Here is a 136,504-nt window from a genome sequence, read left to right on the forward strand (position 1 = left end):
ATCGCTTTTGCAGCAGCTCCTTCCATGTGCATGTTTTTGGGAGTTGAAAGGCTTGCAGAGTGTTAAAGTAGCTTTTTCTCTCCGCTGGAAAGCTGCACGCTCAGTGCCAGTGTTCTGCAGCTTCTTTCTTCACGTTTCAGCAGCTAGCACGCTCTCCGTGTGCTGGAGAAGCGGCAGAGGCTTCCTTGCCGGAGAAGCGGCACCTTCGCCGGCAGAGAGCATCCTGCCGGCCGCGGTGCGCTCCGGAGCGGGGGCTTGTGCCGAAAGAGGCCGGCAACAGGCGCTTACCTTCGGACAGCTCCGGATCGCCGTCTAATGCGTCTCTTGTCGCCTACACGGCAGGGAAAAGCTTTTCCACTCTGTCTAGGAAGGAGAAAGTGTGCCAGCACAGCAAATGCCTTCCGGGCTTTCCCTGCAATTCAGCAAGTGCTTTGCAGCTTGAAATTGGAAGGAAAGCCTCAGATTTAGCAGCCAGAGCTTCAGGAGGAGCAGCAGCGAGCACAGCATCGCTTTTGCAGCAGCTCCTTCCATGTGCATGTTTTTGGGAGTGGAAAGGCTTGCAGAGTGTTAAAGTAGCTTTTTCTCTCCGCTGGAAAGCTGCACGCTCAGTGCCAGTGTTCTGCAGCTTCTTTCTTCACGTTTCAGCAGCTAGCACGCTCTCCGTGTGCTGGAGAAGCGGCAGAGGCTTCCTTGCCGGAGAAGCGGCACCTTCGCCGGCAGAGAGCATCCTGCCGGCCGCGGTGCGCTCCGGAGCGGGGGCTTGTGCCGAAAGAGGCCGGCAACAGGCGCTTACCTTCGGACAGCTCCGGATCGCCGTCTAATGCGTCTCTTGTCGCCTACACGGCAGGGAAAAGCTTTTCCACTCTGTCTAGGAAGGAGAAAGTGTGTCAGCACAGCAAATGCCTTCCGGGCTTTCCCTGCAATTCAGCAAGTGCTTTGCAGCTTGAAATTGGAAGGAAAGCCTCAGATTTAGCAGCCAGAGCTTCAGGAGGAGCAGCAGCGAGCACAGCATCGGTTTTGCAGCAGCTCCTTCCATGTGCATGTTTTTGGGAGTTGAAAGGCTTGCAGAGTGTTAAAGTAGCTTTTTCTCTCCGCTGGAAAGCTGCACGCTCAGTGCCAGTGTTCTGCAGCTTCTTTCTTCACGTTTCAGCAGCTAGCACGCTCTCCGTGTGCTGGAGAAGCGGCAGAGGCTTCCTTGCCGGAGAAGCGGCACCTTCGCCGGCAGAGAGCATCCTGCCGGCCGCGGTGCGCTCCGGAGCGGGGGCTTGTGCCGAAAGAGGCCGGCAACAGGCGCTTACCTTCGGACAGCTCCGGATCGCTGTCTAATGCGTCTCTTGTCGCCTACACGGCAGGGAAAAGCTTTTCCACTCTGTCTAGGAAGGAGAAAGTGTGCCAGCACAGCAAATGCCTCCCGGGCTTTCCCTGCAATTCAGCAAGTGCTTTGCAGCTTGAAATTGGAAGGAAAGCCTCAGATTTAGCAGCCAGAGCTTCAGGAGGAGCAGCAGCGAGCACAGCATCGCTTTTGCAGCAGCTCCTTCCATGTGCATGTTTTTGGGAGTGGAAAGGCTTGCAGAGTGTTAAAGTAGCTTTTTCTCTCCGCTGGAAAGCTGCACGCTCAGTGCCAGTGTTCTGCAGCTTCTTTCTTCACGTTTCAGCAGCTAGCACGCTCTCCGTGTGCTGGAGAAGCGGCAGAGGCTTCCTTGCCGGAGAAGCGGCACCTTCGCCGGCAGAGAGCATCCTGCCGGCCGCGGTGCGCTCCGGAGCGGGGGCTTGTGCCGAAAGAGGCCGGCAACAGGCGCTTACCTTCGGACAGCTCCGGATCGCCGTCTAATGCGTCTCTTGTCGCCTACACGGCAGGGAAAAGCTTTTCCACTCTGTCTAGGAAGGAGAAAGTGTGCCAGCACAGCAAATGCCTCCCGGACTTTCCCTGCAATTCAGCAAGTGCTTTGCAGCTTGAAATTGGAAGGAAAGCCTCAGATTAGCAGCCAGAGCTTCAGGAGGAGCAGCAGCGAGCACAGCATCGGTTTTGCAGCAGCTCCTTCCATGTGCATGTTTTTGGGAGTGGAAAGGCTTGCAGAGTGTTAAAGTAGCTTTTTCTCTCCGCTGGAAAGCTGCACGCTCAGTGCCAGTGTTCTGCAGCTTCTTTCTTCACGTTTCAGCAGCTAGCACGCTCTCCGTGTGCTGGAGAAGCGGCAGAGGCTTCCTTGCCGGAGAAGCGGCACCTTCGCCGGCAGAGAGCATCCTGCCGGCCGCGGTGCGCTCCGGAGCGGGGGCTTGTGCCGAAAGAGGCCGGCAACAGGCGCTTACCTTCGGACAGCTCCGGATCGCCGTCTAATGCGTCTCTTGTCGCCTACACGGCAGGGAAAAGCTTTTCCACTCTGTCTAGGAAGGAGAAAGTGTGCCAGCACAGCAAATGCCTCCCGGGCTTTCCCTGCAATTCAGCAAGTGCTTTGCAGCTTGAAATTGGAAGGAAAGCCTCAGATTTAGCAGCCAGAGCTTCAGGAGGAGCAGCAGCGAGCACAGCATCGCTTTTGCAGCAGCTCCTTCCATGTGCATGTTTTTGGGAGTTGAAAGGCTTGCAGAGTGTTAAAGTAGCTTTTTCTCTCCGCTGGAAAGCTGCACGCTCAGTGCCAGTGTTCTGCAGCTTCTTTCTTCACGTTTCAGCAGCTAGCACGCTCTCCGTGTGCTGGAGAAGCGGCAGAGGCTTCCTTGCCGGAGAAGCGGCACCTTCGCCGGCAGAGAGCATCCTGCCGGCCGCGGTGCGCTCCGGAGCGGGGGCTTGTGCCGAAAGAGGCCGGCAACAGGCGCTTACCTTCGGACAGCTCCGGATCGCCGTCTAATGCGTCTCTTGTCGCCTACACGGCAGGGAAAAGCTTTTCCACTCTGTCTAGGAAGGAGAAAGTGTGCCAGCACAGCAAATGCCTCCCGGACTTTCCCTGCAATTCAGCAAGTGCTTTGCAGCTTGAAATTGGAAGGAAAGCCTCAGATTTAGCAGCCAGAGCTTCAGGAGGAGCAGCAGCGAGCACAGCATCGCTTTTGCAGCAGCTCCTTCCATGTGCATGTTTTTGAGAGTGGAAAGGCTTGCAGAGTGTTAAAGTAGCTTTTTCTCTCCGCTGGAAAGCTGCACGCTCAGTGCCAGTGTTCTGCAGCTTCTTTCTTCACGTTTCAGCAGCTAGCACGCTCTCCGTGTGCTGGAGAAGCGGCAGAGGCTTCCTTGCCGGAGAAGCGGCACCTTCGCCGGCAGAGAGCATCCTGCCGGCCGCGGTGCGCTCCGGAGCGGGGGCTTGTGCCGAAAGAGGCCGGCAACAGGCGCTTACCTTCGGACAGCTCCGGATCGCCGTCTAATGCGTCTCTTGTCGCCTACACGGCAGGGAAAAGCTTTTCCACTCTGTCTAGGAAGGAGAAAGTGTGCCAGCACAGCAAATGCCTCCCGGACTTTCCCTGCAATTCAGCAAGTGCTTTGCAGCTTGAAATTGGAAGGAAAGCCTCAGATTTAGCAGCCAGAGCTTCAGGAGGAGCAGCAGCGAGCACAGCATCGGTTTTGCAGCAGCTCCTTCCATGTGCATGTTTTTGGGAGTGGAAAGGCTTGCAGAGTGTTAAAGTAGCTTTTTCTCTCCGCTGGAAAGCTGCACGCTCAGTGCCAGTGTTCTGCAGCTTCTTTCTTCACGTTTCAGCAGCTAGCACGCTCTCCGTGTGCTGGAGAAGCGGCAGAGGCTTCCTTGCCGGAGAAGCGGCACCTTCGCCGGCAGAGAGCATCCTGCCGGCCGCGGTGCGCTCCGGAGCGGGGGCTTGTGCCGAAAGAGGCCGGCAACAGGCGCTTACCTTCGGACAGCTCCGGATCCCCGTCTAATGCGTCTCTTGTCGCCTACACGGCAGGGAAAAGCTTTTCCACTCTGTCTAGGAAGGAGAAAGTGTGTCAGCACAGCAAATGCCTTCCGGGCTTTCCCTGCAATTCAGCAAGTGCTTTGCAGCTTGAAATTGGAAGGAAAGCCTCAGATTTAGCAGCCAGAGCTTCAGGAGGAGCAGCAGCGAGCACAGCATCGGTTTTGCAGCAGCTCCTTCCATGTGCATGTTTTTGGGAGTGGAAAGGCTTGCAGAGTGTTAAAGTAGCTTTTTCTCTCCGCTGGAAAGCTGCACGCTCAGTGCCAGTGTTCTGCAGCTTCTTTCTTCACGTTTCAGCAGCTAGCACGCTCTCCGTGTGCTGGAGAAGCGGCAGAGGCTTCCTTGCCGGAGAAGCGGCACCTTCGCCGGCAGAGAGCATCCTGCCGGCCGCGGTGCGCTCCGGAGCGGGGGCTTGTGCCGAAAGAGGCCGGCAACAGGCGCTTACCTTCGGACAGCTCCGGATCGCCGTCTAATGCGTCTCTTGTCGCCTACACGGCAGGGAAAAGCTTTTCCACTCTGTCTAGGAAGGAGAAAGTGTGTCAGCACAGCAAATGCCTTCCGGGCTTTCCCTGCAATTCAGCAAGTGCTTTGCAGCTTGAAATTGGAAGGAAAGCCTCAGATTTAGCAGCCAGAGCTTCAGGAGGAGCAGCAGCGAGCACAGCATCGGTTTTGCAGCAGCTCCTTCCATGTGCATGTTTTTGGGAGTGGAAAGGCTTGCAGAGTGTTAAAGTAGCTTTTTCTCTCCGCTGGAAAGCTGCACGCTCAGTGCCAGTGTTCTGCAGCTTCTTTCTTCACGTTTCAGCAGCTAGCACGCTCTCCGTGTGCTGGAGAAGCGGCAGAGGCTTCCTTGCCGGAGAAGCGGCACCTTCGCCGGCAGAGAGCATCCTGCCGGCCGCGGTGCGCTCCGGAGCGGGGGCTTGTGCCGAAAGAGGCCGGCAACAGGCGCTTACCTTCGGACAGCTCCGGATCGCCGTCTAATGCGTCTCTTGTCGCCTACACGGCAGGGAAAAGCTTTTCCACTCTGTCTAGGAAGGAGAAAGTGTGCCAGCACAGCAAATGCCTTCCGGGCTTTCCCTGCAATTCAGCAAGTGCTTTGCAGCTTGAAATTGGAAGGAAAGCCTCAGATTTAGCAGCCAGAGCTTCAGGAGGAGCAGCAGCGAGCACAGCATCGCTTTTGCAGCAGCTCCTTCCATGTGCATGTTTTTGGGAGTGGAAAGGCTTGCAGAGTGTTAAAGTAGCTTTTTCTCTCCGCTGGAAAGCTGCACGCTCAGTGCCAGTGTTCTGCAGCTTCTTTCTTCACGTTTCAGCAGCTAGCACGCTCTCCGTGTGCTGGAGAAGCGGCAGAGGCTTCCTTGCCGGAGAAGCGGCACCTTCGCCGGCAGAGAGCATCCTGCCGGCCGCGGTGCGCTCCGGAGCGGGGGCTTGTGCCGAAAGAGGCCGGCAACAGGCGCTTACCTTCGGACAGCTCCGGATCGCCGTCTAATGCGTCTCTTGTCGCCTACACGGCAGGGAAAAGCTTTTCCACTCTGTCTAGGAAGGAGAAAGTGTGCCAGCACAGCAAATGCCTCCCGGACTTTCCCTGCAATTCAGCAAGTGCTTTGCAGCTTGAAATTGGAAGGAAAGCCTCAGATTTAGCAGCCAGAGCTTCAGGAGGAGCAGCAGCGAGCACAGCATCGCTTTTGCAGCAGCTCCTTCCATGTGCATGTTTTTGGGAGTTGAAAGGCTTGCAGAGTGTTAAAGTAGCTTTTTCTCTCCGCTGGAAAGCTGCACGCTCAGTGCCAGTGTTCTGCAGCTTCTTTCTTCACGTTTCAGCAGCTAGCACGCTCTCCGTGTGCTGGAGAAGCGGCAGAGGCTTCCTTGCCGGAGAAGCGGCACCTTCGCCGGCAGAGAGCATCCTGCCGGCCGCGGTGCGCTCCGGAGCGGGGGCTTGTGCCGAAAGAGGCCGGCAACAGGCGCTTACCTTCGGACAGCTCCGGATCGCCGTCTAATGCGTCTCTTGTCGCCTACACGGCAGGGAAAAGCTTTTCCACTCTGTCTAGGAAGGAGAAAGTGTGCCAGCACAGCAAATGCCTCCCGGGCTTTCCCTGCAATTCAGCAAGTGCTTTGCAGCTTGAAATTGGAAGGAAAGCCTCAGATTTAGCAGCCAGAGCTTCAGGAGGAGCAGCAGCGAGCACAGCATCGCTTTTGCAGCAGCTCCTTCCATGTGCATGTTTTTGGGAGTGGAAAGGCTTGCAGAGTGTTAAAGTAGCTTTTTCTCTCCGCTGGAAAGCTGCACGCTCAGTGCCAGTGTTCTGCAGCTTCTTTCTTCACGTTTCAGCAGCTAGCACGCTCTCCGTGTGCTGGAGAAGCGGCAGAGGCTTCCTTGCCGGAGAAGCGGCACCTTCGCCGGCAGAGAGCATCCTGCCGGCCGCGGTGCGCTCCGGAGCGGGGGCTTGTGCCGAAAGAGGCCGGCAACAGGCGCTTACCTTCGGACAGCTCCGGATCGCCGTCTAATGCGTCTCTTGTCGCCTACACGGCAGGGAAAAGCTTTTCCACTCTGTCTAGGAAGGAGAAAGTGTGCCAGCACAGCAAATGCCTTCCGGGCTTTCCCTGCAATTCAGCAAGTGCTTTGCAGCTTGAAATTGGAAGGAAAGCCTCAGATTTAGCAGCCAGAGCTTCAGGAGGAGCAGCAGCGAGCACAGCATCGGTTTTGCAGCAGCTCCTTCCATGTGCATGTTTTTGGGAGTGGAAAGGCTTGCAGAGTGTTAAAGTAGCTTTTTCTCTCCGCTGGAAAGCTGCACGCTCAGTGCCAGTGTTCTGCAGCTTCTTTCCTCACGTTTCAGCAGCTAGCACGCTCTCCGTGTGCTGGAGAAGCGGCAGAGGCTTCCTTGCCGGAGAAGCGGCACCTTCGCCGGCAGAGAGCATCCTGCCGGCCGCGGTGCGCTCCGGAGCGGGGGCTTGTGCCGAAAGAGGCCGGCAACAGGCGCTTACCTTCGGACAGCTCCGGATCGCCGTCTAATGCGTCTCTTGTCGCCTACACGGCAGGGAAAAGCTTTTCCACTCTGTCTAGGAAGGAGAAAGTGTGCCAGCACAGCAAATGCCTCCCGGGCTTTCCCTGCAATTCAGCAAGTGCTTTGCAGCTTGAAATTGGAAGGAAAGCCTCAGATTTAGCAGCCAGAGCTTCAGGAGGAGCAGCAGCGAGCACAGCATCGCTTTTGCAGCAGCTCCTTCCATGTGCATGTTTTTGGGAGTTGAAAGGCTTGCAGAGTGTTAAAGTAGCTTTTTCTCTCCGCTGGAAAGCTGCACGCTCAGTGCCAGTCTTCTGCAGCTTCTTTCTTCACGTTTCAGCAGCTAGCACGCTCTCCGTGTGCTGGAGAAGCGGCAGAGGCTTCCTTGCCGGAGAAGCGGCACCTTCGCCGGCAGAGAGCATCCTGCCGGCCGCGGTGCGCTCCGGAGCGGGGGCTTGTGCCGAAAGAGGCCGGCAACAGGCGCTTACCTTCGGACAGCTCCGGATCGCCGTCTAATGCGTCTCTTGTCGCCTACACGGCAGGGAAAAGCTTTTCCACTCTGTCTAGGAAGGAGAAAGTGTGCCAGCACAGCAAATGCCTCCCGGACTTTCCCTGCAATTCAGCAAGTGCTTTGCAGCTTGAAATTGGAAGGAAAGCCTCAGATTTAGCAGCCAGAGCTTCAGGAGGAGCAGCAGCGAGCACAGCATCGCTTTTGCAGCAGCTCCTTCCATGTGCATGTTTTTGAGAGTGGAAAGGCTTGCAGAGTGTTAAAGTAGCTTTTTCTCTCCGCTGGAAAGCTGCACGCTCAGTGCCAGTGTTCTGCAGCTTCTTTCTTCACGTTTCAGCAGCTAGCACGCTCTCCGTGTGCTGGAGAAGCGGCAGAGGCTTCCTTGCCGGAGAAGCGGCACCTTCGCCGGCAGAGAGCATCCTGCCGGCCGCGGTGCGCTCCGGAGCGGGGGCTTGTGCCGAAAGAGGCCGGCAACAGGCGCTTACCTTCGGACAGCTCCGGATCGCCGTCTAATGCGTCTCTTGTCGCCTACACGGCAGGGAAAAGCTTTTCCACTCTGTCTAGGAAGGAGAAAGTGTGCCAGCACAGCAAATGCCTCCCGGACTTTCCCTGCAATTCAGCAAGTGCTTTGCAGCTTGAAATTGGAAGGAAAGCCTCAGATTTAGCAGCCAGAGCTTCAGGAGGAGCAGCAGCGAGCACAGCATCTGTTTTGCAGCAGCTCCTTCCATGTGCATGTTTTTGGGAGTTGAAAGGCTTGCAGAGTGTTAAAGTAGCTTTTTCTCTCCGCTGGAAAGCTGCACGCTCAGTGCCAGTGTTCTGCAGCTTCTTTCCTCACGTTTCAGCAGCTAGCACGCTCTCCGTGTGCTGGAGAAGCGGCAGAGGCTTCCTTGCCGGAGAAGCGGCACCTTCGCCGGCAGAGAGCATCCTGCCGGCCGCGGTGCGCTCCGGAGCGGGGGCTTGTGCCGAAAGAGGCCGGCAACAGGCGCTTACCTTCGGACAGCTCCGGATCGCCGTCTAATGCGTCTCTTGTCGCCTACACGGCAGGGAAAAGCTTTTCCACTCTGTCTAGGAAGGAGAAAGTGTGCCAGCACAGCAAATGCCTCCCGGGCTTTCCCTGCAATTCAGCAAGTGCTTTGCAGCTTGAAATTGGAAGGAAAGCCTCAGATTTAGCAGCCAGAGCTTCAGGAGGAGCAGCAGCGAGCACAGCATCGCTTTTGCAGCAGCTCCTTCCATGTGCATGTTTTTGGGAGTGGAAAGGCTTGCAGAGTGTTAAAGTAGCTTTTTCTCTCCGCTGGAAAGCTGCACGCTCAGTGCCAGTGTTCTGCAGCTTCTTTCTTCACGTTTCAGCAGCTAGCACGCTCTCCGTGTGCTGGAGAAGCGGCAGAGGCTTCCTTGCCGGAGAAGCGGCACCTTCGCCGGCAGAGAGCATCCTGCCGGCCGCGGTGCGCTCCGGAGCGGGGGCTTGTGCCGAAAGAGGCCGGCAACAGGCGCTTACCTTCGGACAGCTCCGGATCGCCGTCTAATGCGTCTCTTGTCGCCTACACGGCAGGGAAAAGCTTTTCCACTCTGTCTAGGAAGGAGAAAGTGTGTCAGCACAGCAAATGCCTTCCGGGCTTTCCCTGCAATTCAGCAAGTGCTTTGCAGCTTGAAATTGGAAGGAAAGCCTCAGATTTAGCAGCCAGAGCTTCAGGAGGAGCAGCAGCGAGCACAGCATCGCTTTTGCAGCAGCTCCTTCCATGTGCATGTTTTTGGGAGTGGAAAGGCTTGCAGAGTGTTAAAGTAGCTTTTTCTCTCCGCTGGAAAGCTGCACGCTCAGTGCCAGTGTTCTGCAGCTTCTTTCCTCACGTTTCAGCAGCTAGCACGCTCTCCGTGTGCTGGAGAAGCGGCAGAGGCTTCCTTGCCGGAGAAGCGGCACCTTCGCCGGCAGAGAGCATCCTGCCGGCCGCGGTGCGCTCCGGAGCGGGGGCTTGTGCCGAAAGAGGCCGGCAACAGGCGCTTACCTTCGGACAGCTCCGGATCGCCGTCTAATGCGTCTCTTGTCGCCTACACGGCAGGGAAAAGCTTTTCCACTCTGTCTAGGAAGGAGAAAGTGTGCCAGCACAGCAAATGCCTCCCGGACTTTCCCTGCAATTCAGCAAGTGCTTTGCAGCTTGAAATTGGAAGGAAAGCCTCAGATTTAGCAGCCAGAGCTTCAGGAGGAGCAGCAGTGAGCACAGCATCGGTTTTGCAGCAGCTCCTTCCATGTGCATGTTTTTGGGAGTTGAAAGGCTTGCAGAGTGTTAAAGTAGCTTTTTCTCTCCGCTGGAAAGCTGCACGCTCAGTGCCAGTGTTCTGCAGCTTCTTTCTTCACGTTTCAGCAGCTAGCACGCTCTCGGTGTGCTGGAGAAGCGGCAGAGGCTTCCTTGCCGGAGAAGCGGCACCTTCGCCGGCAGAGAGCATCCTGCCGGCCGCGGTGCGCTCCGGAGCGGGGGCTTGTGCCGAAAGAGGCCGGCAACAGGCGCTTACCTTCGGACAGCTCCGGATCCCCGTCTAATGCGTCTCTTGTCGCCTACACGGCAGGGAAAAGCTTTTCCACTCTGTCTAGGAAGGAGAAAGTGTGTCAGCACAGCAAATGCCTTCCGGGCTTTCCCTGCAATTCAGCAAGTGCTTTGCAGCTTGAAATTGGAAGGAAAGCCTCAGATTTAGCAGCCAGAGCTTCAGGAGGAGCAGCAGCGAGCACAGCATCGGTTTTGCAGCAGCTCCTTCCATGTGCATGTTTTTGGGAGTTGAAAGGCTTGCAGAGTGTTAAAGTAGCTTTTTCTCTCCGCTGGAAAGCTGCACGCTCAGTGCCAGTGTTCTGCAGCTTCTTTCCTCACGTTTCAGCAGCTAGCACGCTCTCCGTGTGCTGGAGAAGCGGCAGAGGCTTCCTTGCCGGAGAAGCGGCACCTTCGCCGGCAGAGAGCATCCTGCCGGCCGCGGTGCGCTCCGGAGCGGGGGCTTGTGCCGAAAGAGGCCGGCAACAGGCGCTTACCTTCGGACAGCTCCGGATCCCCGTCTAATGCGTCTCTTGTCGCCTACACGGCAGGGAAAAGCTTTTCCACTCTGTCTAGGAAGGAGAAAGTGTGCCAGCACAGCAAATGCCTCCCGGGCTTTCCCTGCAATTCAGCAAGTGCTTTGCAGCTTGAAATTGGAAGGAAAGCCTCAGATTTAGCAGCCAGAGCTTCAGGAGGAGCAGCAGCGAGCACAGCATCGCTTTTGCAGCAGCTCCTTCCATGTGCATGTTTTTGGGAGTTGAAAGGCTTGCAGAGTGTTAAAGTAGCTTTTTCTCTCCGCTGGAAAGCTGCACGCTCAGTGCCAGTGTTCTGCAGCTTCTTTCCTCACGTTTCAGCAGCTAGCACGCTCTCCGTGTGCTGGAGAAGCGGCAGAGGCTTCCTTGCCGGAGAAGCGGCACCTTCGCCGGCAGAGAGCATCCTGCCGGCCGCGGTGCGCTCCGGAGCGGGGGCTTGTGCCGAAAGAGGCCGGCAACAGGCGCTTACCTTCGGACAGCTCCGGATCGCCGTCTAATGCGTCTCTTGTCGCCTACACGGCAGGGAAAAGCTTTTCCACTCTGTCTAGGAAGGAGAAAGTGTGCCAGCACAGCAAATGCCTTCCGGGCTTTCCCTGCAATTCAGCAAGTGCTTTGCAGCTTGAAATTGGAAGGAAAGCCTCAGATTTAGCAGCCAGAGCTTCAGGAGGAGCAGCAGCGAGCACAGCATCGGTTTTGCAGCAGCTCCTTCCATGTGCATGTTTTTGGGAGTGGAAAGGCTTGCAGAGTGTTAAAGTAGCTTTTTCTCTCCGCTGGAAAGCTGCACGCTCAGTGCCAGTGTTCTGCAGCTTCTTTCTTCACGTTTCAGCAGCTAGCACGCTCTCCGTGTGCTGGAGAAGCGGCAGAGGCTTCCTTGCCGGAGAAGCGGCACCTTCGCCGGCAGAGAGCATCCTGCCGGCCGCGGTGCGCTCCGGAGCGGGGGCTTGTGCCGAAAGAGGCCGGCAACAGGCGCTTACCTTCGGACAGCTCCGGATCGCCGTCTAATGCGTCTCTTGTCGCCTACACGGCAGGGAAAAGCTTTTCCACTCTGTCTAGGAAGGAGAAAGTGTGCCAGCACAGCAAATGCCTCCCGGGCTTTCCCTGCAATTCAGCAAGTGCTTTGCAGCTTGAAATTGGAAGGAAAGCCTCAGATTTAGCAGCCAGAGCTTCAGGAGGAGCAGCAGCGAGCACAGCATCGCTTTTGCAGCAGCTCCTTCCATGTGCATGTTTTTGGGAGTTGAAAGGCTTGCAGAGTGTTAAAGTAGCTTTTTCTCTCCGCTGGAAAGCTGCACGCTCAGTGCCAGTCTTCTGCAGCTTCTTTCTTCACGTTTCAGCAGCTAGCACGCTCTCCGTGTGCTGGAGAAGCGGCAGAGGCTTCCTTGCCGGAGAAGCGGCACCTTCGCCGGCAGAGAGCATCCTGCCGGCCGCGGTGCGCTCCGGAGCGGGGGCTTGTGCCGAAAGAGGCCGGCAACAGGCGCTTACCTTCGGACAGCTCCGGATCGCCGTCTAATGCGTCTCTTGTCGCCTACACGGCAGGGAAAAGCTTTTCCACTCTGTCTAGGAAGGAGAAAGTGTGCCAGCACAGCAAATGCCTCCCGGACTTTCCCTGCAATTCAGCAAGTGCTTTGCAGCTTGAAATTGGAAGGAAAGCCTCAGATTTAGCAGCCAGAGCTTCAGGAGGAGCAGCAGCGAGCACAGCATCGCTTTTGCAGCAGCTCCTTCCATGTGCATGTTTTTGGGAGTGGAAAGGCTTGCAGAGTGTTAAAGTAGCTTTTTCTCTCCGCTGGAAAGCTGCACGCTCAGTGCCAGTGTTCTGCAGCTTCTTTCTTCACGTTTCAGCAGCTAGCACGCTCTCCGTGTGCTGGAGAAGCGGCAGAGGCTTCCTTGCCGGAGAAGCGGCACCTTCGCCGGCAGAGAGCATCCTGCCGGCCGCGGTGCGCTCCGGAGCGGGGGCTTGTGCCGAAAGAGGCCGGCAACAGGCGCTTACCTTCGGACAGCTCCGGATCGCCGTCTAATGCGTCTCTTGTCGCCTACACGGCAGGGAAAAGCTTTTCCACTCTGTCTAGGAAGGAGAAAGTGTGCCAGCACAGCAAATGCCTCCCGGACTTTCCCTGCAATTCAGCAAGTGCTTTGCAGCTTGAAATTGGAAGGAAAGCCTCAGATTTAGCAGCCAGAGCTTCAGGAGGAGCAGCAGCGAGCACAGCATCTGTTTTGCAGCAGCTCCTTCCATGTGCATGTTTTTGGGAGTTGAAAGGCTTGCAGAGTGTTAAAGTAGCTTTTTCTCTCCGCTGGAAAGCTGCACGCTCAGTGCCAGTGTTCTGCAGCTTCTTTCCTCACGTTTCAGCAGCTAGCACGCTCTCCGTGTGCTGGAGAAGCGGCAGAGGCTTCCTTGCCGGAGAAGCGGCACCTTCGCCGGCAGAGAGCATCCTGCCGGCCGCGGTGCGCTCCGGAGCGGGGGCTTGTGCCGAAAGAGGCCGGCAACAGGCGCTTACCTTCGGACAGCTCCGGATCGCCGTCTAATGCGTCTCTTGTCGCCTACACGGCAGGGAAAAGCTTTTCCACTCTGTCTAGGAAGGAGAAAGTGTGCCAGCACAGCAAATGCCTCCCGGACTTTCCCTGCAATTCAGCAAGTGCTTTGCAGCTTGAAATTGGAAGGAAAGCCTCAGATTTAGCAGCCAGAGCTTCAGGAGGAGCAGCAGCGAGCACAACATCGGTTTTGCAGCAGCTCCTTCCATGTGCATGTTTTTGAGAGTGGAAAGGCTTGCAGAGTGTTAAAGTAGCTTTTTCTCTCCGCTGGAAAGCTGCACGCTCAGTGCCAGTGTTCTGCAGCTTCTTTCTTCACGTTTCAGCAGCTAGCACGCTCTCCGTGTGCTGGAGAAGCGGCAGAGGCTTCCTTGCCGGAGAAGCGGCACCTTCGCCGGCAGAGAGCATCCTGCCGGCCGCGGTGCGCTCCGGAGCGGGGGCTTGTGCCGAAAGAGGCCGGCAACAGGCGCTTACCTTCGGACAGCTCCGGATCGCCGTCTAATGCGTCTCTTGTCGCCTACACGGCAGGGAAAAGCTTTTCCACTCTGTCTAGGAAGGAGAAAGTGTGCCAGCACAGCAAATGCCTCCCGGACTTTCCCTGCAATTCAGCAAGTGCTTTGCAGCTTGAAATTGGAAGGAAAGCCTCAGATTTAGCAGCCAGAGCTTCAGGAGGAGCAGCAGCGAGCACAGCATCTGTTTTGCAGCAGCTCCTTCCATGTGCATGTTTTTGGGAGTTGAAAGGCTTGCAGAGTGTTAAAGTAGCTTTTTCTCTCCGCTGGAAAGCTGCACGCTCAGTGCCAGTGTTCTGCAGCTTCTTTCCTCACGTTTCAGCAGCTAGCACGCTCTCCGTGTGCTGGAGAAGCGGCAGAGGCTTCCTTGCCGGAGAAGCGGCACCTTCGCCGGCAGAGAGCATCCTGCCGGCCGCGGTGCGCTCCGGAGCGGGGGCTTGTGCCGAAAGAGGCCGGCAACAGGCGCTTACCTTCGGACAGCTCCGGATCGCCGTCTAATGCGTCTCTTGTCGCCTACACGGCAGGGAAAAGCTTTTCCACTCTGTCTAGGAAGGAGAAAGTGTGCCAGCACAGCAAATGCCTCCCGGGCTTTCCCTGCAATTCAGCAAGTGCTTTGCAGCTTGAAATTGGAAGGAAAGCCTCAGATTTAGCAGCCAGAGCTTCAGGAGGAGCAGCAGCGAGCACAGCATCGGTTTTGCAGCAGCTCCTTCCATGTGCATGTTTTTGGGAGTGGAAAGGCTTGCAGAGTGTTAAAGTAGCTTTTTCTCTCCGCTGGAAAGCTGCACGCTCAGTGCCAGTGTTCTGCAGCTTCTTTCTTCACGTTTCAGCAGCTAGCACGCTCTCCGTGTGCTGGAGAAGCGGCAGAGGCTTCCTTGCCGGAGAAGCGGCACCTTCGCCGGCAGAGAGCATCCTGCCGGCCGCGGTGCGCTCCGGAGCGGGGGCTTGTGCCGAAAGAGGCCGGCAACAGGCGCTTACCTTCGGACAGCTCCGGATCCCCGTCTAATGCGTCTCTTGTCGCCTACACGGCAGGGAAAAGCTTTTCCACTCTGTCTAGGAAGGAGAAAGTGTGTCAGCACAGCAAATGCCTTCCGGGCTTTCCCTGCAATTCAGCAAGTGCTTTGCAGCTTGAAATTGGAAGGAAAGCCTCAGATTTAGCAGCCAGAGCTTCAGGAGGAGCAGCAGCGAGCACAGCATCTGTTTTGCAGCAGCTCCTTCCATGTGCATGTTTTTGGGAGTGGAAAGGCTTGCAGAGTGTTAAAGTAGCTTTTTCTCTCCGCTGGAAAGCTGCACGCTCAGTGCCAGTGTTCTGCAGCTTCTTTCTTCACGTTTCAGCAGCTAGCACGCTCTCCGTGTGCTGGAGAAGCGGCAGAGGCTTCCTTGCCGGAGAAGCGGCACCTTCGCCGGCAGAGAGCATCCTGCCGGCCGCGGTGCGCTCCGGAGCGGGGGCTTGTGCCGAAAGAGGCCGGCAACAGGCGCTTACCTTCGGACAGCTCCGGATCGCCGTCTAATGCGTCTCTTGTCGCCTACACGGCAGGGAAAAGCTTTTCCACTCTGTCTAGGAAGGAGAAAGTGTGCCAGCACAGCAAATGCCTCCCGGACTTTCCCTGCAATTCAGCAAGTGCCTTGCAGCTTGAAATTGGAAGGAAAGCCTCAGATTTAGCAGCCAGAGCTTCAGGAGGAGCAGCAGCGAGCACAGCATCGGTTTTGCAGCAGCTCCTTCCATGTGCATGTTTTTGGGAGTGGAAAGGCTTGCAGAGTGTTAAAGTAGCTTTTTCTCTCCGCTGGAAAGCTGCACGCTCAGTGCCAGTGTTCTGCAGCTTCTTTCTTCACGTTTCAGCAGCTAGCACGCTCTCCGTGTGCTGGAGAAGCGGCAGAGGCTTCCTTGCCGGAGAAGCGGCACCTTCGCCGGCAGAGAGCATCCTGCCGGCCGCGGTGCGCTCCGGAGCGGGGGCTTGTGCCGAAAGAGGCCGGCAACAGGCGCTTACCTTCGGACAGCTCCGGATCGCCGTCTAATGCGTCTCTTGTCGCCTACACGGCAGGGAAAAGCTTTTCCACTCTGTCTAGGAAGGAGAAAGTGTGCCAGCACAGCAAATGCCTCCCGGGCTTTCCCTGCAATTCAGCAAGTGCTTTGCAGCTTGAAATTGGAAGGAAAGCCTCAGATTTAGCAGCCAGAGCTTCAGGAGGAGCAGCAGCAAGCACAGCATCGCTTTTGCAGCAGCTCCTTCCATGTGCATGTTTTTGGGAGTGGAAAGGCTTGCAGAGTGTTAAAGTAGCTTTTTCTCTCCGCTGGAAAGCTGCACGCTCAGTGCCAGTGTTCTGCAGCTTCTTTCTTCACGTTTCAGCAGCTAGCACGCTCTCCGTGTGCTGGAGAAGCGGCAGAGGCTTCCTTGCCGGAGAAGCGGCACCTTCGCCGGCAGAGAGCATCCTGCCGGCCGCGGTGCGCTCCGGAGCGGGGGCTTGTGCCGAAAGAGGCCGGCAACAGGCGCTTACCTTCGGACAGCTCCGGATCGCCGTCTAATGCGTCTCTTGTCGCCTACACGGCAGGGAAAAGCTTTTCCACTCTGTCTAGGAAGGAGAAAGTGTGCCAGCACAGCAAATGCCTCCCGGACTTTCCCTGCAATTCAGCAAGTGCTTTGCAGCTTGAAATTGGAAGGAAAGCCTCAGATTTAGCAGCCAGAGCTTCAGGAGGAGCAGCAGCGAGCACAGCATCGCTTTTGCAGCAGCTCCTTCCATGTGCATGTTTTTGAGAGTGGAAAGGCTTGCAGAGTGTTAAAGTAGCTTTTTCTCTCCGCTGGAAAGCTGCACGCTCAGTGCCAGTGTTCTGCAGCTTCTTTCTTCACGTTTCAGCAGCTAGCACGCTCTCCGTGTGCTGGAGAAGCGGCAGAGGCTTCCTTGCCGGAGAAGCGGCACCTTCGCCGGCAGAGAGCATCCTGCCGGCCGCGGTGCGCTCCGGAGCGGGGGCTTGTGCCGAAAGAGGCCGGCAACAGGCGCTTACCTTCGGACAGCTCCGGATCGCCGTCTAATGCGTCTCTTGTCGCCTACACGGCAGGGAAAAGCTTTTCCACTCTGTCTAGGAAGGAGAAAGTGTGCCAGCACAGCAAATGCCTCCCGGACTTTCCCTGCAATTCAGCAAGTGCTTTGCAGCTTGAAATTGGAAGGAAAGCCTCAGATTTAGCAGCCAGAGCTTCAGGAGGAGCAGCAGCGAGCACAGCATCTGTTTTGCAGCAGCTCCTTCCATGTGCATGTTTTTGGGAGTTGAAAGGCTTGCAGAGTGTTAAAGTAGCTTTTTCTCTCCGCTGGAAAGCTGCACGCTCAGTGCCAGTGTTCTGCAGCTTCTTTCCTCACGTTTCAGCAGCTAGCACGCTCTCCGTGTGCTGGAGAAGCGGCAGAGGCTTCCTTGCCGGAGAAGCGGCACCTTCGCCGGCAGAGAGCATCCTGCCGGCCGCGGTGCGCTCCGGAGCGGGGGCTTGTGCCGAAAGAGGCCGGCAACAGGCGCTTACCTTCGGACAGCTCCGGATCGCCGTCTAATGCGTCTCTTGTCGCCTACACGGCAGGGAAAAGCTTTTCCACTCTGTCTAGGAAGGAGAAAGTGTGCCAGCACAGCAAATGCCTCCCGGACTTTCCCTGCAATTCAGCAAGTGCTTTGCAGCTTGAAATTGGAAGGAAAGCCTCAGATTTAGCAGCCAGAGCTTCAGGAGGAGCAGCAGCGAGCACAACATCGGTTTTGCAGCAGCTCCTTCCATGTGCATGTTTTTGAGAGTGGAAAGGCTTGCAGAGTGTTAAAGTAGCTTTTTCTCTCCGCTGGAAAGCTGCACGCTCAGTGCCAGTGTTCTGCAGCTTCTTTCTTCACGTTTCAGCAGCTAGCACGCTCTCCGTGTGCTGGAGAAGCGGCAGAGGCTTCCTTGCCGGAGAAGCGGCACCTTCGCCGGCAGAGAGCATCCTGCCGGCCGCGGTGCGCTCCGGAGCGGGGGCTTGTGCCGAAAGAGGCCGGCAACAGGCGCTTACCTTCGGACAGCTCCGGATCGCCGTCTAATGCGTCTCTTGTCGCCTACACGGCAGGGAAAAGCTTTTCCACTCTGTCTAGGAAGGAGAAAGTGTGCCAGCACAGCAAATGCCTCCCGGGCTTTCCCTGCAATTCAGCAAGTGCTTTGCAGCTTGAAATTGGAAGGAAAGCCTCAGATTTAGCAGCCAGAGCTTCAGGAGGAGCAGCAGCGAGCACAGCATCGGTTTTGCAGCAGCTCCTTCCATGTGCATGTTTTTGGGAGTGGAAAGGCTTGCAGAGTGTTAAAGTAGCTTTTTCTCTCCGCTGGAAAGCTGCACGCTCAGTGCCAGTGTTCTGCAGCTTCTTTCTTCACGTTTCAGCAGCTAGCACGCTCTCCGTGTGCTGGAGAAGCGGCAGAGGCTTCCTTGCCGGAGAAGCGGCACCTTCGCCGGCAGAGAGCATCCTGCCGGCCGCGGTGCGCTCCGGAGCGGGGGCTTGTGCCGAAAGAGGCCGGCAACAGGCGCTTACCTTCGGACAGCTCCGGATCGCCGTCTAATGCGTCTCTTGTCGCCTACACGGCAGGGAAAAGCTTTTCCACTCTGTCTAGGAAGGAGAAAGTGTGCCAGCACAGCAAATGCCTCCCGGGCTTTCCCTGCAATTCAGCAAGTGCTTTGCAGCTTGAAATTGGAAGGAAAGCCTCAGATTTAGCAGCCAGAGCTTCAGGAGGAGCAGCAGCGAGCACAGCATCGCTTTTGCAGCAGCTCCTTCCATGTGCATGTTTTTGGGAGTTGAAAGGCTTGCAGAGTGTTAAAGTAGCTTTTTCTCTCCGCTGGAAAGCTGCACGCTCAGTGCCAGTCTTCTGCAGCTTCTTTCTTCACGTTTCAGCAGCTAGCACGCTCTCCGTGTGCTGGAGAAGCGGCAGAGGCTTCCTTGCCGGAGAAGCGGCACCTTCGCCGGCAGAGAGCATCCTGCCGGCCGCGGTGCGCTCCGGAGCGGGGGCTTGTGCCGAAAGAGGCCGGCAACAGGCGCTTACCTTCGGACAGCTCCGGATCGCCGTCTAATGCGTCTCTTGTCGCCTACACGGCAGGGAAAAGCTTTTCCACTCTGTCTAGGAAGGAGAAAGTGTGCCAGCACAGCAAATGCCTCCCGGACTTTCCCTGCAATTCAGCAAGTGCTTTGCAGCTTGAAATTGGAAGGAAAGCCTCAGATTTAGCAGCCAGAGCTTCAGGAGGAGCAGCAGCGAGCACAGCATCGCTTTTGCAGCAGCTCCTTCCATGTGCATGTTTTTGGGAGTGGAAAGGCTTGCAGAGTGTTAAAGTAGCTTTTTCTCTCCGCTGGAAAGCTGCACGCTCAGTGCCAGTGTTCTGCAGCTTCTTTCTTCATGTTTCAGCAGCTAGCACACTCTCCGTGTGCTGGAGAAGCGGCAGAGGCTTCCTTGCCGGAGAAGCGGCACCTTCGCCGGCAGAGAGCATCCTGCCGGCCGCGGTGCGCTCCGGAGCGGGGGCTTGTGCCGAAAGAGGCCGGCAACAGGCGCTTACCTTCGGACAGCTCCGGATCCCCGTCTAATGCGTCTCTTGTCGCCTACACGGCAGGGAAAAGCTTTTCCACTCTGTCTAGGAAGGAGAAAGTGTGTCAGCACAGCAAATGCCTTCCGGGCTTTCCCTGCAATTCAGCAAGTGCTTTGCAGCTTGAAATTGGAAGGAAAGCCTCAGATTTAGCAGCCAGAGCTTCAGGAGGAGCAGCAGCGAGCACAGCATCTGTTTTGCAGCAGCTCCTTCCATGTGCATGTTTTTGGGAGTTGAAAGGCTTGCAGAGTGTTAAAGTAGCTTTTTCTCTCCGCTGGAAAGCTGCACGCTCAGTGCCAGTGTTCTGCAGCTTCTTTCCTCACGTTTCAGCAGCTAGCACGCTCTCCGTGTGCTGGAGAAGCGGCAGAGGCTTCCTTGCCGGAGAAGCGGCACCTTCGCCGGCAGAGAGCATCCTGCCGGCCGCGGTGCGCTCCGGAGCGGGGGCTTGTGCCGAAAGAGGCCGGCAACAGGCGCTTACCTTCGGACAGCTCCGGATCCCCGTCTAATGCGTCTCTTGTCGCCTACACGGCAGGGAAAAGCTTTTCCACTCTGTCTAGGAAGGAGAAAGTGTGCCAGCACAGCAAATGCCTCCCGGGCTTTCCCTGCAATTCAGCAAGTGCTTTGCAGCTTGAAATTGGAAGGAAAGCCTCAGATTTAGCAGCCAGAGCTTCAGGAGGAGCAGCAGCGAGCACAGCATCGGTTTTGCAGCAGCTCCTTCCATGTGCATGTTTTTGGGAGTTGAAAGGCTTGCAGAGTGTTAAAGTAGCTTTTTCTCTCCGCTGGAAAGCTGCACGCTCAGTGCCAGTGTTCTGCAGCTTCTTTCCTCACGTTTCAGCAGCTAGCACGCTCTCCGTGTGCTGGAGAAGCGGCAGAGGCTTCCTTGCCGGAGAAGCGGCACCTTCGCCGGCAGAGAGCATCCTGCCGGCCGCGGTGCGCTCCGGAGCGGGGGCTTGTGCCGAAAGAGGCCGGCAACAGGCGCTTACCTTCGGACAGCTCCGGATCGCCGTCTAATGCGTCTCTTGTCGCCTACACGGCAGGGAAAAGCTTTTCCACTCTGTCTAGGAAGGAGAAAGTGTGCCAGCACAGCAAATGCCTTCCGGGCTTTCCCTGCAATTCAGCAAGTGCTTTGCAGCTTGAAATTGGAAGGAAAGCCTCAGATTTAGCAGCCAGAGCTTCAGGAGGAGCAGCAGCGAGCACAGCATCGGTTTTGCAGCAGCTCCTTCCATGTGCATGTTTTTGGGAGTGGAAAGGCTTGCAGAGTGTTAAAGTAGCTTTTTCTCTCCGCTGGAAAGCTGCACGCTCAGTGCCAGTGTTCTGCAGCTTCTTTCTTCACGTTTCAGCAGCTAGCACGCTCTCCGTGTGCTGGAGAAGCGGCAGAGGCTTCCTTGCCGGAGAAGCGGCACCTTCGCCGGCAGAGAGCATCCTGCCGGCCGCGGTGCGCTCCGGAGCGGGGGCTTGTGCCGAAAGAGGCCGGCAACAGGCGCTTACCTTCGGACAGCTCCGGATCGCCGTCTAATGCGTCTCTTGTCGCCTACACGGCAGGGAAAAGCTTTTCCACTCTGTCTAGGAAGGAGAAAGTGTGCCAGCACAGCAAATGCCTCCCGGACTTTCCCTGCAATTCAGCAAGTGCTTTGCAGCTTGAAATTGGAAGGAAAGCCTCAGATTTAGCAGCCAGAGCTTCAGGAGGAGCAGCAGCGAGCACAGCATCGCTTTTGCAGCAGCTCCTTCCATGTGCATGTTTTTGGGAGTTGAAAGGCTTGCAGAGTGTTAAAGTAGCTTTTTCTCTCCGCTGGAAAGCTGCACGCTCAGTGCCAGTCTTCTGCAGCTTCTTTCTTCACGTTTCAGCAGCTAGCACGCTCTCCGTGTGCTGGAGAAGCGGCAGAGGCTTCCTTGCCGGAGAAGCGGCACCTTCGCCGGCAGAGAGCATCCTGCCGGCCGCGGTGCGCTCCGGAGCGGGGGCTTGTGCCGAAAGAGGCCGGCAACAGGCGCTTACCTTCGGACAGCTCCGGATCGCCGTCTAATGCGTCTCTTGTCGCCTACACGGCAGGGAAAAGCTTTTCCACTCTGTCTAGGAAGGAGAAAGTGTGCCAGCACAGCAAATGCCTCCCGGACTTTCCCTGCAATTCAGCAAGTGCTTTGCAGCTTGAAATTGGAAGGAAAGCCTCAGATTTAGCAGCCAGAGCTTCAGGAGGAGCAGCAGCGAGCACAGCATCGCTTTTGCAGCAGCTCCTTCCATGTGCATGTTTTTGAGAGTGGAAAGGCTTGCAGAGTGTTAAAGTAGCTTTTTCTCTCCGCTGGAAAGCTGCACGCTCAGTGCCAGTGTTCTGCAGCTTCTTTCTTCACGTTTCAGCAGCTAGCACGCTCTCCGTGTGCTGGAGAAGCGGCAGAGGCTTCCTTGCCGGAGAAGCGGCACCTTCGCCGGCAGAGAGCATCCTGCCGGCCGCGGTGCGCTCCGGAGCGGGGGCTTGTGCCGAAAGAGGCCGGCAACAGGCGCTTACCTTCGGACAGCTCCGGATCGCCGTCTAATGCGTCTCTTGTCGCCTACACGGCAGGGAAAAGCTTTTCCACTCTGTCTAGGAAGGAGAAAGTGTGCCAGCACAGCAAATGCCTCCCGGACTTTCCCTGCAATTCAGCAAGTGCTTTGCAGCTTGAAATTGGAAGGAAAGCCTCAGATTTAGCAGCCAGAGCTTCAGGAGGAGCAGCAGCGAGCACAACATCGGTTTTGCAGCAGCTCCTTCCATGTGCATGTTTTTGAGAGTGGAAAGGCTTGCAGAGTGTTAAAGTAGCTTTTTCTCTCCGCTGGAAAGCTGCACGCTCAGTGCCAGTGTTCTGCAGCTTCTTTCTTCACGTTTCAGCAGCTAGCACGCTCTCCGTGTGCTGGAGAAGCGGCAGAGGCTTCCTTGCCGGAGAAGCGGCACCTTCGCCGGCAGAGAGCATCCTGCCGGCCGCGGTGCGCTCCGGAGCGGGGGCTTGTGCCGAAAGAGGCCGGCAACAGGCGCTTACCTTCGGACAGCTCCGGATCGCCGTCTAATGCGTCTCTTGTCGCCTACACGGCAGGGAAAAGCTTTTCCACTCTGTCTAGGAAGGAGAAAGTGTGCCAGCACAGCAAATGCCTCCCGGACTTTCCCTGCAATTCAGCAAGTGCTTTGCAGCTTGAAATTGGAAGGAAAGCCTCAGATTTAGCAGCCAGAGCTTCAGGAGGAGCAGCAGCGAGCACAGCATCTGTTTTGCAGCAGCTCCTTCCATGTGCATGTTTTTGGGAGTTGAAAGGCTTGCAGAGTGTTAAAGTAGCTTTTTCTCTCCGCTGGAAAGCTGCACGCTCAGTGCCAGTGTTCTGCAGCTTCTTTCCTCACGTTTCAGCAGCTAGCACGCTCTCCGTGTGCTGGAGAAGCGGCAGAGGCTTCCTTGCCGGAGAAGCGGCACCTTCGCCGGCAGAGAGCATCCTGCCGGCCGCGGTGCGCTCCGGAGCGGGGGCTTGTGCCGAAAGAGGCCGGCAACAGGCGCTTACCTTCGGACAGCTCCGGATCGCCGTCTAATGCGTCTCTTGTCGCCTACACGGCAGGGAAAAGCTTTTCCACTCTGTCTAGGAAGGAGAAAGTGTGCCAGCACAGCAAATGCCTCCCGGGCTTTCCCTGCAATTCAGCAAGTGCTTTGCAGCTTGAAATTGGAAGGAAAGCCTCAGATTTAGCAGCCAGAGCTTCAGGAGGAGCAGCAGCGAGCACAGCATCTGTTTTGCAGCAGCTCCTTCCATGTGCATGTTTTTGGGAGTGGAAAGGCTTGCAGAGTGTTAAAGTAGCTTTTTCTCTCCGCTGGAAAGCTGCACGCTCAGTGCCAGTGTTCTGCAGCTTCTTTCTTCACGTTTCAGCAGCTAGCACGCTCTCCGTGTGCTGGAGAAGCGGCAGAGGCTTCCTTGCCGGAGAAGCGGCACCTTCGCCGGCAGAGAGCATCCTGCCGGCCGCGGTGCGCTCCGGAGCGGGGGCTTGTGCCGAAAGAGGCCGGCAACAGGCGCTTACCTTCGGACAGCTCCGGATCGCCGTCTAATGCGTCTCTTGTCGCCTACACGGCAGGGAAAAGCTTTTCCACTCTGTCTAGGAAGGAGAAAGTGTGTCAGCACAGCAAATGCCTTCCGGGCTTTCCCTGCAATTCAGCAAGTGCTTTGCAGCTTGAAATTGGAAGGAAAGCCTCAGATTTAGCAGCCAGAGCTTCAGGAGGAGCAGCAGCGAGCACAGCATCTGTTTTGCAGCAGCTCCTTCCATGTGCATGTTTTTGGGAGTTGAAAGGCTTGCAGAGTGTTAAAGTAGCTTTTTCTCTCCGCTGGAAAGCTGCACGCTCAGTGCCAGTGTTCTGCAGCTTCTTTCCTCACGTTTCAGCAGCTAGCACGCTCTCCGTGTGCTGGAGAAGCGGCAGAGGCTTCCTTGCCGGAGAAGCGGCACCTTCGCCGGCAGAGAGCATCCTGCCGGCCGCGGTGCGCTCCGGAGCGGGGGCTTGTGCCGAAAGAGGCCGGCAACAGGCGCTTACCTTCGGACAGCTCCGGATCCCCGTCTAATGCGTCTCTTGTCGCCTACACGGCAGGGAAAAGCTTTTCCACTCTGTCTAGGAAGGAGAAAGTGTGCCAGCACAGCAAATGCCTCCCGGGCTTTCCCTGCAATTCAGCAAGTGCTTTGCAGCTTGAAATTGGAAGGAAAGCCTCAGATTTAGCAGCCAGAGCTTCAGGAGGAGCAGCAGCGAGCACAGCATCGGTTTTGCAGCAGCTCCTTCCATGTGCATGTTTTTGGGAGTTGAAAGGCTTGCAGAGTGTTAAAGTAGCTTTTTCTCTCCGCTGGAAAGCTGCACGCTCAGTGCCAGTGTTCTGCAGCTTTTTTCCTCACGTTTCAGCAGCTAGCACGCTCTCCGTGTGCTGGAGAAGCGGCAGAGGCTTCCTTGCCGGAGAAGCGGCACCTTCGCCGGCAGAGAGCATCCTGCCGGCCGCGGTGCGCTCCGGAGCGGGGGCTTGTGCCGAAAGAGGCCGGCAACAGGCGCTTACCTTCGGACAGCTCCGGATCGCCGTCTAATGCGTCTCTTGTCGCCTACACGGCAGGGAAAAGCTTTTCCACTCTGTCTAGGAAGGAGAAAGTGTGCCAGCACAGCAAATGCCTCCCGGACTTTCCCTGCAATTCAGCAAGTGCTTTGCAGCTTGAAATTGGAAGGAAAGCCTCAGATTTAGCAGCCAGAGCTTCAGGAGGAGCAGCAGCGAGCACAGCATCGGTTTTGCAGCAGCTCCTTCCATGTGCATGTTTTTGGGAGTGGAAAGGCTTGCAGAGTGTTAAAGTAGCTTTTTCTCTCCGCTGGAAAGCTGCACGCTCAGTGCCAGTGTTCTGCAGCTTCTTTCTTCACGTTTCAGCAGCTAGCACGCTCTCCGTGTGCTGGAGAAGCGGCAGAGGCTTCCTTGCCGGAGAAGCGGCACCTTCGCCGGCAGAGAGCATCCTGCCGGCCGCGGTGCGCTCCGGAGCGGGGGCTTGTGCCGAAAGAGGCCGGCAACAGGCGCTTACCTTCGGACAGCTCCGGATCGCCGTCTAATGCGTCTCTTGTCGCCTACACGGCAGGGAAAAGCTTTTCCACTCTGTCTAGGAAGGAGAAAGTGTGCCAGCACAGCAAATGCCTCCCGGGCTTTCCCTGCAATTCAGCAAGTGCTTTGCAGCTTGAAATTGGAAGGAAAGCCTCAGATTTAGCAGCCAGAGCTTCAGGAGGAGCAGCAGCGAGCACAGCATCGCTTTTGCAGCAGCTCCTTCCATGTGCATGTTTTTGGGAGTTGAAAGGCTTGCAGAGTGTTAAAGTAGCTTTTTCTCTCCGCTGGAAAGCTGCACGCTCAGTGCCAGTCTTCTGCAGCTTCTTTCTTCACGTTTCAGCAGCTAGCACGCTCTCCGTGTGCTGGAGAAGCGGCAGAGGCTTCCTTGCCGGAGAAGCGGCACCTTCGCCGGCAGAGAGCATCCTGCCGGCCGCGGTGCGCTCCGGAGCGGGGGCTTGTGCCGAAAGAGGCCGGCAACAGGCGCTTACCTTCGGACAGCTCCGGATCGCCGTCTAATGCGTCTCTTGTCGCCTACACGGCAGGGAAAAGCTTTTCCACTCTGTCTAGGAAGGAGAAAGTGTGCCAGCACAGCAAATGCCTCCCGGACTTTCCCTGCAATTCAGCAAGTGCTTTGCAGCTTGAAATTGGAAGGAAAGCCTCAGATTTAGCAGCCAGAGCTTCAGGAGGAGCAGCAGCGAGCACAGCATCGCTTTTGCAGCAGCTCCTTCCATGTGCATGTTTTTGGGAGTGGAAAGGCTTGCAGAGTGTTAAAGTAGCTTTTTCTCTCCGCTGGAAAGCTGCACGCTCAGTGCCAGTCTTCTGCAGCTTCTTTCTTCACGTTTCAGCAGCTAGCACGCTCTCCGTGTGCTGGAGAAGCGGCAGAGGCTTCCTTGCCGGAGAAGCGGCACCTTCGCCGGCAGAGAGCATCCTGCCGGCCGCGGTGCGCTCCGGAGCGGGGGCTTGTGCCGAAAGAGGCCGGCAACAGGCGCTTACCTTCGGACAGCTCCGGATCGCCGTCTAATGCGTCTCTTGTCGCCTACACGGCAGGGAAAAGCTTTTCCACTCTGTCTAGGAAGGAGAAAGTGTGCCAGCACAGCAAATGCCTCCCGGACTTTCCCTGCAATTCAGCAAGTGCTTTGCAGCTTGAAATTGGAAGGAAAGCCTCAGATTTAGCAGCCAGAACTTCAGGAGGAGCAGCAGCGAGCACAGCATCGGTTTTGCAGCAGCTCCTTCCATGTGCATGTTTTTGGGAGTTGAAAGGCTTGCAGAGTGTTAAAGTAGCTTTTTCTCTCCGCTGGAAAGCTGCACGCTCAGTGCCAGTGTTCTGCAGCTTCTTTCTTCACGTTTCAGCAGCTAGCACGCTCTCCGTGTGCTGGAGAAGCGGCAGAGGCTTCCTTGCCGGAGAAGCGGCACCTTCGCCGGCAGAGAGCATCCTGCCGGCCGCGGTGCGCTCCGGAGCGGGGACTTGTGCCGAAAGAGGCCGGCAACAGGCGCTTACCTTCGGACAGCTCCGGATCGCCGTCTAATGCGTCTCTTGTCGCCTACACGGCAGGGAAAAGCTTTTCCACTCTGTCTAGGAAGGAGAAAGTGTGCCAGCACAGCAAATGCCTCCCGGGCTTTCCCTGCAATTCAGCAAGTGCTTTGCAGCTTGAAATTGGAAGGAAAGCCTCAGATTTAGCAGCCAGAGCTTCAGGAGGAGCAGCAGCGAGCACAGCATCGCTTTTGCAGCAGCTCCTTCCATGTGCATGTTTTTGGGAGTTGAAAGGCTTGCAGAGTGTTAAAGTAGCTTTTTCTCTCCGCTGGAAAGCTGCACGCTCAGTGCCAGTGTTCTGCAGCTTCTTTCTTCACGTTTCAGCAGCTAGCACGCTCTCCGTGTGCTGGAGAAGCGGCAGAGGCTTCCTTGCCGGAGAAGCGGCACCTTCGCCGGCAGAGAGCATCCTGCCGGCCGCGGTGCGCTCCGGAGCGGGGGCTTGTGCCGAAAGAGGCCGGCAACAGGCGCTTACCTTCGGACAGCTCCGGATCGCCGTCTAATGCGTCTCTTGTCGCCTACACGGCAGGGAAAAGCTTTTCCACTCTGTCTAGGAAGGAGAAAGTGTGCCAGCACAGCAAATGCCTCCCGGACTTTCCCTGCAATTCAGCAAGTGCTTTGCAGCTTGAAATTGGAAGGAAAGCCTCAGATTTAGCAGCCAGAGCTTCAGGAGGAGCAGCAGCGAGCACAGCATCGCTTTTGCAGCAGCTCCTTCCATGTGCATGTTTTTGAGAGTGGAAAGGCTTGCAGAGTGTTAAAGTAGCTTTTTCTCTCCGCTGGAAAGCTGCACGCTCAGTGCCAGTGTTCTGCAGCTTCTTTCTTCACGTTTCAGCAGCTAGCACGCTCTCCGTGTGCTGGAGAAGCGGCAGAGGCTTCCTTGCCGGAGAAGCGGCACCTTCGCCGGCAGAGAGCATCCTGCCGGCCGCGGTGCGCTCCGGAGCGGGGGCTTGTGCCGAAAGAGGCCGGCAACAGGCGCTTACCTTCGGACAGCTCCGGATCGCCGTCTAATGCGTCTCTTGTCGCCTACACGGCAGGGAAAAGCTTTTCCACTCTGTCTAGGAAGGAGAAAGTGTGCCAGCACAGCAAATGCCTCCCGGACTTTCCCTGCAATTCAGCAAGTGCTTTGCAGCTTGAAATTGGAAGGAAAGCCTCAGATTTAGCAGCCAGAGCTTCAGGAGGAGCAGCAGCGAGCACAACATCGGTTTTGCAGCAGCTCCTTCCATGTGCATGTTTTTGAGAGTGGAAAGGCTTGCAGAGTGTTAAAGTAGCTTTTTCTCTCCGCTGGAAAGCTGCACGCTCAGTGCCAGTGTTCTGCAGCTTCTTTCTTCACGTTTCAGCAGCTAGCACGCTCTCCGTGTGCTGGAGAAGCGGCAGAGGCTTCCTTGCCGGAGAAGCGGCACCTTCGCCGGCAGAGAGCATCCTGCCGGCCGCGGTGCGCTCCGGAGCGGGGGCTTGTGCCGAAAGAGGCCGGCAACAGGCGCTTACCTTCGGACAGCTCCGGATCGCCGTCTAATGCGTCTCTTGTCGCCTACACGGCAGGGAAAAGCTTTTCCACTCTGTCTAGGAAGGAGAAAGTGTGCCAGCACAGCAAATGCCTCCCGGACTTTCCCTGCAATTCAGCAAGTGCTTTGCAGCTTGAAATTGGAAGGAAAGCCTCAGATTTAGCAGCCAGAGCTTCAGGAGGAGCAGCAGCGAGCACAGCATCTGTTTTGCAGCAGCTCCTTCCATGTGCATGTTTTTGGGAGTTGAAAGGCTTGCAGAGTGTTAAAGTAGCTTTTTCTCTCCGCTGGAAAGCTGCACGCTCAGTGCCAGTGTTCTGCAGCTTCTTTCCTCACGTTTCAGCAGCTAGCACGCTCTCCGTGTGCTGGAGAAGCGGCAGAGGCTTCCTTGCCGGAGAAGCGGCACCTTCGCCGGCAGAGAGCATCCTGCCGGCCGCGGTGCGCTCCGGAGCGGGGGCTTGTGCCGAAAGAGGCCGGCAACAGGCGCTTACCTTCGGACAGCTCCGGATCGCCGTCTAATGCGTCTCTTGTCGCCTACACGGCAGGGAAAAGCTTTTCCACTCTGTCTAGGAAGGAGAAAGTGTGCCAGCACAGCAAATGCCTCCCGGGCTTTCCCTGCAATTCAGCAAGTGCTTTGCAGCTTGAAATTGGAAGGAAAGCCTCAGATTTAGCAGCCAGAGCTTCAGGAGGAGCAGCAGCGAGCACAGCATCTGTTTTGCAGCAGCTCCTTCCATGTGCATGTTTTTGGGAGTGGAAAGGCTTGCAGAGTGTTAAAGTAGCTTTTTCTCTCCGCTGGAAAGCTGCACGCTCAGTGCCAGTGTTCTGCAGCTTCTTTCTTCACGTTTCAGCAGCTAGCACGCTCTCCGTGTGCTGGAGAAGCGGCAGAGGCTTCCTTGCCGGAGAAGCGGCACCTTCGCCGGCAGAGAGCATCCTGCCGGCCGCGGTGCGCTCCGGAGCGGGGGCTTGTGCCGAAAGAGGCCGGCAACAGGCGCTTACCTTCGGACAGCTCCGGATCGCCGTCTAATGCGTCTCTTGTCGCCTACACGGCAGGGAAAAGCTTTTCCACTCTGTCTAGGAAGGAGAAAGTGTGTCAGCACAGCAAATGCCTTCCGGGCTTTCCCTGCAATTCAGCAAGTGCTTTGCAGCTTGAAATTGGAAGGAAAGCCTCAGATTTAGCAGCCAGAGCTTCAGGAGGAGCAGCAGCGAGCACAGCATCTGTTTTGCAGCAGCTCCTTCCATGTGCATGTTTTTGGGAGTTGAAAGGCTTGCAGAGTGTTAAAGTAGCTTTTTCTCTCCGCTGGAAAGCTGCACGCTCAGTGCCAGTGTTCTGCAGCTTCTTTCCTCACGTTTCAGCAGCTAGCACGCTCTCCGTGTGCTGGAGAAGCGGCAGAGGCTTCCTTGCCGGAGAAGCGGCACCTTCGCCGGCAGAGAGCATCCTGCCGGCCGCGGTGCGCTCCGGAGCGGGGGCTTGTGCCGAAAGAGGCCGGCAACAGGCGCTTACCTTCGGACAGCTCCGGATCGCCGTCTAATGCGTCTCTTGTCGCCTACACGGCAGGGAAAAGCTTTTCCACTCTGTCTAGGAAGGAGAAAGTGTGCCAGCACAGCAAATGCCTCCCGGGCTTTCCCTGCAATTCAGCAAGTGCTTTGCAGCTTGAAATTGGAAGGAAAGCCTCAGATTTAGCAGCCAGAGCTTCAGGAGGAGCAGCAGCGAGCACAGCATCGGTTTTGCAGCAGCTCCTTCCATGTGCATGTTTTTGGGAGTTGAAAGGCTTGCAGAGTGTTAAAGTAGCTTTTTCTCTCCGCTGGAAAGCTGCACGCTCAGTGCCAGTGTTCTGCAGCTTCTTTCCTCACGTTTCAGCAGCTAGCACGCTCTCCGTGTGCTGGAGAAGCGGCAGAGGCTTCCTTGCCGGAGAAGCGGCACCTTCGCCGGCAGAGAGCATCCTGCCGGCCGCGGTGCGCTCCGGAGCGGGGGCTTGTGCCGAAAGAGGCCGGCAACAGGCGCTTACCTTCGGACAGCTCCGGATCGCCGTCTAATGCGTCTCTTGTCGCCTACACGGCAGGGAAAAGCTTTTCCACTCTGTCTAGGAAGGAGAAAGTGTGCCAGCACAGCAAATGCCTCCCGGGCTTTCCCTGCAATTCAGCAAGTGCTTTGCAGCTTGAAATTGGAAGGAAAGCCTCAGATTTAGCAGCCAGAGCTTCAGGAGGAGCAGCAGCGAGCACAGCATCTGTTTTGCAGCAGCTCCTTCCATGTGCATGTTTTTGGGAGTGGAAAGGCTTGCAGAGTGTTAAAGTAGCTTTTTCTCTCCGCTGGAAAGCTGCACGCTCAGTGCCAGTGTTCTGCAGCTTCTTTCTTCACGTTTCAGCAGCTAGCACGCTCTCCGTGTGCTGGAGAAGCGGCAGAGGCTTCCTTGCCGGAGAAGCGGCACCTTCGCCGGCAGAGAGCATCCTGCCGGCCGCGGTGCGCTCCGGAGCGGGGGCTTGTGCCGAAAGAGGCCGGCAACAGGCGCTTACCTTCGGACAGCTCCGGATCGCCGTCTAATGCGTCTCTTGTCGCCTACACGGCAGGGAAAAGCTTTTCCACTCTGTCTAGGAAGGAGAAAGTGTGTCAGCACAGCAAATGCCTTCCGGGCTTTCCCTGCAATTCAGCAAGTGCTTTGCAGCTTGAAATTGGAAGGAAAGCCTCAGATTTAGCAGCCAGAGCTTCAGGAGGAGCAGCAGCGAGCACAGCATCTGTTTTGCAGCAGCTCCTTCCATGTGCATGTTTTTGGGAGTTGAAAGGCTTGCAGAGTGTTAAAGTAGCTTTTTCTCTCCGCTGGAAAGCTGCACGCTCAGTGCCAGTGTTCTGCAGCTTCTTTCCTCACGTTTCAGCAGCTAGCACGCTCTCCGTGTGCTGGAGAAGCGGCAGAGGCTTCCTTGCCGGAGAAGCGGCACCTTCGCCGGCAGAGAGCATCCTGCCGGCCGCGGTGCGCTCCGGAGCGGGGGCTTGTGCCGAAAGAGGCCGGCAACAGGCGCTTACCTTCGGACAGCTCCGGATCCCCGTCTAATGCGTCTCTTGTCGCCTACACGGCAGGGAAAAGCTTTTCCACTCTGTCTAGGAAGGAGAAAGTGTGCCAGCACAGCAAATGCCTCCCGGGCTTTCCCTGCAATTCAGCAAGTGCTTTGCAGCTTGAAATTGGAAGGAAAGCCTCAGATTTAGCAGCCAGAGCTTCAGGAGGAGCAGCAGCGAGCACAGCATCGGTTTTGCAGCAGCTCCTTCCATGTGCATGTTTTTGGGAGTTGAAAGGCTTGCAGAGTGTTAAAGTAGCTTTTTCTCTCCGCTGGAAAGCTGCACGCTCAGTGCCAGTGTTCTGCAGCTTTTTTCCTCACGTTTCAGCAGCTAGCACGCTCTCCGTGTGCTGGAGAAGCGGCAGAGGCTTCCTTGCCGGAGAAGCGGCACCTTCGCCGGCAGAGAGCATCCTGCCGGCCGCGGTGCGCTCCGGAGCGGGGGCTTGTGCCGAAAGAGGCCGGCAACAGGCGCTTACCTTCGGACAGCTCCGGATCGCCGTCTAATGCGTCTCTTGTCGCCTACACGGCAGGGAAAAGCTTTTCCACTCTGTCTAGGAAGGAGAAAGTGTGCCAGCACAGCAAATGCCTCCCGGACTTTCCCTGCAATTCAGCAAGTGCTTTGCAGCTTGAAATTGGAAGGAAAGCCTCAGATTTAGCAGCCAGAGCTTCAGGAGGAGCAGCAGCGAGCACAGCATCGGTTTTGCAGCAGCTCCTTCCATGTGCATGTTTTTGGGAGTGGAAAGGCTTGCAGAGTGTTAAAGTAGCTTTTTCTCTCCGCTGGAAAGCTGCACGCTCAGTGCCAGTGTTCTGCAGCTTCTTTCTTCACGTTTCAGCAGCTAGCACGCTCTCCGTGTGCTGGAGAAGCGGCAGAGGCTTCCTTGCCGGAGAAGCGGCACCTTCGCCGGCAGAGAGCATCCTGCCGGCCGCGGTGCGCTCCGGAGCGGGGGCTTGTGCCGAAAGAGGCCGGCAACAGGCGCTTACCTTCGGACAGCTCCGGATCGCCGTCTAATGCGTCTCTTGTCGCCTACACGGCAGGGAAAAGCTTTTCCACTCTGTCTAGGAAGGAGAAAGTGTGCCAGCACAGCAAATGCCTCCCGGGCTTTCCCTGCAATTCAGCAAGTGCTTTGCAGCTTGAAATTGGAAGGAAAGCCTCAGATTTAGCAGCCAGAGCTTCAGGAGGAGCAGCAGCGAGCACAGCATCGCTTTTGCAGCAGCTCCTTCCATGTGCATGTTTTTGGGAGTTGAAAGGCTTGCAGAGTGTTAAAGTAGCTTTTTCTCTCCGCTGGAAAGCTGCACGCTCAGTGCCAGTCTTCTGCAGCTTCTTTCTTCACGTTTCAGCAGCTAGCACGCTCTCCGTGTGCTGGAGAAGCGGCAGAGGCTTCCTTGCCGGAGAAGCGGCACCTTCGCCGGCAGAGAGCATCCTGCCGGCCGCGGTGCGCTCCGGAGCGGGGGCTTGTGCCGAAAGAGGCCGGCAACAGGCGCTTACCTTCGGACAGCTCCGGATCGCCGTCTAATGCGTCTCTTGTCGCCTACACGGCAGGGAAAAGCTTTTCCACTCTGTCTAGGAAGGAGAAAGTGTGCCAGCACAGCAAATGCCTCCCGGACTTTCCCTGCAATTCAGCAAGTGCTTTGCAGCTTGAAATTGGAAGGAAAGCCTCAGATTTAGCAGCCAGAGCTTCAGGAGGAGCAGCAGCGAGCACAGCATCGCTTTTGCAGCAGCTCCTTCCATGTGCATGTTTTTGAGAGTGGAAAGGCTTGCAGAGTGTTAAAGTAGCTTTTTCTCTCCGCTGGAAAGCTGCACGCTCAGTGCCAGTGTTCTGCAGCTTCTTTCTTCACGTTTCAGCAGCTAGCACGCTCTCCGTGTGCTGGAGAAGCGGCAGAGGCTTCCTTGCCGGAGAAGCGGCACCTTCGCCGGCAGAGAGCATCCTGCCGGCCGCGGTGCGCTCCGGAGCGGGGGCTTGTGCCGAAAGAGGCCGGCAACAGGCGCTTACCTTCGGACAGCTCCGGATCCCCGTCTAATGCGTCTCTTGTCGCCTACACGGCAGGGAAAAGCTTTTCCACTCTGTCTAGGAAGGAGAAAGTGTGCCAGCACAGCAAATGCCTCCCGGACTTTCCCTGCAATTCAGCAAGTGCTTTGCAGCTTGAAATTGGAAGGAAAGCCTCAGATTTAGCAGCCAGAGCTTCAGGAGGAGCAGCAGCGAGCACAGCATCTGTTTTGCAGCAGCTCCTTCCATGTGCATGTTTTTGGGAGTTGAAAGGCTTGCAGAGTGTTAAAGTAGCTTTTTCTCTCCGCTGGAAAGCTGCACGCTCAGTGCCAGTGTTCTGCAGCTTCTTTCTTCACGTTTCAGCAGCTAGCACGCTCTCCGTGTGCTGGAGAAGCGGCAGAGGCTTCCTTGCCGGAGAAGCGGCACCTTCGCCGGCAGAGAGCATCCTGCCGGCCGCGGTGCGCTCCGGAGCGGGGGCTTGTGCCGAAAGAGGCCGGCAACAGGCGCTTACCTTCGGACAGCTCCGGATCCCCGTCTAATGCGTCTCTTGTCGCCTACACGGCAGGGAAAAGCTTTTCCACTCTGTCTAGGAAGGAGAAAGTGTGTCAGCACAGCAAATGCCTTCCGGGCTTTCCCTGAAATTCAGCAAGTGCTTTGCAGCTTGAAATTGGAAGGAAAGCCTCAGATTTAGCAGCCAGAGCTTCAGGAGGAGCAGCAGCGAGCACAGCATCTGTTTTGCAGCAGCTCCTTCCATGTGCATGTTTTTGGGAGTTGAAAGGCTTGCAGAGTGTTAAAGTAGCTTTTTCTCTCCGCTGGAAAGCTGCACGCTCAGTGCCAGTGTTCTGCAGCTTCTTTCCTCACGTTTCAGCAGCTAGCACGCTCTCCGTGTGCTGGAGAAGCGGCAGAGGCTTCCTTGCCGGAGAAGCGGCACCTTCGCCGGCAGAGAGCATCCTGCCGGCCGCGGTGCGCTCCGGAGCGGGGGCTTGTGCCGAAAGAGGCCGGCAACAGGCGCTTACCTTCGGACAGCTCCGGATCCCCGTCTAATGCGTCTCTTGTCGCCTACACGGCAGGGAAAAGCTTTTCCACTCTGTCTAGGAAGGAGAAAGTGTGCCAGCACAGCAAATGCCTCCCGGGCTTTCCCTGCAATTCAGCAAGTGCTTTGCAGCTTGAAATTGGAAGGAAAGCCTCAGATTTAGCAGCCAGAGCTTCAGGAGGAGCAGCAGCGAGCACAGCATCGGTTTTGCAGCAGCTCCTTCCATGTGCATGTTTTTGGGAGTTGAAAGGCTTGCAGAGTGTTAAAGTAGCTTTTTCTCTCCGCTGGAAAGCTGCACGCTCAGTGCCAGTGTTCTGCAGCTTCTTTCCTCACGTTTCAGCAGCTAGCACGCTCTCCGTGTGCTGGAGAAGCGGCAGAGGCTTCCTTGCCGGAGAAGCGGCACCTTCGCCGGCAGAGAGCATCCTGCCGGCCGCGGTGCGCTCCGGAGCGGGGGCTTGTGCCGAAAGAGGCCGGCAACAGGCGCTTACCTTCGGACAGCTCCGGATCGCCGTCTAATGCGTCTCTTGTCGCCTACACGGCAGGGAAAAGCTTTTCCACTCTGTCTAGGAAGGAGAAAGTGTGCCAGCACAGCAAATGCCTTCCGGGCTTTCCCTGCAATTCAGCAAGTGCTTTGCAGCTTGAAATTGGAAGGAAAGCCTCAGATTTAGCAGCCAGAGCTTCAGGAGGAGCAGCAGCGAGCACAGCATCGCTTTTGCAGCAGCTCCTTCCATGTGCATGTTTTTGGGAGTGGAAAGGCTTGCAGAGTGTTAAAGTAGCTTTTTCTCTCCGCTGGAAAGCTGCACGCTCAGTGCCAGTCTTCTGCAGCTTCTTTCTTCACGTTTCAGCAGCTAGCACGCTCTCCGTGTGCTGGAGAAGCGGCAGAGGCTTCCTTGCCGGAGAAGCGGCACCTTCGCCGGCAGAGAGCATCCTGCCGGCCGCGGTGCGCTCCGGAGCGGGGGCTTGTGCCGAAAGAGGCCGGCAACAGGCGCTTACCTTCGGACAGCTCCGGATCGCCGTCTAATGCGTCTCTTGTCGCCTACACGGCAGGGAAAAGCTTTTCCACTCTGTCTAGGAAGGAGAAAGTGTGCCAGCACAGCAAATGCCTCCCGGACTTTCCCTGCAATTCAGCAAGTGCTTTGCAGCTTGAAATTGGAAGGAAAGCCTCAGATTTAGCAGCCAGAGCTTCAGGAGGAGCAGCAGCGAGCACAGCATCGCTTTTGCAGCAGCTCCTTCCATGTGCATGTTTTTGAGAGTGGAAAGGCTTGCAGAGTGTTAAAGTAGCTTTTTCTCTCCGCTGGAAAGCTGCACGCTCAGTGCCAGTGTTCTGCAGCTTCTTTCTTCACGTTTCAGCAGCTAGCACGCTCTCCGTGTGCTGGAGAAGCGGCAGAGGCTTCCTTGCCGGAGAAGCGGCACCTTCGCCGGCAGAGAGCATCCTGCCGGCCGCGGTGCGCTCCGGAGCGGGGGCTTGTGCCGAAAGAGGCCGGCAACAGGCGCTTACCTTCGGACAGCTCCGGATCGCCGTCTAATGCGTCTCTTGTCGCCTACACGGCAGGGAAAAGCTTTTCCACTCTGTCTAGGAAGGAGAAAGTGTGCCAGCACAGCAAATGCCTCCCGGACTTTCCCTGCAATTCAGCAAGTGCTTTGCAGCTTGAAATTGGAAGGAAAGCCTCAGATTTAGCAGCCAGAGCTTCAGGAGGAGCAGCAGCGAGCACAGCATCTGTTTTGCAGCAGCTCCTTCCATGTGCATGTTTTTGGGAGTTGAAAGGCTTGCAGAGTGTTAAAGTAGCTTTTTCTCTCCGCTGGAAAGCTGCACGCTCAGTGCCAGTGTTCTGCAGCTTCTTTCCTCACGTTTCAGCAGCTAGCACGCTCTCCGTGTGCTGGAGAAGCGGCAGAGGCTTCCTTGCCGGAGAAGCGGCACCTTCGCCGGCAGAGAGCATCCTGCCGGCCGCGGTGCGCTCCGGAGCGGGGGCTTGTGCCGAAAGAGGCCGGCAACAGGCGCTTACCTTCGGACAGCTCCGGATCCCCGTCTAATGCGTCTCTTGTCGCCTACACGGCAGGGAAAAGCTTTTCCACTCTGTCTAGGAAGGAGAAAGTGTGCCAGCACAGCAAATGCCTCCCGGGCTTTCCCTGCAATTCAGCAAGTGCTTTGCAGCTTGAAATTGGAAGGAAAGCCTCAGATTTAGCAGCCAGAGCTTCAGGAGGAGCAGCAGCGAGCACAGCATCGCTTTTGCAGCAGCTCCTTCCATGTGCATGTTTTTGGGAGTGGAAAGGCTTGCAGAGTGTTAAAGTAGCTTTTTCTCTCCGCTGGAAAGCTGCACGCTCAGTGCCAGTGTTCTGCAGCTTCTTTCTTCACGTTTCAGCAGCTAGCACGCTCTCCGTGTGCTGGAGAAGCGGCAGAGGCTTCCTTGCCGGAGAAGCGGCACCTTCGCCGGCAGAGAGCATCCTGCCGGCCGCGGTGCGCTCCGGAGCGGGGGCTTGTGCCGAAAGAGGCCGGCAACAGGCGCTTACCTTCGGACAGCTCCGGATCGCCGTCTAATGCGTCTCTTGTCGCCTACACGGCAGGGAAAAGCTTTTCCACTCTGTCTAGGAAGGAGAAAGTGTGCCAGCACAGCAAATGCCTCCCGGGCTTTCCCTGCAATTCAGCAAGTGCTTTGCAGCTTGAAATTGGAAGGAAAGCCTCAGATTTAGCAGCCAGAGCTTCAGGAGGAGCAGCAGCGAGCACAGCATCGCTTTTGCAGCAGCTCCTTCCATGTGCATGTTTTTGAGAGTGGAAAGGCTTGCAGAGTGTTAAAGTAGCTTTTTCTCTCCGCTGGAAAGCTGCACGCTCAGTGCCAGTGTTCTGCAGCTTCTTTCTTCACGTTTCAGCAGCTAGCACGCTCTCCGTGTGCTGGAGAAGCGGCAGAGGCTTCCTTGCCGGAGAAGCGGCACCTTCGCCGGCAGAGAGCATCCTGCCGGCCGCGGTGCGCTCCGGAGCGGGGGCTTGTGCCGAAAGAGGCCGGCAACAGGCGCTTACCTTCGGACAGCTCCGGATCGCCGTCTAATGCGTCTCTTGTCGCCTACACGGCAGGGAAAAGCTTTTCCACTCTGTCTAGGAAGGAGAAAGTGTGCCAGCACAGCAAATGCCTCCCGGACTTTCCCTGCAATTCAGCAAGTGCTTTGCAGCTTGAAATTGGAAGGAAAGCCTCAGATTTAGCAGCCAGAGCTTCAGGAGGAGCAGCAGCGAGCACAGCATCTGTTTTGCAGCAGCTCCTTCCATGTGCATGTTTTTGGGAGTTGAAAGGCTTGCAGAGTGTTAAAGTAGCTTTTTCTCTCCGCTGGAAAGCTGCACGCTCAGTGCCAGTGTTCTGCAGCTTCTTTCTTCACGTTTCAGCAGCTAGCACGCTCTCCGTGTGCTGGAGAAGCGGCAGAGGCTTCCTTGCCGGAGAAGCGGCACCTTCGCCGGCAGAGAGCATCCTGCCGGCCGCGGTGCGCTCCGGAGCGGGGGCTTGTGCCGAAAGAGGCCGGCAACAGGCGCTTACCTTCGGACAGCTCCGGATCCCCGTCTAATGCGTCTCTTGTCGCCTACACGGCAGGGAAAAGCTTTTCCACTCTGTCTAGGAAGGAGAAAGTGTGTCAGCACAGCAAATGCCTTCCGGGCTTTCCCTGCAATTCAGCAAGTGCTTTGCAGCTTGAAATTGGAAGGAAAGCCTCAGATTTAGCAGCCAGAGCTTCAGGAGGAGCAGCAGCGAGCACAGCATCTGTTTTGCAGCAGCTCCTTCCATGTGCATGTTTTTGGGAGTTGAAAGGCTTGCAGAGTGTTAAAGTAGCTTTTTCTCTCCGCTGGAAAGCTGCACGCTCAGTGCCAGTGTTCTGCAGCTTCTTTCTTCACGTTTCAGCAGCTAGCACGCTCTCCGTGTGCTGGAGAAGCGGCAGAGGCTTCCTTGCCGGAGAAGCGGCACCTTCGCCGGCAGAGAGCATCCTGCCGGCCGCGGTGCGCTCCGGAGCGGGGGCTTGTGCCGAAAGAGGCCGGCAACAGGCGCTTACCTTCGGACAGCTCCGGATCCCCGTCTAATGCGTCTCTTGTCGCCTACACGGCAGGGAAAAGCTTTTCCACTCTGTCTAGGAAGGAGAAAGTGTGCCAGCACAGCAAATGCCTCCCGGGCTTTCCCTGCAATTCAGCAAGTGCTTTGCAGCTTGAAATTGGAAGGAAAGCCTCAGATTTAGCAGCCAGAGCTTCAGGAGGAGCAGCAGCGAGCACAGCATCGGTTTTGCAGCAGCTCCTTCCATGTGCATGTTTTTGGGAGTTGAAAGGCTTGCAGAGTGTTAAAGTAGCTTTTTCTCTCCGCTGGAAAGCTGCACGCTCAGTGCCAGTGTTCTGCAGCTTCTTTCCTCACGTTTCAGCAGCTAGCACGCTCTCCGTGTGCTGGAGAAGCGGCAGAGGCTTCCTTGCCGGAGAAGCGGCACCTTCGCCGGCAGAGAGCATCCTGCCGGCCGCGGTGCGCTCCGGAGCGGGGGCTTGTGCCGAAAGAGGCCGGCAACAGGCGCTTACCTTCGGACAGCTCCGGATCGCCGTCTAATGCGTCTCTTGTCGCCTACACGGCAGGGAAAAGCTTTTCCACTCTGTCTAGGAAGGAGAAAGTGTGCCAGCACAGCAAATGCCTTCCGGGCTTTCCCTGCAATTCAGCAAGTGCTTTGCAGCTTGAAATTGGAAGGAAAGCCTCAGATTTAGCAGCCAGAGCTTCAGGAGGAGCAGCAGCGAGCACAGCATCGCTTTTGCAGCAGCTCCTTCCATGTGCATGTTTTTGGGAGTGGAAAGGCTTGCAGAGTGTTAAAGTAGCTTTTTCTCTCCGCTGGAAAGCTGCACGCTCAGTGCCAGTCTTCTGCAGCTTCTTTCTTCACGTTTCAGCAGCTAGCACGCTCTCCGTGTGCTGGAGAAGCGGCAGAGGCTTCCTTGCCGGAGAAGCGGCACCTTCGCCGGCAGAGAGCATCCTGCCGGCCGCGGTGCGCTCCGGAGCGGGGGCTTGTGCCGAAAGAGGCCGGCAACAGGCGCTTACCTTCGGACAGCTCCGGATCGCCGTCTAATGCGTCTCTTGTCGCCTACACGGCAGGGAAAAGCTTTTCCACTCTGTCTAGGAAGGAGAAAGTGTGCCAGCACAGCAAATGCCTCCCGGACTTTCCCTGCAATTCAGCAAGTGCTTTGCAGCTTGAAATTGGAAGGAAAGCCTCAGATTTAGCAGCCAGAGCTTCAGGAGGAGCAGCAGCGAGCACAGCATCGCTTTTGCAGCAGCTCCTTCCATGTGCATGTTTTTGAGAGTGGAAAGGCTTGCAGAGTGTTAAAGTAGCTTTTTCTCTCCGCTGGAAAGCTGCACGCTCAGTGCCAGTGTTCTGCAGCTTCTTTCTTCACGTTTCAGCAGCTAGCACGCTCTCCGTGTGCTGGAGAAGCGGCAGAGGCTTCCTTGCCGGAGAAGCGGCACCTTCGCCGGCAGAGAGCATCCTGCCGGCCGCGGTGCGCTCCGGAGCGGGGGCTTGTGCCGAAAGAGGCCGGCAACAGGCGCTTACCTTCGGACAGCTCCGGATCGCCGTCTAATGCGTCTCTTGTCGCCTACACGGCAGGGAAAAGCTTTTCCACTCTGTCTAGGAAGGAGAAAGTGTGCCAGCACAGCAAATGCCTCCCGGACTTTCCCTGCAATTCAGCAAGTGCTTTGCAGCTTGAAATTGGAAGGAAAGCCTCAGATTTAGCAGCCAGAGCTTCAGGAGGAGCAGCAGCGAGCACAGCATCTGTTTTGCAGCAGCTCCTTCCATGTGCATGTTTTTGGGAGTTGAAAGGCTTGCAGAGTGTTAAAGTAGCTTTTTCTCTCCGCTGGAAAGCTGCACGCTCAGTGCCAGTGTTCTGCAGCTTCTTTCCTCACGTTTCAGCAGCTAGCACGCTCTCCGTGTGCTGGAGAAGCGGCAGAGGCTTCCTTGCCGGAGAAGCGGCACCTTCGCCGGCAGAGAGCATCCTGCCGGCCGCGGTGCGCTCCGGAGCGGGGGCTTGTGCCGAAAGAGGCCGGCAACAGGCGCTTACCTTCGGACAGCTCCGGATCGCCGTCTAATGCGTCTCTTGTCGCCTACACGGCAGGGAAAAGCTTTTCCACTCTGTCTAGGAAGGAGAAAGTGTGCCAGCACAGCAAATGCCTCCCGGACTTTCCCTGCAATTCAGCAAGTGCTTTGCAGCTTGAAATTGGAAGGAAAGCCTCAGATTTAGCAGCCAGAGCTTCAGGAGGAGCAGCAGCGAGCACAACATCGGTTTTGCAGCAGCTCCTTCCATGTGCATGTTTTTGAGAGTGGAAAGGCTTGCAGAGTGTTAAAGTAGCTTTTTCTCTCCGCTGGAAAGCTGCACGCTCAGTGCCAGTGTTCTGCAGCTTCTTTCTTCACGTTTCAGCAGCTAGCACGCTCTCCGTGTGCTGGAGAAGCGGCAGAGGCTTCCTTGCCGGAGAAGCGGCACCTTCGCCGGCAGAGAGCATCCTGCCGGCCGCGGTGCGCTCCGGAGCGGGGGCTTGTGCCGAAAGAGGCCGGCAACAGGCGCTTACCTTCGGACAGCTCCGGATCGCCGTCTAATGCGTCTCTTGTCGCCTACACGGCAGGGAAAAGCTTTTCCACTCTGTCTAGGAAGGAGAAAGTGTGCCAGCACAGCAAATGCCTCCCGGACTTTCCCTGCAATTCAGCAAGTGCTTTGCAGCTTGAAATTGGAAGGAAAGCCTCAGATTTAGCAGCCAGAGCTTCAGGAGGAGCAGCAGCGAGCACAGCATCTGTTTTGCAGCAGCTCCTTCCATGTGCATGTTTTTGGGAGTTGAAAGGCTTGCAGAGTGTTAAAGTAGCTTTTTCTCTCCGCTGGAAAGCTGCACGCTCAGTGCCAGTGTTCTGCAGCTTCTTTCCTCACGTTTCAGCAGCTAGCACGCTCTCCGTGTGCTGGAGAAGCGGCAGAGGCTTCCTTGCCGGAGAAGCGGCACCTTCGCCGGCAGAGAGCATCCTGCCGGCCGCGGTGCGCTCCGGAGCGGGGGCTTGTGCCGAAAGAGGCCGGCAACAGGCGCTTACCTTCGGACAGCTCCGGATCGCCGTCTAATGCGTCTCTTGTCGCCTACACGGCAGGGAAAAGCTTTTCCACTCTGTCTAGGAAGGAGAAAGTGTGCCAGCACAGCAAATGCCTTCCGGGCTTTCCCTGCAATTCAGCAAGTGCTTTGCAGCTTGAAATTGGAAGGAAAGCCTCAGATTTAGCAGCCAGAGCTTCAGGAGGAGCAGCAGCGAGCACAGCATCGCTTTTGCAGCAGCTCCTTCCATGTGCATGTTTTTGGGAGTGGAAAGGCTTGCAGAGTGTTAAAGTAGCTTTTTCTCTCCGCTGGAAAGCTGCACGCTCAGTGCCAGTCTTCTGCAGCTTCTTTCTTCACGTTTCAGCAGCTAGCACGCTCTCCGTGTGCTGGAGAAGCGGCAGAGGCTTCCTTGCCGGAGAAGCGGCACCTTCGCCGGCAGAGAGCATCCTGCCGGCCGCGGTGCGCTCCGGAGCGGGGGCTTGTGCCGAAAGAGGCCGGCAACAGGCGCTTACCTTCGGACAGCTCCGGATCGCCGTCTAATGCGTCTCTTGTCGCCTACACGGCAGGGAAAAGCTTTTCCACTCTGTCTAGGAAGGAGAAAGTGTGCCAGCACAGCAAATGCCTCCCGGACTTTCCCTGCAATTCAGCAAGTGCTTTGCAGCTTGAAATTGGAAGGAAAGCCTCAGATTTAGCAGCCAGAGCTTCAGGAGGAGCAGCAGCGAGCACAGCATCTGTTTTGCAGCAGCTCCTTCCATGTGCATGTTTTTGGGAGTTGAAAGGCTTGCAGAGTGTTAAAGTAGCTTTTTCTCTCCGCTGGAAAGCTGCACGCTCAGTGCCAGTGTTCTGCAGCTTCTTTCCTCACGTTTCAGCAGCTAGCACGCTCTCCGTGTGCTGGAGAAGCGGCAGAGGCTTCCTTGCCGGAGAAGCGGCACCTTCGCCGGCAGAGAGCATCCTGCCGGCCGCGGTGCGCTCCGGAGCGGGGGCTTGTGCCGAAAGAGGCCGGCAACAGGCGCTTACCTTCGGACAGCTCCGGATCGCCGTCTAATGCGTCTCTTGTCGCCTACACGGCAGGGAAAAGCTTTTCCACTCTGTCTAGGAAGGAGAAAGTGTGCCAGCACAGCAAATGCCTCCCGGACTTTCCCTGCAATTCAGCAAGTGCTTTGCAGCTTGAAATTGGAAGGAAAGCCTCAGATTTAGCAGCCAGAGCTTCAGGAGGAGCAGCAGCGAGCACAACATCGGTTTTGCAGCAGCTCCTTCCATGTGCATGTTTTTGAGAGTGGAAAGGCTTGCAGAGTGTTAAAGTAGCTTTTTCTCTCCGCTGGAAAGCTGCACGCTCAGTGCCAGTGTTCTGCAGCTTCTTTCTTCACGTTTCAGCAGCTAGCACGCTCTCCGTGTGCTGGAGAAGCGGCAGAGGCTTCCTTGCCGGAGAAGCGGCACCTTCGCCGGCAGAGAGCATCCTGCCGGCCGCGGTGCGCTCCGGAGCGGGGGCTTGTGCCGAAAGAGGCCGGCAACAGGCGCTTACCTTCGGACAGCTCCGGATCGCCGTCTAATGCGTCTCTTGTCGCCTACACGGCAGGGAAAAGCTTTTCCACTCTGTCTAGGAAGGAGAAAGTGTGCCAGCACAGCAAATGCCTCCCGGACTTTCCCTGCAATTCAGCAAGTGCTTTGCAGCTTGAAATTGGAAGGAAAGCCTCAGATTTAGCAGCCAGAGCTTCAGGAGGAGCAGCAGCGAGCACAGCATCTGTTTTGCAGCAGCTCCTTCCATGTGCATGTTTTTGGGAGTTGAAAGGCTTGCAGAGTGTTAAAGTAGCTTTTTCTCTCCGCTGGAAAGCTGCACGCTCAGTGCCAGTGTTCTGCAGCTTCTTTCCTCACGTTTCAGCAGCTAGCACGCTCTCCGTGTGCTGGAGAAGCGGCAGAGGCTTCCTTGCCGGAGAAGCGGCACCTTCGCCGGCAGAGAGCATCCTGCCGGCCGCGGTGCGCTCCGGAGCGGGGGCTTGTGCCGAAAGAGGCCGGCAACAGGCGCTTACCTTCGGACAGCTCCGGATCGCCGTCTAATGCGTCTCTTGTCGCCTACACGGCAGGGAAAAGCTTTTCCACTCTGTCTAGGAAGGAGAAAGTGTGCCAGCACAGCAAATGCCTCCCGGGCTTTCCCTGCAATTCAGCAAGTGCTTTGCAGCTTGAAATTGGAAGGAAAGCCTCAGATTTAGCAGCCAGAGCTTCAGGAGGAGCAGCAGCGAGCACAGCATCGGTTTTGCAGCAGCTCCTTCCATGTGCATGTTTTTGGGAGTGGAAAGGCTTGCAGAGTGTTAAAGTAGCTTTTTCTCTCCGCTGGAAAGCTGCACGCTCAGTGCCAGTGTTCTGCAGCTTCTTTCTTCACGTTTCAGCAGCTAGCACGCTCTCCGTGTGCTGGAGAAGCGGCAGAGGCTTCCTTGCCGGAGAAGCGGCACCTTCGCCGGCAGAGAGCATCCTGCCGGCCGCGGTGCGCTCCGGAGCGGGGGCTTGTGCCGAAAGAGGCCGGCAACAGGCGCTTACCTTCGGACAGCTCCGGATCCCCGTCTAATGCGTCTCTTGTCGCCTACACGGCAGGGAAAAGCTTTTCCACTCTGTCTAGGAAGGAGAAAGTGTGTCAGCACAGCAAATGCCTTCCGGGCTTTCCCTGCAATTCAGCAAGTGCTTTGCAGCTTGAAATTGGAAGGAAAGCCTCAGATTTAGCAGCCAGAGCTTCAGGAGGAGCAGCAGCGAGCACAGCATCGGTTTTGCAGCAGCTCCTTCCATGTGCATGTTTTTGGGAGTGGAAAGGCTTGCAGAGTGTTAAAGTAGCTTTTTCTCTCCGCTGGAAAGCTGCACGCTCAGTGCCAGTGTTCTGCAGCTTCTTTCTTCACGTTTCAGCAGCTAGCACGCTCTCCGTGTGCTGGAGAAGCGGCAGAGGCTTCCTTGCCGGAGAAGCGGCACCTTCGCCGGCAGAGAGCATCCTGCCGGCCGCGGTGCGCTCCGGAGCGGGGGCTTGTGCCGAAAGAGGCCGGCAACAGGCGCTTACCTTCGGACAGCTCCGGATCGCCGTCTAATGCGTCTCTTGTCGCCTACACGGCAGGGAAAAGCTTTTCCACTCTGTCTAGGAAGGAGAAAGTGTGCCAGCACAGCAAATGCCTCCCGGACTTTCCCTGCAATTCAGCAAGTGCCTTGCAGCTTGAAATTGGAAGGAAAGCCTCAGATTTAGCAGCCAGAGCTTCAGGAGGAGCAGCAGCGAGCACAGCATCGCTTTTGCAGCAGCTCCTTCCATGTGCATGTTTTTGGGAGTGGAAAGGCTTGCAGAGTGTTAAAGTAGCTTTTTCTCTCCGCTGGAAAGCTGCACGCTCAGTGCCAGTGTTCTGCAGCTTCTTTCTTCACGTTTCAGCAGCTAGCACGCTCTCCGTGTGCTGGAGAAGCGGCAGAGGCTTCCTTGCCGGAGAAGCGGCACCTTCGCCGGCAGAGAGCATCCTGCCGGCCGCGGTGCGCTCCGGAGCGGGGGCTTGTGCCGAAAGAGGCCGGCAACAGGCGCTTACCTTCGGACAGCTCCGGATCGCCGTCTAATGCGTCTCTTGTCGCCTACACGGCAGGGAAAAGCTTTTCCACTCTGTCTAGGAAGGAGAAAGTGTGCCAGCACAGCAAATGCCTCCCGGGCTTTCCCTGCAATTCAGCAAGTGCTTTGCAGCTTGAAATTGGAAGGAAAGCCTCAGATTTAGCAGCCAGAGCTTCAGGAGGAGCAGCAGCAAGCACAGCATCGCTTTTGCAGCAGCTCCTTCCATGTGCATGTTTTTGGGAGTGGAAAGGCTTGCAGAGTGTTAAAGTAGCTTTTTCTCTCCGCTGGAAAGCTGCACGCTCAGTGCCAGTGTTCTGCAGCTTCTTTCTTCACGTTTCAGCAGCTAGCACGCTCTCCGTGTGCTGGAGAAGCGGCAGAGGCTTCCTTGCCGGAGAAGCGGCACCTTCGCCGGCAGAGAGCATCCTGCCGGCCGCGGTGCGCTCCGGAGCGGGGGCTTGTGCCGAAAGAGGCCGGCAACAGGCGCTTACCTTCGGACAGCTCCGGATCGCCGTCTAATGCGTCTCTTGTCGCCTACACGGCAGGGAAAAGCTTTTCCACTCTGTCTAGGGAGGAGAAAGTGTGCCAGCACAGCAAATGCCTCCCGGACTTTCCCTGCAATTCAGCAAGTGCTTTGCAGCTTGAAATTGGAAGGAAAGCCTCAGATTTAGCAGCCAGAGCTTCAGGAGGAGCAGCAGCGAGCACAGCATCGCTTTTGCAGCAGCTCCTTCCATGTGCATGTTTTTGGGAGTGGAAAGGCTTGCAGAGTGTTAAAGTAGCTTTTTCTCTCCGCTGGAAAGCTGCACGCTCAGTGCCAGTGTTCTGCAGCTTCTTTCTTCACGTTTCAGCAGCTAGCACGCTCTCCGTGTGCTGGAGAAGCGGCAGAGGCTTCCTTGCCGGAGAAGCGGCACCTTCGCCGGCAGAGAGCATCCTGCCGGCCGCGGTGCGCTCCGGAGCGGGGGCTTGTGCCGAAAGAGGCCGGCAACAGGCGCTTACCTTCGGACAGCTCCGGATCGCCGTCTAATGCGTCTCTTGTCGCCTACACGGCAGGGAAAAGCTTTTCCACTCTGTCTAGGAAGGAGAAAGTGTGCCAGCACAGCAAATGCCTCCCGGACTTTCCCTGCAATTCAGCAAGTGCTTTGCAGCTTGAAATTGGAAGGAAAGCCTCAGATTTAGCAGCCAGAGCTTCAGGAGGAGCAGCAGCGAGCACAGCATCGGTTTTGCAGCAGCTCCTTCCATGTGCATGTTTTTGGGAGTGGAAAGGCTTGCAGAGTGTTAAAGTAGCTTTTTCTCTCCGCTGGAAAGCTGCACGCTCAGTGCCAGTGTTCTGCAGCTTCTTTCTTCACGTTTCAGCAGCTAGCACGCTCTCCGTGTGCTGGAGAAGCGGCAGAGGCTTCCTTGCCGGAGAAGCGGCACCTTCGCCGGCAGAGAGCATCCTGCCGGCCGCGGTGCGCTCCGGAGCGGGGGCTTGTGCCGAAAGAGGCCGGCAACAGGCGCTTACCTTCGGACAGCTCCGGATCGCCGTCTAATGCGTCTCTTGTCGCCTACACGGCAGGGAAAAGCTTTTCCACTCTGTCTAGGAAGGAGAAAGTGTGCCAGCACAGCAAATGCCTCCCGGACTTTCCCTGGAATTCAGCAAGTGCTTTGCAGCTTGAAATTGGAAGGAAAGCCTCAGATTTAGCAGCCAGAGCTTCAGGAGGAGCAGCAGCGAGCACAGCATCGGTTTTGCAGCAGCTCCTTCCATGTGCATGTTTTTGGGAGTTGAAAGGCTTGCAGAGTGTTAAAGTAGCTTTTTCTCTCCGCTGGAAAGCTGCACGCTCAGTGCCAGTGTTCTGCAGCTTCTTTCCTCACGTTTCAGCAGCTAGCACGCTCTCCGTGTGCTGGAGAAGCGGCAGAGGCTTCCTTGCCGGAGAAGCGGCACCTTCGCCGGCAGAGAGCATCCTGCCGGCCGCGGTGCGCTCCGGAGCGGGGGCTTGTGCCGAAAGAGGCCGGCAACAGGCGCTTACCTTCGGACAGCTCCGGATCGCCGTCTAATGCGTCTCTTGTCGCCTACACGGCAGGGAAAAGCTTTTCCACTCTGTCTAGGAAGGAGAAAGTGTGCCAGCACAGCAAATGCCTCCCGGACTTTCCCTGCAATTCAGCAAGTGCTTTGCAGCTTGAAATTGGAAGGAAAGCCTCAGATTTAGCAGCCAGAGCTTCAGGAGGAGCAGCAGCGAGCACAGCATCTGTTTTGCAGCAGCTCCTTCCATGTGCATGTTTTTGGGAGTTGAAAGGCTTGCAGAGTGTTAAAGTAGCTTTTTCTCTCCGCTGGAAAGCTGCACGCTCAGTGCCAGTGTTCTGCAGCTTCTTTCTTCACGTTTCAGCAGCTAGCACGCTCTCCGTGTGCTGGAGAAGCGGCAGAGGCTTCCTTGCCGGAGAAGCGGCACCTTCGCCGGCAGAGAGCATCCTGCCGGCCGCGGTGCGCTCCGGAGCGGGGGCTTGTGCCGAAAGAGGCCGGCAACAGGCGCTTACCTTCGGACAGCTCCGGATCGCCGTCTAATGCGCCTCTTGTCGCCTACACGGCAGGGAAAAGCTTTTCCACTCTGTCTAGGAAGGAGAAAGTGTGCCAGCACAGCAAATGCCTCCCGGACTTTCCCTGCAATTCAGCAAGTGCTTTGCAGCTTGAAATTGGAAGGAAAGCCTCAGATTTAGCAGCCAGAGCTTCAGGAGGAGCAGCAGCGAGCACAGCATCGCTTTTGCAGCAGCTCCTTCCATGTGCATGTTTTTGGGAGTTGAAAGGCTTGCAGAGTGTTAAAGTAGCTTTTTCTCTCCGCTGGAAAGCTGCACGCTCAGTGCCAGTCTTCTGCAGCTTCTTTCTTCACGTTTCAGCAGCTAGCACGCTCTCCGTGTGCTGGAGAAGCGGCAGAGGCTTCCTTGCCGGAGAAGCGGCACCTTCGCCGGCAGAGAGCATCCTGCCGGCCGCGGTGCGCTCCGGAGAGGGGGCTTGTGCCGAAAGAGGCCGGCAACAGGCGCTTACCTTCGGACAGCTCCGGATCGCCGTCTAATGCGCCTCTTGTCGCCTACACGGCAGGGAAAAGCTTTTCCACTCTGTCTAGGAAGGAGAAAGTGTGCCAGCACAGCAAATGCCTCCCGGACTTTCCCTGGAATTCAGCAAGTGCTTTGCAGCTTGAAATTGGAAGGAAAGCCTCAGATTTAGCAGCCAGAGCTTCAGGAGGAGCAGCAGCGAGCACAGCATCGGTTTTGCAGCAGCTCCTTCCATGTGCATGTTTTTGGGAGTTGAAAGGCTTGCAGAGTGTTAAAGTAGCTTTTTCTCTCCGCTGGAAAGCTGCACGCTCAGTGCCAGTGTTCTGCAGCTTCTTTCTTCACGTTTCAGCAGCTAGCACGCTCTCCGTGTGCTGGAGAAGCGGCAGAGGCTTCCTTGCCGGAGAAGCGGCACCTTCGCCGGCAGAGAGCATCCTGCCGGCCGCGGTGCGCTCCGGAGCGGGGGCTTGTGCCGAAAGAGGCCGGCAACAGGCGCTTACCTTCGGACAGCTCCGGATCGCCGTCTAATGCGTCTCTTGTCGCCTACACGGCAGGGAAAAGCTTTTCCACTCTGTCTAGGAAGGAGAAAGTGTGCCAGCACAGCAAATGCCTCCCGGTCTTTCCCTGGAATTCAGCAAGTGCTTTGCAGCTTGAAATTGGAAGGAAAGCCTCAGATTTAGCAGCCAGAGCTTCAGGAGGAGCAGCAGCGAGCACAGCATCGGTTTTGCAGCAGCTCCTTCCATGTGCATGTTTTTGGGAGTGGAAAGGCTTGCAGAGTGTTAAAGTAGCTTTTTCTCTCCGCTGGAAAGCTGCACGCTCAGTGCCAGTGTTCTGCAGCTTCTTTCCTCACGTTTCAGCAGCTAGCACGCTCTCCGTGTGCTGGAGAAGCGGCAGAGGCTTCCTTGCCGGAGAAGCGGCACCTTCGCCGGCAGAGAGCATCCTGCCGGCCGCGGTGCGCTCCGGAGCGGGGGCTTGTGCCGAAAGAGGCCGGCAACAGGCGCTTACCTTCGGACAGCTCCGGATCGCCGTCTAATGCGTCTCTTGTCGCCTACACGGCAGGGAAAAGCTTTTCCACTCTGTCTAGGAAGGAGAAAGTGTGCCAGCACAGCAAATGCCTCCCGGACTTTCCCTGCAATTCAGCAAGTGCTTTGCAGCTTGAAATTGGAAGGAAAGCCTCAGATTTAGCAGCCAGAGCTTCAGGAGGAGCAGCAGCGAGCACAGCATCGGTTTTGCAGCAGCTCCTTCCATGTGCATGTTTTTGGGAGTTGAAAGGCTTGCAGAGTGTTAAAGTAGCTTTTTCTCTCCGCTGGAAAGCTGCACGCTCAGTGCCAGTGTTCTGCAGCTTCTTTCTTCACGTTTCAGCAGCTAGCACGCTCTCCGTGTGCTGGAGAAGCGGCAGAGGCTTCCTTGCCGGAGAAGCGGCACCTTCGCCGGCAGAGAGCATCCTGCCGGCCGCGGTGCGCTCCGGAGCGGGGGCTTGTGCCGAAAGAGGCCGGCAACAGGCGCTTACCTTCGGACAGCTCCGGATCGCCGTCTAATGCGCCTCTTGTCGCCTACACGGCAGGGAAAAGCTTTTCCACTCTGTCTAGGAAGGAGAAAGTGTGCCAGCACAGCAAATGCCTCCCGGACTTTCCCTGCAATTCAGCAAGTGCTTTGCAGCTTGAAATTGGAAGGAAAGCCTCAGATTTAGCAGCCAGAGCTTCAGGAGGAGCAGCAGCGAGCACAGCATCGCTTTTGCAGCAGCTCCTTCCATGTGCATGTTTTTGGGAGTGGAAAGGCTTGCAGAGTGTTAAAGTAGCTTTTTCTCTCCGCTGGAAAGCTGCACGCTCAGTGCCAGTGTTCTGCAGCTTCTTTCTTCACGTTTCAGCAGCTAGCACGCTCTCCGTGTGCTGGAGAAGCGGCAGAGGCTTCCTTGCCGGAGAAGCGGCACCTTCGCCGGCAGAGAGCATCCTGCCGGCCGCGGTGCGCTCCGGAGCGGGGGCTTGTGCCGAAAGAGGCCGGCAACAGGCGCTTACCTTCGGACAGCTCCGGATCGCCGTCTAATGCGCCTCTTGTCGCCTACACGGCAGGGAAAAGCTTTTCCACTCTGTCTAGGAAGGAGAAAGTGTGCCAGCACAGCAAATGCCTCCCGGACTTTCCCTGCAATTCAGCAAGTGCTTTGCAGCTTGAAATTGGAAGGAAAGCCTCAGATTTAGCAGCCAGAGCTTCAGGAGGAGCAGCAGCGAGCACAGCATCGGTTTTGCAGCAGCTCCTTCCATGTGCATGTTTTTGGGAGTGGAAAGGCTTGCAGAGTGTTAAAGTAGCTTTTTCTCTCCGCTGGAAAGCTGCACGCTCAGTGCCAGTGTTCTGCAGCTTCTTTCTTCACGTTTCAGCAGCTAGCACGCTCTCCGTGTGCTGGAGAAGCGGCAGAGGCTTCCTTGCCGGAGAAGCGGCACCTTCGCCGGCAGAGAGCATCCTGCCGGCCGCGGTGCGCTCCGGAGCGGGGGCTTGTGCCGAAAGAGGCCGGCAACAGGCGCTTACCTTCGGACAGCTCCGGATCGCCGTCTAATGCGTCTCTTGTCGCCTACACGGCAGGGAAAAGCTTTTCCACTCTGTCTAGGAAGGAGAAAGTGTGCCAGCACAGCAAATGCCTCCCGGACTTTCCCTGGAATTCAGCAAGTGCTTTGCAGCTTGAAATTGGAAGGAAAGCCTCAGATTTAGCAGCCAGAGCTTCAGGAGGAGCAGCAGCGAGCACAGCATCGGTTTTGCAGCAGCTCCTTCCATGTGCATGTTTTTGGGAGTTGAAAGGCTTGCAGAGTGTTAAAGTAGCTTTTTCTCTCCGCTGGAAAGCTGCACGCTCAGTGCCAGTGTTCTGCAGCTTCTTTCCTCACGTTTCAGCAGCTAGCACGCTCTCCGTGTGCTGGAGAAGCGGCAGAGGCTTCCTTGCCGGAGAAGCGGCACCTTCGCCGGCAGAGAGCATCCTGCCGGCCGCGGTGCGCTCCGGAGCGGGGGCTTGTGCCGAAAGAGGCCGGCAACAGGCGCTTACCTTCGGACAGCTCCGGATCGCCGTCTAATGCGTCTCTTGTCGCCTACACGGCAGGGAAAAGCTTTTCCACTCTGTCTAGGAAGGAGAAAGTGTGCCAGCACAGCAAATGCCTCCCGGACTTTCCCTGCAATTCAGCAAGTGCTTTGCAGCTTGAAATTGGAAGGAAAGCCTCAGATTTAGCAGCCAGAGCTTCAGGAGGAGCAGCAGCGAGCACAGCATCTGTTTTGCAGCAGCTCCTTCCATGTGCATGTTTTTGGGAGTTGAAAGGCTTGCAGAGTGTTAAAGTAGCTTTTTCTCTCCGCTGGAAAGCTGCACGCTCAGTGCCAGTGTTCTGCAGCTTCTTTCTTCACGTTTCAGCAGCTAGCACGCTCTCCGTGTGCTGGAGAAGCGGCAGAGGCTTCCTTGCCGGAGAAGCGGCACCTTCGCCGGCAGAGAGCATCCTGCCGGCCGCGGTGCGCTCCGGAGCGGGGGCTTGTGCCGAAAGAGGCCGGCAACAGGCGCTTACCTTCGGACAGCTCCGGATCGCCGTCTAATGCGCCTCTTGTCGCCTACACGGCAGGGAAAAGCTTTTCCACTCTGTCTAGGAAGGAGAAAGTGTGCCAGCACAGCAAATGCCTCCCGGACTTTCCCTGCAATTCAGCAAGTGCTTTGCAGCTTGAAATTGGAAGGAAAGCCTCAGATTTAGCAGCCAGAGCTTCAGGAGGAGCAGCAGCGAGCACAGCATCGCTTTTGCAGCAGCTCCTTCCATGTGCATGTTTTTGGGAGTTGAAAGGCTTGCAGAGTGTTAAAGTAGCTTTTTCTCTCCGCTGGAAAGCTGCACGCTCAGTGCCAGTCTTCTGCAGCTTCTTTCTTCACGTTTCAGCAGCTAGCACGCTCTCCGTGTGCTGGAGAAGCGGCAGAGGCTTCCTTGCCGGAGAAGCGGCACCTTCGCCGGCAGAGAGCATCCTGCCGGCCGCGGTGCGCTCCGGAGAGGGGGCTTGTGCCGAAAGAGGCCGGCAACAGGCGCTTACCTTCGGACAGCTCCGGATCGCCGTCTAATGCGCCTCTTGTCGCCTACACGGCAGGGAAAAGCTTTTCCACTCTGTCTAGGAAGGAGAAAGTGTGCCAGCACAGCAAATGCCTCCCGGACTTTCCCTGGAATTCAGCAAGTGCTTTGCAGCTTGAAATTGGAAGGAAAGCCTCAGATTTAGCAGCCAGAGCTTCAGGAGGAGCAGCAGCGAGCACAGCATCGGTTTTGCAGCAGCTCCTTCCATGTGCATGTTTTTGGGAGTTGAAAGGCTTGCAGAGTGTTAAAGTAGCTTTTTCTCTCCGCTGGAAAGCTGCACGCTCAGTGCCAGTGTTCTGCAGCTTCTTTCTTCACGTTTCAGCAGCTAGCACGCTCTCCGTGTGCTGGAGAAGCGGCAGAGGCTTCCTTGCCGGAGAAGCGGCACCTTCGCCGGCAGAGAGCATCCTGCCGGCCGCGGTGCGCTCCGGAGCGGGGGCTTGTGCCGAAAGAGGCCGGCAACAGGCGCTTACCTTCGGACAGCTCCGGATCGCTGTCTAATGCGTCTCTTGTCGCCTACACGGCAGGGAAAAGCTTTTCCACTCTGTCTAGGAAGGAGAAAGTGTGCCAGCACAGCAAATGCCTCCCGGGCTTTCCCTGCAATTCAGCAAGTGCTTTGCAGCTTGAAATTGGAAGGAAAGCCTCAGATTTAGCAGCCAGAGCTTCAGGAGGAGCAGCAGCGAGCACAGCATCGGTTTTGCAGCAGCTCCTTCCATGTGCATGTTTTTGGGAGTTGAAAGGCTTGCAGAGTGTTAAAGTAGCTTTTTCTCTCCGCTGGAAAGCTGCACGCTCAGTGCCAGTGTTCTGCAGCTTCTTTCTTCACGTTTCAGCAGCTAGCACGCTCTCCGTGTGCTGGAGAAGCGGCAGAGGCTTCCTTGCCGGAGAAGCGGCACCTTCGCCGGCAGAGAGCATCCTGCCGGCCGCGGTGCGCTCCGGAGCGGGGGCTTGTGCCGAAAGAGGCCGGCAACAGGCGCTTACCTTCGGACAGCTCCGGATCGCCGTCTAATGCGTCTCTTGTCGCCTACACGGCAGGGAAAAGCTTTTCCACTCTGTCTAGGAAGGAGAAAGTGTGCCAGCACAGCAAATGCCTCCCGGTCTTTCCCTGGAATTCAGCAAGTGCTTTGCAGCTTGAAATTGGAAGGAAAGCCTCAGATTTAGCAGCCAGAGCTTCAGGAGGAGCAGCAGCGAGCACAGCATCGCTTTTGCAGCAGCTCCTTCCATGTGCATGTTTTTGGGAGTTGAAAGGCTTGCAGAGTGTTAAAGTAGCTTTTTCTCTCCGCTGGAAAGCTGCACGCTCAGTGCCAGTCTTCTGCAGCTTCTTTCCTCACGTTTCAGCAGCTAGCACGCTCTCCGTGTGCTGGAGAAGCGGCAGAGGCTTTCTTGCCGGAGAAGCGGCACCTTCGCCGGCAGAGAGCATCCTGCCGGCCGCTGTGCGCTCCGGAGCGGGGGCTTGTGCCGAAAGAGGCCGGCAACAGGCGCTTACCTTCGGACAGCTCCGGATCGCCGTCTAATGCGTCTCTTGTCGCCTACACGGCAGGGAAAAGCTTTTCCACTCTGTCTAGGAAGGAGAAAGTGTGCCAGCACAGCAAATGCCTCCCGGTCTTTCCCTGGAATTCAGCAAGTGCTTTGCAGCTTGAAATTGGAAGGAAAGCCTCAGATTTAGCAGCCAGAGCTTCAGGAGGAGCAGCAGCGAGCACAGCATCGGTTTTGCAGCAGCTCCTTCCATGTGCATGTTTTTGGGAGTGGAAAGGCTTGCAGAGTGTTAAAGTAGCTTTTTCTCTCCGCTGGAAAGCTGCACGCTCAGTGCCAGTGTTCTGCAGCTTCTTTCTTCACGTTTCAGCAGCTAGCACGCTCTCCGTGTGCTGGAGAAGCGGCAGAGGCTTCCTTGCCGGAGAAGCGGCACCTTCGCCGGCAGAGAGCATCCTGCCGGCCGCGGTGCGCTCCGGAGCGGGGGCTTGTGCCGAAAGAGGCCGGCAACAGGCGCTTACCTTCGGACAGCTCCGGATCGCCGTCTAATGCGTCTCTTGTCGCCTACACGGCAGGGAAAAGCTTTTCCACTCTGTCTAGGAAGGAGAAAGTGTGCCAGCACAGCAAATGCCTCCCGGACTTTCCCTGCAATTCAGCAAGTGCTTTGCAGCTTGAAATTGGAAGGAAAGCCTCAGATTTAGCAGCCAGAGCTTCAGGAGGAGCAGCAGCGAGCACAGCATCGGTTTTGCAGCAGCTCCTTCCATGTGCATGTTTTTGGGAGTTGAAAGGCTTGCAGAGTGTTAAAGTAGCTTTTTCTCTCCGCTGGAAAGCTGCACGCTCAGTGCCAGTGTTCTGCAGCTTCTTTCTTCACGTTTCAGCAGCTAGCACGCTCTCCGTGTGCTGGAGAAGCGGCAGAGGCTTCCTTGCCGGAGAAGCGGCACCTTCGCCGGCAGAGAGCATCCTGCCGGCCGCGGTGCGCTCCGGAGCGGGGGCTTGTGCCGAAAGAGGCCGGCAACAGGCGCTTACCTTCGGACAGCTCCGGATCGCCGTCTAATGCGCCTCTTGTCGCCTACACGGCAGGGAAAAGCTTTTCCACTCTGTCTAGGAAGGAGAAAGTGTGCCAGCACAGCAAATGCCTCCCGGACTTTCCCTGCAATTCAGCAAGTGCTTTGCAGCTTGAAATTGGAAGGAAAGCCTCAGATTTAGCAGCCAGAGCTTCAGGAGGAGCAGCAGCGAGCACAGCATCGCTTTTGCAGCAGCTCCTTCCATGTGCATGTTTTTGGGAGTGGAAAGGCTTGCAGAGTGTTAAAGTAGCTTTTTCTCTCCGCTGGAAAGCTGCACGCTCAGTGCCAGTGTTCTGCAGCTTCTTTCTTCACGTTTCAGCAGCTAGCACGCTCTCCGTGTGCTGGAGAAGCGGCAGAGGCTTCCTTGCCGGAGAAGCGGCACCTTCGCCGGCAGAGAGCATCCTGCCGGCCGCGGTGCGCTCCGGAGCGGGGGCTTGTGCCGAAAGAGGCCGGCAACAGGCGCTTACCTTCGGACAGCTCCGGATCGCCGTCTAATGCGCCTCTTGTCGCCTACACGGCAGGGAAAAGCTTTTCCACTCTGTCTAGGAAGGAGAAAGTGTGCCAGCACAGCAAATGCCTCCCGGGCTTTCCCTGCAATTCAGCAAGTGCTTTGCAGCTTGAAATTGGAAGGAAAGCCTCAGATTTAGCAGCCAGAGCTTCAGGAGGAGCAGCAGCGAGCACAGCATCGGTTTTGCAGCAGCTCCTTCCATGTGCATGTTTTTGGGAGTTGAAAGGCTTGCAGAGTGTTAAAGTAGCTTTTTCTCTCCGCTGGAAAGCTGCACGCTCAGTGCCAGTGTTCTGCAGCTTCTTTCCTCACGTTTCAGCAGCTAGCACGCTCTCCGTGTGCTGGAGAAGCGGCAGAGGCTTCCTTGCCGGAGAAGCGGCACCTTCGCCGGCAGAGAGCATCCTGCCGGCCGCGGTGCGCTCCGGAGCGGGGGCTTGTGCCGAAAGAGGCCGGCAACAGGCGCTTACCTTCGGACAGCTCCGGATCGCCGTCTAATGCGTCTCTTGTCGCCTACACGGCAGGGAAAAGCTTTTCCACTCTGTCTAGGAAGGAGAAAGTGTGCCAGCACAGCAAATGCCTCCCGGACTTTCCCTGCAATTCAGCAAGTGCTTTGCAGCTTGAAATTGGAAGGAAAGCCTCAGATTTAGCAGCCAGAGCTTCAGGAGGAGCAGCAGCGAGCACAGCATCTGTTTTGCAGCAGCTCCTTCCATGTGCATGTTTTTGGGAGTTGAAAGGCTTGCAGAGTGTTAAAGTAGCTTTTTCTCTCCGCTGGAAAGCTGCACGCTCAGTGCCAGTGTTCTGCAGCTTCTTTCTTCACGTTTCAGCAGCTAGCACGCTCTCCGTGTGCTGGAGAAGCGGCAGAGGCTTCCTTGCCGGAGAAGCGGCACCTTCGCCGGCAGAGAGCATCCTGCCGGCCGCGGTGCGCTCCGGAGCGGGGGCTTGTGCCGAAAGAGGCCGGCAACAGGCGCTTACCTTCGGACAGCTCCGGATCGCCGTCTAATGCGTCTCTTGTCGCCTACACGGCAGGGAAAAGCTTTTCCACTCTGTCTAGGAAGGAGAAAGTGTGCCAGCACAGCAAATGCCTCCCGGACTTTCCCTGCAATTCAGCAAGTGCTTTGCAGCTTGAAATTGGAAGGAAAGCCTCAGATTTAGCAGCCAGAGCTTCAGGAGGAGCAGCAGCGAGCACAGCATCGGTTTTGCAGCAGCTCCTTCCATGTGCATGTTTTTGGGAGTGGAAAGGCCTGCAGAGTGTTAAAGTAGCTTTTTCTCTCCGCTGGAAAGCTGCACGCTCAGTGCCAGTGTTCTGCAGCTTCTTTCTTCACGTTTCAGCAGCTAGCACGCTCTCCGTGTGCTGGAGAAGCGGCAGAGGCTTCCTTGCCGGAGAAGCGGCACCTTCGCCGGCAGAGAGCATCCTGCCGGCCGCGGTGCGCTCCGGAGCGGGGGCTTGTGCCGAAAGAGGCCGGCAACAGGCGCTTACCTTCGGACAGCTCCGGATCGCCGTCTAATGCGTCTCTTGTCGCCTACACGGCAGGGAAAAGCTTTTCCACTCTGTCTAGGAAGGAGAAAGTGTGCCAGCACAGCAAATGCCTCCCGGACTTTCCCTGCAATTCAGCAAGTGCTTTGCAGCTTGAAATTGGAAGGAAAGCCTCAGATTTAGCAGCCAGAGTTTCAGGAGGAGCAGCAGCGAGCACAGCATCGCTTTTGCAGCAGCTCCTTCCATGTGCATGTTTTTGGGAGTTGAAAGGCTTGCAGAGTGTTAAAGTAGCTTTTTCTCTCCGCTGGAAAGCTGCACGCTCAGTGCCAGTGTTCTGCAGCTTCTTTCTTCACGTTTCAGCAGCTAGCACGCTCTCCGTGTGCTGGAGAAGCGGCAGAGGCTTCCTTGCCGGAGAAGCGGCACCTTCGCCGGCAGAGAGCATCCTGCCGGCCGCGGTGCGCTCCGGAGCGGGGGCTTGTGCCGAAAGAGGCCGGCAACAGGCGCTTACCTTCGGACAGCTCCGGATCGCCGTCTAATGCGTCTCTTGTCGCCTACACGGCAGGGAAAAGCTTTTCCACTCTGTCTAGGAAGGAGAAAGTGTGCCAGCACAGCAAATGCCTCCCGGGCTTTCCCTGCAATTCAGCAAGTGCTTTGCAGCTTGAAATTGGAAGGAAAGCCTCAGATTTAGCAGCCAGAGCTTCAGGAGGAGCAGCAGCGAGCACAGCATCGGTTTTGCAGCAGCTCCTTCCATGTGCATGTTTTTGGGAGTGGAAAGGCTTGCAGAGTGTTAAAGTAGCTTTTTCTCTCCGCTGGAAAGCTGCACGCTCAGTGCCAGTGTTCTGCAGCTTCTTTCTTCACGTTTCAGCAGCTAGCACGCTCTCCGTGTGCTGGAGAAGCGGCAGAGGCTTCCTTGCCGGAGAAGCGGCACCTTCGCCGGCAGAGAGCATCCTGCCGGCCGCGGTGCGCTCCGGAGCGGGGGCTTGTGCCGAAAGAGGCCGGCAACAGGCGCTTACCTTCGGACAGCTCCGGATCGCCGTCTAATGCGTCTCTTGTCGCCTACACGGCAGGGAAAAGCTTTTCCACTCTGTCTAGGAAGGAGAAAGTGTGCCAGCACAGCAAATGCCTCCCGGGCTTTCCCTGCAATTCAGCAAGTGCTTTGCAGCTTGAAATTGGAAGGAAAGCCTCAGATTTAGCAGCCAGAGTTTCAGGAGGAGCAGCAGCGAGCACAGCATCGGTTTTGCAGCAGCTCCTTCCATGTGCATGTTTTTGGGAGTTGAAAGGCTTGCAGAGTGTTAAAGTAGCTTTTTCTCTCCGCTGGAAAGCTGCACGCTCAGTGCCAGTGTTCTGCAGCTTCTTTCTTCACGTTTCAGCAGCTAGCACGCTCTCCGTGTGCTGGAGAAGCGGCAGAGGCTTCCTTGCCGGAGAAGCGGCACCTTCGCCGGCAGAGAGCATCCTGCCGGCCGCGGTGCGCTCCGGAGCGGGGGCTTGTGCCGAAAGAGGCCGGCAACAGGCGCTTACCTTCGGACAGCTCCGGATCGCCGTCTAATGCGTCTCTTGTCGCCTACACGGCAGGGAAAAGCTTTTCCACTCTGTCTAGGAAGGAGAAAGTGTGCCAGCACAGCAAATGCCTCCCGGACTTTCCCTGCAATTCAGCAAGTGCTTTGCAGCTTGAAATTGGAAGGAAAGCCTCAGATTTAGCAGCCAGAGCTTCAGGAGGAGCAGCAGCGAGCACAGCATCTGTTTTGCAGCAGCTCCTTCCATGTGCATGTTTTTGGGAGTTGAAAGGCTTGCAGAGTGTTAAAGTAGCTTTTTCTCTCCGCTGGAAAGCTGCACGCTCAGTGCCAGTGTTCTGCAGCTTCTTTCTTCACGTTTCAGCAGCTAGCACGCTCTCCGTGTGCTGGAGAAGCGGCAGAGGCTTCCTTGCCGGAGAAGCGGCACCTTCGCCGGCAGAGAGCATCCTGCCGGCCGCGGTGCGCTCCGGAGCGGGGGCTTGTGCCGAAAGAGGCCGGCAACAGGCGCTTACCTTCGGACAGCTCCGGATCGCTGTCTAATGCGTCTCTTGTCGCCTACACGGCAGGGAAAAGCTTTTCCACTCTGTCTAGGAAGGAGAAAGTGTGCCAGCACAGCAAATGCCTCCCGGACTTTCCCTGCAATTCAGCAAGTGCTTTGCAGCTTGAAATTGGAAGGAAAGCCTCAGATTTAGCAGCCAGAGCTTCAGGAGGAGCAGCAGCGAGCACAGCATCGGTTTTGCAGCAGCTCCTTCCATGTGCATGTTTTTGGGAGTTGAAAGGCTTGCAGAGTGTTAAAGTAGCTTTTTCTCTCCGCTGGAAAGCTGCACGCTCAGTGCCAGTCTTCTGCAGCTTCTTTCCTCACGTTTCAGCAGCTAGCACGCTCTCCGTGTGCTGGAGAAGCGGCAGAGGCTTCCTTGCCGGAGAAGCGGCACCTTCGCCGGCAGAGAGCATCCTGCCGGCCGCGGTGCGCTCCGGAGCGGGGGCTTGTGCCGAAAGAGACCGGCAACAGGCGCTTACCTTCGGACAGCTCCGGATCGCCGTCTAATGCGTCTCTTGTCGCCTACACGGCAGGGAAAAGCTTTTCCACTCTGTCTAGGAAGGAGAAAGTGTGCCAGCACAGCAAATGCCTCCCGGGCTTTCCCTGCAATTCAGCAAGTGCTTTGCAGCTTGAAATTGGAAGGAAAGCCTCAGATTTAGCAGCCAGAGCTTCAGGAGGAGCAGCAGCGAGCACAGCATCGGTTTTGCAGCAGCTCCTTCCATGTGCATGTTTTTGGGAGTTGAAAGGCTTGCAGAGTGTTAAAGTAGCTTTTTCTCTCCGCTGGAAAGCTGCACGCTCAGTGCCAGTCTTCTGCAGCTTCTTTCTTCACGTTTCAGCAGCTAGCACGCTCTCCGTGTGCTGGAGAAGCGGCAGAGGCTTCCTTGCCGGAGAAGCGGCACCTTCGCCGGCAGAGAGCATCCTGCCGGCCGCGGTGCGCTCCGGAGCGGGGGCTTGTGCCGAAAGAGGCCGGCAACAGGCGCTTACCTTCGGACAGCTCCGGATCGCCGTCTAATGCGTCTCTTGTCGCCTACACGGCAGGGAAAAGCTTTTCCACTCTGTCTAGGAAGGAGAAAGTGTGCCAGCACAGCAAATGCCTCCCGGGCTTTCCCTGCAATTCAGCAAGTGCTTTGCAGCTTGAAATTGGAAGGAAAGCCTCAGATTTAGCAGCCAGAGCTTCAGGAGGAGCAGCAGCGAGCACAGCATCGGTTTTGCAGCAGCTCCTTCCATGTGCATGTTTTTGGGAGTGGAAAGGCTTGCAGAGTGTTAAAGTAGCTTTTTCTCTCCGCTGGAAAGCTGCACGCTCAGTGCCAGTGTTCTGCAGCTTCTTTCTTCACGTTTCAGCAGCTAGCACGCTCTCCGTGTGCTGGAGAAGCGGCAGAGGCTTCCTTGCCGGAGAAGCGGCACCTTCGCCGGCAGAGAGCATCCTGCCGGCCGCGGTGCGCTCCGGAGCGGGGGCTTGTGCCGAAAGAGGCCGGCAACAGGCGCTTACCTTCGGACAGCTCCGGATCGCCGTCTAATGCGCCTCTTGTCGCCTACACGGCAGGGAAAAGCTTTTCCACTCTGTCTAGGAAGGAGAAAGTGTGCCAGCACAGCAAATGCCTCCCGGACTTTCCCTGCAATTCAGCAAGTGCTTTGCAGCTTGAAATTGGAAGGAAAGCCTCAGATTTAGCAGCCAGAGCTTCAGGAGGAGCAGCAGCGAGCACAGCATCGGTTTTGCAGCAGCTCCTTCCATGTGCATGTTTTTGGGAGTGGAAAGGCTTGCAGAGTGTTAAAGTAGCTTTTTCTCTCCGCTGGAAAGCTGCACGCTCAGTGCCAGTGTTCTGCAGCTTCTTTCCTCACGTTTCAGCAGCTAGCACGCTCTCCGTGTGCTGGAGAAGCGGCAGAGGCTTCCTTGCCGGAGAAGCGGCACCTTCGCCGGCAGAGAGCATCCTGCCGGCCGCGGTGCGCTCCGGAGCGGGGGCTTGTGCCGAAAGAGGCCGGCAACAGGCGCTTACCTTCGGACAGCTCCGGATCGCCGTCTAATGCGTCTCTTGTCGCCTACACGGCAGGGAAAAGCTTTTCCACTCTGTCTAGGAAGGAGAAAGTGTGCCAGCACAGCAAATGCCTCCCGGACTTTCCCTGCAATTCAGCAAGTGCTTTGCAGCTTGAAATTGGAAGGAAAGCCTCAGATTTAGCAGCCAGAGCTTCAGGAGGAGCAGCAGCGAGCACAGCATCTGTTTTGCAGCAGCTCCTTCCATGTGCATGTTTTTGGGAGTTGAAAGGCTTGCAGAGTGTTAAAGTAGCTTTTTCTCTCCGCTGGAAAGCTGCACGCTCAGTGCCAGTGTTCTGCAGCTTCTTTCTTCACGTTTCAGCAGCTAGCACGCTCTCCGTGTGCTGGAGAAGCGGCAGAGGCTTCCTTGCCGGAGAAGCGGCACCTTCGCCGGCAGAGAGCATCCTGCCGGCCGCGGTGCGCTCCGGAGCGGGGGCTTGTGCCGAAAGAGGCCGGCAACAGGCGCTTACCTTCGGACAGCTCCGGATCGCCGTCTAATGCGTCTCTTGTCGCCTACACGGCAGGGAAAAGCTTTTCCACTCTGTCTAGGAAGGAGAAAGTGTGCCAGCACAGCAAATGCCTCCCGGACTTTCCCTGCAATTCAGCAAGTGCTTTGCAGCTTGAAATTGGAAGGAAAGCCTCAGATTTAGCAGCCAGAGCTTCAGGAGGAGCAGCAGCGAGCACAGCATCGGTTTTGCAGCAGCTCCTTCCATGTGCATGTTTTTGGGAGTGGAAAGGCTTGCAGAGTGTTAAAGTAGCTTTTTCTCTCCGCTGGAAAGCTGCACGCTCAGTGCCAGTGTTCTGCAGCTTCTTTCTTCACGTTTCAGCAGCTAGCACGCTCTCCGTGTGCTGGAGAAGCGGCAGAGGCTTCCTTGCCGGAGAAGCGGCACCTTCGCCGGCAGAGAGCATCCTGCCGGCCGCGGTGCGCTCCGGAGCGGGGGCTTGTGCCGAAAGAGGCCGGCAACAGGCGCTTACCTTCGGACAGCTCCGGATCGCCGTCTAATGCGTCTCTTGTCGCCTACACGGCAGGGAAAAGCTTTTCCACTCTGTCTAGGAAGGAGAAAGTGTGCCAGCACAGCAAATGCTTCCCGGACTTTCCCTGCAATTCAGCAAGTGCTTTGCAGCTTGAAATTGGAAGGAAAGCCTCAGATTTAGCAGCCAGAGTTTCAGGAGGAGCAGCAGCGAGCACAGCATCGGTTTTGCAGCAGCTCCTTCCATGTGCATGTTTTTGGGAGTTGAAAGGCTTGCAGAGTGTTAAAGTAGCTTTTTCTCTCCGCTGGAAAGCTGCACGCTCAGTGCCAGTGTTCTGCAGCTTCTTTCTTCACGTTTCAGCAGCTAGCACGCTCTCCGTGTGCTGGAGAAGCGGCAGAGGCTTCCTTGCCGGAGAAGCGGCACCTTCGCCGGCAGAGAGCATCCTGCCGGCCGCGGTGCGCTCCGGAGCGGGGGCTTGTGCCGAAAGAGGCCGGCAACAGGCGCTTACCTTCGGACAGCTCCGGATCGCCGTCTAATGCGTCTCTTGTCGCCTACACGGCAGGGAAAAGCTTTTCCACTCTGTCTAGGAAGGAGAAAGTGTGCCAGCACAGCAAATGCCTCCCGGACTTTCCCTGCAATTCAGCAAGTGCTTTGCAGCTTGAAATTGGAAGGAAAGCCTCAGATTTAGCAGCCAGAGCTTCAGGAGGAGCAGCAGCGAGCACAGCATCTGTTTTGCAGCAGCTCCTTCCATGTGCATGTTTTTGGGAGTTGAAAGGCTTGCAGAGTGTTAAAGTAGCTTTTTCTCTCCGCTGGAAAGCTGCACGCTCAGTGCCAGTGTTCTGCAGCTTCTTTCTTCACGTTTCAGCAGCTAGCACGCTCTCCGTGTGCTGGAGAAGCGGCAGAGGCTTCCTTGAAAAAGAAAAAAAAGAAAGAAGCTGCAGAACACTGGCACTGAGCGTGCAGCTTTCCAGCGGAGAGAAAAAGCTACTTTAACACTCTGCAAGCCTTTCCACTCCCAAAAACATGCACATGGAAGGAGCTGCTGCAAAACCGATGCTGTGCTCGCTGCTGCTCCTCCTGAAGCTCTGGCTGCTAAATCTGAGGCTTTCCTTCCAATTTCAAGCTGCAAAGCACTTGCTGAATTGCAGGGAAAGTCCGGGAGGCATTTGCTGTGCTGGCACACTTTCTCCTTCCTAGACAGAGTGGAAAAGCTTTTCCCTGCCGTGTAGGCGACAAGAGACGCATTAGACGGCGATCCGGAGCTGTCCGAAGGTAAGCGCCTGTTGCCGGCCTCTTTCGGCACAAGCCCCCGCTCCGGAGCGCACCGCGGCCGGCAGGATGCTCTCTGCCGGCGAAGGTGCCGCTTCTCCGGCAAGGAAGCCTCTGCCGCTTCTCCAGCACACGGAGAGCGTGCTAGCTGCTGAAACGTGAAGAAAGAAGCTGCAGAACACTGGCACTGAGCGTGCAGCTTTCCAGCGGAGAGAAAAAGCTACTTTAACACTCTGCAAGCCTTTCCACTCCCAAAAACATGCACATGGAAGGAGCTGCTGCAAAAGCGATGCTGTGCTCGCTGCTGCTCCTCCTGAAGCTCTGGCTGTTAAATCTGAGGCTTTCCTTCCAATTTCAAGCTGCAAAGCACTTGCTGAATTGCAGGGAAAGCCCGGGAGGCATTTGCTGTGCTGGCACACTTTCTCCTTCCTAGACAGAGTGGAAAAGCTTTTCCCTGCCGTGTAGGCGACAAGAGACGCATTAGATGGCGATCCGGAGCTGTCCGAAGGTAAGCGCCTGTTGCCGGCCTCTTTCGGCACAAGCCCCCGCTCCGGAGCGCACCGCGGCCGGCCGGATGCTCTCTGCCGGCGAAGGTGCCGCTTCTCCGGCAAGGAAGCCTCTGCCGCTTCTCCAGCACACGGAGAGCGTGCTAGCTGCTGAAACGTGAAGAAAGAAGCTGCAGAACACTGGCACTGAGCGTGCAGCTTTCCAGCGGAGAGAAAAAGCTACTTTAACACTCTGCAAGCCTTTCCACTCCCAAAAACATGCACATGGAAGGAGCTGCTGCAAAACCGATGCTGTGCTCGCTGCTGCTCCTCCTGAAGCTCTGGCTGCTAAATCTGAGGCTTTCCTTCCAATTTCAAGCTGCAAAGCACTTGCTGAATTGCAGGGAAAGTCCGGGAGGCATTTGCTGTGCTGGCACACTTTCTCCTTCCTAGACAGAGTGGAAAAGCTTTTCCCTGCCGTGTAGGCGACAAGAGACGCATTAGACGGCGATCCGGAGCTGTCCGAAGGTAAGCGCCTGTTGCCGGCCTCTTTCGGCACAAGCCCCCGCTCCGGAGCGCACCGCGGCCGGCCGGATGCTCTCTGCCGGCGAAGGTGCCGCTTCTCCGGCAAGGAAGCCTCTGCCGCTTCTCCAGCACACGGAGAGCGTGCTAGCTGCTGAAACGTGAAGAAAGAAGCTGCAGAACACTGGCACTGAGCGTGCAGCTTTCCAGCGGAGAGAAAAAGCTACTTTAACACTCTGCAAGCCTTTCAACTCCCAAAAACATGCACATGGAAGGAGCTGCTGCAAAAGCGATGCTGTGCTCGCTGCTGCTCCTCCTGAAGCTCTGGCTGCTAAATCTGAGGCTTTCCTTCCAATTTCAAGCTGCAAAGCACTTGCTGAATTGCAGGGAAAGTCCGGGAGGCATTTGCTGTGCTGGCACACTTTCTCCTTCCTAGACAGAGTGGAAAAGCTTTTCCCTGCCGTGTAGGCGACAAGAGACGCATTAGACGGCGATCCGGAGCTGTCCGAAGGTAAGCGCCTGTTGCCGGCCTCTTTCGGCACAAGCCCCCGCTCCGGAGCGCACCGCGGCCGGCAGGATGCTCTCTGCCGGCGAAGGTGCCGCTTCTCCGGCAAGGAAGCCTCTGCCGCTTCTCCAGCACACGGAGAGCGTGCTAGCTGCTGAAACGTGAAGAAAGAAGCTGCAGAACACTGGCACTGAGCGTGCAGCTTTCCAGCGGAGAGAAAAAGCTACTTTAACACTCTGCAAGCCTTTCCACTCCCAAAAACATGCACATGGAAGGAGCTGCTGCAAAACCGATGCTGTGCTCGCTGCTGCTCCTCCTGAAGCTCTGGCTGCTAAATCTGAGGCTTTCCTTCCAATTTCAAGCTGCAAAGCACTTGCTGAATTGCAGGGAAAGCCCGGGAGGCATTTGCTGTGCTGGCACACTTTCTCCTTCTTAGACAGAGTGGAAAAGCTTTTCCCTGCCGTGTAGGCGACAAGAGACGCATTAGACGGCGATCCGGAGCTGTCCGAAGGTAAGCGCCTGTTGCCGGCCTCTTTCGGCACAAGCCCCCGCTCCGGAGCGCACCGCGGCCGGCCGGATGCTCTCTGCCGGCGAAGGTGCCGCTTCTCCGGCAAGGAAGCCTCTGCCGCTTCTCCAGCACACGGAGAGCGTGCTAGCTGCTGAAACGTGAGGAAAGAAGCTGCAGAAGACTGGCACTGAGCGTGCAGCTTTCCAGCGGAGAGAAAAAGCTACTTTAACACTCTGCAAGCCTTTCAACTCCCAAAAACATGCACATGGAAGGAGCTGCTGCAAAAGCGATGCTGTGCTCGCTGCTGCTCCTCCTGAAGCTCTGGCTGCTAAATCTGAGGCTTTCCTTCCAATTTCAAGCTGCAAAGCACTTGCTGAATTGCAGGGAAAGTCCGGGAGGCATTTGCTGTGCTGGCACACTTTCTCCTTCCTAGACAGAGTGGAAAAGCTTTTCCCTGCCGTGTAGGCGACAAGAGACGCATTAGACGGCGATCCGGAGCTGTCCGAAGGTAAGCGCCTGTTGCCGGCCTCTTTCGGCACAAGCCCCCGCTCCGGAGCGCACCGCGGCCGGCAGGATGCTCTCTGCCGGCGAAGGTGCCGCTTCTCCGGCAAGGAAGCCTCTGCCGCTTCTCCAGCACACGGAGAGCGTGCTAGCTGCTGAAACGTGAGGAAAGAAGCTGCAGAACACTGGCACTGAGCGTGCAGCTTTCCAGCGGAGAGAAAAAGCTACTTTAACACTCTGCAAGCCTTTCCACTCCCAAAAACATGCACATGGAAGGAGCTGCTGCAAAACCGATGCTGTGCTCGCTGCTGCTCCTCCTGAAGCTCTGGCTGCTAAATCTGAGGCTTTCCTTCCAATTTCAAGCTGCAAAGCACTTGCTGAATTGCAGGGAAAGTCCGGGAGGCATTTGCTGTGCTGGCACACTTTCTCCTTCCTAGACAGAGTGGAAAAGCTTTTCCCTGCCGTGTAGGCGACAAGAGACGCATTAGACGGCGATCCGGAGCTGTCCGAAGGTAAGCGCCTGTTGCCGGCCTCTTTCGGCACAAGCCCCCGCTCCGGAGCGCACCGCGGCCGGCAGGATGCTCTCTGCCGGCGAAGGTGCCGCTTCTCCGGCAAGGAAGCCTCTGCCGCTTCTCCAGCACACGGAGAGCGTGCTAGCTGCTGAAACGTGAGGAAAGAAGCTGCAGAACACTGGCACTGAGCGTGCAGCTTTCCAGCGGAGAGAAAAAGCTACTTTAACACTCTGCAAGCCTTTCCACTCCCAAAAACATGCACATGGAAGGAGCTGCTGCAAAAGCGATGCTGTGCTCGCTGCTGCTCCTCCTGAAGCTCTGGCTGTTAAATCTGAGGCTTTCCTTCCAATTTCAAGCTGCAAAGCACTTGCTGAATTGCAGGGAAAGCCCGGGAGGCATTTGCTGTGCTGGCACACTTTCTCCTTCCTAGACAGAGTGGAAAAGCTTTTCCCTGCCGTGTAGGCGACAAGAGACGCATTAGACGGCGATCCGGAGCTGTCCGAAGGTAAGCGCCTGTTGCCGGCCTCTTTCGGCACAAGCCCCCGCTCCGGAGCGCACCGCGGCCGGCCGGATGCTCTCTGCCGGCGAAGGTGCCGCTTCTCCGGCAAGGAAGCCTCTGCCGCTTCTCCAGCACACGGAGAGCGTGCTAGCTGCTGAAACGTGAAGAAAGAAGCTGCAGAACACTGGCACTGAGCGTGCAGCTTTCCAGCGGAGAGAAAAAGCTACTTTAACACTCTGCAAGCCTTTCCACTCCCAAAAACATGCACATGGATGGAGCTGCTGCAAAACCGATGCTGTGCTCGCTGCTGCTCCTCCTGAAGCTCTGGCTGCTAAATCTGAGGCTTTCCTTCCAATTTCAAGCTGCAAAGCACTTGCTGAATTGCAGGGAAAGCCCGGGAGGCATTTGCTGTGCTGGCACACTTTCTCCTTCCTAGACAGAGTGGAAAAGCTTTTCCCTGCCGTGTAGGCGACAAGAGACGCATTAGACGGCGATCCGGAGCTGTCCGAAGGTAAGCGCCTGTTGCCGGCCTCTTTCGGCACAAGCCCCCGCTCCGGAGCGCACCGCGGCCGGCAGGATGCTCTCTGCCGGCGAAGGTGCCGCTTCTCCGGCAAGGAAGCCTCTGCCGCTTCTCCAGCACACGGAGAGCGTGCTAGCTGCTGAAACGTGAAGAAAGAAGCTGCAGAACACTGGCACTGAGCGTGCAGCTTTCCAGCGGAGAGAAAAAGCTACTTTAACACTCTGCAAGCCTTTCAACTCCCAAAAACATGCACATGGAAGGAGCTGCTGCAAAAGCGATGCTGTGCTCGCTGCTGCTCCTCCTGAAGCTCTGGCTGCTAAATCTGAGGCTTTCCTTCCAATTTCAAGCTGCAAAGCACTTGCTGAATTGCAGGGAAAGTCCGGGAGGCATTTGCTGTGCTGGCACACTTTCTCCTTCCTAGACAGAGTGGAAAAGCTTTTCCCTGCCGTGTAGGCGACAAGAGACGCATTAGACGGCGATCCGGAGCTGTCCGAAGGTAAGCGCCTGTTGCCGGCCTCTTTCGGCACAAGCCCCCGCTCCGGAGCGCACCGCGGCCGGCAGGATGCTCTCTGCCGGCGAAGGTGCCGCTTCTCCGGCAAGGAAGCCTCTGCCGCTTCTCCAGCACACGGAGAGCGTGCTAGCTGCTGAAACGTGAAGAAAGAAGCTGCAGAACACTGGCACTGAGCGTGCAGCTTTCCAGCGGAGAGAAAAAGCTACTTTAACACTCTGCAAGCCTTTCCACTCCCAAAAACATGCACATGGAAGGAGCTGCTGCAAAACCGATGCTGTGCTCGCTGCTGCTCCTCCTGAAGCTCTGGCTGCTAAATCTGAGGCTTTCCTTCCAATTTCAAGCTGCAAAGCACTTGCTGAATTGCAGGGAAAGTCCGGGAGGCATTTGCTGTGCTGGCACACTTTCTCCTTCCTAGACAGAGTGGAAAAGCTTTTCCCTGCCGTGTAGGCGACAAGAGACGCATTAGACGGCGATCCGGAGCTGTCCGAAGGTAAGCGCCTGTTGCCGGCCTCTTTCGGCACAAGCCCCCGCTCCGGAGCGCACCGCGGCCGGCAGGATGCTCTCTGCCGGCGAAGGTGCCGCTTCTCCGGCAAGGAAGCCTCTGCCGCTTCTCCAGCACACGGAGAGCGTGCTAGCTGCTGAAACGTGAAGAAAGAAGCTGCAGAACACTGGCACTGAGCGTGCAGCTTTCCAGCGGAGAGAAAAAGCTACTTTAACACTCTGCAAGCCTTTCCACTCCCAAAAACATGCACATGGAAGGAGCTGCTGCAAAAGCGATGCTGTGCTCGCTGCTGCTCCTCCTGAAGCTCTGGCTGCTAAATCTGAGGCTTTCCTTCCAATTTCAAGCTGCAAAGCACTTGCTGAATTGCAGGGAAAGTCCGGGAGGCATTTGCTGTGCTGGCACACTTTCTCCTTCCTAGACAGAGTGGAAAAGCTTTTCCCTGCCGTGTAGGCGACAAGAGACGCATTAGACGGCGATCCGGAGCTGTCCGAAGGTAAGCGCCTGTTGCCGGCCTCTTTCGGCACAAGCCCCCGCTCCGGAGCGCACCGCGGCCGGCAGGATGCTCTCTGCCGGCGAAGGTGCCGCTTCTCCGGCAAGGAAGCCTCTGCCGCTTCTCCAGCACACGGAGAGCGTGCTAGCTGCTGAAACGTGAGGAAAGAAGCTGCAGAACACTGGCACTGAGCGTGCAGCTTTCCAGCGGAGAGAAAAAGCTACTTTAACACTCTGCAAGCCTTTCCACTCCCAAAAACATGCACATGGAAGGAGCTGCTGCAAAAGCGATGCTGTGCTCGCTGCTGCTCCTCCTGAAGCTCTGGCTGTTAAATCTGAGGCTTTCCTTCATATTTCAAGCTGCAAAGCACTTGCTGAATTGCAGGGAAAGCCCGGGAGGCATTTGCTGTGCTGGCACACTTTCTCCTTCCTAGACAGAGTGGAAAAGCTTTTCCCTGCCGTGTAGGCGACAAGAGACGCATTAGACGGCGATCCGGAGCTGTCCGAAGGTAAGCGCCTGTTCCCGGCCTCTTTCGGCACAAGCCCCCGCTCCGGAGCGCACCGCGGCCGGCCGGATGCTCTCTGCCGGCGAAGGTGCCGCTTCTCCGGCAAGGAAGCCTCTGCCGCTTCTCCAGCAAACGGAGAGCGTGCTAGCTGCTGAAACGTGAAGAAAGAAGCTGCAGAACACTGGCACTGAGCGTGCAGCTTTCCAGCGGAGAGAAAAAGCTACTTTAACACTCTGCAAGCCTTTCCACTCCCAAAAACATGCACATGGATGGAGCTGCTGCAAAACCGATGCTGTGCTCGCTGCTGCTCCTCCTGAAGCTCTGGCTGCTAAATCTGAGGCTTTCCTTCCAATTTCAAGCTGCAAAGCACTTGCTGAATTGCAGGGAAAGCCCGGGAGGCATTTGCTGTGCTGGCACACTTTCTCCTTCCTAGACAGAGTGGAAAAGCTTTTCCCTGCCGTGTAGGCGACAAGAGACGCATTAGACGGCGATCCGGAGCTGTCCGAAGGTAAGCGCCTGTTGCCGGCCTCTTTCGGCACAAGCCCCCGCTCCGGAGCGCACCGCGGCCGGCAGGATGCTCTCTGCCGGCGAAGGTGCCGCTTCTCCGGCAAGGAAGCCTCTGCCGCTTCTCCAGCACACGGAGAGCGTGCTAGCTGCTGAAACGTGAAGAAAGAAGCTGCAGAACACTGGCACTGAGCGTGCAGCTTTCCAGCGGAGAGAAAAAGCTACTTTAACACTCTGCAAGCCTTTCAACTCCCAAAAACATGCACATGGAAGGAGCTGCTGCAAAAGCGATGCTGTGCTCGCTGCTGCTCCTCCTGAAGTTCTGGCTGCTAAATCTGAGGCTTTCCTTCCAATTTCAAGCTGCAAAGCACTTGCTGAATTGCAGGGAAAGTCCGGGAGGCATTTGCTGTGCTGGCACACTTTCTCCTTCCTAGACAGAGTGGAAAAGCTTTTCCCTGCCGTGTAGGCGACAAGAGACGCATTAGACGGCGATCCGGAGCTGTCCGAAGGTAAGCGCCTGTTGCCGGCCTCTTTCGGCACAAGCCCCCGCTCCGGAGCGCACCGCGGCCGGCAGGATGCTCTCTGCCGGCGAAGGTGCCGCTTCTCCGGCAAGGAAGCCTCTGCCGCTTCTCCAGCACACGGAGAGCGTGCTAGCTGCTGAAACGTGAAGAAAGAAGCTGCAGAACACTGGCACTGAGCGTGCAGCTTTCCAGCGGAGAGAAAAAGCTACTTTAACACTCTGCAAGCCTTTCCACTCCCAAAAACATGCACATGGAAGGAGCTGCTGCAAAACCGATGCTGTGCTCGCTGCTGCTCCTCCTGAAGCTCTGGCTGCTAAATCTGAGGCTTTCCTTCCAATTTCAAGCTGCAAAGCACTTGCTGAATTGCAGGGAAAGTCCGGGAGGCATTTGCTGTGCTGGCACACTTTCTCCTTCCTAGACAGAGTGGAAAAGCTTTTCCCTGCCGTGTAGGCGACAAGAGACGCATTAGACGGCGATCCGGAGCTGTCCGAAGGTAAGCGCCTGTTGCCGGCCTCTTTCGGCACAAGCCCCCGCTCCGGAGCGCACCGCGGCCGGCAGGATGCTCTCTGCCGGCGAAGGTGCCGCTTCTCCGGCAAGGAAGCCTCTGCCGCTTCTCCAGCACACGGAGAGCGTGCTAGCTGCTGAAACGTGAAGAAAGAAGCTGCAGAACACTGGCACTGAGCGTGCAGCTTTCCAGCGGAGAGAAAAAGCTACTTTAACACTCTGCAAGCCTTTCAACTCCCAAAAACATGCACATGGAAGGAGCTGCTGCAAAACCGATGCTGTGCTCGCTGCTGCTCCTCCTGAAGCTCTGGCTGCTAAATCTGAGGCTTTCCTTCCAATTTCAAGCTGCAAAGCACTTGCTGAATTGCAGGGAAAGTCCGGGAGGCATTTGCTGTGCTGGCACACTTTCTCCTTCCTAGACAGAGTGGAAAAGCTTTTCCCTGCCGTGTAGGCGACAAGAGACGCATTAGACGGCGATCCGGAGCTGTCCGAAGGTAAGCGCCTGTTGCCGGCCTCTTTCGGCACAAGCCCCCGCTCCGGAGCGCACCGCGGCCGGCAGGATGCTCTCTGCCGGCGAAGGTGCCGCTTCTCCGGCAAGGAAGCCTCTGCCGCTTCTCCAGCACACGGAGAGCGTGCTAGCTGCTGAAACGTGAAGAAAGAAGCTGCAGAAGACTGGCACTGAGCGTGCAGCTTTCCAGCGGAGAGAAAAAGCTACTTTAACACTCTGCAAGCCTTTCCACTCCCAAAAACATGCACATGGAAGGAGCTGCTGCAAAACCGATGCTGTGCTCGCTGCTGCTCCTCCTGAAGCTCTGGCTGCTAAATCTGAGGCTTTCCTTCCAATTTCAAGCTGCAAAGCACTTGCTGAATTGCAGGGAAAGCCCGGGAGGCATTTGCTGTGCTGGCACACTTTCTCCTTCTTAGACAGAGTGGAAAAGCTTTTCCCTGCCGTGTAGGCGACAAGAGACGCATTAGACGGCGATCCGGAGCTGTCCGAAGGTAAGCGCCTGTTGCCGGCCTCTTTCGGCACAAGCCCCCGCTCCGGAGCGCACCGCGGCCGGCAGGATGCTCTCTGCCGGCGAAGGTGCCGCTTCTCCGGCAAGGAAGCCTCTGCCGCTTCTCCAGCACACGGAGAGCGTGCTAGCTGCTGAAACGTGAAGAAAGAAGCTGCAGAACACTGGCACTGAGCGTGCAGCTTTCCAGCGGAGAGAAAAAGCTACTTTAACACTCTGCAAGCCTTTCAACTCCCAAAAACATGCACATGGAAGGAGCTGCTGCAAAAGCGATGCTGTGCTCGCTGCTGCTCCTCCTGAAGCTCTGGCTGCTAAATCTGAGGCTTTCCTTCCAATTTCAAGCTGCAAAGCACTTGCTGAATTGCAGGGAAAGTCCGGGAGGCATTTGCTGTGCTGGCACACTTTCTCCTTCCTAGACAGAGTGGAAAAGCTTTTCCCTGCCGTGTAGGCGACAAGAGACGCATTAGACGGCGATCCGGAGCTGTCCGAAGGTAAGCGCCTGTTGCCGGCCTCTTTCGGCACAAGCCCCCGCTCCGGAGCGCACCGCGGCCGGCAGGATGCTCTCTGCCGGCGAAGGTGCCGCTTCTCCGGCAAGGAAGCCTCTGCCGCTTCTCCAGCACACGGAGAGCGTGCTAGCTGCTGAAACGTGAAGAAAGAAGCTGCAGAACACTGGCACTGAGCGTGCAGCTTTCCAGCGGAGAGAAAAAGCTACTTTAACACTCTGCAAGCCTTTCCACTCCCAAAAACATGCACATGGAAGGAGCTGCTGCAAAAGCGATGCTGTGCTCGCTGCTGCTCCTCCTGAAGCTCTGGCTGCTAAATCTGAGGCTTTCCTTCCAATTTCAAGCTGCAAAGCACTTGCTGAATTGCAGGGAAAGCCCGGGAGGCATTTGCTGTGCTGGCACACTTTCTCCTTCCTAGACAGAGTGGAAAAGCTTTTCCCTGCCGTGTAGGCGACAAGAGACGCATTAGACGGCGATCCGGAGCTGTCCGAAGGTAAGCGCCTGTTGCCGGCCTCTTTCGGCACAAGCCCCCGCTCCGGAGCGCACCGCGGCCGGCAGGATGCTCTCTGCCGGCGAAGGTGCCGCTTCTCCGGCAAGGAAGCCTCTGCCGCTTCTCCAGCACACGGAGAGCGTGCTAGCTGCTGAAACGTGAAGAAAGAAGCTGCAGAACACTGGCACTGAGCGTGCAGCTTTCCAGCGGAGAGAAAAAGCTACTTTAACACTCTGCAAGCCTTTCCACTCCCAAAAACATGCACATGGAAGGAGCTGCTGCAAAACCGATGCTGTGCTCGCTGCTGCTCCTCCTGAAGCTCTGGCTGCTAAATCTGAGGCTTTCCTTCCAATTTCAAGCTGCAAAGCACTTGCTGAATTGCAGGGAAAGCCCGGGAGGCATTTGCTGTGCTGGCACACTTTCTCCTTCTTAGACAGAGTGGAAAAGCTTTTCCCTGCCGTGTAGGCGACAAGAGACGCATTAGACGGCGATCCGGAGCTGTCCGAAGGTAAGCGCCTGTTGCCGGCCTCTTTCGGCACAAGCCCCCGCTCCGGAGCGCACCGCGGCCGGCAGGATGCTCTCTGCCGGCGAAGGTGCCGCTTCTCCGGCAAGGAAGCCTCTGCCGCTTCTCCAGCACACGGAGAGCGTGCTAGCTGCTGAAACGTGAAGAAAGAAGCTGCAGAAGACTGGCACTGAGCGTGCAGCTTTCCAGCGGAGAGAAAAAGCTACTTTAACACTCTGCAAGCCTTTCCACTCCCAAAAACATGCACATGGAAGGAGCTGCTGCAAAAGCGATGCTGTGCTCGCTGCTGCTCCTCCTGAAGCTCTGGCTGCTAAATCTGAGGCTTTCCTTCCAATTTCAAGCTGCAAAGCACTTGCTGAATTGCAGGGAAAGTCCGGGAGGCATTTGCTGTGCTGGCACACTTTCTCCTTCCTAGACAGAGTGGAAAAGCTTTTCCCTGCCGTGTAGGCGACAAGAGACGCATTAGACGGCGATCCGGAGCTGTCCGAAGGTAAGCGCCTGTTGCCGGCCTCTTTCGGCACAAGCCCCCGCTCCGGAGCGCACCGCGGCCGGCCGGATGCTCTCTGCCGGCGAAGGTGCCGCTTCTCCGGCAAGGAAGCCTCTGCCGCTTCTCCAGCACACGGAGAGCGTGCTAGCTGCTGAAACGTGAAGAAAGAAGCTGCAGAACACTGGCACTGAGCGTGCAGCTTTCCAGCGGAGAGAAAAAGCTACTTTAACACTCTGCAAGCCTTTCCACTCCCAAAAACATGCACATGGAAGGAGCTGCTGCAAAAGCGATGCTGTGCTCGCTGCTGCTCCTCCTGAAGCTCTGGCTGCTAAATCTGAGGCTTTCCTTCCAATTTCAAGCTGCAAAGCACTTGCTGAATTGCAGGGAAAGCCCGGGAGGCATTTGCTGTGCTGGCACACTTTCTCCTTCCTAGACAGAGTGGAAAAGCTTTTCCCTGCCGTGTAGGCGACAAGAGACGCATTAGACGGCGATCCGGAGCTGTCCGAAAGTAAGCGCCTGTTGCCGGCCCCTTTCGGCACAAGCCCCCGCTCCGGAGCGCACCGCGGCCGGCAGGATGCTCTCTGCCGGCGAAGGTGCCGCTTCTCCGGCAAGGAAGCCTCTGCCGCTTCTCCAGCACACGGAGAGCGTGCTAGCTGCTGAAACGTGAGGAAAGAAGCTGCAGAACACTGGCACTGAGCGTGCAGCTTTCCAGCGGAGAGAAAAAGCTACTTTAACACTCTGCAAGCCTTTCCACTCCCAAAAACATGCACATGGAAGGAGCTGCTGCAAAAGCGATGCTGTGCTCGCTGCTGCTCCTCCTGAAGCTCTGGCTGTTAAATCTGAGGCTTTCCTTCCAATTTCAAGCTGCAAAGCACTTGCTGAATTGCAGGGAAAGCCCGGGAGGCATTTGCTGTGCTGGCACACTTTCTCCTTCCTAGACAGAGTGGAAAAGCTTTTCCCTGCCGTGTAGGCGACAAGAGACGCATTAGACGGCGATCCGGAGCTGTCCGAAGGTAAGCGCCTGTTGCCGGCCTCTTTCGGCACAAGCCCCCGCTCCGGAGCGCACCGCGGCCGGCCGGATGCTCTCTGCCGGCGAAGGTGCCGCTTCTCCGGCAAGGAAGCCTCTGCCGCTTCTCCAGCACACGGAGAGCGTGCTAGCTGCTGAAACGTGAAGAAAGAAGCTGCAGAAGACTGGCACTGAGCGTGCAGCTTTCCAGCGGAGAGAAAAAGCTACTTTAACACTCTGCAAGCCTTTCCACTCCCAAAAACATGCACATGGAAGGAGCTGCTGCAAAACCGATGCTGTGCTCGCTGCTGCTCCTCCTGAAGCTCTGGCTGCTAAATCTGAGGCTTTCCTTCCAATTTCAAGCTGCAAAGCACTTGCTGAATTGCAGGGAAAGCCCGGGAGGCATTTGCTGTGCTGGCACACTTTCTCCTTCCTAGACAGAGTGGAAAAGCTTTTCCCTGCCGTGTAGGCGACAAGAGACGCATTAGACGGCGATCCGGAGCTGTCCGAAGGTAAGCGCCTGTTGCCGGCCTCTTTCGGCACAAGCCCCCGCTCCGGAGCGCACCGCGGCCGGCCGGATGCTCTCTGCCGGCGAAGGTGCCGCTTCTCCGGCAAGGAAGCCTCTGCCGCTTCTCCAGCACACGGAGAGCGTGCTAGCTGCTGAAACGTGAGGAAAGAAGCTGCAGAAGACTGGCACTGAGCGTGCAGCTTTCCAGCGGAGAGAAAAAGCTACTTTAACACTCTGCAAGCCTTTCAACTCCCAAAAACATGCACATGGAAGGAGCTGCTGCAAAAGCGATGCTGTGCTCGCTGCTGCTCCTCCTGAAGCTCTGGCTGTTAAATCTGAGGCTTTCCTTCCAATTTCAAGCTGCAAAGCACTTGCTGAATTGCAGGGAAAGCCCGGGAGGCATTTGCTGTGCTGGCACACTTTCTCCTTCCTAGACAGAGTGGAAAAGCTTTTCCCTGCCGTGTAGGCGACAAGAGACGCATTAGACGGCGATCCGGAGCTGTCCGAAGGTAAGCGCCTGTTGCCGGCCTCTTTCGGCACAAGCCCCCGCTCCGGAGCGCACCGCGGCCGGCCGGATGCTCTCTGCCGGCGAAGGTGCCGCTTCTCCGGCAAGGAAGCCTCTGCCGCTTCTCCAGCACACGGAGAGCGTGCTAGCTGCTGAAACGTGAAGAAAGAAGCTGCAGAACACTGGCACTGAGCGTGCAGCTTTCCAGCGGAGAGAAAAAGCTACTTTAACACTCTGCAAGCCTTTCAACTCCCAAAAACATGCACATGGAAGGAGCTGCTGCAAAACCGATGCTGTGCTCGCTGCTGCTCCTCCTGAAGCTCTGGCTGCTAAATCTGAGGCTTTCCTTCCAATTTCAAGCTGCAAAGCACTTGCTGAATTGCAGGGAAAGTCCGGGAGGCATTTGCTGTGCTGGCACACTTTCTCCTTCCTAGACAGAGTGGAAAAGCTTTTCCCTGCCGTGTAGGCGACAAGAGACGCATTAGACGGCGATCCGGAGCTGTCCGAAGGTAAGCGCCTGTTGCCGGCCTCTTTCGGCACAAGCCCCCGCTCCGGAGCGCACCGCGGCCGGCAGGATGCTCTCTGCCGGCGAAGGTGCCGCTTCTCCGGCAAGGAAGCCTCTGCCGCTTCTCCAGCACACGGAGAGCGTGCTAGCTGCTGAAACGTGAAGAAAGAAGCTGCAGAACACTGGCACTGAGCGTGCAGCTTTCCAGCGGAGAGAAAAAGCTACTTTAACACTCTGCAAGCCTTTCCACTCCCAAAAACATGCACATGGAAGGAGCTGCTGCAAAACCGATGCTGTGCTCGCTGCTGCTCCTCCTGAAGCTCTGGCTGCTAAATCTGAGGCTTTCCTTCCAATTTCAAGCTGCAAAGCACTTGCTGAATTGCAGGGAAAGCCCGGGAGGCATTTGCTGTGCTGGCACACTTTCTCCTTCTTAGACAGAGTGGAAAAGCTTTTCCCTGCCGTGTAGGCGACAAGAGACGCATTAGACGGCGATCCGGAGCTGTCCGAAGGTAAGCGCCTGTTGCCGGCCTCTTTCGGCACAAGCCCCCGCTCCGGAGCGCACCGCGGCCGGCAGGATGCTCTCTGCCGGCGAAGGTGCCGCTTCTCCGGCAAGGAAGCCTCTGCCGCTTCTCCAGCACACGGAGAGCGTGCTAGCTGCTGAAACGTGAAGAAAGAAGCTGCAGAACACTGGCACTGAGCGTGCAGCTTTCCAGCGGAGAGAAAAAGCTACTTTAACACTCTGCAAGCCTTTCAACTCCCAAAAACATGCACATGGAAGGAGCTGCTGCAAAAGCGATGCTGTGCTCGCTGCTGCTCCTCCTGAAGCTCTGGCTGCTAAATCTGAGGCTTTCCTTCCAATTTCAAGCTGCAAAGCACTTGCTGAATTGCAGGGAAAGTCCGGGAGGCATTTGCTGTGCTGGCACACTTTCTCCTTCCTAGACAGAGTGGAAAAGCTTTTCCCTGCCGTGTAGGCGACAAGAGACGCATTAGACGGCGATCCGGAGCTGTCCGAAGGTAAGCGCCTGTTGCCGGCCTCTTTCGGCACAAGCCCCCGCTCCGGAGCGCACCGCGGCCGGCAGGATGCTCTCTGCCGGCGAAGGTGCCGCTTCTCCGGCAAGGAAGCCTCTGCCGCTTCTCCAGCACACGGAGAGCGTGCTAGCTGCTGAAACGTGAAGAAAGAAGCTGCAGAACACTGGCACTGAGCGTGCAGCTTTCCAGCGGAGAGAAAAAGCTACTTTAACACTCTGCAAGCCTTTCCACTCCCAAAAACATGCACATGGAAGGAGCTGCTGCAAAAGCGATGCTGTGCTCGCTGCTGCTCCTCCTGAAGCTCTGGCTGCTAAATCTGAGGCTTTCCTTCCAATTTCAAGCTGCAAAGCACTTGCTGAATTGCAGGGAAAGCCCGGGAGGCATTTGCTGTGCTGGCACACTTTCTCCTTCCTAGACAGAGTGGAAAAGCTTTTCCCTGCCGTGTAGGCGACAAGAGACGCATTAGACGGCGATCCGGAGCTGTCCGAAGGTAAGCGCCTGTTGCCGGCCTCTTTCGGCACAAGCCCCCGCTCCGGAGCGCACCGCGGCCGGCAGGATGCTCTCTGCCGGCGAAGGTGCCGCTTCTCCGGCAAGGAAGCCTCTGCCGCTTCTCCAGCACACGGAGAGCGTGCTAGCTGCTGAAACGTGAAGAAAGAAGCTGCAGAACACTGGCACTGAGCGTGCAGCTTTCCAGCGGAGAGAAAAAGCTACTTTAACACTCTGCAAGCCTTTCCACTCCCAAAAACATGCACATGGAAGGAGCTGCTGCAAAACCGATGCTGTGCTCGCTGCTGCTCCTCCTGAAGCTCTGGCTGCTAAATCTGAGGCTTTCCTTCCAATTTCAAGCTGCAAAGCACTTGCTGAATTGCAGGGAAAGCCCGGGAGGCATTTGCTGTGCTGGCACACTTTCTCCTTCTTAGACAGAGTGGAAAAGCTTTTCCCTGCCGTGTAGGCGACAAGAGACGCATTAGACGGCGATCCGGAGCTGTCCGAAGGTAAGCGCCTGTTGCCGGCCTCTTTCGGCACAAGCCCCCGCTCCGGAGCGCACCGCGGCCGGCAGGATGCTCTCTGCCGGCGAAGGTGCCGCTTCTCCGGCAAGGAAGCCTCTGCCGCTTCTCCAGCACACGGAGAGCGTGCTAGCTGCTGAAACGTGAAGAAAGAAGCTGCAGAACACTGGCACTGAGCGTGCAGCTTTCCAGCGGAGAGAAAAAGCTACTTTAACACTCTGCAAGCCTTTCCACTCCCAAAAACATGCACATGGAAGGAGCTGCTGCAAAAGCGATGCTGTGCTCGCTGCTGCTCCTCCTGAAGCTCTGGCTGCTAAATCTGAGGCTTTCCTTCCAATTTCAAGCTGCAAAGCACTTGCTGAATTGCAGGGAAAGTCCGGGAGGCATTTGCTGTGCTGGCACACTTTCTCCTTCCTAGACAGAGTGGAAAAGCTTTTCCCTGCCGTGTAGGCGACAAGAGACGCATTAGACGGCGATCCGGAGCTGTCCGAAGGTAAGCGCCTGTTGCCGGCCTCTTTCGGCACAAGCCCCCGCTCCGGAGCGCACCGCGGCCGGCCGGATGCTCTCTGCCGGCGAAGGTGCCGCTTCTCCGGCAAGGAAGCCTCTGCCGCTTCTCCAGCACACGGAGAGCGTGCTAGCTGCTGAAACGTGAAGAAAGAAGCTGCAGAACACTGGCACTGAGCGTGCAGCTTTCCAGCGGAGAGAAAAAGCTACTTTAACACTCTGCAAGCCTTTCCACTCCCAAAAACATGCACATGGAAGGAGCTGCTGCAAAAGCGATGCTGTGCTCGCTGCTGCTCCTCCTGAAGCTCTGGCTGCTAAATCTGAGGCTTTCCTTCCAATTTCAAGCTGCAAAGCACTTGCTGAATTCCAGAGAAAGCCCGGGAGGCATTTGCTGTGCTGGCACACTTTCTCCTTCCTAGACAGAGTGGAAAAGCTTTTCCCTGCCGTGTAGGCGACAAGAGACGCATTAGACGGCGATCCGGAGCTGTCCGAAAGTAAGCGCCTGTTGCCGGCCTCTTTCGGCACAAGCCCCCGCTCCGGAGCGCACCGCGGCCGGCAGGATGCTCTCTGCCGGCGAAGGTGCCGCTTCTCCGGCAAGGAAGCCTCTGCCGCTTCTCCAGCACACGGAGAGCGTGCTAGCTGCTGAAACGTGAGGAAAGAAGCTGCAGAACACTGGCACTGAGCGTGCAGCTTTCCAGCGGAGAGAAAAAGCTACTTTAACACTCTGCAAGCCTTTCCACTCCCAAAAACATGCACATGGAAGGAGCTGCTGCAAAAGCGATGCTGTGCTCGCTGCTGCTCCTCCTGAAGCTCTGGCTGTTAAATCTGAGGCTTTCCTTCCAATTTCAAGCTGCAAAGCACTTGCTGAATTGCAGGGAAAGCCCGGGAGGCATTTGCTGTGCTGGCACACTTTCTCCTTCCTAGACAGAGTGGAAAAGCTTTTCCCTGCCGTGTAGGCGACAAGAGACGCATTAGACGGCGATCCGGAGCTGTCCGAAGGTAAGCGCCTGTTGCCGGCCTCTTTCGGCACAAGCCCCCGCTCCGGAGCGCACCGCGGCCGGCCGGATGCTCTCTGCCGGCGAAGGTGCCGCTTCTCCGGCAAGGAAGCCTCTGCCGCTTCTCCAGCACACGGAGAGCGTGCTAGCTGCTGAAACGTGAAGAAAGAAGCTGCAGAAGACTGGCACTGAGCGTGCAGCTTTCCAGCGGAGAGAAAAAGCTACTTTAACACTCTGCAAGCCTTTCCACTCCCAAAAACATGCACATGGAAGGAGCTGCTGCAAAAGCGATGCTGTGCTCGCTGCTGCTCCTCCTGAAGCTCTGGCTGCTAAATCTGAGGCTTTCCTTCCAATTTCAAGCTGCAAAGCACTTGCTGAATTGCAGGGAAAGCCCGGGAGGCATTTGCTGTGCTGGCACACTTTCTCCTTCCTAGACAGAGTGGAAAAGCTTTTCCCTGCCGTGTAGGCGACAAGAGACGCATTAGACGGCGATCCGGAGCTGTCCGAAGGTAAGCGCCTGTTGCCGGCCTCTTTCGGCACAAGCCCCCGCTCCGGAGCGCACCGCGGCCGGCCGGATGCTCTCTGCCGGCGAAGGTGCCGCTTCTCCGGCAAGGAAGCCTCTGCCGCTTCTCCAGCACACGGAGAGCGTGCTAGCTGCTGAAACGTGAGGAAAGAAGCTGCAGAAGACTGGCACTGAGCGTGCAGCTTTCCAGCGGAGAGAAAAAGCTACTTTAACACTCTGCAAGCCTTTCAACTCCCAAAAACATGCACATGGAAGGAGCTGCTGCAAAAGCGATGCTGTGCTCGCTGCTGCTCCTCCTGAAGCTCTGGCTGTTAAATCTGAGGCTTTCCTTCCAATTTCAAGCTGCAAAGCACTTGCTGAATTGCAGGGAAAGCCCGGGAGGCATTTGCTGTGCTGGCACACTTTCTCCTTCCTAGACAGAGTGGAAAAGCTTTTCCCTGCCGTGTAGGCGACAAGAGACGCATTAGACGGCGATCCGGAGCTGTCCGAAGGTAAGCGCCTGTTGCCGGCCTCTTTCGGCACAAGCCCCCGCTCCGGAGCGCACCGCGGCCGGCCGGATGCTCTCTGCCGGCGAAGGTGCCGCTTCTCCGGCAAGGAAGCCTCTGCCGCTTCTCCAGCACACGGAGAGCGTGCTAGCTGCTGAAACGTGAAGAAAGAAGCTGCAGAACACTGGCACTGAGCGTGCAGCCTTCCAGCGGAGAGAAAAAGCTACTTTAACACTCTGCAAGCCTTTCAACTCCCAAAAACATGCACATGGAAGGAGCTGCTGCAAAAGCGATGCTGTGCTCGCTGCTGCTCCTCCTGAAGCTCTGGCTGCTAAATCTGAGGCTTTCCTTCCAATTTCAAGCTGCAAAGCACTTGCTGAATTGCAGGGAAAGTCCGGGAGGCATTTGCTGTGCTGGCACACTTTCTCCTTCCTAGACAGAGTGGAAAAGCTTTTCCCTGCCGTGTAGGCGACAAGAGACGCATTAGACGGCGATCCGGAGCTGTCCGAAGGTAAGCGCCTGTTGCCGGCCTCTTTCGGCACAAGCCCCCGCTCCGGAGCGCACCGCGGCCGGCCGGATGCTCTCTGCCGGCGAAGGTGCCGCTTCTCCGGCAAGGAAGCCTCTGCCGCTTCTCCAGCACACGGAGAGCGTGCTAGCTGCTGAAACGTGAAGAAAGAAGCTGCAGAACACTGGCACTGAGCGTGCAGCTTTCCAGCGGAGAGAAAAAGCTACTTTAACACTCTGCAAGCCTTTCCACTCCCAAAAACATGCACATGGAAGGAGCTGCTGCAAAAGCGATGCTGTGCTCGCTGCTGCTCCTCCTGAAGCTCTGGCTGCTAAATCTGAGGCTTTCCTTCCAATTTCAAGCTGCAAAGCACTTGCTGAATACCAGGGAAAGTCCGGGAGGCATTTGCTGTGCTGGCACACTTTCTCCTTCCTAGACAGAGTGGAAAAGCTTTTCCCTGCCGTGTAGGCGACAAGAGACGCATTAGACGGCGATCCGGAGCTGTCCGAAGGTAAGCGCCTGTTGCCGGCCTCTTTCGGCACAAGCCCCCGCTCCGGAGCGCACCGCGGCCGGCCGGATGCTCTCTGCCGGCGAAGGTGCCGCTTCTCCGGCAAGGAAGCCTCTGCCGCTTCTCCAGCACACGGAGAGCGTGCTAGCTGCTGAAACGTGAAGAAAGAAGCTGCAGAACACTGGCACTGAGCGTGCAGCTTTCCAGCGGAGAGAAAAAGCTACTTTAACACTCTGCAAGCCTTTCCACTCCCAAAAACATGCACATGGAAGGAGCTGCTGCAAAACCGATGCTGTGCTCGCTGCTGCTCCTCCTGAAGCTCTGGCTGCTAAATCTGAGGCTTTCCTTCCAATTTCAAGCTGCAAAGCACTTGCTGAATTGCAGGGAAAGTCCGGGAGGCATTTGCTGTGCTGGCACACTTTCTCCTTCCTAGACAGAGTGGAAAAGCTTTTCCCTGCCGTGTAGGCGACAAGAGACGCATTAGACGGCGATCCGGAGCTGTCCGAAGGTAAGCGCCTGTTGCCGGCCTCTTTCGGCACAAGCCCCCGCTCCGGAGCGCACCGCGGCCGGCCGGATGCTCTCTGCCGGCGAAGGTGCCGCTTCTCCGGCAAGGAAGCCTCTGCCGCTTCTCCAGCACACGGAGAGCGTGCTAGCTGCTGAAACGTGAAGAAAGAAGCTGCAGAACACTGGCACTGAGCGTGCAGCCTTCCAGCGGAGAGAAAAAGCTACTTTAACACTCTGCAAGCCTTTCAACTCCCAAAAACATGCACATGGAAGGAGCTGCTGCAAAAGCGATGCTGTGCTCGCTGCTGCTCCTCCTGAAGCTCTGGCTGCTAAATCTGAGGCTTTCCTTCCAATTTCAAGCTGCAAAGCACTTGCTGAATTGCAGGGAAAGTCCGGGAGGCATTTGCTGTGCTGGCACACTTTCTCCTTCCTAGACAGAGTGGAAAAGCTTTTCCCTGCCGTGTAGGCGACAAGAGACGCATTAGACGGCGATCCGGAGCTGTCCGAAGGTAAGCGCCTGTTGCCGGCCTCTTTCGGCACAAGCCCCCGCTCCGGAGCGCACCGCGGCCGGCCGGATGCTCTCTGCCGGCGAAGGTGCCGCTTCTCCGGCAAGGAAGCCTCTGCCGCTTCTCCAGCACACGGAGAGCGTGCTAGCTGCTGAAACGTGAAGAAAGAAGCTGCAGAACACTGGCACTGAGCGTGCAGCTTTCCAGCGGAGAGAAAAAGCTACTTTAACACTCTGCAAGCCTTTCCACTCCCAAAAACATGCACATGGAAGGAGCTGCTGCAAAAGCGATGCTGTGCTCGCTGCTGCTCCTCCTGAAGCTCTGGCTGCTAAATCTGAGGCTTTCCTTCCAATTTCAAGCTGCAAAGCACTTGCTGAATACCAGGGAAAGTCCGGGAGGCATTTGCTGTGCTGGCACACTTTCTCCTTCCTAGACAGAGTGGAAAAGCTTTTCCCTGCCGTGTAGGCGACAAGAGACGCATTAGACGGCGATCCGGAGCTGTCCGAAGGTAAGCGCCTGTTGCCGGCCTCTTTCGGCACAAGCCCCCGCTCCGGAGCGCACCGCGGCCGGCCGGATGCTCTCTGCCGGCGAAGGTGCCGCTTCTCCGGCAAGGAAGCCTCTGCCGCTTCTCCAGCACACGGAGAGCGTGCTAGCTGCTGAAACGTGAAGAAAGAAGCTGCAGAACACTGGCACTGAGCGTGCAGCTTTCCAGCGGAGAGAAAAAGCTACTTTAACACTCTGCAAGCCTTTCCACTCCCAAAAACATGCACATGGAAGGAGCTGCTGCAAAACCGATGCTGTGCTCGCTGCTGCTCCTCCTGAAGCTCTGGCTGCTAAATCTGAGGCTTTCCTTCCAATTTCAAGCTGCAAAGCACTTGCTGAATTGCAGGGAAAGTCCGGGAGGCATTTGCTGTGCTGGCACACTTTCTCCTTCCTAGACAGAGTGGAAAAGCTTTTCCCTGCCGTGTAGGCGACAAGAGACGCATTAGACGGCGATCCGGAGCTGTCCGAAGGTAAGCGCCTGTTGCCGGCCTCTTTCGGCACAAGCCCCCGCTCCGGAGCGCACCGCGGCCGGCAGGATGCTCTCTGCCGGCGAAGGTGCCGCTTCTCCGGCAAGGAAGCCTCTGCCGCTTCTCCAGCACACGGAGAGCGTGCTAGCTGCTGAAACGTGAGGAAAGAAGCTGCAGAAGACTGGCACTGAGCGTGCAGCTTTCCAGCGGAGAGAAAAAGCTACTTTAACACTCTGCAAGCCTTTCCACTCCCAAAAACATGCACATGGAAGGAGCTGCTGCAAAAGCGATGCTGTGCTCGCTGCTGCTCCTCCTGAAGCTCTGGCTGTTAAATCTGAGGCTTTCCTTCCAATTTCAAGCTGCAAAGCACTTGCTGAATTGCAGGGAAAGCCCGGGAGGCATTTGCTGTGCTGGCACACTTTCTCCTTCCTAGACAGAGTGGAAAAGCTTTTCCCTGCCGTGTAGGCGACAAGAGACGCATTAGACGGCGATCCGGAGCTGTCCGAAGGTAAGCGCCTGTTGCCGGCCTCTTTCGGCACAAGCCCCCGCTCCGGAGCGCACCGCGGCCGGCCGGATGCTCTCTGCCGGCGAAGGTGCCGCTTCTCCGGCAAGGAAGCCTCTGCCGCTTCTCCAGCACACGGAGAGCGTGCTAGCTGCTGAAACGTGAAGAAAGAAGCTGCAGAACACTGGCACTGAGCGTGCAGCTTTCCAGCGGAGAGAAAAAGCTACTTTAACACTCTGCAAGCCTTTCCACTCCCAAAAACATGCACATGGAAGGAGCTGCTGCAAAACCGATGCTGTGCTCGCTGCTGCTCCTCCTGAAGCTCTGGCTGCTAAATCTGAGGCTTTCCTTCCAATTTCAAGCTGCAAAGCACTTGCTGAATTGCAGGGAAAGCCCGGGAGGCATTTGCTGTGCTGGCACACTTTCTCCTTCCTAGACAGAGTGGAAAAGCTTTTCCCTGCCGTGTAGGCGACAAGAGACGCATTAGACGGCGATCCGGAGCTGTCCGAAGGTAAGCGCCTGTTGCCGGCCTCTTTCGGCACAAGCCCCCGCTCCGGAGCGCACCGCGGCCGGCAGGATGCTCTCTGCCGGCGAAGGTGCCGCTTCTCCGGCAAGGAAGCCTCTGCCGCTTCTCCAGCACACGGAGAGCGTGCTAGCTGCTGAAACGTGAGGAAAGAAGCTGCAGAACACTGGCACTGAGCGTGCAGCTTTCCAGCGGAGAGAAAAAGCTACTTTAACACTCTGCAAGCCTTTCCACTCCCAAAAACATGCACATGGAAGGAGCTGCTGCAAAAGCGATGCTGTGCTCGCTGCTGCTCCTCCTGAAGCTCTGGCTGTTAAATCTGAGGCTTTCCTTCCAATTTCAAGCTGCAAAGCACTTGCTGAATTGCAGGGAAAGCCCGGGAGGCATTTGCTGTGCTGGCACACTTTCTCCTTCCTAGACAGAGTGGAAAAGCTTTTCCCTGCCGTGTAGGCGACAAGAGACGCATTAGACGGCGATCCGGAGCTGTCCGAAGGTAAGCGCCTGTTGCCGGCCTCTTTCGGCACAAGCCCCCGCTCCGGAGCGCACCGCGGCCGGCCGGATGCTCTCTGCCGGCGAAGGTGCCGCTTCTCCGGCAAGGAAGCCTCTGCCGCTTCTCCAGCACACGGAGAGCGTGCTAGCTGCTGAAACGTGAAGAAAGAAGCTGCAGAACACTGGCACTGAGCGTGCAGCTTTCCAGCGGAGAGAAAAAGCTACTTTAACACTCTGCAAGCCTTTCCACTCCCAAAAACATGCACATGGAAGGAGCTGCTGCAAAAGCGATGCTGTGCTCGCTGCTGCTCCTCCTGAAGCTCTGGCTGCTAAATCTGAGGCTTTCCTTCCAATTTCAAGCTGCAAAGCACTTGCTGAATTGCAGGGAAAGCCCGGGAGGCATTTGCTGTGCTGGCACACTTTCTCCTTCCTAGACAGAGTGGAAAAGCTTTTCCCTGCCGTGTAGGCGACAAGAGACGCATTAGACGGCGATCCGGAGCTGTCCGAAGGTAAGCGCCTGTTGCCGGCCTCTTTCGGCACAAGCCCCCGCTCCGGAGCGCACCGCGGCCGGCAGGATGCTCTCTGCCGGCGAAGGTGCCGCTTCTCCGGCAAGGAAGCCTCTGCCGCTTCTCCAGCACACGGAGAGCGTGCTAGCTGCTGAAACGTGAAGAAAGAAGCTGCAGAAGACTGGCACTGAGCGTGCAGCTTTCCAGCGGAGAGAAAAAGCTACTTTAACACTCTGCAAGCCTTTCAACTCCCAAAAACATGCACATGGAAGGAGCTGCTGCAAAAGCGATGCTGTGCTCGCTGCTGCTCCTCCTGAAGCTCTGGCTGTTAAATCTGAGGCTTTCCTTCCAATTTCAAGCTGCAAAGCACTTGCTGAATTGCAGGGAAAGCCCGGGAGGCATTTGCTGTGCTGGCACACTTTCTCCTTCCTAGACAGAGTGGAAAAGCTTTTCCCTGCCGTGTAGGCGACAAGAGACGCATTAGACGGCGATCCGGAGCTGTCCGAAGGTAAGCGCCTGTTGCCGGCCTCTTTCGGCACAAGCCCCCGCTCCGGAGCGCACCGCGGCCGGCCGGATGCTCTCTGCCGGCGAAGGTGCCGCTTCTCCGGCAAGGAAGCCTCTGCCGCTTCTCCAGCACACGGAGAGCGTGCTAGCTGCTGAAACGTGAAGAAAGAAGCTGCAGAACACTGGCACTGAGCGTGCAGCCTTCCAGCGGAGAGAAAAAGCTACTTTAACACTCTGCAAGCCTTTCAACTCCCAAAAACATGCACATGGAAGGAGCTGCTGCAAAAGCGATGCTGTGCTCGCTGCTGCTCCTCCTGAAGCTCTGGCTGCTAAATCTGAGGCTTTCCTTCCAATTTCAAGCTGCAAAGCACTTGCTGAATTGCAGGGAAAGTCCGGGAGGCATTTGCTGTGCTGGCACACTTTCTCCTTCCTAGACAGAGTGGAAAAGCTTTTCCCTGCCGTGTAGGCGACAAGAGACGCATTAGACGGCGATCCGGAGCTGTCCGAAGGTAAGCGCCTGTTGCCGGCCTCTTTCGGCACAAGCCCCCGCTCCGGAGCGCACCGCGGCCGGCCGGATGCTCTCTGCCGGCGAAGGTGCCGCTTCTCCGGCAAGGAAGCCTCTGCCGCTTCTCCAGCACACGGAGAGCGTGCTAGCTGCTGAAACGTGAAGAAAGAAGCTGCAGAACACTGGCACTGAGCGTGCAGCTTTCCAGCGGAGAGAAAAAGCTACTTTAACACTCTGCAAGCCTTTCCACTCCCAAAAACATGCACATGGAAGGAGCTGCTGCAAAAGCGATGCTGTGCTCGCTGCTGCTCCTCCTGAAGCTCTGGCTGCTAAATCTGAGGCTTTCCTTCCAATTTCAAGCTGCAAAGCACTTGCTGAATACCAGGGAAAGTCCGGGAGGCATTTGCTGTGCTGGCACACTTTCTCCTTCCTAGACAGAGTGGAAAAGCTTTTCCCTGCCGTGTAGGCGACAAGAGACGCATTAGACGGCGATCCGGAGCTGTCCGAAGGTAAGCGCCTGTTGCCGGCCTCTTTCGGCACAAGCCCCCGCTCCGGAGCGCACCGCGGCCGGCCGGATGCTCTCTGCCGGCGAAGGTGCCGCTTCTCCGGCAAGGAAGCCTCTGCCGCTTCTCCAGCACACGGAGAGCGTGCTAGCTGCTGAAACGTGAAGAAAGAAGCTGCAGAACACTGGCACTGAGCGTGCAGCTTTCCAGCGGAGAGAAAAAGCTACTTTAACACTCTGCAAGCCTTTCCACTCCCAAAAACATGCACATGGAAGGAGCTGCTGCAAAACCGATGCTGTGCTCGCTGCTGCTCCTCCTGAAGCTCTGGCTGCTAAATCTGAGGCTTTCCTTCCAATTTCAAGCTGCAAAGCACTTGCTGAATTGCAGGGAAAGTCCGGGAGGCATTTGCTGTGCTGGCACACTTTCTCCTTCCTAGACAGAGTGGAAAAGCTTTTCCCTGCCGTGTAGGCGACAAGAGACGCATTAGACGGCGATCCGGAGCTGTCCGAAGGTAAGCGCCTGTTGCCGGCCTCTTTCGGCACAAGCCCCCGCTCCGGAGCGCACCGCGGCCGGCAGGATGCTCTCTGCCGGCGAAGGTGCCGCTTCTCCGGCAAGGAAGCCTCTGCCGCTTCTCCAGCACACGGAGAGCGTGCTAGCTGCTGAAACGTGAGGAAAGAAGCTGCAGAAGACTGGCACTGAGCGTGCAGCTTTCCAGCGGAGAGAAAAAGCTACTTTAACACTCTGCAAGCCTTTCCACTCCCAAAAACATGCACATGGAAGGAGCTGCTGCAAAAGCGATGCTGTGCTCGCTGCTGCTCCTCCTGAAGCTCTGGCTGTTAAATCTGAGGCTTTCCTTCCAATTTCAAGCTGCAAAGCACTTGCTGAATTGCAGGGAAAGCCCGGGAGGCATTTGCTGTGCTGGCACACTTTCTCCTTCCTAGACAGAGTGGAAAAGCTTTTCCCTGCCGTGTAGGCGACAAGAGACGCATTAGACGGCGATCCGGAGCTGTCCGAAGGTAAGCGCCTGTTGCCGGCCTCTTTCGGCACAAGCCCCCGCTCCGGAGCGCACCGCGGCCGGCCGGATGCTCTCTGCCGGCGAAGGTGCCGCTTCTCCGGCAAGGAAGCCTCTGCCGCTTCTCCAGCACACGGAGAGCGTGCTAGCTGCTGAAACGTGAAGAAAGAAGCTGCAGAACACTGGCACTGAGCGTGCAGCTTTCCAGCGGAGAGAAAAAGCTACTTTAACACTCTGCAAGCCTTTCCACTCCCAAAAACATGCACATGGATGGAGCTGCTGCAAAACCGATGCTGTGCTCGCTGCTGCTCCTCCTGAAGCTCTGGCTGCTAAATCTGAGGCTTTCCTTCCAATTTCAAGCTGCAAAGCACTTGCTGAATTGCAGGGAAAGTCCGGGAGGCATTTGCTGTGCTGGCACACTTTCTCCTTCCTAGACAGAGTGGAAAAGCTTTTCCCTGCCGTGTAGGCGACAAGAGACGCATTAGACGGCGATCCGGAGCTGTCCGAAGGTAAGCGCCTGTTGCCGGCCTCTTTCGGCACAAGCCCCCGCTCCGGAGCGCACCGCGGCCGGCAGGATGCTCTCTGCCGGCGAAGGTGCCGCTTCTCCGGCAAGGAAGCCTCTGCCGCTTCTCCAGCACACGGAGAGCGTGCTAGCTGCTGAAACGTGAAGAAAGAAGCTGCAGAACACTGGCACTGAGCGTGCAGCCTTCCAGCGGAGAGAAAAAGCTACTTTAACACTCTGCAAGCCTTTCAACTCCCAAAAACATGCACATGGAAGGAGCTGCTGCAAAAGCGATGCTGTGCTCGCTGCTGCTCCTCCTGAAGCTCTGGCTGCTAAATCTGAGGCTTTCCTTCCAATTTCAAGCTGCAAAGCACTTGCTGAATTGCAGGGAAAGTCCGGGAGGCATTTGCTGTGCTGGCACACTTTCTCCTTCCTAGACAGAGTGGAAAAGCTTTTCCCTGCCGTGTAGGCGACAAGAGACGCATTAGACGGCGATCCGGAGCTGTCCGAAGGTAAGCGCCTGTTGCCGGCCTCTTTCGGCACAAGCCCCCGCTCCGGAGCGCACCGCGGCCGGCAGGATGCTCTCTGCCGGCGAAGGTGCCGCTTCTCCGGCAAGGAAGCCTCTGCCGCTTCTCCAGCACACGGAGAGCGTGCTAGCTGCTGAAACGTGAAGAAAGAAGCTGCAGAACACTGGCACTGAGCGTGCAGCTTTCCAGCGGAGAGAAAAAGCTACTTTAACACTCTGCAAGCCTTTCCACTCCCAAAAACATGCACATGGAAGGAGCTGCTGCAAAACCGATGCTGTGCTCGCTGCTGCTCCTCCTGAAGCTCTGGCTGCTAAATCTGAGGCTTTCCTTCCAATTTCAAGCTGCAAAGCACTTGCTGAATTGCAGGGAAAGTCCGGGAGGCATTTGCTGTGCTGGCACACTTTCTCCTTCCTAGACAGAGTGGAAAAGCTTTTCCCTGCCGTGTAGGCGACAAGAGACGCATTAGACGGCGATCCGGAGCTGTCCGAAGGTAAGCGCCTGTTGCCGGCCTCTTTCGGCACAAGCCCCCGCTCCGGAGCGCACCGCGGCCGGCAGGATGCTCTCTGCCGGCGAAGGTGCCGCTTCTCCGGCAAGGAAGCCTCTGCCGCTTCTCCAGCACACGGAGAGCGTGCTAGCTGCTGAAACGTGAAGAAAGAAGCTGCAGAACACTGGCACTGAGCGTGCAGCTTTCCAGCGGAGAGAAAAAGCTACTTTAACACTCTGCAAGCCTTTCCACTCCCAAAAACATGCACATGGAAGGAGCTGCTGCAAAACCGATGCTGTGCTCGCTGCTGCTCCTCCTGAAGCTCTGGCTGCTAAATCTGAGGCTTTCCTTCCAATTTCAAGCTGCAAAGCACTTGCTGAATTGCAGGGAAAGTCCGGGAGGCATTTGCTGTGCTGGCACACTTTCTCCTTCCTAGACAGAGTGGAAAAGCTTTTCCCTGCCGTGTAGGCGACAAGAGACGCATTAGACGGCGATCCGGAGCTGTCCGAAGGTAAGCGCCTGTTGCCGGCCTCTTTCGGCACAAGCCCCCGCTCCGGAGCGCACCGCGGCCGGCAGGATGCTCTCTGCCGGCGAAGGTGCCGCTTCTCCGGCAAGGAAGCCTCTGCCGCTTCTCCAGCACACGGAGAGCGTGCTAGCTGCTGAAACGTGAAGAAAGAAGCTGCAGAACACTGGCACTGAGCGTGCAGCTTTCCAGCGGAGAGAAAAAGCTACTTTAACACTCTGCAAGCCTTTCAACTCCCAAAAACATGCACATGGAAGGAGCTGCTGCAAAAGCGATGCTGTGCTCGCTGCTGCTCCTCCTGAAGCTCTGGCTGCTAAATCTGAGGCTTTCCTTCCAATTTCAAGCTGCAAAGCACTTGCTGAATTGCAGGGAAAGTCCGGGAGGCATTTGCTGTGCTGGCACACTTTCTCCTTCCTAGACAGAGTGGAAAAGCTTTTCCCTGCCGTGTAGGCGACAAGAGACGCATTAGACGGCGATCCGGAGCTGTCCGAAGGTAAGCGCCTGTTGCCGGCCTCTTTCGGCACAAGCCCCCGCTCCGGAGCGCACCGCGGCCGGCAGGATGCTCTCTGCCGGCGAAGGTGCCGCTTCTCCGGCAAGGAAGCCTCTGCCGCTTCTCCAGCACACGGAGAGCGTGCTAGCTGCTGAAACGTGAAGAAAGAAGCTGCAGAACACTGGCACTGAGCGTGCAGCTTTCCAGCGGAGAGAAAAAGCTACTTTAACACTCTGCAAGCCTTTCCACTCCCAAAAACATGCACATGGAAGGAGCTGCTGCAAAACCGATGCTGTGCTCGCTGCTGCTCCTCCTGAAGCTCTGGCTGCTAAATCTGAGGCTTTCCTTCCAATTTCAAGCTGCAAAGCACTTGCTGAATTGCAGGGAAAGTCCGGGAGGCATTTGCTGTGCTGGCACACTTTCTCCTTCCTAGACAGAGTGGAAAAGCTTTTCCCTGCCGTGTAGGCGACAAGAGACGCATTAGACGGCGATCCGGAGCTGTCCGAAGGTAAGCGCCTGTTGCCGGCCTCTTTCGGCACAAGCCCCCGCTCCGGAGCGCACCGCGGCCGGCAGGATGCTCTCTGCCGGCGAAGGTGCCGCTTCTCCGGCAAGGAAGCCTCTGCCGCTTCTCCAGCACACGGAGAGCGTGCTAGCTGCTGAAACGTGAAGAAAGAAGCTGCAGAACACTGGCACTGAGCGTGCAGCTTTCCAGCGGAGAGAAAAAGCTACTTTAACACTCTGCAAGCCTTTCAACTCCCAAAAACATGCACATGGAAGGAGCTGCTGCAAAAGCGATGCTGTGCTCGCTGCTGCTCCTCCTGAAGCTCTGGCTGCTAAATCTGAGGCTTTCCTTCCAATTTCAAGCTGCAAAGCACTTGCTGAATTGCAGGGAAAGTCCGGGAGGCATTTGCTGTGCTGGCACACTTTCTCCTTCCTAGACAGAGTGGAAAAGCTTTTCCCTGCCGTGTAGGCGACAAGAGACGCATTAGACGGCGATCCGGAGCTGTCCGAAGGTAAGCGCCTGTTGCCGGCCTCTTTCGGCACAAGCCCCCGCTCCGGAGCGCACCGCGGCCGGCAGGATGCTCTCTGCCGGCGAAGGTGCCGCTTCTCCGGCAAGGAAGCCTCTGCCGCTTCTCCAGCACACGGAGAGCGTGCTAGCTGCTGAAACGTGAAGAAAGAAGCTGCAGAACACTGGCACTGAGCGTGCAGCTTTCCAGCGGAGAGAAAAAGCTACTTTAACACTCTGCAAGCCTTTCAACTCCCAAAAACATGCACATGGAAGGAGCTGCTGCAAAAGCGATGCTGTGCTCGCTGCTGCTCCTCCTGAAGCTCTGGCTGCTAAATCTGAGGCTTTCCTTCCAATTTCAAGCTGCAAAGCACTTGCTGAATTGCAGGGAAAGTCCGGGAGGCATTTGCTGTGCTGGCACACTTTCTCCTTCCTAGACAGAGTGGAAAAGCTTTTCCCTGCCGTGTAGGCGACAAGAGACGCATTAGACGGCGATCCGGAGCTGTCCGAAGGTAAGCGCCTGTTGCCGGCCTCTTTCGGCACAAGCCCCCGCTCCGGAGCGCACCGCGGCCGGCAGGATGCTCTCTGCCGGCGAAGGTGCCGCTTCTCCGGCAAGGAAGCCTCTGCCGCTTCTCCAGCACACGGAGAGCGTGCTAGCTGCTGAAACGTGAAGAAAGAAGCTGCAGAACACTGGCACTGAGCGTGCAGCTTTCCAGCGGAGAGAAAAAGCTACTTTAACACTCTGCAAGCCTTTCCACTCCCAAAAACATGCACATGGAAGGAGCTGCTGCAAAACCGATGCTGTGCTCGCTGCTGCTCCTCCTGAAGCTCTGGCTGCTAAATCTGAGGCTTTCCTTCCAATTTCAAGCTGCAAAGCACTTGCTGAATTCCAGGGAAAGTCCGGGAGGCATTTGCTGTGCTGGCACACTTTCTCCTTCCTAGACAGAGTGGAAAAGCTTTTCCCTGCCGTGTAGGCGACAAGAGACGCATTAGACGGCGATCCGGAGCTGTCCGAAGGTAAGCGCCTGTTGCCGGCCTCTTTCGGCACAAGCCCCCGCTCCGGAGCGCACTGCGGCCGGCAGGATGCTCTCTGCCGGCGAAGGTGCCGCTTCTCCGGCAAGGAAGCCTCTGCCGCTTCTCCAGCACACGGAGAGCGTGCTAGCTGCTGAAACGTGAAGAAAGAAGCTGCAGAACACTGGCACTGAGCGTGCAGCTTTCCAGCGGAGAGAAAAAGCTACTTTAACACTCTGCAAGCCTTTCCACTCCCAAAAACATGCACATGGAAGGAGCTGCTGCAAAAGCGATGCTGTGCTCGCTGCTGCTCCTCCTGAAGCTCTGGCTGCTAAATCTGAGGCTTTCCTTCCAATTTCAAGCTGCAAAGCACTTGCTGAATTGCAGGGAAAGTCCGGGAGGCATTTGCTGTGCTGGCACACTTTCTCCTTCCTAGACAGAGTGGAAAAGCTTTTCCCTGCCGTGTAGGCGACAAGAGACGCATTAGACGGCGATCCGGAGCTGTCCGAAGGTAAGCGCCTGTTGCCGGCCTCTTTCGGCACAAGCCCCCGCTCCGGAGCGCACCGCGGCCGGCAGGATGCTCTCTGCCGGCGAAGGTGCCGCTTCTCCGGCAAGGAAGCCTCTGCCGCTTCTCCAGCACACGGAGAGCGTGCTAGCTGCTGAAACGTGAAGAAAGAAGCTGCAGAACACTGGCACTGAGCGTGCAGCTTTCCAGCGGAGAGAAAAAGCTACTTTAACACTCTGCAAGCCTTTCCACTCCCAAAAACATGCACATGGAAGGAGCTGCTGCAAAACCGATGCTGTGCTCGCTGCTGCTCCTCCTGAAGCTCTGGCTGCTAAATCTGAGGCTTTCCTTCCAATTTCAAGCTGCAAAGCACTTGCTGAATTGCAGGGAAAGTCCGGGAGGCATTTGCTGTGCTGGCACACTTTCTCCTTCCTAGACAGAGTGGAAAAGCTTTTCCCTGCCGTGTAGGCGACAAGAGACGCATTAGACGGCGATCCGGAGCTGTCCGAAGGTAAGCGCCTGTTGCCGGCCTCTTTCGGCACAAGCCCCCGCTCCGGAGCGCACCGCGGCCGGCCGGATGCTCTCTGCCGGCGAAGGTGCCGCTTCTCCGGCAAGGAAGCCTCTGCCGCTTCTCCAGCACACGGAGAGCGTGCTAGCTGCTGAAACGTGAAGAAAGAAGCTGCAGAACACTGGCACTGAGCGTGCAGCTTTCCAGCGGAGAGAAAAAGCTACTTTAACACTCTGCAAGCCTTTCCACTCCCAAAAACATGCACATGGAAGGAGCTGCTGCAAAAGCGATGCTGTGCTCGCTGCTGCTCCTCCTGAAGCTCTGGCTGCTAAATCTGAGGCTTTCCTTCCAATTTCAAGCTGCAAAGCACTTGCTGAATTGCAGGGAAAGTCCGGGAGGCATTTGCTGTGCTGGCACACTTTCTCCTTCCTAGACAGAGTGGAAAAGCTTTTCCCTGCCGTGTAGGCGACAAGAGACGCATTAGACGGCGATCCGGAGCTGTCCGAAGGTAAGCGCCTGTTGCCGGCCTCTTTCGGCACAAGCCCCCGCTCCGGAGCGCACCGCGGCCGGCAGGATGCTCTCTGCCGGCGAAGGTGCCGCTTCTCCGGCAAGGAAGCCTCTGCCGCTTCTCCAGCACACGGAGAGCGTGCTAGCTGCTGAAACGTGAGGAAAGAAGCTGCAGAACACTGGCACTGAGCGTGCAGCTTTCCAGCGGAGAGAAAAAGCTACTTTAACACTCTGCAAGCCTTTCAACTCCCAAAAACATGCACATGGAAGGAGCTGCTGCAAAACCGATGCTGTGCTCGCTGCTGCTCCTCCTGAAGCTCTGGCTGCTAAATCTGAGGCTTTCCTTCCAATTTCAAGCTGCAAAGCACTTGCTGAATTGCAGGGAAAGTCCGGGAGGCATTTGCTGTGCTGGCACACTTTCTCCTTCCTAGACAGAGTGGAAAAGCTTTTCCCTGCCGTGTAGGCGACAAGAGACGCATTAGACGGCGATCCGGAGCTGTCCGAAGGTAAGCGCCTGTTCCCGGCCTCTTTCGGCACAAGCCCCCGCTCCGGAGCGCACCGCGGCCGGCCGGATGCTCTCTGCCGGCGAAGGTGCCGCTTCTCCGGCAAGGAAGCCTCTGCCGCTTCTCCAGCACACGGAGAGCGTGCTAGCTGCTGAAACGTGAGGAAAGAAGCTGCAGAACACTGGCACTGAGCGTGCAGCTTTCCAGCGGAGAGAAAAAGCTACTTTAACACTCTGCAAGCCTTTCAACTCCCAAAAACATGCACATGGAAGGAGCTGCTGCAAAACCGATGCTGTGCTCGCTGCTGCTCCTCCTGAAGCTCTGGCTGCTAAATCTGAGGCTTTCCTTCCAATTTCAAGCTGCAAAGCACTTGCTGAATTGCAGGGAAAGTCCGGGAGGCATTTGCTGTGCTGGCACACTTTCTCCTTCCTAGACAGAGTGGAAAAGCTTTTCCCTGCCGTGTAGGCGACAAGAGACGCATTAGACGGCGATCCGGAGCTGTCCGAAGGTAAGCGCCTGTTGCCGGCCTCTTTCGGCACAAGCCCCCGCTCCGGAGCGCACCGCGGCCGGCAGGATGCTCTCTGCCGGCGAAGGTGCCGCTTCTCCGGCAAGGAAGCCTCTGCCGCTTCTCCAGCACACGGAGAGCGTGCTAGCTGCTGAAACGTGAAGAAAGAAGCTGCAGAACACTGGCACTGAGCGTGCAGCTTTCCAGCGGAGAGAAAAAGCTACTTTAACACTCTGCAAGCCTTTCAACTCCCAAAAACATGCACATGGAAGGAGCTGCTGCAAAAGCGATGCTGTGCTCGCTGCTGCTCCTCCTGAAGCTCTGGCTGCTAAATCTGAGGCTTTCCTTCCAATTTCAAGCTGCAAAGCACTTGCTGAATTGCAGGGAAAGTCCGGGAGGCATTTGCTGTGCTGGCACACTTTCTCCTTCCTAGACAGAGTGGAAAAGCTTTTCCCTGCCGTGTAGGCGACAAGAGACGCATTAGACGGCGATCCGGAGCTGTCCGAAGGTAAGCGCCTGTTGCCGGCCTCTTTCGGCACAAGCCCCCGCTCCGGAGCGCACCGCGGCCGGCAGGATGCTCTCTGCCGGCGAAGGTGCCGCTTCTCCGGCAAGGAAGCCTCTGCCGCTTCTCCAGCACACGGAGAGCGTGCTAGCTGCTGAAACGTGAAGAAAGAAGCTGCAGAACACTGGCACTGAGCGTGCAGCTTTCCAGCGGAGAGAAAAAGCTACTTTAACACTCTGCAAGCCTTTCCACTCCCAAAAACATGCACATGGAAGGAGCTGCTGCAAAACCGATGCTGTGCTCGCTGCTGCTCCTCCTGAAGCTCTGGCTGCTAAATCTGAGGCTTTCCTTCCAATTTCAAGCTGCAAAGCACTTGCTGAATTCCAGGGAAAGTCCGGGAGGCATTTGCTGTGCTGGCACACTTTCTCCTTCCTAGACAGAGTGGAAAAGCTTTTCCCTGCCGTGTAGGCGACAAGAGACGCATTAGACGGCGATCCGGAGCTGTCCGAAGGTAAGCGCCTGTTGCCGGCCTCTTTCGGCACAAGCCCCCGCTCCGGAGCGCACTGCGGCCGGCAGGATGCTCTCTGCCGGCGAAGGTGCCGCTTCTCCGGCAAGGAAGCCTCTGCCGCTTCTCCAGCACACGGAGAGCGTGCTAGCTGCTGAAACGTGAAGAAAGAAGCTGCAGAACACTGGCACTGAGCGTGCAGCTTTCCAGCGGAGAGAAAAAGCTACTTTAACACTCTGCAAGCCTTTCCACTCCCAAAAACATGCACATGGAAGGAGCTGCTGCAAAAGCGATGCTGTGCTCGCTGCTGCTCCTCCTGAAGCTCTGGCTGCTAAATCTGAGGCTTTCCTTCCAATTTCAAGCTGCAAAGCACTTGCTGAATTGCAGGGAAAGTCCGGGAGGCATTTGCTGTGCTGGCACACTTTCTCCTTCCTAGACAGAGTGGAAAAGCTTTTCCCTGCCGTGTAGGCGACAAGAGACGCATTAGACGGCGATCCGGAGCTGTCCGAAGGTAAGCGCCTGTTGCCGGCCTCTTTCGGCACAAGCCCCCGCTCCGGAGCGCACCGCGGCCGGCAGGATGCTCTCTGCCGGCGAAGGTGCCGCTTCTCCGGCAAGGAAGCCTCTGCCGCTTCTCCAGCACACGGAGAGCGTGCTAGCTGCTGAAACGTGAAGAAAGAAGCTGCAGAACACTGGCACTGAGCGTGCAGCTTTCCAGCGGAGAGAAAAAGCTACTTTAACACTCTGCAAGCCTTTCCACTCCCAAAAACATGCACATGGAAGGAGCTGCTGCAAAACCGATGCTGTGCTCGCTGCTGCTCCTCCTGAAGCTCTGGCTGCTAAATCTGAGGCTTTCCTTCCAATTTCAAGCTGCAAAGCACTTGCTGAATTGCAGGGAAAGTCCGGGAGGCATTTGCTGTGCTGGCACACTTTCTCCTTCCTAGACAGAGTGGAAAAGCTTTTCCCTGCCGTGTAGGCGACAAGAGACGCATTAGACGGCGATCCGGAGCTGTCCGAAGGTAAGCGCCTGTTGCCGGCCTCTTTCGGCACAAGCCCCCGCTCCGGAGCGCACCGCGGCCGGCCGGATGCTCTCTGCCGGCGAAGGTGCCGCTTCTCCGGCAAGGAAGCCTCTGCCGCTTCTCCAGCACACGGAGAGCGTGCTAGCTGCTGAAACGTGAAGAAAGAAGCTGCAGAACACTGGCACTGAGCGTGCAGCTTTCCAGCGGAGAGAAAAAGCTACTTTAACACTCTGCAAGCCTTTCCACTCCCAAAAACATGCACATGGAAGGAGCTGCTGCAAAAGCGATGCTGTGCTCGCTGCTGCTCCTCCTGAAGCTCTGGCTGCTAAATCTGAGGCTTTCCTTCCAATTTCAAGCTGCAAAGCACTTGCTGAATTGCAGGGAAAGTCCGGGAGGCATTTGCTGTGCTGGCACACTTTCTCCTTCCTAGACAGAGTGGAAAAGCTTTTCCCTGCCGTGTAGGCGACAAGAGACGCATTAGACGGCGATCCGGAGCTGTCCGAAGGTAAGCGCCTGTTGCCGGCCTCTTTCGGCACAAGCCCCCGCTCCGGAGCGCACCGCGGCCGGCAGGATGCTCTCTGCCGGCGAAGGTGCCGCTTCTCCGGCAAGGAAGCCTCTGCCGCTTCTCCAGCACACGGAGAGCGTGCTAGCTGCTGAAACGTGAGGAAAGAAGCTGCAGAACACTGGCACTGAGCGTGCAGCTTTCCAGCGGAGAGAAAAAGCTACTTTAACACTCTGCAAGCCTTTCAACTCCCAAAAACATGCACATGGAAGGAGCTGCTGCAAAACCGATGCTGTGCTCGCTGCTGCTCCTCCTGAAGCTCTGGCTGCTAAATCTGAGGCTTTCCTTCCAATTTCAAGCTGCAAAGCACTTGCTGAATTGCAGGGAAAGTCCGGGAGGCATTTGCTGTGCTGGCACACTTTCTCCTTCCTAGACAGAGTGGAAAAGCTTTTCCCTGCCGTGTAGGCGACAAGAGACGCATTAGACGGCGATCCGGAGCTGTCCGAAGGTAAGCGCCTGTTCCCGGCCTCTTTCGGCACAAGCCCCCGCTCCGGAGCGCACCGCGGCCGGCCGGATGCTCTCTGCCGGCGAAGGTGCCGCTTCTCCGGCAAGGAAGCCTCTGCCGCTTCTCCAGCACACGGAGAGCGTGCTAGCTGCTGAAACGTGAGGAAAGAAGCTGCAGAACACTGGCACTGAGCGTGCAGCTTTCCAGCGGAGAGAAAAAGCTACTTTAACACTCTGCAAGCCTTTCAACTCCCAAAAACATGCACATGGAAGGAGCTGCTGCAAAACCGATGCTGTGCTCGCTGCTGCTCCTCCTGAAGCTCTGGCTGCTAAATCTGAGGCTTTCCTTCCAATTTCAAGCTGCAAAGCACTTGCTGAATTGCAGGGAAAGTCCGGGAGGCATTTGCTGTGCTGGCACACTTTCTCCTTCCTAGACAGAGTGGAAAAGCTTTTCCCTGCCGTGTAGGCGACAAGAGACGCATTAGACGGCGATCCGGAGCTGTCCGAAGGTAAGCGCCTGTTGCCGGCCTCTTTCGGCACAAGCCCCCGCTCCGGAGCGCACCGCGGCCGGCAGGATGCTCTCTGCCGGCGAAGGTGCCGCTTCTCCGGCAAGGAAGCCTCTGCCGCTTCTCCAGCACACGGAGAGCGTGCTAGCTGCTGAAACGTGAAGAAAGAAGCTGCAGAACACTGGCACTGAGCGTGCAGCTTTCCAGCGGAGAGAAAAAGCTACTTTAACACTCTGCAAGCCTTTCAACTCCCAAAAACATGCACATGGAAGGAGCTGCTGCAAAAGCGATGCTGTGCTCGCTGCTGCTCCTCCTGAAGCTCTGGCTGCTAAATCTGAGGCTTTCCTTCCAATTTCAAGCTGCAAAGCACTTGCTGAATTGCAGGGAAAGTCCGGGAGGCATTTGCTGTGCTGGCACACTTTCTCCTTCCTAGACAGAGTGGAAAAGCTTTTCCCTGCCGTGTAGGCGACAAGAGACGCATTAGACGGCGATCCGGAGCTGTCCGAAGGTAAGCGCCTGTTGCCGGCCTCTTTCGGCACAAGCCCCCGCTCCGGAGCGCACCGCGGCCGGCAGGATGCTCTCTGCCGGCGAAGGTGCCGCTTCTCCGGCAAGGAAGCCTCTGCCGCTTCTCCAGCACACGGAGAGCGTGCTAGCTGCTGAAACGTGAAGAAAGAAGCTGCAGAACACTGGCACTGAGCGTGCAGCTTTCCAGCGGAGAGAAAAAGCTACTTTAACACTCTGCAAGCCTTTCCACTCCCAAAAACATGCACATGGAAGGAGCTGCTGCAAAAGCGATGCTGTGCTCGCTGCTGCTCCTCCTGAAGCTCTGGCTGCTAAATCTGAGGCTTTCCTTCCAATTTCAAGCTGCAAAGCACTTGCTGAATTGCAGGGAAAGTCCGGGAGGCATTTGCTGTGCTGGCACACTTTCTCCTTCCTAGACAGAGTGGAAAAGCTTTTCCCTGCCGTGTAGGCGACAAGAGACGCATTAGACGGCGATCCGGAGCTGTCCGAAGGTAAGCGCCTGTTGCCGGCCTCTTTCGGCACAAGCCCCCGCTCCGGAGCGCACCGCGGCCGGCAGGATGCTCTCTGCCGGCGAAGGTGCCGCTTCTCCGGCAAGGAAGCCTCTGCCGCTTCTCCAGCACACGGAGAGCGTGCTAGCTGCTGAAACGTGAAGAAAGAAGCTGCAGAACACTGGCACTGAGCGTGCAGCTTTCCAGCGGAGAGAAAAAGCTACTTTAACACTCTGCAAGCCTTTCAACTCCCAAAAACATGCACATGGAAGGAGCTGCTGCAAAAGCGATGCTGTGCTCGCTGCTGCTCCTCCTGAAGCTCTGGCTGCTAAATCTGAGGCTTTCCTTCCAATTTCAAGCTGCAAAGCACTTGCTGAATTGCAGGGAAAGTCCGGGAGGCATTTGCTGTGCTGGCACACTTTCTCCTTCCTAGACAGAGTGGAAAAGCTTTTCCCTGCCGTGTAGGCGACAAGAGACGCATTAGACGGCGATCCGGAGCTGTCCGAAGGTAAGCGCCTGTTGCCGGCCTCTTTCGGCACAAGCCCCCGCTCCGGAGCGCACCGCGGCCGGCAGGATGCTCTCTGCCGGCGAAGGTGCCGCTTCTCCGGCAAGGAAGCCTCTGCCGCTTCTCCAGCACACGGAGAGCGTGCTAGCTGCTGAAACGTGAAGAAAGAAGCTGCAGAACACTGGCACTGAGCGTGCAGTTTTCCAGCGGAGAGAAAAAGCTACTTTAACACTCTGCAAGCCTTTCCACTCCCAAAAACATGCACATGGAAGGAGCTGCTGCAAAACCGATGCTGTGCTCGCTGCTGCTCCTCCTGAAGCTCTGGCTGCTAAATCTGAGGCTTTCCTTCCAATTTCAAGCTGCAAAGCACTTGCTGAATTGCAGGGAAAGTCCGGGAGGCATTTGCTGTGCTGGCACACTTTCTCCTTCCTAGACAGAGTGGAAAAGCTTTTCCCTGCCGTGTAGGCGACAAGAGACGCATTAGACGGCGATCCGGAGCTGTCCGAAGGTAAGCGCCTGTTGCCGGCCTCTTTCGGCACAAGCCCCCGCTCCGGAGCGCACCGCGGCCGGCAGGATGCTCTCTGCCGGCGAAGGTGCCGCTTCTCCGGCAAGGAAGCCTCTGCCGCTTCTCCAGCACACGGAGAGCGTGCTAGCTGCTGAAACGTGAAGAAAGAAGCTGCAGAACACTGGCACTGAGCGTGCAGCTTTCCAGCGGAGAGAAAAAGCTACTTTAACACTCTGCAAGCCTTTCCACTCCCAAAAACATGCACATGGAAGGAGCTGCTGCAAAACCGATGCTGTGCTCGCTGCTGCTCCTCCTGAAGCTCTGGCTGCTAAATCTGAGGCTTTCCTTCCAATTTCAAGCTGCAAAGCACTTGCTGAATTGCAGGGAAAGTCCGGGAGGCATTTGCTGTGCTGGCACACTTTCTCCTTCCTAGACAGAGTGGAAAAGCTTTTCCCTGCCGTGTAGGCGACAAGAGACGCATTAGACGGCGATCCGGAGCTGTCCGAAGGTAAGCGCCTGTTCCCGGCCTCTTTCGGCACAAGCCCCCGCTCCGGAGCGCACCGCGGCCGGCCGGATGCTCTCTGCCGGCGAAGGTGCCGCTTCTCCGGCAAGGAAGCCTCTGCCGCTTCTCCAGCACACGGAGAGCGTGCTAGCTGCTGAAACGTGAGGAAAGAAGCTGCAGAACACTGGCACTGAGCGTGCAGCTTTCCAGCGGAGAGAAAAAGCTACTTTAACACTCTGCAAGCCTTTCAACTCCCAAAAACATGCACATGGAAGGAGCTGCTGCAAAAGCGATGCTGTGCTCGCTGCTGCTCCTCCTGAAGCTCTGGCTGCTAAATCTGAGGCTTTCCTTCCAATTTCAAGCTGCAAAGCACTTGCTGAATTGCAGGGAAAGTCCGGGAGGCATTTGCTGTGCTGGCACACTTTCTCCTTCCTAGACAGAGTGGAAAAGCTTTTCCCTGCCGTGTAGGCGACAAGAGACGCATTAGACGGCGATCCGGAGCTGTCCGAAGGTAAGCGCCTGTTGCCGGCCTCTTTCGGCACAAGCCCCCGCTCCGGAGCGCACCGCGGCCGGCCGGATGCTCTCTGCCGGCGAAGGTGCCGCTTCTCCGGCAAGGAAGCCTCTGCCGCTTCTCCAGCACACGGAGAGCGTGCTAGCTGCTGAAACGTGAAGAAAGAAGCTGCAGAACACTGGCACTGAGCGTGCAGCTTTCCAGCGGAGAGAAAAAGCTACTTTAACACTCTGCAAGCCTTTCCACTCCCAAAAACATGCACATGGAAGGAGCTGCTGCAAAACCGATGCTGTGCTCGCTGCTGCTCCTCCTGAAGCTCTGGCTGCTAAATCTGAGGCTTTCCTTCCAATTTCAAGCTGCAAAGCACTTGCTGAATTGCAGGGAAAGTCCGGGAGGCATTTGCTGTGCTGGCACACTTTCTCCTTCCTAGACAGAGTGGAAAAGCTTTTCCCTGCCGTGTAGGCGACAAGAGACGCATTAGACGGCGATCCGGAGCTGTCCGAAGGTAAGCGCCTGTTGCCGGCCTCTTTCGGCACAAGCCCCCGCTCCGGAGCGCACCGCGGCCGGCAGGATGCTCTCTGCCGGCGAAGGTGCCGCTTCTCCGGCAAGGAAGCCTCTGCCGCTTCTCCAGCACACGGAGAGCGTGCTAGCTGCTGAAACGTGAAGAAAGAAGCTGCAGAACACTGGCACTGAGCGTGCAGCTTTCCAGCGGAGAGAAAAAGCTACTTTAACACTCTGCAAGCCTTTCAACTCCCAAAAACATGCACATGGAAGGAGCTGCTGCAAAAGCGATGCTGTGCTCGCTGCTGCTCCTCCTGAAGCTCTGGCTGCTAAATCTGAGGCTTTCCTTCCAATTTCAAGCTGCAAAGCACTTGCTGAATTGCAGGGAAAGTCCGGGAGGCATTTGCTGTGCTGGCACACTTTCTCCTTCCTAGACAGAGTGGAAAAGCTTTTCCCTGCCGTGTAGGCGACAAGAGACGCATTAGACGGCGATCCGGAGCTGTCCGAAGGTAAGCGCCTGTTGCCGGCCTCTTTCGGCACAAGCCCCCGCTCCGGAGCGCACCGCGGCCGGCAGGATGCTCTCTGCCGGCGAAGGTGCCGCTTCTCCGGCAAGGAAGCCTCTGCCGCTTCTCCAGCACACGGAGAGCGTGCTAGCTGCTGAAACGTGAAGAAAGAAGCTGCAGAACACTGGCACTGAGCGTGCAGTTTTCCAGCGGAGAGAAAAAGCTACTTTAACACTCTGCAAGCCTTTCCACTCCCAAAAACATGCACATGGAAGGAGCTGCTGCAAAACCGATGCTGTGCTCGCTGCTGCTCCTCCTGAAGCTCTGGCTGCTAAATCTGAGGCTTTCCTTCCAATTTCAAGCTGCAAAGCACTTGCTGAATTGCAGGGAAAGTCCGGGAGGCATTTGCTGTGCTGGCACACTTTCTCCTTCCTAGACAGAGTGGAAAAGCTTTTCCCTGCCGTGTAGGCGACAAGAGACGCATTAGACGGCGATCCGGAGCTGTCCGAAGGTAAGCGCCTGTTGCCGGCCTCTTTCGGCACAAGCCCCCGCTCCGGAGCGCACCGCGGCCGGCAGGATGCTCTCTGCCGGCGAAGGTGCCGCTTCTCCGGCAAGGAAGCCTCTGCCGCTTCTCCAGCACACGGAGAGCGTGCTAGCTGCTGAAACGTGAAGAAAGAAGCTGCAGAACACTGGCACTGAGCGTGCAGCTTTCCAGCGGAGAGAAAAAGCTACTTTAACACTCTGCAAGCCTTTCCACTCCCAAAAACATGCACATGGAAGGAGCTGCTGCAAAACCGATGCTGTGCTCGCTGCTGCTCCTCCTGAAGCTCTGGCTGCTAAATCTGAGGCTTTCCTTCCAATTTCAAGCTGCAAAGCACTTGCTGAATTGCAGGGAAAGTCCGGGAGGCATTTGCTGTGCTGGCACACTTTCTCCTTCCTAGACAGAGTGGAAAAGCTTTTCCCTGCCGTGTAGGCGACAAGAGACGCATTAGACGGCGATCCGGAGCTGTCCGAAGGTAAGCGCCTGTTGCCGGCCTCTTTCGGCACAAGCCCCCGCTCCGGAGCGCACCGCGGCCGGCCGGATGCTCTCTGCCGGCGAAGGTGCCGCTTCTCCGGCAAGGAAGCCTCTGCCGCTTCTCCAGCACACGGAGAGCGTGCTAGCTGCTGAAACGTGAGGAAAGAAGCTGCAGAACACTGGCACTGAGCGTGCAGCTTTCCAGCGGAGAGAAAAAGCTACTTTAACACTCTGCAAGCCTTTCAACTCCCAAAAACATGCACATGGAAGGAGCTGCTGCAAAACCGATGCTGTGCTCGCTGCTGCTCCTCCTGAAGCTCTGGCTGCTAAATCTGAGGCTTTCCTTCCAATTTCAAGCTGCAAAGCACTTGCTGAATTGCAGGGAAAGTCCGGGAGGCATTTGCTGTGCTGGCACACTTTCTCCTTCCTAGACAGAGTGGAAAAGCTTTTCCCTGCCGTGTAGGCGACAAGAGACGCATTAGACGGCGATCCGGAGCTGTCCGAAGGTAAGCGCCTGTTGCCGGCCTCTTTCGGCACAAGCCCCCGCTCCGGAGCGCACCGCGGCCGGCAGGATGCTCTCTGCCGGCGAAGGTGCCGCTTCTCCGGCAAGGAAGCCTCTGCCGCTTCTCCAGCACACGGAGAGCGTGCTAGCTGCTGAAACGTGAAGAAAGAAGCTGCAGAACACTGGCACTGAGCGTGCAGCTTTCCAGCGGAGAGAAAAAGCTACTTTAACACTCTGCAAGCCTTTCCACTCCCAAAAACATGCACATGGAAGGAGCTGCTGCAAAAGCGATGCTGTGCTCGCTGCTGCTCCTCCTGAAGCTCTGGCTGCTAAATCTGAGGCTTTCCTTCCAATTTCAAGCTGCAAAGCACTTGCTGAATTGCAGGGAAAGTCCGGGAGGCATTTGCTGTGCTGGCACACTTTCTCCTTCCTAGACAGAGTGGAAAAGCTTTTCCCTGCCGTGTAGGCGACAAGAGACGCATTAGACGGCGATCCGGAGCTGTCCGAAGGTAAGCGCCTGTTGCCGGCCTCTTTCGGCACAAGCCCCCGCTCCGGAGCGCACCGCGGCCGGCAGGATGCTCTCTGCCGGCGAAGGTGCCGCTTCTCCGGCAAGGAAGCCTCTGCCGCTTCTCCAGCACACGGAGAGCGTGCTAGCTGCTGAAACGTGAAGAAAGAAGCTGCAGAACACTGGCACTGAGCGTGCAGCTTTCCAGCGGAGAGAAAAAGCTACTTTAACACTCTGCAAGCCTTTCAACTCCCAAAAACATGCACATGGAAGGAGCTGCTGCAAAAGCGATGCTGTGCTCGCTGCTGCTCCTCCTGAAGCTCTGGCTGCTAAATCTGAGGCTTTCCTTCCAATTTCAAGCTGCAAAGCACTTGCTGAATTGCAGGGAAAGTCCGGGAGGCATTTGCTGTGCTGGCACACTTTCTCCTTCCTAGACAGAGTGGAAAAGCTTTTCCCTGCCGTGTAGGCGACAAGAGACGCATTAGACGGCGATCCGGAGCTGTCCGAAGGTAAGCGCCTGTTGCCGGCCTCTTTCGGCACAAGCCCCCGCTCCGGAGCGCACCGCGGCCGGCAGGATGCTCTCTGCCGGCGAAGGTGCCGCTTCTCCGGCAAGGAAGCCTCTGCCGCTTCTCCAGCACACGGAGAGCGTGCTAGCTGCTGAAACGTGAAGAAAGAAGCTGCAGAACACTGGCACTGAGCGTGCAGCTTTCCAGCGGAGAGAAAAAGCTACTTTAACACTCTGCAAGCCTTTCAACTCCCAAAAACATGCACATGGAAGGAGCTGCTGCAAAACCGATGCTGTGCTCGCTGCTGCTCCTCCTGAAGCTCTGGCTGCTAAATCTGAGGCTTTCCTTCCAATTTCAAGCTGCAAAGCACTTGCTGAATTGCAGGGAAAGTCCGGGAGGCATTTGCTGTGCTGGCACACTTTCTCCTTCCTAGACAGAGTGGAAAAGCTTTTCCCTGCCGTGTAGGCGACAAGAGACGCATTAGACGGCGATCCGGAGCTGTCCGAAGGTAAGCGCCTGTTGCCGGCCTCTTTCGGCACAAGCCCCCGCTCCGGAGCGCACCGCGGCCGGCAGGATGCTCTCTGCCGGCGAAGGTGCCGCTTCTCCGGCAAGGAAGCCTCTGCCGCTTCTCCAGCACACGGAGAGCGTGCTAGCTGCTGAAACGTGAAGAAAGAAGCTGCAGAACACTGGCACTGAGCGTGCAGTTTTCCAGCGGAGAGAAAAAGCTACTTTAACACTCTGCAAGCCTTTCCACTCCCAAAAACATGCACATGGAAGGAGCTGCTGCAAAAGCGATGCTGTGCTCGCTGCTGCTCCTCCTGAAGCTCTGGCTGCTAAATCTGAGGCTTTCCTTCCAATTTCAAGCTGCAAAGCACTTGCTGAATTGCAGGGAAAGTCCGGGAGGCATTTGCTGTGCTGGCACACTTTCTCCTTCCTAGACAGAGTGGAAAAGCTTTTCCCTGCCGTGTAGGCGACAAGAGACGCATTAGACGGCGATCCGGAGCTGTCCGAAGGTAAGCGCCTGTTGCCGGCCTCTTTCGGCACAAGCCCCCGCTCCGGAGCGCACCGCGGCCGGCAGGATGCTCTCTGCCGGCGAAGGTGCCGCTTCTCCGGCAAGGAAGCCTCTGCCGCTTCTCCAGCACACGGAGAGCGTGCTAGCTGCTGAAACGTGAAGAAAGAAGCTGCAGAACACTGGCACTGAGCGTGCAGCTTTCCAGCGGAGAGAAAAAGCTACTTTAACACTCTGCAAGCCTTTCCACTCCCAAAAACATGCACATGGAAGGAGCTGCTGCAAAAGCGATGCTGTGCTCGCTGCTGCTCCTCCTGAAGCTCTGGCTGCTAAATCTGAGGCTTTCCTTCCAATTTCAAGCTGCAAAGCACTTGCTGAATTGCAGGGAAAGTCCGGGAGGCATTTGCTGTGCTGGCACACTTTCTCCTTCCTAGACAGAGTGGAAAAGCTTTTCCCTGCCGTGTAGGCGACAAGAGACGCATTAGACGGCGATCCGGAGCTGTCCGAAGGTAAGCGCCTGTTGCCGGCCTCTTTCGGCACAAGCCCCCGCTCCGGAGCGCACCGCGGCCGGCAGGATGCTCTCTGCCGGCGAAGGTGCCGCTTCTCCGGCAAGGAAGCCTCTGCCGCTTCTCCAGCACACGGAGAGCGTGCTAGCTGCTGAAACGTGAAGAAAGAAGCTGCAGAACACTGGCACTGAGCGTGCAGCTTTCCAGCGGAGAGAAAAAGCTACTTTAACACTCTGCAAGCCTTTCCACTCCCAAAAACATGCACATGGAAGGAGCTGCTGCAAAACCGATGCTGTGCTCGCTGCTGCTCCTCCTGAAGCTCTGGCTGCTAAATCTGAGGCTTTCCTTCCAATTTCAAGCTGCAAAGCACTTGCTGAATTGCAGGGAAAGTCCGGGAGGCATTTGCTGTGCTGGCACACTTTCTCCTTCCTAGACAGAGTGGAAAAGCTTTTCCCTGCCGTGTAGGCGACAAGAGACGCATTAGACGGCGATCCGGAGCTGTCCGAAGGTAAGCGCCTGTTGCCGGCCTCTTTCGGCACAAGCCCCCGCTCCGGAGCGCACCGCGGCCGGCCGGATGCTCTCTGCCGGCGAAGGTGCCGCTTCTCCGGCAAGGAAGCCTCTGCCGCTTCTCCAGCACACGGAGAGCGTGCTAGCTGCTGAAACGTGAGGAAAGAAGCTGCAGAACACTGGCACTGAGCGTGCAGCTTTCCAGCGGAGAGAAAAAGCTACTTTAACACTCTGCAAGCCTTTCAACTCCCAAAAACATGCACATGGAAGGAGCTGCTGCAAAACCGATGCTGTGCTCGCTGCTGCTCCTCCTGAAGCTCTGGCTGCTAAATCTGAGGCTTTCCTTCCAATTTCAAGCTGCAAAGCACTTGCTGAATTGCAGGGAAAGTCCGGGAGGCATTTGCTGTGCTGGCACACTTTCTCCTTCCTAGACAGAGTGGAAAAGCTTTTCCCTGCCGTGTAGGCGACAAGAGACGCATTAGACGGCGATCCGGAGCTGTCCGAAGGTAAGCGCCCGTTGCCGGCCTCTTTCGGCACAAGCCCCCGCTCCGGAGCGCACCGCGGCCGGCAGGATGCTCTCTGCCGGCGAAGGTGCCGCTTCTCCGGCAAGGAAGCCTCTGCCGCTTCTCCAGCACACGGAGAGCGTGCTAGCTGCTGAAACGTGAAGAAAGAAGCTGCAGAACACTGGCACTGAGCGTGCAGCTTTCCAGCGGAGAGAAAAAGCTACTTTAACACTCTGCAAGCCTTTCCACTCCCAAAAACATGCACATGGAAGGAGCTGCTGCAAAAGCGATGCTGTGCTCGCTGCTGCTCCTCCTGAAGCTCTGGCTGCTAAATCTGAGGCTTTCCTTCCAATTTCAAGCTGCAAAGCACTTGCTGAATTGCAGGGAAAGTCCGGGAGGCATTTGCTGTGCTGGCACACTTTCTCCTTCCTAGACAGAGTGGAAAAGCTTTTCCCTGCCGTGTAGGCGACAAGAGACGCATTAGACGGCGATCCGGAGCTGTCCGAAGGTAAGCGCCTGTTGCCGGCCTCTTTCGGCACAAGCCCCCGCTCCGGAGCGCACCGCGGCCGGCAGGATGCTCTCTGCCGGCGAAGGTGCCGCTTCTCCGGCAAGGAAGCCTCTGCCGCTTCTCCAGCACACGGAGAGCGTGCTAGCTGCTGAAACGTGAAGAAAGAAGCTGCAGAACACTGGCACTGAGCGTGCAGCTTTCCAGCGGAGAGAAAAAGCTACTTTAACACTCTGCAAGCCTTTCAACTCCCAAAAACATGCACATGGAAGGAGCTGCTGCAAAAGCGATGCTGTGCTCGCTGCTGCTCCTCCTGAAGCTCTGGCTGCTAAATCTGAGGCTTTCCTTCCAATTTCAAGCTGCAAAGCACTTGCTGAATTGCAGGGAAAGTCCGGGAGGCATTTGCTGTGCTGGCACACTTTCTCCTTCCTAGACAGAGTGGAAAAGCTTTTCCCTGCCGTGTAGGCGACAAGAGACGCATTAGACGGCGATCCGGAGCTGTCCGAAGGTAAGCGCCTGTTGCCGGCCTCTTTCGGCACAAGCCCCCGCTCCGGAGCGCACCGCGGCCGGCAGGATGCTCTCTGCCGGCGAAGGTGCCGCTTCTCCGGCAAGGAAGCCTCTGCCGCTTCTCCAGCACACGGAGAGCGTGCTAGCTGCTGAAACGTGAAGAAAGAAGCTGCAGAACACTGGCACTGAGCGTGCAGCTTTCCAGCGGAGAGAAAAAGCTACTTTAACACTCTGCAAGCCTTTCAACTCCCAAAAACATGCACATGGAAGGAGCTGCTGCAAAACCGATGCTGTGCTCGCTGCTGCTCCTCCTGAAGCTCTGGCTGCTAAATCTGAGGCTTTCCTTCCAATTTCAAGCTGCAAAGCACTTGCTGAATTGCAGGGAAAGTCCGGGAGGCATTTGCTGTGCTGGCACACTTTCTCCTTCCTAGACAGAGTGGAAAAGCTTTTCCCTGCCGTGTAGGCGACAAGAGACGCATTAGACGGCGATCCGGAGCTGTCCGAAGGTAAGCGCCTGTTGCCGGCCTCTTTCGGCACAAGCCCCCGCTCCGGAGCGCACCGCGGCCGGCAGGATGCTCTCTGCCGGCGAAGGTGCCGCTTCTCCGGCAAGGAAGCCTCTGCCGCTTCTCCAGCACACGGAGAGCGTGCTAGCTGCTGAAACGTGAAGAAAGAAGCTGCAGAACACTGGCACTGAGCGTGCAGTTTTCCAGCGGAGAGAAAAAGCTACTTTAACACTCTGCAAGCCTTTCCACTCCCAAAAACATGCACATGGAAGGAGCTGCTGCAAAAGCGATGCTGTGCTCGCTGCTGCTCCTCCTGAAGCTCTGGCTGCTAAATCTGAGGCTTTCCTTCCAATTTCAAGCTGCAAAGCACTTGCTGAATTGCAGGGAAAGTCCGGGAGGCATTTGCTGTGCTGGCACACTTTCTCCTTCCTAGACAGAGTGGAAAAGCTTTTCCCTGCCGTGTAGGCGACAAGAGACGCATTAGACGGCGATCCGGAGCTGTCCGAAGGTAAGCGCCTGTTGCCGGCCTCTTTCGGCACAAGCCCCCGCTCCGGAGCGCACCGCGGCCGGCAGGATGCTCTCTGCCGGCGAAGGTGCCGCTTCTCCGGCAAGGAAGCCTCTGCCGCTTCTCCAGCACACGGAGAGCGTGCTAGCTGCTGAAACGTGAAGAAAGAAGCTGCAGAACACTGGCACTGAGCGTGCAGCTTTCCAGCGGAGAGAAAAAGCTACTTTAACACTCTGCAAGCCTTTCCACTCCCAAAAACATGCACATGGAAGGAGCTGCTGCAAAAGCGATGCTGTGCTCGCTGCTGCTCCTCCTGAAGCTCTGGCTGCTAAATCTGAGGCTTTCCTTCCAATTTCAAGCTGCAAAGCACTTGCTGAATTGCAGGGAAAGTCCGGGAGGCATTTGCTGTGCTGGCACACTTTCTCCTTCCTAGACAGAGTGGAAAAGCTTTTCCCTGCCGTGTAGGCGACAAGAGACGCATTAGACGGCGATCCGGAGCTGTCCGAAGGTAAGCGCCTGTTGCCGGCCTCTTTCGGCACAAGCCCCCGCTCCGGAGCGCACCGCGGCCGGCAGGATGCTCTCTGCCGGCGAAGGTGCCGCTTCTCCGGCAAGGAAGCCTCTGCCGCTTCTCCAGCACACGGAGAGCGTGCTAGCTGCTGAAACGTGAAGAAAGAAGCTGCAGAACACTGGCACTGAGCGTGCAGCTTTCCAGCGGAGAGAAAAAGCTACTTTAACACTCTGCAAGCCTTTCCACTCCCAAAAACATGCACATGGAAGGAGCTGCTGCAAAAGCGATGCTGTGCTCGCTGCTGCTCCTCCTGAAGCTCTGGCTGCTAAATCTGAGGCTTTCCTTCCAATTTCAAGCTGCAAAGCACTTGCTGAATTGCAGGGAAAGTCCGGGAGGCATTTGCTGTGCTGGCACACTTTCTCCTTCCTAGACAGAGTGGAAAAGCTTTTCCCTGCCGTGTAGGCGACAAGAGACGCATTAGACGGCGATCCGGAGCTGTCCGAAGGTAAGCGCCTGTTGCCGGCCTCTTTCGGCACAAGCCCCCGCTCCGGAGCGCACCGCGGCCGGCAGGATGCTCTCTGCCGGCGAAGGTGCCGCTTCTCCGGCAAGGAAGCCTCTGCCGCTTCTCCAGCACACGGAGAGCGTGCTAGCTGCTGAAACGTGAAGAAAGAAGCTGCAGAACACTGGCACTGAGCGTGCAGTTTTCCAGCGGAGAGAAAAAGCTACTTTAACACTCTGCAAGCCTTTCCACTCCCAAAAACATGCACATGGAAGGAGCTGCTGCAAAACCGATGCTGTGCTCGCTGCTGCTCCTCCTGAAGCTCTGGCTGCTAAATCTGAGGCTTTCCTTCCAATTTCAAGCTGCAAAGCACTTGCTGAATTGCAGGGAAAGTCCGGGAGGCATTTGCTGTGCTGGCACACTTTCTCCTTCCTAGACAGAGTGGAAAAGCTTTTCCCTGCCGTGTAGGCGACAAGAGACGCATTAGACGGCGATCCGGAGCTGTCCGAAGGTAAGCGCCTGTTGCCGGCCTCTTTCGGCACAAGCCCCCGCTCCGGAGCGCACCGCGGCCGGCAGGATGCTCTCTGCCGGCGAAGGTGCCGCTTCTCCGGCAAGGGAAGCCTCTGCCGCTTCTCCAGCACACGGAGAGCGTGCTAGCTGCTGAAACGTGAAGAAAGAAGCTGCAGAACACTGGCACTGAGCGTGCAGCTTTCCAGCGGAGAGAAAAAGCTACTTTAACACTCTGCAAGCCTTTCCACTCCCAAAAACATGCACATGGAAGGAGCTGCTGCAAAACCGATGCTGTGCTCGCTGCTGCTCCTCCTGAAGCTCTGGCTGCTAAATCTGAGGCTTTCCTTCCAATTTCAAGCTGCAAAGCACTTGCTGAATTGCAGGGAAAGTCCGGGAGGCATTTGCTGTGCTGGCACACTTTCTCCTTCCTAGACAGAGTGGAAAAGCTTTTCCCTGCCGTGTAGGCGACAAGAGACGCATTAGACGGCGATCCGGAGCTGTCCGAAGGTAAGCGCCTGTTCCCGGCCTCTTTCGGCACAAGCCCCCGCTCCGGAGCGCACCGCGGCCGGCCGGATGCTCTCTGCCGGCGAAGGTGCCGCTTCTCCGGCAAGGAAGCCTCTGCCGCTTCTCCAGCACACGGAGAGCGTGCTAGCTGCTGAAACGTGAGGAAAGAAGCTGCAGAACACTGGCACTGAGCGTGCAGCTTTCCAGCGGAGAGAAAAAGCTACTTTAACACTCTGCAAGCCTTTCAACTCCCAAAAACATGCACATGGAAGGAGCTGCTGCAAAACCGATGCTGTGCTCGCTGCTGCTCCTCCTGAAGCTCTGGCTGCTAAATCTGAGGCTTTCCTTCCAATTTCAAGCTGCAAAGCACTTGCTGAATTGCAGGGAAAGTCCGGGAGGCATTTGCTGTGCTGGCACACTTTCTCCTTCCTAGACAGAGTGGAAAAGCTTTTCCCTGCCGTGTAGGCGACAAGAGACGCATTAGACGGCGATCCGGAGCTGTCCGAAGGTAAGCGCCTGTTGCCGGCCTCTTTCGGCACAAGCCCCCGCTCCGGAGCGCACCGCGGCCGGCAGGATGCTCTCTGCCGGCGAAGGTGCCGCTTCTCCGGCAAGGAAGCCTCTGCCGCTTCTCCAGCACACGGAGAGCGTGCTAGCTGCTGAAACGTGAAGAAAGAAGCTGCAGAACACTGGCACTGAGCGTGCAGCTTTCCAGCGGAGAGAAAAAGCTACTTTAACACTCTGCAAGCCTTTCCACTCCCAAAAACATGCACATGGAAGGAGCTGCTGCAAAAGCGATGCTGTGCTCGCTGCTGCTCCTCCTGAAGCTCTGGCTGCTAAATCTGAGGCTTTCCTTCCAATTTCAAGCTGCAAAGCACTTGCTGAATTGCAGGGAAAGTCCGGGAGGCATTTGCTGTGCTGGCACACTTTCTCCTTCCTAGACAGAGTGGAAAAGCTTTTCCCTGCCGTGTAGGCGACAAGAGACGCATTAGACGGCGATCCGGAGCTGTCCGAAGGTAAGCGCCTGTTGCCGGCCTCTTTCGGCACAAGCCCCCGCTCCGGAGCGCACCGCGGCCGGCAGGATGCTCTCTGCCGGCGAAGGTGCCGCTTCTCCGGCAAGGAAGCCTCTGCCGCTTCTCCAGCACACGGAGAGCGTGCTAGCTGCTGAAACGTGAAGAAAGAAGCTGCAGAACACTGGCACTGAGCGTGCAGCTTTCCAGCGGAGAGAAAAAGCTACTTTAACACTCTGCAAGCCTTTCAACTCCCAAAAACATGCACATGGAAGGAGCTGCTGCAAAAGCGATGCTGTGCTCGCTGCTGCTCCTCCTGAAGCTCTGGCTGCTAAATCTGAGGCTTTCCTTCCAATTTCAAGCTGCAAAGCACTTGCTGAATTGCAGGGAAAGTCCGGGAGGCATTTGCTGTGCTGGCACACTTTCTCCTTCCTAGACAGAGTGGAAAAGCTTTTCCCTGCCGTGTAGGCGACAAGAGACGCATTAGACGGCGATCCGGAGCTGTCCGAAGGTAAGCGCCTGTTGCCGGCCTCTTTCGGCACAAGCCCCCGCTCCGGAGCGCACCGCGGCCGGCAGGATGCTCTCTGCCGGCGAAGGTGCCGCTTCTCCGGCAAGGAAGCCTCTGCCGCTTCTCCAGCACACGGAGAGCGTGCTAGCTGCTGAAACGTGAAGAAAGAAGCTGCAGAACACTGGCACTGAGCGTGCAGCTTTCCAGCGGAGAGAAAAAGCTACTTTAACACTCTGCAAGCCTTTCAACTCCCAAAAACATGCACATGGAAGGAGCTGCTGCAAAACCGATGCTGTGCTCGCTGCTGCTCCTCCTGAAGCTCTGGCTGCTAAATCTGAGGCTTTCCTTCCAATTTCAAGCTGCAAAGCACTTGCTGAATTGCAGGGAAAGTCCGGGAGGCATTTGCTGTGCTGGCACACTTTCTCCTTCCTAGACAGAGTGGAAAAGCTTTTCCCTGCCGTGTAGGCGACAAGAGACGCATTAGACGGCGATCCGGAGCTGTCCGAAGGTAAGCGCCTGTTGCCGGCCTCTTTCGGCACAAGCCCCCGCTCCGGAGCGCACCGCGGCCGGCAGGATGCTCTCTGCCGGCGAAGGTGCCGCTTCTCCGGCAAGGAAGCCTCTGCCGCTTCTCCAGCACACGGAGAGCGTGCTAGCTGCTGAAACGTGAAGAAAGAAGCTGCAGAACACTGGCACTGAGCGTGCAGTTTTCCAGCGGAGAGAAAAAGCTACTTTAACACTCTGCAAGCCTTTCCACTCCCAAAAACATGCACATGGAAGGAGCTGCTGCAAAACCGATGCTGTGCTCGCTGCTGCTCCTCCTGAAGCTCTGGCTGCTAAATCTGAGGCTTTCCTTCCAATTTCAAGCTGCAAAGCACTTGCTGAATTGCAGGGAAAGTCCGGGAGGCATTTGCTGTGCTGGCACACTTTCTCCTTCCTAGACAGAGTGGAAAAGCTTTTCCCTGCCGTGTAGGCGACAAGAGACGCATTAGACGGCGATCCGGAGCTGTCCGAAGGTAAGCGCCTGTTGCCGGCCTCTTTCGGCACAAGCCCCCGCTCCGGAGCGCACCGCGGCCGGCAGGATGCTCTCTGCCGGCGAAGGTGCCGCTTCTCCGGCAAGGAAGCCTCTGCCGCTTCTCCAGCACACGGAGAGCGTGCTAGCTGCTGAAACGTGAAGAAAGAAGCTGCAGAACACTGGCACTGAGCGTGCAGCTTTCCAGCGGAGAGAAAAAGCTACTTTAACACTCTGCAAGCCTTTCCACTCCCAAAAACATGCACATGGAAGGAGCTGCTGCAAAAGCGATGCTGTGCTCGCTGCTGCTCCTCCTGAAGCTCTGGCTGCTAAATCTGAGGCTTTCCTTCCAATTTCAAGCTGCAAAGCACTTGCTGAATTGCAGGGAAAGTCCGGGAGGCATTTGCTGTGCTGGCACACTTTCTCCTTCCTAGACAGAGTGGAAAAGCTTTTCCCTGCCGTGTAGGCGACAAGAGACGCATTAGACGGCGATCCGGAGCTGTCCGAAGGTAAGCGCCTGTTGCCGGCCTCTTTCGGCACAAGCCCCCGCTCCGGAGCGCACCGCGGCCGGCAGGATGCTCTCTGCCGGCGAAGGTGCCGCTTCTCCGGCAAGGAAGCCTCTGCCGCTTCTCCAGCACACGGAGAGCGTGCTAGCTGCTGAAACGTGAAGAAAGAAGCTGCAGAACACTGGCACTGAGCGTGCAGCTTTCCAGCGGAGAGAAAAAGCTACTTTAACACTCTGCAAGCCTTTCCACTCCCAAAAACATGCACATGGAAGGAGCTGCTGCAAAAGCGATGCTGTGCTCGCTGCTGCTCCTCCTGAAGCTCTGGCTGCTAAATCTGAGGCTTTCCTTCCAATTTCAAGCTGCAAAGCACTTGCTGAATTGCAGGGAAAGTCCGGGAGGCATTTGCTGTGCTGGCACACTTTCTCCTTCCTAGACAGAGTGGAAAAGCTTTTCCCTGCCGTGTAGGCGACAAGAGACGCATTAGACGGCGATCCGGAGCTGTCCGAAGGTAAGCGCCTGTTGCCGGCCTCTTTCGGCACAAGCCCCCGCTCCGGAGCGCACCGCGGCCGGCAGGATGCTCTCTGCCGGCGAAGGTGCCGCTTCTCCGGCAAGGAAGCCTCTGCCGCTTCTCCAGCACACGGAGAGCGTGCTAGCTGCTGAAACGTGAAGAAAGAAGCTGCAGAACACTGGCACTGAGCGTGCAGCTTTCCAGCGGAGAGAAAAAGCTACTTTAACACTCTGCAAGCCTTTCAACTCCCAAAAACATGCACATGGAAGGAGCTGCTGCAAAAGCGATGCTGTGCTCGCTGCTGCTCCTCCTGAAGCTCTGGCTGCTAAATCTGAGGCTTTCCTTCCAATTTCAAGCTGCAAAGCACTTGCTGAATTGCAGGGAAAGTCCGGGAGGCATTTGCTGTGCTGGCACACTTTCTCCTTCCTAGACAGAGTGGAAAAGCTTTTCCCTGCCGTGTAGGCGACAAGAGACGCATTAGACGGCGATCCGGAGCTGTCCGAAGGTAAGCGCCTGTTGCCGGCCTCTTTCGGCACAAGCCCCCGCTCCGGAGCGCACTGCGGCCGGCAGGATGCTCTCTGCCGGCGAAGGTGCCGCTTCTCCGGCAAGGAAGCCTCTGCCGCTTCTCCAGCACACGGAGAGCGTGCTAGCTGCTGAAACGTGAAGAAAGAAGCTGCAGAACACTGGCACTGAGCGTGCAGCTTTCCAGCGGAGAGAAAAAGCTACTTTAACACTCTGCAAGCCTTTCCACTCCCAAAAACATGCACATGGAAGGAGCTGCTGCAAAAGCGATGCTGTGCTCGCTGCTGCTCCTCCTGAAGCTCTGGCTGCTAAATCTGAGGCTTTCCTTCCAATTTCAAGCTGCAAAGCACTTGCTGAATTGCAGGGAAAGTCCGGGAGGCATTTGCTGTGCTGGCACACTTTCTCCTTCCTAGACAGAGTGGAAAAGCTTTTCCCTGCCGTGTAGGCGACAAGAGACGCATTAGACGGCGATCCGGAGCTGTCCGAAGGTAAGCGCCTGTTGCCGGCCTCTTTCGGCACAAGCCCCCGCTCCGGAGCGCACCGCGGCCGGCAGGATGCTCTCTGCCGGCGAAGGTGCCGCTTCTCCGGCAAGGAAGCCTCTGCCGCTTCTCCAGCACACGGAGAGCGTGCTAGCTGCTGAAACGTGAAGAAAGAAGCTGCAGAACACTGGCACTGAGCGTGCAGCTTTCCAGCGGAGAGAAAAAGCTACTTTAACACTCTGCAAGCCTTTCAACTCCCAAAAACATGCACATGGAAGGAGCTGCTGCAAAAGCGATGCTGTGCTCGCTGCTGCTCCTCCTGAAGCTCTGGCTGCTAAATCTGAGGCTTTCCTTCCAATTTCAAGCTGCAAAGCACTTGCTGAATTGCAGGGAAAGTCCGGGAGGCATTTGCTGTGCTGGCACACTTTCTCCTTCCTAGACAGAGTGGAAAAGCTTTTCCCTGCCGTGTAGGCGACAAGAGACGCATTAGACGGCGATCCGGAGCTGTCCGAAGGTAAGCGCCTGTTGCCGGCCTCTTTCGGCACAAGCCCCCGCTCCGGAGCGCACTGCGGCCGGCAGGATGCTCTCTGCCGGCGAAGGTGCCGCTTCTCCGGCAAGGAAGCCTCTGCCGCTTCTCCAGCACACGGAGAGCGTGCTAGCTGCTGAAACGTGAAGAAAGAAGCTGCAGAACACTGGCACTGAGCGTGCAGCTTTCCAGCGGAGAGAAAAAGCTACTTTAACACTCTGCAAGCCTTTCCACTCCCAAAAACATGCACATGGAAGGAGCTGCTGCAAAACCGATGCTGTGCTCGCTGCTGCTCCTCCTGAAGCTCTGGCTGCTAAATCTGAGGCTTTCCTTCCAATTTCAAGCTGCAAAGCACTTGCTGAATTGCAGGGAAAGTCCGGGAGGCATTTGCTGTGCTGGCACACTTTCTCCTTCCTAGACAGAGTGGAAAAGCTTTTCCCTGCCGTGTAGGCGACAAGAGACGCATTAGACGGCGATCCGGAGCTGTCCGAAGGTAAGCGCCTGTTGCCGGCCTCTTTCGGCACAAGCCCCCGCTCCGGAGCGCACCGCGGCCGGCAGGATGCTCTCTGCCGGCGAAGGTGCCGCTTCTCCGGCAAGGAAGCCTCTGCCGCTTCTCCAGCACACGGAGAGCGTGCTAGCTGCTGAAACGTGAAGAAAGAAGCTGCAGAACACTGGCACTGAGCGTGCAGCTTTCCAGCGGAGAGAAAAAGCTACTTTAACACTCTGCAAGCCTTTCAACTCCCAAAAACATGCACATGGAAAAAGCTGCTGCAAAAGCGATGCTGTGCTCGCTGCTGCTCATCCTGAAGCTCTGGCTGCTAAATCTGAGGCTTTCCTTCCAATTTCAAGCTGCAAAGCACTTGCTGAATTGCAGGGAAAGTCCGGGAGGCATTTGCTGTGCTGGCACACTTTCTCCTTCCTAGACAGAGTAGAAAAGCTTTTCCCTGCCGTGTAGGCGACAAGAGACGCATTAGACGGCGATCCGGAGCTGTCCGAAGGTAAGCGCCTGTTGCCGGCCTCTTTCGGCACAAGCCCCCGCTCCGGAGCGCACCGCGGCCGGCAGGATGCTCTCTGCCGGCGAAGGTGCCGCTTCTCCGGCAAGGAAGCCTCTGCCGCTTCTCCAGCACACGGAGAGCGTGCTAGCTGCTGAAACGTGAAGAAAGAAGCTGCAGAACACTGGCACTGAGCGTGCAGCTTTCCAGCGGAGAGAAAAAGCTACTTTAACACTCTGCAAGCCTTTCAACTCCCAAAAACATGCACATGGAAGGAGCTGCTGCAAAAGCGATGCTGTGCTCGCTGCTGCTCCTCCTGAAGCTCTGGCTGCTAAATCTGAGGCTTTCCTTCCAATTTCAAGCTGCAAAGCACTTGCTGAATTGCAGGGAAAGTCCGGGAGGCATTTGCTGTGCTGGCACACTTTCTCCTTCCTAGACAGAGTGGAAAAGCTTTTCCCTGCCGTGTAGGCGACAAGAGACGCATTAGACGGCGATCCGGAGCTGTCCGAAGGTAAGCGCCTGTTGCCGGCCTCTTTCGGCACAAGCCCCCGCTCCGGAGCGCACTGCGGCCGGCAGGATGCTCTCTGCCGGCGAAGGTGCCGCTTCTCCGGCAAGGAAGCCTCTGCCGCTTCTCCAGCACACGGAGAGCGTGCTAGCTGCTGAAACGTGAAGAAAGAAGCTGCAGAACACTGGCACTGAGCGTGCAGCTTTCCAGCGGAGAGAAAAAGCTACTTTAACACTCTGCAAGCCTTTCCACTCCCAAAAACATGCACATGGAAGGAGCTGCTGCAAAACCGATGCTGTGCTCGCTGCTGCTCCTCCTGAAGCTCTGGCTGCTAAATCTGAGGCTTTCCTTCCAATTTCAAGCTGCAAAGCACTTGCTGAATTGCAGGGAAAGTCCGGGAGGCATTTGCTGTGCTGGCACACTTTCTCCTTCCTAGACAGAGTGGAAAAGCTTTTCCCTGCCGTGTAGGCGACAAGAGACGCATTAGACGGCGATCCGGAGCTGTCCGAAGGTAAGCGCCTGTTGCCGGCCTCTTTCGGCACAAGCCCCCGCTCCGGAGCGCACCGCGGCCGGCAGGATGCTCTCTGCCGGCGAAGGTGCCGCTTCTCCGGCAAGGAAGCCTCTGCCGCTTCTCCAGCACACGGAGAGCGTGCTAGCTGCTGAAACGTGAAGAAAGAAGCTGCAGAACACTGGCACTGAGCGTGCAGCTTTCCAGCGGAGAGAAAAAGCTACTTTAACACTCTGCAAGCCTTTCAACTCCCAAAAACATGCACATGGAAAAAGCTGCTGCAAAAGCGATGCTGTGCTCGCTGCTGCTCATCCTGAAGCTCTGGCTGCTAAATCTGAGGCTTTCCTTCCAATTTCAAGCTGCAAAGCACTTGCTGAATTGCAGGGAAAGTCCGGGAGGCATTTGCTGTGCTGGCACACTTTCTCCTTCCTAGACAGAGTAGAAAAGCTTTTCCCTGCCGTGTAGGCGACAAGAGACGCATTAGACGGCGATCCGGAGCTGTCCGAAGGTAAGCGCCTGTTGCCGGCCTCTTTCGGCACAAGCCCCCGCTCCGGAGCGCACCGCGGCCGGCAGGATGCTCTCTGCCGGCGAAGGTGCCGCTTCTCCGGCAAGGAAGCCTCTGCCGCTTCTCCAGCACACGGAGAGCGTGCTAGCTGCTGAAACGTGAAGAAAGAAGCTGCAGAACACTGGCACTGAGCGTGCAGCTTTCCAGCGGAGAGAAAAAGCTACTTTAACACTCTGCAAGCCTTTCAACTCCCAAAAACATGCACATGGAAGGAGCTGCTGCAAAAGCGATGCTGTGCTCGCTGCTGCTCCTCCTGAAGCTCTGGCTGCTAAATCTGAGGCTTTCCTTCCAATTTCAAGCTGCAAAGCACTTGCTGAATTGCAGGGAAAGTCCGGGAGGCATTTGCTGTGCTGGCACACTTTCTCCTTCCTAGACAGAGTGGAAAAGCTTTTCCCTGCCGTGTAGGCGACAAGAGACGCATTAGACGGCGATCCGGAGCTGTCCGAAGGTAAGCGCCTGTTGCCGGCCTCTTTCGGCACAAGCCCCCGCTCCGGAGCGCACCGCGGCCGGCAGGATGCTCTCTGCCGGCGAAGGTGCCGCTTCTCCGGCAAGGAAGCCTCTGCCGCTTCTCCAGCACACGGAGAGCGTGCTAGCTGCTGAAACGTGAAGAAAGAAGCTGCAGAACACTGGCACTGAGCGTGCAGCTTTCCAGCGGAGAGAAAAAGCTACTTTAACACTCTGCAAGCCTTTCCACTCCCAAAAACATGCACATGGAAGGAGCTGCTGCAAAACCGATGCTGTGCTCGCTGCTGCTCCTCCTGAAGCTCTGGCTGCTAAATCTGAGGCTTTCCTTCCAATTTCAAGCTGCAAAGCAATTGCTGAATTCCAGGGAAAGTCCGGGAGGCATTTGCTGTGCTGGCACACTTTCTCCTTCCTAGACAGAGTGGAAAAGCTTTTCCCTGCCGTGTAGGCGGCAAGAGACGCATTAGACGGCGATCCGGAGCTGTCCGAAGGTAAGCGCCTGTTGCCGGCCTCTTTCGGCACAAGCCCCCGCTCCGGAGCGCACCGCGGCCGGCAGGATGCTCTCTGCCGGCGAAGGTGCCGCTTCTCCGGCAAGGAAGCCTCTGCCGCTTCTCCAGCACACGGAGAGCGTGCTAGCTGCTGAAACGTGAAGAAAGAAGCTGCAGAACACTGGCACTGAGCGTGCAGCTTTCCAGCGGAGAGAAAAAGCTACTTTAACACTCTGCAAGCCTTTCCACTCCCAAAAACATGCACATGGAAGGAGCTGCTGCAAAACCGATGCTGTGCTCGCTGCTGCTCCTCCTGAAGCTCTGGCTGCTAAATCTGAGGCTTTCCTTCCAATTTCAAGCTGCAAAGCACTTGCTGAATTGCAGGGAAAGTCCGGGAGGCATTTGCTGTGCTGGCACACTTTCTCCTTCCTAGACAGAGTGGAAAAGCTTTTCCCTGCCGTGTAGGCGACAAGAGACGCATTAGACGGCGATCCGGAGCTGTCCGAAGGTAAGCGCCTGTTGCCGGCCTCTTTCGGCACAAGCCCCCGCTCCGGAGCGCACCGCGGCCGGCAGGATGCTCTCTGCCGGCGAAGGTGCCGCTTCTCCGGCAAGGAAGCCTCTGCCGCTTCTCCAGCACACGGAGAGCGTGCTAGCTGCTGAAACGTGAAGAAAGAAGCTGCAGAACACTGGCACTGAGCGTGCAGCTTTCCAGCGGAGAGAAAAAGCTACTTTAACACTCTGCAAGCCTTTCCACTCCCAAAAACATGCACATGGAAGGAGCTGCTGCAAAAGCGATGCTGTTCTCGCTGCTGCTCCTCCTGAAGCTCTGGCTGCTAAATCTGAGGCTTTCCTTCCAATTTCAAGCTGCAAAGCACTTGCTGAATTGCAGGGAAAGTCCGGGAGGCATTTGCTGTGCTGGCACACTTTCTCCTTCCTAGACAGAGTGGAAAAGCTTTTCCCTGCCGTGTAGGCGACAAGAGACGCATTAGACGGCGATCCGGAGCTGTCCGAAGGTAAGCGCCTGTTGCCGGCCTCTTTCGGCACAAGCCCCCGCTCCGGAGCGCACCGCGGCCGGCAGGATGCTCTCTGCCGGCGAAGGTGCCGCTTCTCCGGCAAGGAAGCCTCTGCCGCTTCTCCAGCACACGGAGAGCGTGCTAGCTGCTGAAACGTGAAGAAAGAAGCTGCAGAACACTGGCACTGAGCGTGCAGCTTTCCAGCGGAGAGAAAAAGCTACTTTAACACTCTGCAAGCCTTTCAACTCCCAAAAACATGCACATGGAAGGAGCTGCTGCAAAACCGATGCTGTGCTCGCTGCTGCTCCTCCTGAAGCTCTGGCTGCTAAATCTGAGGCTTTCCTTCCAATTTCAAGCTGCAAAGCACTTGCTGAATTGCAGGGAAAGTCCGGGAGGCATTTGCTGTGCTGGCACACTTTCTCCTTCCTAGACAGAGTGGAAAAGCTTTTCCCTGCCGTGTAGGCGACAAGAGACGCATTAGACGGCGATCCGGAGCTGTCCGAAGGTAAGCGCCTGTTGCCGGCCTCTTTCGGCACAAGCCCCCGCTCCGGAGCGCACCGCGGCCGGCAGGATGCTCTCTGCCGGCGAAGGTGCCGCTTCTCCGGCAAGGAAGCCTCTGCCGCTTCTCCAGCACACGGAGAGCGTGCTAGCTGCTGAAACGTGAAGAAAGAAGCTGCAGAACACTGGCACTGAGCGTGCAGCTTTCCAGCGGAGAGAAAAAGCTACTTTAACACTCTGCAAGCCTTTCCACTCCCAAAAACATGCACATGGAAGGAGCTGCTGCAAAAGCGATGCTGTGCTCGCTGCTGCTCCTCCTGAAGCTCTGGCTGCTAAATCTGAGGCTTTCCTTCCAATTTCAAGCTGCAAAGCACTTGCTGAATTGCAGGGAAAGTCCGGGAGGCATTTGCTGTGCTGGCACACTTTCTCCTTCCTAGACAGAGTGGAAAAGCTTTTCCCTGCCGTGTAGGCGACAAGAGACGCATTAGACGGCGATCCGGAGCTGTCCGAAGGTAAGCGCCTGTTGCCGGCCTCTTTCGGCACAAGCCCCCGCTCCGGAGCGCACCGCGGCCGGCAGGATGCTCTCTGCCGGCGAAGGTGCCGCTTCTCCGGCAAGGAAGCCTCTGCCGCTTCTCCAGCACACGGAGAGCGTGCTAGCTGCTGAAACGTGAAGAAAGAAGCTGCAGAACACTGGCACTGAGCGTGCAGCTTTCCAGCGGAGAGAAAAAGCTACTTTAACACTCTGCAAGCCTTTCCACTCCCAAAAACATGCACATGGAAGGAGCTGCTGCAAAACCGATGCTGTGCTCGCTGCTGCTCCTCCTGAAGCTCTGGCTGCTAAATCTGAGGCTTTCCTTCCAATTTCAAGCTGCAAAGCACTTGCTGAATTGCAGGGAAAGTCCGGGAGGCATTTGCTGTGCTGGCACACTTTCTCCTTCCTAGACAGAGTGGAAAAGCTTTTCCCTGCCGTGTAGGCGACAAGAGACGCATTAGACGGCGATCCGGAGCTGTCCGAAGGTAAGCGCCTGTTGCCGGCCTCTTTCGGCACAAGCCCCCGCTCCGGAGCGCACCGCGGCCGGCAGGATGCTCTCTGCCGGCGAAGGTGCCGCTTCTCCGGCAAGGAAGCCTCTGCCGCTTCTCCAGCACACGGAGAGCGTGCTAGCTGCTGAAACGTGAAGAAAGAAGCTGCAGAACACTGGCACTGAGCGTGCAGCTTTCCAGCGGAGAGAAAAAGCTACTTTAACACTCTGCAAGCCTTTCCACTCCCAAAAACATGCACATGGAAGGAGCTGCTGCAAAACCGATGCTGTGCTCGCTGCTGCTCCTCCTGAAGCTCTGGCTGCTAAATCTGAGGCTTTCCTTCCAATTTCAAGCTGCAAAGCACTTGCTGAATTCCAGGGAAAGTCCGGGAGGCATTTGCTGTGCTGGCACACTTTCTCCTTCCTAGACAGAGTGGAAAAGCTTTTCCCTGCCGTGTAGGCGACAAGAGACGCATTAGACGGCGATCCGGAGCTGTCCGAAGGTAAGCGCCTGTTGCCGGCCTCTTTCGGCACAAGCCCCCGCTCCGGAGCGCACCGCGGCCGGCAGGATGCTCTCTGCCGGCGAAGGTGCCGCTTCTCCGGCAAGGAAGCCTCTGCCGCTTCTCCAGCACACGGAGAGCGTGCTAGCTGCTGAAACGTGAAGAAAGAAGCTGCAGAACACTGGCACTGAGCGTGCAGCTTTCCAGCGGAGAGAAAAAGCTACTTTAACACTCTGCAAGCCTTTCAACTCCCAAAAACATGCACATGGAAGGAGCTGCTGCAAAACCGATGCTGTGCTCGCTGCTGCTCCTCCTGAAGCTCTGGCTGCTAAATCTGAGGCTTTCCTTCCAATTTCAAGCTGCAAAGCACTTGCTGAATTGCAGGGAAAGTCCGGGAGGCATTTGCTGTGCTGGCACACTTTCTCCTTCCTAGACAGAGTGGAAAAGCTTTTCCCTGCCGTGTAGGCGACAAGAGACGCATTAGACGGCGATCCGGAGCTGTCCGAAGGTAAGCGCCTGTTGCCGGCCTCTTTCGGCACAAGCCCCCGCTCCGGAGCGCACCGCGGCCGGCAGGATGCTCTCTGCCGGCGAAGGTGCCGCTTCTCCGGCAAGGAAGCCTCTGCCGCTTCTCCAGCACACGGAGAGCGTGCTAGCTGCTGAAACGTGAAGAAAGAAGCTGCAGAACACTGGCACTGAGCGTGCAGCTTTCCAGCGGAGAGAAAAAGCTACTTTAACACTCTGCAAGCCTTTCCACTCCCAAAAACATGCACATGGAAGGAGCTGCTGCAAAAGCGATGCTGTGCTCGCTGCTGCTCCTCCTGAAGCTCTGGCTGCTAAATCTGAGGCTTTCCTTCCAATTTCAAGCTGCAAAGCACTTGCTGAATTGCAGGGAAAGTCCGGGAGGCATTTGCTGTGCTGGCACACTTTCTCCTTCCTAGACAGAGTGGAAAAGCTTTTCCCTGCCGTGTAGGCGACAAGAGACGCATTAGACGGCGATCCGGAGCTGTCCGAAGGTAAGCGCCTGTTGCCGGCCTCTTTCGGCACAAGCCCCCGCTCCGGAGCGCACCGCGGCCGGCAGGATGCTCTCTGCCGGCGAAGGTGCCGCTTCTCCGGCAAGGAAGCCTCTGCCGCTTCTCCAGCACACGGAGAGCGTGCTAGCTGCTGAAACGTGAAGAAAGAAGCTGCAGAACACTGGCACTGAGCGTGCAGCTTTCCAGCGGAGAGAAAAAGCTACTTTAACACTCTGCAAGCCTTTCCACTCCCAAAAACATGCACATGGAAGGAGCTGCTGCAAAAGCGATGCTGTGCTCGCTGCTGCTCCTCCTGAAGCTCTGGCTGCTAAATCTGAGGCTTTCCTTCCAATTTCAAGCTGCAAAGCACTTGCTGAATTGCAGGGAAAGTCCGGGAGGCATTTGCTGTGCTGGCACACTTTCTCCTTCCTAGACAGAGTGGAAAAGCTTTTCCCTGCCGTGTAGGCGACAAGAGACGCATTAGACGGCGATCCGGAGCTGTCCGAAAGTAAGCGCCTGTTGCCGGTCTCTTTCGGCACAAGCCCCCGCTCCGGAGCGCACCGCGGCCGGCAGGATGCTCTCTGCCGGCGAAGGTGCCGCTTCTCCGGCAAGGAAGCCTCTGCCGCTTCTCCAGCACACGGAGAGCGTGCTAGCTGCTGAAACGTGAAGAAAGAAGCTGCAGAACACTGGCACTGAGCGTGCAGCTTTCCAGCGGAGAGAAAAAGCTACTTTAACACTCTGCAAGCCTTTCCACTCCCAAAAACATGCACATGGAAGGAGCTGCTGCAAAAGCGATGCTGTGCTCGCTGCTGCTCCTCCTGAAGCTCTGGCTGCTAAATCTGAGGCTTTCCTTCCAATTTCAAGCTGCAAAGCACTTGCTGAATTGCAGGGAAAGTCCGGGAGGCATTTGCTGTGCTGGCACACTTTCTCCTTCCTAGACAGAGTGGAAAAGCTTTTCCCTGCCGTGTAGGCGACAAGAGACGCATTAGACGGCGATCCGGAGCTGTCCGAAGGTAAGCGCCTGTTGCCGGCCTCTTTCGGCACAAGCCCCCGCTCCGGAGCGCACCGCGGCCGGCAGGATGCTCTCTGCCGGCGAAGGTGCCGCTTCTCCGGCAAGGAAGCCTCTGCCGCTTCTCCAGCACACGGAGAGCGTGCTAGCTGCTGAAACGTGAAGAAAGAAGCTGCAGAACACTGGCACTGAGCGTGCAGCTTTCCAGCGGAGAGAAAAAGCTACTTTAACACTCTGCAAGCCTTTCCACTCCCAAAAACATGCACATGGAAGGAGCTGCTGCAAAACCGATGCTGTGCTCGCTGCTGCTCCTCCTGAAGCTCTGGCTGCTAAATCTGAGGCTTTCCTTCCAATTTCAAGCTGCAAAGCACTTGCTGAATTGCAGGGAAAGTCCGGGAGGCATTTGCTGTGCTGGCACACTTTCTCCTTCCTAGACAGAGTGGAAAAGCTTTTCCCTGCCGTGTAGGCGACAAGAGACGCATTAGACGGCGATCCGGAGCTGTCCGAAGGTAAGCGCCTGTTGCCGGCCTCTTTCGGCACAAGCCCCCGCTCCGGAGCGCACCGCGGCCGGCAGGATGCTCTCTGCCGGCGAAGGTGCCGCTTCTCCGGCAAGGAAGCCTCTGCCGCTTCTCCAGCACACGGAGAGCGTGCTAGCTGCTGAAACGTGAAGAAAGAAGCTGCAGAACACTGGCACTGAGCGTGCAGCTTTCCAGCGGAGAGAAAAAGCTACTTTAACACTCTGCAAGCCTTTCCACTCCCAAAAACATGCACATGGAAGGAGCTGCTGCAAAACCGATGCTGTGCTCGCTGCTGCTCCTCCTGAAGCTCTGGCTGCTAAATCTGAGGCTTTCCTTCCAATTTCAAGCTGCAAAGCACTTGCTGAATTGCAGGGAAAGTCCGGGAGGCATTTGCTGTGCTGGCACACTTTCTCCTTCCTAGACAGAGTGGAAAAGCTTTTCCCTGCCGTGTAGGCGACAAGAGACGCATTAGACGGCGATCCGGAGCTGTCCGAAGGTAAGCGCCTGTTGCCGGCCTCTTTCGGCACAAGCCCCCGCTCCGGAGCGCACCGCGGCCGGCAGGATGCTCTCTGCCGGCGAAGGTGCCGCTTCTCCGGCAAGGAAGCCTCTGCCGCTTCTCCAGCACACGGAGAGCGTGCTAGCTGCTGAAACGTGAAGAAAGAAGCTGCAGAACACTGGCACTGAGCGTGCAGCTTTCCAGCGGAGAGAAAAAGCTACTTTAACACTCTGCAAGCCTTTCCACTCCCAAAAACATGCACATGGAAGGAGCTGCTGCAAAAGCGATGCTGTGCTCGCTGCTGCTCCTCCTGAAGCTCTGGCTGCTAAATCTGAGGCTTTCCTTCCAATTTCAAGCTGCAAAGCACTTGCTGAATTGCAGGGAAAGTCCGGGAGGCATTTGCTGTGCTGGCACACTTTCTCCTTCCTAGACAGAGTGGAAAAGCTTTTCCCTGCCGTGTAGGCGACAAGAGACGCATTAGACGGCGATCCGGAGCTGTCCGAAGGTAAGCGCCTGTTGCCGGCCTCTTTCGGCACAAGCCCCCGCTCCGGAGCGCACCGCGGCCGGCAGGATGCTCTCTGCCGGCGAAGGTGCCGCTTCTCCGGCAAGGAAGCCTCTGCCGCTTCTCCAGCACACGGAGAGCGTGCTAGCTGCTGAAACGTGAAGAAAGAAGCTGCAGAACACTGGCACTGAGCGTGCAGCTTTCCAGCGGAGAGAAAAAGCTACTTTAACACTCTGCAAGCCTTTCAACTCCCAAAAACATGCACATGGAAGGAGCTGCTGCAAAAGCGATGCTGTGCTCGCTGCTGCTCCTCCTGAAGCTCTGGCTGCTAAATCTGAGGCTTTCCTTCCAATTTCAAGCTGCAAAGCACTTGCTGAATTGCAGGGAAAGTCCGGGAGGCATTTGCTGTGCTGGCACACTTTCTCCTTCCTAGACAGAGTGGAAAAGCTTTTCCCTGCCGTGTAGGCGACAAGAGACGCATTAGACGGCGATCCGGAGCTGTCCGAAGGTAAGCGCCTGTTGCCGGCCTCTTTCGGCACAAGCCCCCGCTCCGGAGCGCACCGCGGCCGGCAGGATGCTCTCTGCCGGCGAAGGTGCCGCTTCTCCGGCAAGGAAGCCTCTGCCGCTTCTCCAGCACACGGAGAGCGTGCTAGCTGCTGAAACGTGAAGAAAGAAGCTGCAGAACACTGGCACTGAGCGTGCAGCTTTCCAACGGAGAGAAAAAGCTACTTTAACACTCTGCAAGCCTTTCCACTCCCAAAAACATGCACATGGAAGGAGCTGCTGCAAAAGCGATGCTGTGCTCGCTGCTGCTCCTCCTGAAGCTCTGGCTGCTAAATCTGAGGCTTTCCTTCCAATTTCAAGCTGCAAAGCACTTGCTGAATTGCAGGGAAAGTCCGGGAGGCATTTGCTGTGCTGGCACACTTTCTCCTTCCTAGACAGAGTGGAAAAGCTTTTCCCTGCCGTGTAGGCGACAAGAGACGCATTAGACGGCGATCCGGAGCTGTCCGAAGGTAAGCGCCTGTTGCCGGCCTCTTTCGGCACAAGCCCCCGCTCCGGAGCGCACCGCGGCCGGCAGGATGCTCTCTGCCGGCGAAGGTGCCGCTTCTCCGGCAAGGAAGCCTCTGCCGCTTCTCCAGCACACGGAGAGCGTGCTAGCTGCTGAAACGTGAAGAAAGAAGCTGCAGAACACTGGCACTGAGCGTGCAGCTTTCCAGCGGAGAGAAAAAGCTACTTTAACACTCTGCAAGCCTTTCCACTCCCAAAAACATGCACATGGAAGGAGCTGCTGCAAAAGCGATGCTGTGCTCGCTGCTGCTCCTCCTGAAGCTCTGGCTGCTAAATCTGAGGCTTTCCTTCCAATTTCAAGCTGCAAAGCACTTGCTGAATTGCAGGGAAAGTCCGGGAGGCATTTGCTGTGCTGGCACACTTTCTCCTTCCTAGACAGAGTGGAAAAGCTTTTCCCTGCCGTGTAGGCGACAAGAGACGCATTAGACGGCGATCCGGAGCTGTCCGAAGGTAAGCGCCTGTTGCCGGCCTCTTTCGGCACAAGCCCCCGCTCCGGAGCGCACCGCGGCCGGCAGGATGCTCTCTGCCGGCGAAGGTGCCGCTTCTCCGGCAAGGAAGCCTCTGCCGCTTCTCCAGCACACGGAGAGCGTGCTAGCTGCTGAAACGTGAAGAAAGAAGCTGCAGAACACTGGCACTGAGCGTGCAGCTTTCCAGCGGAGAGAAAAAGCTACTTTAACACTCTGCAAGCCTTTCCACTCCCAAAAACATGCACATGGAAGGAGCTGCTGCAAAACCGATGCTGTGCTCGCTGCTGCTCCTCCTGAAGCTCTGGCTGCTAAATCTGAGGCTTTCCTTCCAATTTCAAGCTGCAAAGCACTTGCTGAATTCCAGGGAAAGTCCGGGAGGCATTTGCTGTGCTGGCACACTTTCTCCTTCCTAGACAGAGTGGAAAAGCTTTTCCCTGCCGTGTAGGCGACAAGAGACGCATTAGACGGCGATCCGGAGCTGTCCGAAGGTAAGCGCCTGTTGCCGGCCTCTTTCGGCACAAGCCCCCGCTCCGGAGCGCACCGCGGCCGGCAGGATGCTCTCTGCCGGCGAAGGTGCCGCTTCTCCGGCAAGGAAGCCTCTGCCGCTTCTCCAGCACACGGAGAGCGTGCTAGCTGCTGAAACGTGAAGAAAGAAGCTGCAGAACACTGGCACTGAGCGTGCAGCTTTCCAGCGGAGAGAAAAAGCTACTTTAACACTCTGCAAGCCTTTCCACTCCCAAAAACATGCACATGGAAGGAGCTGCTGCAAAAGCGATGCTGTGCTCGCTGCTGCTCCTCCTGAAGCTCTGGCTGCTAAATCTGAGGCTTTCCTTCCAATTTCAAGCTGCAAAGCACTTGCTGAATTGCAGGGAAAGTCCGGGAGGCATTTGCTGTGCTGGCACACTTTCTCCTTCCTAGACAGAGTGGAAAAGCTTTTCCCTGCCGTGTAGGCGACAAGAGACGCATTAGACGGCGATCCGGAGCTGTCCGAAGGTAAGCGCCTGTTGCCGGTCTCTTTCGGCACAAGCCCCCGCTCCGGAGCGCACCGCGGCCGGCAGGATGCTCTCTGCCGGCGAAGGTGCCGCTTCTCCGGCAAGGAAGCCTCTGCCGCTTCTCCAGCACACGGAGAGCGTGCTAGCTGCTGAAACGTGAAGAAAGAAGCTGCAGAACACTGGCACTGAGCGTGCAGCTTTCCAGCGGAGAGAAAAAGCTACTTTAACACTCTGCAAGCCTTTCCACTCCCAAAAACATGCACATGGAAGGAGCTGCTGCAAAACCGATGCTGTGCTCGCTGCTGCTCCTCCTGAAGCTCTGGCTGCTAAATCTGAGGCTTTCCTTCCAATTTCAAGCTGCAAAGCACTTGCTGAATTCCAGGGAAAGTCCGGGAGGCATTTGCTGTGCTGGCACACTTTCTCCTTCCTAGACAGAGTGGAAAAGCTTTTCCCTGCCGTGTAGGCGACAAGAGACGCATTAGACGGCGATCCGGAGCTGTCCGAAGGTAAGCGCCTGTTGCCGGCCTCTTTCGGCACAAGCCCCCGCTCCGGAGCGCACTGCGGCCGGCAGGATGCTCTCTGCCGGCGAAGGTGCCGCTTCTCCGGCAAGGAAGCCTCTGCCGCTTCTCCAGCACACGGAGAGCGTGCTAGCTGCTGAAACGTGAAGAAAGAAGCTGCAGAACACTGGCACTGAGCGTGCAGCTTTCCAGCGGAGAGAAAAAGCTACTTTAACACTCTGCAAGCCTTTCCACTCCCAAAAACATGCACATGGAAGGAGCTGCTGCAAAAGCGATGCTGTGCTCGCTGCTGCTCCTCCTGAAGCTCTGGCTGCTAAATCTGAGGCTTTCCTTCCAATTTCAAGCTGCAAAGCACTTGCTGAATTCCAGGGAAAGTCCGGGAGGCATTTGCTGTGCTGGCACACTTTCTCCTTCCTAGACAGAGTGGAAAAGCTTTTCCCTGCCGTGTAGGCGACAAGAGACGCATTAGACGGCGATCCGGAGCTGTCCGAAGGTAAGCGCCTGTTGCCGGCCTCTTTCGGCACAAGCCCCCGCTCCGGAGCGCACCGCGGCCGGCAGGATGCTCTCTGCCGGCGAAGGTGCCGCTTCTCCGGCAAGGAAGCCTCTGCCGCTTCTCCAGCACACGGAGAGCGTGCTAGCTGCTGAAACGTGAAGAAAGAAGCTGCAGAACACTGGCACTGAGCGTGCAGCTTTCCAGCGGAGAGAAAAAGCTACTTTAACACTCTGCAAGCCTTTCCACTCCCAAAAACATGCACATGGAAGGAGCTGCTGCAAAACCGATGCTGTGCTCGCTGCTGCTCCTCCTGAAGCTCTGGCTGCTAAATCTGAGGCTTTCCTTCCAATTTCAAGCTGCAAAGCACTTGCTGAATTGCAGGGAAAGTCCGGGAGGCATTTGCTGTGCTGGCACACTTTCTCCTTCCTAGACAGAGTGGAAAAGCTTTTCCCTGCCGTGTAGGCGACAAGAGACGCATTAGACGGCGATCCGGAGCTGTCCGAAGGTAAGAGCCTGTTGCCGGCCTCTTTCGGCACAAGCCCCCGCTCCGGAGCGCACCGCGGCCGGCAGGATGCTCTCTGCCGGCGAAGGTGCCGCTTCTCCGGCAAGGAAGCCTCTGCCGCTTCTCCAGCACACGGAGAGCGTGCTAGCTGCTGAAACGTGAAGAAAGAAGCTGCAGAACACTGGCACTGAGCGTGCAGCTTTCCAGCGGAGAGAAAAAGCTACTTTAACACTCTGCAAGCCTTTCCACTCCCAAAAACATGCACATGGAAGGAGCTGCTGCAAAAGCGATGCTGTGCTCGCTGCTGCTCCTCCTGAAGCTCTGGCTGCTAAATCTGAGGCTTTCCTTCCAATTTCAAGCTGCAAAGCACTTGCTGAATTGCAGGGAAAGTCCGGGAGGCATTTGCTGTGCTGGCACACTTTCTCCTTCCTAGACAGAGTGGAAAAGCTTTTCCCTGCCGTGTAGGCGACAAGAGACGCATTAGACGGCGATCCGGAGCTGTCCGAAGGTAAGCGCCCGTTGCCGGCCTCTTTGGGCACAAGCCCCTGCTCCGGAGCGCACCGCGGCCGGCAGGATGCTCTCTGCCGGCGAAGGTGCCGCTTCTCCGGCAAGGAAGCCTCTGCCGCTTCTCCAGCACACGGAGAGCGTGCTAGCTGCTGAAACGTGAAGAAAGAAGCTGCAGAACACTGGCACTGAGCGTGCAGCTTTCCAGCGGAGAGAAAAAGCTACTTTAACACTCTGCAAGCCTTTCCACTCCCAAAAACATGCACATGGAAGGAGCTGCTGCAAAACCGATGCTGTGCTCGCTGCTGCTCCTCCTGAAGCTCTGGCTGCTAAATCTGAGGCTTTCCTTCCAATTTCAAGCTGCAAAGCACTTGCTGAATTGCAGGGAAAGTCCGGGAGGCATTTGCTGTGCTGGCACACTTTCTCCTTCCTAGACAGAGTGGAAAAGCTTTTCCCTGCCGTGTAGGCGACAAGAGACGCATTAGACGGCGATCCGGAGCTGTCCGAAGGTAAGCGCCTGTTGCCGGCCTCTTTCGGCACAAGCCCCCGCTCCGGAGCGCACCGCGGCCGGCAGGATGCTCTCTGCCGGCGAAGGTGCCGCTTCTCCGGCAAGGAAGCCTCTGCCGCTTCTCCAGCACACGGAGAGCGTGCTAGCTGCTGAAACGTGAAGAAAGAAGCTGCAGAACACTGGCACTGAGCGTGCAGCTTTCCAGCGGAGAGAAAAAGCTACTTTAACACTCTGCAAGCCTTTCCACTCCCAAAAACATGCACATGGAAGGAGCTGCTGCAAAAGCGATGCTGTGCTCGCTGCTGCTCCTCCTGAAGCTCTGGCTGCTAAATCTGAGGCTTTCCTTCCAATTTCAAGCTGCAAAGCACTTGCTGAATTCCAGGGAAAGTCCGGGAGGCATTTGCTGTGCTGGCACACTTTCTCCTTCCTAGACAGAGTGGAAAAGCTTTTCCCTGCCGTGTAGGCGACAAGAGACGCATTAGACGGCGATCCGGAGCTGTCCGAAGGTAAGCGCCTGTTGCCGGCCTCTTTCGGCACAAGCCCCCGCTCCGGAGCGCACCGCGGCCGGCAGGATGCTCTCTGCCGGCGAAGGTGCCGCTTCTCCGGCAAGGAAGCCTCTGCCGCTTCTCCAGCACACGGAGAGCGTGCTAGCTGCTGAAACGTGAAGAAAGAAGCTGCAGAACACTGGCACTGAGCGTGCAGCTTTCCAGCGGAGAGAAAAAGCTACTTTAACACTCTGCAAGCCTTTCCACTCCCAAAAACATGCACATGGAAGGAGCTGCTGCAAAACCGATGCTGTGCTCGCTGCTGCTCCTCCTGAAGCTCTGGCTGCTAAATCTGAGGCTTTCCTTCCAATTTCAAGCTGCAAAGCACTTGCTGAATTGCAGGGAAAGTCCGGGAGGCATTTGCTGTGCTGGCACACTTTCTCCTTCCTAGACAGAGTGGAAAAGCTTTTCCCTGCCGTGTAGGCGACAAGAGACGCATTAGACGGCGATCCGGAGCTGTCCGAAGGTAAGCGCCTGTTGCCGGCCTCTTTCGGCACAAGCCCCCGCTCCGGAGCGCACCGCGGCCGGCAGGATGCTCTCTGCCGGCGAAGGTGCCGCTTCTCCGGCAAGGAAGCCTCTGCCGCTTCTCCAGCACACGGAGAGCGTGCTAGCTGCTGAAACGTGAAGAAAGAAGCTGCAGAACACTGGCACTGAGCGTGCAGCTTTCCAGCGGAGAGAAAAAGCTACTTTAACACTCTGCAAGCCTTTCCACTCCCAAAAACATGCACATGGAAGGAGCTGCTGCAAAAGCGATGCTGTGCTCGCTGCTGCTCCTCCTGAAGCTCTGGCTGCTAAATCTGAGGCTTTCCTTCCAATTTCAAGCTGCAAAGCACTTGCTGAATTGCAGGGAAAGTCCGGGAGGCATTTGCTGTGCTGGCACACTTTCTCCTTCCTAGACAGAGTGGAAAAGCTTTTCCCTGCCGTGTAGGCGACAAGAGACGCATTAGACGGCGATCCGGAGCTGTCCGAAGGTAAGCGCCTGTTGCCGGCCTCTTTCGGCACAAGCCCCCGCTCCGGAGCGCACCGCGGCCGGCAGGATGCTCTCTGCCGGCGAAGGTGCCGCTTCTCCGGCAAGGAAGCCTCTGCCGCTTCTCCAGCACACGGAGAGCGTGCTAGCTGCTGAAACGTGAAGAAAGAAGCTGCAGAACACTGGCACTGAGCGTGCAGCTTTCCAGCGGAGAGAAAAAGCTACTTTAACACTCTGCAAGCCTTTCAACTCCCAAAAACATGCACATGGAAGGAGCTGCTGCAAAAGCGATGCTGTGCTCGCTGCTGCTCCTCCTGAAGCTCTGGCTGCTAAATCTGAGGCTTTCCTTCCAATTTCAAGCTGCAAAGCACTTGCTGAATTCCAGGGAAAGTCCGGGAGGCATTTGCTGTGCTGGCACACTTTCTCCTTCCTAGACAGAGTGGAAAAGCTTTTCCCTGCCGTGTAGGCGACAAGAGACGCATTAGACGGCGATCCGGAGCTGTCCGAAGGTAAGCGCCTGTTGCCGGCCTCTTTCGGCACAAGCCCCCGCTCCGGAGCGCACCGCGGCCGGCAGGATGCTCTCTGCCGGCGAAGGTGCCGCTTCTCCGGCAAGGAAGCCTCTGCCGCTTCTCCAGCACACGGAGAGCGTGCTAGCTGCTGAAACGTGAAGAAAGAAGCTGCAGAACACTGGCACTGAGCGTGCAGCTTTCCAGCGGAGAGAAAAAGCTACTTTAACACTCTGCAAGCCTTTCCACTCCCAAAAACATGCACATGGAAGGAGCTGCTGCAAAAGCGATGCTGTGCTCGCTGCTGCTCCTCCTGAAGCTCTGGCTGCTAAATCTGAGGCTTTCCTTCCAATTTCAAGCTGCAAAGCACTTGCTGAATTGCAGGGAAAGTCCGGGAGGCATTTGCTGTGCTGGCACACTTTCTCCTTCCTAGACAGAGTGGAAAAGCTTTTCCCTGCCGTGTAGGCGACAAGAGACGCATTAGACGGCGATCCGGAGCTGTCCGAAGGTAAGCGCCTGTTGCCGGTCTCTTTCGGCACAAGCCCCCGCTCCGGAGCGCACCGCGGCCGGCAGGATGCTCTCTGCCGGCGAAGGTGCCGCTTCTCCGGCAAGGAAGCCTCTGCCGCTTCTCCAGCACACGGAGAGCGTGCTAGCTGCTGAAACGTGAAGAAAGAAGCTGCAGAACACTGGCACTGAGCGTGCAGCTTTCCAGCGGAGAGAAAAAGCTACTTTAACACTCTGCAAGCCTTTCCACTCCCAAAAACATGCACATGGAAGGAGCTGCTGCAAAACCGATGCTGTGCTCGCTGCTGCTCCTCCTGAAGCTCTGGCTGCTAAATCTGAGGCTTTCCTTCCAATTTCAAGCTGCAAAGCACTTGCTGAATTCCAGGGAAAGTCCGGGAGGCATTTGCTGTGCTGGCACACTTTCTCCTTCCTAGACAGAGTGGAAAAGCTTTTCCCTGCCGTGTAGGCGACAAGAGACGCATTAGACGGCGATCCGGAGCTGTCCGAAGGTAAGCGCCTGTTGCCGGCCTCTTTCGGCACAAGCCCCCGCTCCGGAGCGCACTGCGGCCGGCAGGATGCTCTCTGCCGGCGAAGGTGCCGCTTCTCCGGCAAGGAAGCCTCTGCCGCTTCTCCAGCACACGGAGAGCGTGCTAGCTGCTGAAACGTGAAGAAAGAAGCTGCAGAACACTGGCACTGAGCGTGCAGCTTTCCAGCGGAGAGAAAAAGCTACTTTAACACTCTGCAAGCCTTTCCACTCCCAAAAACATGCACATGGAAGGAGCTGCTGCAAAACCGATGCTGTGCTCGCTGCTGCTCCTCCTGAAGCTCTGGCTGCTAAATCTGAGGCTTTCCTTCCAATTTCAAGCTGCAAAGCACTTGCTGAATTCCAGGGAAAGTCCGGGAGGCATTTGCTGTGCTGGCACACTTTCTCCTTCCTAGACAGAGTGGAAAAGCTTTTCCCTGCCGTGTAGGCGACAAGAGACGCATTAGACGGCGATCCGGAGCTGTCCGAAGGTAAGCGCCTGTTGCCGGCCTCTTTCGGCACAAGCCCCCGCTCCGGAGCGCACCGCGGCCGGCAGGATGCTCTCTGCCGGCGAAGGTGCCGCTTCTCCGGCAAGGAAGCCTCTGCCGCTTCTCCAGCACACGGAGAGCGTGCTAGCTGCTGAAACGTGAAGAAAGAAGCTGCAGAACACTGGCACTGAGCGTGCAGCTTTCCAGCGGAGAGAAAAAGCTACTTTAACACTCTGCAAGCCTTTCCACTCCCAAAAACATGCACATGGAAGGAGCTGCTGCAAAACCGATGCTGTGCTCGCTGCTGCTCCTCCTGAAGCTCTGGCTGCTAAATCTGAGGCTTTCCTTCCAATTTCAAGCTGCAAAGCACTTGCTGAATTGCAGGGAAAGTCCGGGAGGCATTTGCTGTGCTGGCACACTTTCTCCTTCCTAGACAGAGTGGAAAAGCTTTTCCCTGCCGTGTAGGCGACAAGAGACGCATTAGACGGCGATCCGGAGCTGTCCGAAGGTAAGCGCCTGTTGCCGGTCTCTTTCGGCACAAGCCCCCGCTCCGGAGCGCACCGCGGCCGGCAGGATGCTCTCTGCCGGCGAAGGTGCCGCTTCTCCGGCAAGGAAGCCTCTGCCGCTTCTCCAGCACACGGAGAGCGTGCTAGCTGCTGAAACGTGAAGAAAGAAGCTGCAGAACACTGGCACTGAGCGTGCAGCTTTCCAGCGGAGAGAAAAAGCTACTTTAACACTCTGCAAGCCTTTCCACTCCCAAAAACATGCACATGGAAGGAGCTGCTGCAAAAGCGATGCTGTGCTCGCTGCTGCTCCTCCTGAAGCTCTGGCTGCTAAATCTGAGGCTTTCCTTCCAATTTCAAGCTGCAAAGCACTTGCTGAATTGCAGGGAAAGTCCGGGAGGCATTTGCTGTGCTGGCACACTTTCTCCTTCCTAGACAGAGTGGAAAAGCTTTTCCCTGCCGTGTAGGCGACAAGAGACGCATTAGACGGCGATCCGGAGCTGTCCGAAGGTAAGCGCCTGTTGCCGGCCTCTTTCGGCACAAGCCCCCGCTCCGGAGCGCACCGCGGCCGGCAGGATGCTCTCTGCCGGCGAAGGTGCCGCTTCTCCGGCAAGGAAGCCTCTGCCGCTTCTCCAGCACACGGAGAGCGTGCTAGCTGCTGAAACGTGAAGAAAGAAGCTGCAGAACACTGGCACTGAGCGTGCAGCTTTCCAGCGGAGAGAAAAAGCTACTTTAACACTCTGCAAGCCTTTCCACTCCCAAAAACATGCACATGGAAGGAGCTGCTGCAAAAGCGATGCTGTGCTCGCTGCTGCTCCTCCTGAAGCTCTGGCTGCTAAATCTGAGGCTTTCCTTCCAATTTCAAGCTGCAAAGCACTTGCTGAATTGCAGGGAAAGTCCGGGAGGCATTTGCTGTGCTGGCACACTTTCTCCTTCCTAGACAGAGTGGAAAAGCTTTTCCCTGCCGTGTAGGCGACAAGAGACGCATTAGACGGCGATCCGGAGCTGTCCGAAGGTAAGAGCCTGTTGCCGGCCTCTTTCGGCACAAGCCCCCGCTCCGGAGCGCACCGCGGCCGGCAGGATGCTCTCTGCCGGCGAAGGTGCCGCTTCTCCGGCAAGGAAGCCTC

The sequence above is a fragment of the Fringilla coelebs genome (assembly GCF_963513975.1).
Source record: "Fringilla coelebs genome assembly, chromosome: 5".
NCBI lineage: Eukaryota > Metazoa > Chordata > Aves > Passeriformes > Fringillidae > Fringilla > Fringilla coelebs.